The sequence below is a fragment of the Ischnura elegans genome, chromosome 5 (assembly GCF_921293095.1).
Source record: "Ischnura elegans chromosome 5, ioIscEleg1.1, whole genome shotgun sequence".
NCBI classification, from domain to species: Eukaryota; Metazoa; Arthropoda; class Insecta; order Odonata; family Coenagrionidae; genus Ischnura; species Ischnura elegans.
This window is the reverse complement of record NC_060250.1, coordinates 53571878-53716056: the sequence shown is the minus strand read 5'-3', so window position 1 is coordinate 53716056 and position 144179 is coordinate 53571878. Positions and strand designations below refer to the sequence as shown.

At 37.8% G+C, this 144179-nt stretch overlaps 6 protein-coding genes across 9 annotated transcripts; 2 read left to right on the top strand and 4 right to left on the bottom strand.

Annotated features, from left to right (window-relative positions):
* Window positions 1–44757: 44757 nt before the first annotated feature.
* On the bottom strand, window positions 44758–106179 carry LOC124158886 (tubulin alpha chain, testis-specific). Of its 2 annotated transcripts, none has more exons than XM_046534289.1 (5): window positions 106005–106179; window positions 51163–51385; window positions 49146–49447; window positions 48127–48654; window positions 44758–46125 (listed from the first exon to the last, which is right to left on the bottom strand). In XM_046534289.1, exons 1-5 carry the CDS (start codon window positions 106005–106007, stop codon window positions 45829–45831), a joined length of 1353 nt encoding a protein of 450 aa, XP_046390245.1. In that variant the 5' UTR covers window positions 106008–106179; the 3' UTR covers window positions 44758–45828. The 2 variants fall into 2 exon arrangements, with proteins under 2 accessions (XP_046390245.1, XP_046390246.1); XM_046534290.1 differs by lacking the exon at window positions 106005–106179 and adding an exon at window positions 52464–52621.
* Window positions 106180–110666: 4487 nt separating this feature from the next.
* LOC124158887 (histidine protein methyltransferase 1 homolog) lies at window positions 110667–115668 on the top strand. 2 transcript variants are annotated; one of them, XM_046534292.1, is made up of 6 exons: window positions 110667–110803; window positions 110902–111132; window positions 111203–111363; window positions 111456–111712; window positions 114999–115114; window positions 115191–115668. In XM_046534292.1, exons 1-6 carry the CDS (start codon window positions 110749–110751, stop codon window positions 115232–115234), a joined length of 864 nt encoding a protein of 287 aa, XP_046390248.1. In that variant the 5' UTR covers window positions 110667–110748; the 3' UTR covers window positions 115235–115668. The 2 variants fall into 2 exon arrangements, with proteins under 2 accessions (XP_046390248.1, XP_046390247.1); XM_046534291.1 differs by having other exon boundaries at window positions 110899–111132.
* Window positions 115669–116773: 1105 nt separating this feature from the next.
* Window positions 116774–124641, bottom strand: LOC124158883 (pyridoxine/pyridoxamine 5'-phosphate oxidase-like). The gene is made up of 9 exons (XM_046534285.1): window positions 124566–124641; window positions 124385–124477; window positions 124178–124288; window positions 123948–124101; window positions 123763–123862; window positions 123635–123688; window positions 120503–120702; window positions 118482–118680; window positions 116774–117866 (listed from the first exon to the last, which is right to left on the bottom strand). Coding segments are annotated over exons 2-8 (786 nt in total). The 5' UTR covers window positions 124386–124477; window positions 124566–124641; the 3' UTR covers window positions 116774–117866; window positions 118482–118514.
* A 65-nt stretch (window positions 124642–124706) lies between these two features.
* Window positions 124707–132677, top strand: LOC124158882 (tRNA N(3)-methylcytidine methyltransferase METTL2). 2 transcript variants are annotated; one of them, XM_046534284.1, is made up of 6 exons: window positions 124707–124915; window positions 125836–125988; window positions 128877–129287; window positions 130327–130440; window positions 130528–130700; window positions 132417–132677. In XM_046534284.1, exons 1-6 carry the CDS (start codon window positions 124818–124820, stop codon window positions 132560–132562), a joined length of 1095 nt encoding a protein of 364 aa, XP_046390240.1. In that variant the 5' UTR covers window positions 124707–124817; the 3' UTR covers window positions 132563–132677. The 2 variants fall into 2 exon arrangements, with proteins under 2 accessions (XP_046390240.1, XP_046390239.1); XM_046534283.1 differs by lacking the exon at window positions 124707–124915 and adding an exon at window positions 124937–125120.
* Window positions 132678–133229: 552 nt separating this feature from the next.
* Window positions 133230–139645, bottom strand: LOC124158885. Its single transcript, XM_046534288.1, has 3 exons — window positions 139302–139645; window positions 135766–135899; window positions 133230–133724 (listed from the first exon to the last, which is right to left on the bottom strand). The coding sequence occupies exons 1-3, from the start codon at window positions 139360–139362 to the stop codon at window positions 133476–133478; spliced, it is 444 nt and encodes a 147-aa protein (XP_046390244.1). The 5' UTR covers window positions 139363–139645; the 3' UTR covers window positions 133230–133475.
* Window positions 139646–141235: 1590 nt separating this feature from the next.
* LOC124158884 (signal recognition particle receptor subunit beta) lies at window positions 141236–142959 on the bottom strand. Its single transcript, XM_046534287.1, has 5 exons — window positions 142811–142959; window positions 142542–142708; window positions 142332–142471; window positions 142108–142239; window positions 141236–142019 (listed from the first exon to the last, which is right to left on the bottom strand). Exons 1-5 carry the CDS (start codon window positions 142920–142922, stop codon window positions 141806–141808), a joined length of 765 nt encoding a protein of 254 aa, XP_046390243.1. The 5' UTR covers window positions 142923–142959; the 3' UTR covers window positions 141236–141805.
* Between the last annotated feature and the right edge of the window lie 1220 nt (window positions 142960–144179).

Here is a 144179-nt window from a genome sequence, read left to right as displayed (position 1 = left end):
AATTTGAAAGCTTTTCAAATTTGATTGAGTTAAAACTTTTTGGTTGTATAGGTTTAGCAATTTTATCACTTAACTTGAAATTATAATGTTTTTCCAATAATTCTCTCCAGAGAAATCGAATTATCGAATAATCGGTGTCGATACTTGTAGAAACCAGTATATTCTGGCTTACAAAAATTGCGAGATAAATCCCTCGATACTACATCTGCACCTATAGTAAGTCCCATGGGATTCAGAGTGCGTCCGGATGGAGGATGAGATAACCTCAGTGGCATACGTCTACGACACACCATATGGCGGAATGGGTGATTAAGAGGAAAAGGCAGAATTTAAAAATCAGTGTTCTGACGGAACGTAATGAATCGAATTTATGCTATTAATCAGTTCAAATAAAGAATATTAACTTGGGTAAAGCTAAATAAAGAAAACAAACTGATATAGAAGGAGTTGTAGGGGATCGGGTTGGTGTAGTGGCTAGTGTGTTGGCTACACACCCCGTGGGCTTGGGTTCAAATCCCGGCGGCGGCAGAGAATTTTCAGAGACAGCCTGATCTCTGCTTGAGTGCTGTGTGGAGGAAATTTAAAGCGCAACACTCCGTCCGTCGGATGTGACGTTAAGCCGTGGTCCCCTTGGCGCCTTTCGTTAAGAGCAGGCTAATGCCGACGCCGGGTTTCTCTCCACCCTTCCTTACCCACCCTTCCCTCATGGCGCAAATGACCTAAGCTGTCGGTCGCCTCCTCCAAATACCATACCATACCAGGAATTGTTTACGAAGATACGCGACGGAAAATCGCTACAGTTTAAAATGATGAGCAAAATAAATTATGTTACCATGACGATAAAACGTAATGTCTTCTATAAATATTAAGTCATATACTTCGGTGCATTTAAGGCATTCGGTGCATTTTGGGGGGGCCCAAACCCAGAGGGGAAAATTTTTGAATATCAGAGTACTAAGTAGAGGGTTGTAAACTAATTTTAACACTTTTCATAATCGAAAAAATTTCATTAGTTGAAGAAATATTTAGTAAATTCATGAAATGTCGATATTTTATTTTCTTTTATGGATGAAAATAATTGCGTCTTTATATTTTAGGGGGGGGGCGGACCCCATGGACTCCCCCTGGCTACGCCACTGTTCCTCTCTCTCTTCCCCATCTTCAACACCGTCTCCCCAACTACCCGAAATCTCTAGCAGTGAAGATTTCTCGGGTTTTGCATCGGGTCAGGTCCTCCATATATCCTTCCAACGTTTCGATCGCCCATTGTCTTCAAAGATTCAGCAATTCAATGCTATTTCGTCCATGCCTCGGGACCGACATCCTAATTCTTACAGACCACCATAAAGGTCAGCAAAACCAAAGGTCTTTGCACCGCATCCAAGAACTTCTTAATGCCTTAAAATGGGAAGCTTTCACTCATTCGTTCTATAGTCTCGATCTTGCACCAAGCGACTATCACTTGTTTCCACGAATGAAGATCTGGCTTGCAGGACAGCACTTTGACGACGACGACGAGCTCTGGATACGCGTCACTGGGTGGCTGAGATGGCCGCAGGCGGCAAAATTCTATGATGAAGGAATTTCGAAGCTTGTCCACCGATATGATAAGTGTCTCAATTTGTTTGGTGATTATTTAGAAAATTAGTATTTTGTCGCTCTTTCATGTGTACACAGGGTGTCCCATTTATCTTGACCACCCGAAATAACTTTTTGTCCAGATGCAAATTCAAAAATGTGTCAAGCAATTGTCATTAGCCGTCAGGGGGACATTAATCAGCATGATTGTCTTCCTTGTAGCTTTGTTATTTACAAAGATATGAACATCGGTATGTCTTTTTTAAACGGCACCCTATATTTTTTATTCGGCAATTCATTTCCTCTCCTGGAGACCTATTCAAAAATGTAGCACAGTGGACCATTAACATAAACACAACGTTATGAATGTATAATAAACTCGTCCACTTACTGTGGACGAGTTTCTTATGACTGGTGTGCATTTTACTATGTTTTCATTTGTTCACCGTCAACGTCAGCAATTGGAGTAGTTCCAATACCCGCGTGCCTGCACTAAGCGCTAGAGAGTCAGTCATATTTCCTAACACCGTGTTTATGTTAATGGTCCACTGTGCTACATTTTTGAATAAGTCTTTAGGAGAGGAAATGAATTGCCGAATAAAAAATATAGAGTGCCATTTAAAAAAGACATACCGATGTTCATATCTTTGTAATTAACAAAACAACAAGGAAGGCAATCATGCTCATTAATGTCCCCCTGACGGCTAATGAACATTTGCTTGACATATTTTTGAATTTGCATCTGGACAAAATTTATTTCGGGTGGTCAAGATGAATGGGACACCCTGTATAATAAAATCTTTTTACTATACTTAGTTTTTTCTTTATTCTAAAACATTCCATACTTTATGAATAGCACTCGTACCATGGGCGTACCCAGCGAGGGGCATGGGGGTGCAGCTGCCCCCACCCCTCAGAAGCAAAAATCGGAAGAGTCTTTAAGCAAAATCAGTACTGAATTGAATCTAAAGCATTCAACAAATTTTCTTTAAACCTACGAAAAATGATATGCATTAGTATAAGATATGTAACTAAAATAAAACTATTTTTTTCAAGGAAATAATCTCATTAACTAATGTCACAACTTGGTTTACCCCCTCCCTAGACCATAGCTTGCCCCTCCCCTAGTTATGATCCTGGGTACGCCCTTGCCTCGTACGGATATCCTTGGTTGAGTGCGGTTGCTCTGTCAGCGTCTCTGAAATGTCATTTGATTCCTGAATCCCTGAAGACGATTGGCAGGTGGCTTGTCGAAACGTTGGAAGGAGATATGGTGGACCTGACGCAGTGCAACACCCGAGAAATCTTCACTGCTACTGTTCGCCGGGAATGAACCAAACATTGCGTTACGCTAAAATCTCTGCTCTCGGGTCACGTGACTTGGGTGCAGCTCGATCACTACTCCCCTCCACCCCCCAACCCTACTGGTTCCCCTCCGTCCGAAAGCGCCCGACAATGGGTGAGACTGGCGGCCGATTAGGGAAACAAAACTGCGGCGGCAGGAGATCGTTGTCTGTTGGGTGGGTGGAGGGCGGACTTCAAACCGTGAAACGACAGGGCAGGGCGATGTCTATTCATTCGAATGGGAAAGAGAGTGGAATAATGGACGGAAATGAGAGCCGAGCGAGTGAAGCCGTGCCTCGGGATGAACACCCATCCGTTAAGATCCTCTCCCAAGGTTAACCTCGTAACATGTGTACCTGCCCAACATCTTGGGTGACCCAATCTACTTTTAAAAATACATAGTGTTTCAGAGGGAATCTTAAATACTCCAGAATATGTCGGTGAAGACTATTTAAGCATATTTTGTCAAAAAACATGGGCAAATTTTTCATACAATCATCGTTACGCTCGTTTTGTTTTGTGTATTACGGAGCCTGTCATTTAATTTCATGTGAATAACTTTCATGCAAAAAATAAAGAGAATATTTCATACAGTAATTGTTCTACCTTGCTTTTAATCTCAAGTATGAGAAGATCGTTTACCTGTCAGATCCTTGTCCCCACCAGAAAAAATCCTGGATCCGCCCTCTGATGATGATATGATTGCAACTCCTTTCTTACTGCGCTATGACAACGCAAACGTTTGTTTGGGTGAACTTTGCAGTTACCGTGAAAACGGTTTTTTTTCGGGTATCCACTCTTTTCGGCATTTTATTCAATACTCTAGATTTTTAAGGACAATGAATAATTTAGGTTGGACCAATATGTGCGATTATCGTATTATGAATCAATTACTCTTTTAGCTTAATTAAATGAGAGCTTTGATCGAGTATCAACAATGTAATGGCGCAATCTCACGAATTTTGAGATTTTATACATATTACCCCACAAGCCGCCTCATTAGGCGCGTGGCGGGGGTATTATTTAGTCGTTAAAATATATAAATAAAATGTCCTGCGAAATTACACCGAGCACTTATTTAAATCCTTTTTATTGTGATAGAATATTTCCATTAAAAACCTGAATAATGTGATATTATTCCTTTATATTGTGGCTATCCTTTATATCGTTTCCTTATACTTAATATTGTGATATACTATGTGGGTTTATGATCCTTTATGTTGTGTACTTACACCATGGATGAAGTTCGCCATGGAAAATATTTGGCTAAGCCAAGATGAGGCAAATATTTTTTTTTATGGCGACCTTCCCATCCCATTCCATCCCATCGAATGTTCAATTCTGTTTGCCACTTCGGTCGCATTCTAATAGGTTTTCAAAAATGTCCACGGCGCAGTGATGAGTGCAATGCGATCCACTTTTGTTCAATATTCTGCAATATAATGCTTGTTAATGCGAAAAGTTATGAATTTGATAGGTCAAATCATCATGTATACAAATTTCGGTGAACACCCGTAAGCATGCGGTGACTTCCGTCAACACATTTAAAAGGGCGGTTAATGACATCACATTTCGAGGCCGACTTGAGGATCCTCTTTTGTAATATTCGTGTTTGCAACCTTGCGCGTGACTGCGTACAATGTCACTTGTTTCTTGCAGTGCTTTATATTGTGGTTTACACTATGGTAGAATACAGCGGCGTGGAGCTATTAGGCTGTAATAGTTCAAACAGCAGTTTTTTACCACGCTTTTAAAATATAATAAAATGTTGTATCAAAGTCATAACTTTTCAATGCTATTCTTCGTAATAAAAAACATTATCTTGCAGAATATTGGAAAAAAGTGGATCACATAACACTCATCAAAGCACTTCTAAAAAACACACAAAAAAGTGTGGAAAATTACTACAGCAGTTTGAATTATCACTATCCATGAATTTCCACAAAATGTACTCGTCGACAATCAATCTGCCTAGTAGGCTGTGGCTATTCCGCTGAGTTGAGGATGATGGATGAGCGTGGCAGTCGAACCGCGGTGGAGGGCGGGCAAAAAAAAGTATGAGGAATGCCGACGTTGTTCAGTCGATATTCCTTTGCTTCGTGGGACGACGACGGGGGTGGATGTCATCCGCTCCACCCCCTACGCCCCCTCCACCCGCCGCATGACACAACGCAGGACGACGACCCGGAAACAAAGGGTGCCAGCACCATGTGGTACGGAAAATCGGTGCTCCACGGTGTGATTTGACGAGTCCGATTCCGAAAGAATGGGAGCCTTACGCGAAGCGAGGGGAGTTGGAAATTTGAGTCATGGGAAGCGTTGCAAAAATAAATGATTTTGTCGGAAATCGCACGGTGGTTGGGGGAACTCCCCTACCTTCATGTTGGTAATAATATGTTGGGATGTTGGAATTTAGATTTTCCCGGCGCATCAACTGCAGAAAGGGTTTACCAACGGGTTGATTGCTTTTTGTCTTCCGGCGTTTCGAAGAACGACTTGCTCTTCAGATGATCCCCTGGGTCTTAAAAATTTAGGTATCCCGGCATATCAAGTGCAGAAATGATCCTCTGGTTTTCCACCGGATTATTGACTCCATGTTTCCCGACGCGACGATTCGAAGAACGACTTGCTCTTCAGATGATCCCCTGCGTATTAACAAATAAGGCATCCCGGCCAGTGGCGCCGACTCCACGGGGCTTGAGGGGGCCCGAGCCCCCTCAAAAATTCATTATGGGTGTGAGGAAAAAATGTGTCAGGCTTGTCGATTTTCCCCGGAGTGTCCAGATATCGAGATTCGAGTTATCAGGGTTCTAATTTTGATCATATGACTCTTCTAAAATGCTGAAAAAAACTTAAAACTCACTATTTATAAAATTTCCCATGGCAAGATCCCCGGTTTGGGCCCCCCCAGTATTTTTTGTGAGTCGGCATCCCTGATCCCGGCTTATCAAGTGCAGAAAGGATTCTCGGGTTTTCCACTGGAATATTGACTCCATGTATCCCGACGTTTCGAAGAACTACTTGCTCCGGGGATCATCAGAATCAGAAGATCCTCTGAGGATGAAGAGCAAGTGGTTCTTCGAAACGCCGGGAGACATAAACCCAATAACCCGTTGATAAAGCATAGAATCCTTTGTGAAATGCTTTGGAGTTTTACAAAAATATTTCCACCCTCACATGGAAAGTTTTGTGAGATGAAGTACCATTGTAACCATTCGGCAGCAGGGAAATTCGGTTTCGAATCCATTTTAAGTCAATTTTTTAAATAGAAATTTTCGTACTTCTTATCATGCATGACAACTTCAGTAAGCATTGCATTGTGAGAAACCAATCTTATCTTTTAATCACATTAACAATAAAAATGGCCATTTACTGCTTCTGAAGTTCAGTTTCATGCATGTTTCAGTGTTTGTTTTATAATTAACGCTCAGTAGACTAGATCTCTCACCTCAGTCGTACTTATGAAGTGACGAATTCGTGTTGTTTCTGGTTTGAACTTTTTTGCCTTTGTGTTGAAGTTACTATGTATTATCTATCAAGGGAAATAGGTTATACCAGGACATAAGTGATTTACCGGTAAATATCCCGAAAACGACCGCAAGAAACAAGTATGGAATGGTAGATAAATAAACAACTTTTAAGATTTCTCGCATTCAGCCGAGAAGAGCATTGAGCAGAGAATTGGCGCTAACCAATTTACTGGTAAAAGATAAAAATAAACTTCCTACATTCACCATTCCACGCGCATTTGTTCTACCTTCCAGCTTCAAAAGTCTAAAACCAGTGGCGTAGCCAGGGGGGTTCGGAGGGATCCGGACCCTCCCCCCGAAATATTAAGACACAATTATTTGCCTTCATATAAGAAAACAAAATATTGAAAAATCATTAATTTACAAAAGATTTCTTTAACAATTTAAGTAAGATTTTACACTTTCCCGGCGAACAATATGTATAACCTCTTCTAGGGATACCGCACGGGTAATATTATGTAAGAGTGCCGACGTTTCGGGTACCGACTCGTTACCCATTCTCACGGCTCATTCTCAGTAGTCGTGAGAATGGGCAGCGAGTCGGTACCCGAAACGTCGACGCTCTTACGTAATCTTACACGCGCGGTATCCCAAGAAGAGTTTAACAATTAAAATTTTTTCGATTACGGAAAGTGTTAGAATTAGTTTAAAACCCATTACTTAGTACCCTGTTTTTCAAAAATTTCCCCCCTGGTTTTGGACCCCCCCCCCAACGAAATTCCTGGCTACGTCACTGGATAAATTCCTGATGGAGGGCCATATGCCAAAACATCGGCTTGCGGAGTCGATTGGTATGTATTATGCTACGCGAATTATGTTGTCATTTGTGGAATGTCGTTTTACGTGGAGACGACTTCATGCATCGGCTATTATCTTTAAGTTGATGATGGCAGGTTACATTACGTCAGCCTCATTCCAATCATTAAACAGTTTTCAAAGTCAAATGATGCGGGACAAAAAAATCACGTCTCTAAATTTGGGAGTTCGATTGGGCTCACGCTATGTGTCGGCTCTTTTGTTCGAATCTCCTTCCCTCTCTCCCGTATTTTTCGAGGTGGCGGTTGAAGCCCTGACACCCACCGACCGCGCCTGGAACCGCGGAGGGGTCAAATGGGAACAGTCAAATTCCCCTTGGAACCCTGCAAGGTTTGGGGAAAGATATGAAAACTGAATGAAGAGGCGAGCGATAGAGCGAAATCTTTTTCCCATGGGAATGCGAGAGAAATCGAATAAAAAAGTCGGAAAGAATGTGGTACTGATTTGATCGCATTTGAGATGGGCGTCCGAACTCACCGATACAAAAATAGGAGAGGGCTTATCTCGCAGTTCATCCCTTCGATAGCGGCATTGGCTGAAACCCATTGCTGTACTTATATAGAACTACGGAGAAGCGCCCCGGGAATTTATTTTTGCGTTTAAGCTGTCCACCGCCCTACGCTTAAAGCTATCGCAGTAGGTACTTCCCATCCATGTAGAAGTTCCATCGTAGGTATGTCTTCATTGCTTTGATTTTAATTTTTTACCTAACTTAAACTTTACCACATTTCTCTTACTAAGTTATAAGCTATAGAGCAACTGATGGCATATAATTATTCTACCAAAATACAGCGAGACTTTATTGCATCACCGAATATTTTATTTTTATTTTATGATTGTACTAATAAGTGTATAGTAAGTCTGTTGAAGTGGTGTGTAACCTTTGAACGGTCTTCTTAAATAGGTATTAGATTATCAAAGAATCTAATCTGAAGCGAAGCCCTTTACGGTGAAGAAATGCGGTTGCCGAGGAAAGAAGGCGAGAAACAGTTGAAGGTGTTGAGATTTGGGAATATAATGGAATGTAGAAGGGCGGACAGAACAAGGAAGACCTGGTAGTAGTGGTAGACGAGAAGAGGAAAATTTAAAATGTAACGCGCAGGAGACAGGGGATTTGGATAGAGCGAGTACTGAGCATGTTAAAAAGCATCCGAGCTGCTAAAAAGAATATTTTGCAAACAGGGGAGCAGGGTGATGGGAATGGGGTTTATAGATGCGTGTTTTCTGTAGTTCACCTTGTTGGTTCGATTTGTTTAAGTGAAGCCAACCATGTACAATCGATAGTTTCTTTCATACGTGCCATTCTGATTGTGCCCCTTTTTTCGTGCGAGACTGTCCCGGTGAAAAATGTTGTCTGGGAATAAGAATGCGTTCGTTCAGGGGAAGGATGGAGGGAGCTATTTCGTCGACGAATTTTTATGAGTAGGCTAAGTGTGTGTTCTCGAGCTAGGTTTTCCCGGAGCTCGTGAAAGGGAGAGAGATGGAACGTCGGCTGGAAGCGTGCGAATGACGCGGATGACTTTAAATAGAGACGAGAAGGGAGAGAAAGGGGGGAGGGAGGGCAGGAGAATGAAATGATCGAATTTTGTGGCAGAAGAATTGACAAATGCCGAGAGAAACAATCGCTCATGTCAGAAGTCGAAGACATACCGTGACCAATCAGTCGGGGGACATTGTATTCAAAACAAACATTCTTGAAGGGAAGGTACTAGGCCAAAAATGGAGAAGACGGTCGATGATACAGAACCTGGAGGGCATTAAAAAAATAGGATGTAGTAATTCAGCGGGACTTGGGAAAAATGGTAACAGAAATGCATGCATCGAAAAAAAGGCCGTAAAGGCCGGTTCATAAAAAACAAACCAGCATTAAATCTAACTTCAGCTCTTAACGAAAAGTAATATTCATAGCTTTGGGGCTTTTACGTTAAAAATTAGCCTGGGCTGTACGCAATCTATTATTTCTCTTACGGAATTGAGTTAAATGAATTCTTAGTTTCCTCTATATCTTTTTCGGGAGTTAACCTCTCCATTTTTATATTATATGCATGATATTTCTATTATCTGCGCATATGGTATGAGGCAGAGATGGCAATCGAAACTAAACGAATGTCAAAAACAGTAAAATTTCAATAGTTTAGTCACCGGGAGCGAAATGTAGAAACGAAATGAATTTAAACCCGAGGAGCTAAACTCAGAGTCGAAACAATATCTGATCAATAATAAACAATATATGCCTAAGTCAAAACTACTTCGGGTCGAAACTAAACTAAACCTCTGGGACGAAACGAAATGAAGATAATGTTTCGCACCGGAGGGACCACGTGCTTCACCTTCGAACGGTTTAATTTCGACCAACACACCGAGTACGAAGTATGGTTGAATGAAGATGACGTTCGGCCTATCACCATTAGATGCATTGGGCTGTCATATTTTTACCACTAACAGGAGAACGCTGAACGCAAAAAGGCCATTCAATTTTAAAGCTCAATGTTTTAGCCTGTCTACACGTATGTCAAACGTGGAAACTATTCTCTCTTATACCCCTCCACTCGACTTCTGGGATCAAAACTTAACTATGAGGAGCGGAGTTTCGACTAATTTAGTTTCGTTGCCAGGAGTTAAGTTTAGTCCCGGGTGGAAACTAAACTCCTTGGTGATTTTAATTTAGTGCGGGAAGGAAACTAAACCCAGGCCTCGTATTTTCATTTCGCTCCGGGTCGAAACAATACATTTTCATTTCGTTTTACTCGCCATTCCTGGTATTAAGATGAGGCGATCCTCAGCTCGGGTAATTGGCGCCATGAGGTTAGGGTAGGTAGAGAAGGGTGACGTCGGTAGCTTGCTTCTAACGAAAGGCGCCACAGTTACCACTGCTTTACGTCCCATCCGATGAACACTTGCACTTAAAATGCCCTTCACACCGCACTCAATCACGGATAGGGCAACCTGTGTAAATGTTCTACCACCGCTGGGTATTGAACCCGGACCCTCTGAGGGTGTAGCCAACATTCAAGCTACTACACCAGCCCAATCCTCTTCAGTTTGTGATGAATCATTCGGTAAAATAAAAAAAACGACTAACCTCAAATACACCGAATCGAAATTTTAGAAGAGGCCGAGAATGAAATTCAGATCACGAAATGAGTCAATTTGTTTACATCAGAGTCTTTTTATTCTCAGGGAAATTCCAGTTGTTACGGAATTACCTTTATCGTTGCTGCGAAAACCTACGTTCAAAGGAATTACCTTTAGAGAAAACTATGCAATAGGATATTTTAATAAAATTTTAAAATACAACAAAAATTGTCAAACTTCTAACCAAGCATGATCAAAAAACATTTATGAAGGTGATTTTCATATAGGTACTGAAACAAAATAAATTATCGAAATACCTTCTAAATATGTCCAAAATAAACATGTGATGGAATTACGCTAGGTCAGTCTCCTAATTGTAATGATTCCAAACATCTTCAAAACTATGTGAATCGAAGTATAATTTGAAAACTTTTGATAAGACTCCGAATAATTTTCCAAATACTGATTTCAAAAAATTCAATCATTGAGCTGTTGATTTATCATGATAAAATATTTTCATCCTAAATTTTAATTTGGGAGAAAAAGTTGACATTGTCATTTAAATGCCCCTCAACAAAACTTCCTAACTTAGTGGTATATATTCACTAGTCCAGAGGACTTAGGCTTATAAAAGCGACACTCATTTTTTTGAGTCATCAACCGTAACTAATTGCAATTACAAGATTTTCATTATCACTTCTTCGCACACTTATATTGAGTTCCTCCGAAATTTAGTCCCTCCAGTTGGTATTTTGGCTTTCATTACAGTCTATTGTGCACTGTGCTAAGCTTTTGACAGAAAGATCCGGTCCCGCGTGAAACCTTTGGACACCCGCAAATAAAAGGGCAAAGTGGCCAGGGGGGGAGGAAACTTCCGCTCTATCCCGAATGAATGAATTTCCCGTCGTCTGCGACTTAGTATGAGGTAAGCTCTACCCTCACCTACCTCAACTTACCTTATTGAATCACTTACTGACTAAAGTACGTGATATTTACGTGCAATTCAAGAAATTTTATTGCGGAAGAAGGGATACAAAACATGCCTCTTGTGGCCGAATGAGAAAAGTTGAAAAAATCTGAATAAGTAATACCCCTCATACCTTTGCCAGTTGTTACCTATGCATTCAGTGTTTTGATTAAATAGCCGCAAAACATTATCATTTTATTGCCTATGTGAAGAGGAGACGTTTTTCTTCTTAAACGTATTGTTTTTCATGGCCCCGATGCCTAACGCTGCAGATGAAAAGTCAAGTTGTCGGATATTTTTAAAGATGCATTCCTCTTTTTTGATATTTGTTCGTTAATTTATTTATTTCCAATTCCGTGCGCCCTTTCTCTTCTCACGCAACCCATCTGCTTCCATCTCCACTCTCTCCTCACGATCTCTTTTTTTATCGACGAAAAATGATTCGGTGGAGAAATAAAAAAAATAACACGGCCGTTCGTGGCGCGGGCCTTCCACCGCGCCGACCGCCACCGAGACTGACTCGAGTTAGCACTGAACCCTCTTCCATTCTTGCGCGGCCACTGCCACCCCTTGCTTTTCCTTCTTGAATGGAACCAGAGCCGTGAAGGCCGATTAAAGATGGGATTCCTTAATGCTTTGTCGGCTAGTCCAATCCATTGTTTAAATTTCATAATAAATTTCTTAATAAATTGTTTAAAATCACAGTGTTAACCTAATGTTATGGTTTCTTTAAAAAAATTATTTGTTTGACATAATTATCACCTTAAATTCATGTAATTAATCTTATAAACATAAGTGAGATTATTATTTTTTTTAGAAAATATTGTTTTGCTGTAATGTTTTCATGCTTTCGGCGATCTACTCTGGCTGCATTTGTCTGTAATTATATTTATTTACTTTTTTTCATCTCTTTATCTACCAATGATGAAAATGTAGAAAACTGTACATTTATTTTCTCATGGGCCCTAGTGCCCGCGAAAATAAACGACATTATTATTATTATTGTTTAGATTTCAATATTTCGATTCCTTCCTAAATAACACATTAGAGATACTCAGGGAATATCTGCTTCATCCCTTTTCAGAACCCCAGATACTAATTTGCGCTTGACTTCCTCTCGTGGGTGTTTGACTCCGTGAAACATAAAAAAAATTAAGGTCGAGACACCCGCGCTGGGAATAACCAAACGCTGGAAAATAGCCCATCAAATGTGGAGGGGGGGTTGACATAAAAGAGCATAACTACGCATTCTTGGAAGTGTGGGCAGAATAGAAGTCGTAGAAAGGAAAGCACCCGGTTTTGAGTGGCAAAGGTGGCGAGAAACGAATTGGCAATGAATTTAAATTAAGGAGTTGATATTTACGATTCCCTTAAACCTTTCTGGCATAAGAATATATTATCTTTGTTTTCCTGTTCACCAAATTTATACCAACTGCCTGAAAATGGTACACTTACCGGAAGGATGCCAATTTAAAGTGCACTTATAATTATAAGTTAAAACAAAGAAGCTAACTCCAAATCAAACAGTTATAAATCAAAAATAAAACCACAAACCGATTAAAATGGCTAAAACCTCAGTATTTAGCATGTTATACCCAGAGCTGCTTCTAGGAGAAATAAAATTTCGAGACTTCTCATTTTGAAAAAGTGAAAAATTTCTACTCACTCATTATTATTGTGGCATACATACTTCGCGATTAAACTTAACAGCACAAAAGAACACGTAGTTCAAATCTTTCCTGAATAGAGCTGAAAATGTATAAATTTATGATGTGACTTAGAAGCAACATTGCGTTATAATGAGTTGATTCCCACTTTGACAGTCCTAATATCCTTCTTCATCAATATTAGAGTACTTTGCCGCCACACCCGTTCGAACTCCCAACTCTACATGGCAATACCAAGTCAATCATTAATCAAGCTTTCTCTATTCTACCGACTTTCTGCCTTAATGAATTCCCTCCCGACTGACATTGATCACTTTTCGTTATCAATTCAAAATTTTTATTGACTTGGCATCATATCATTTCATGAAAAATGACTAAGCAACTTATAGGACGGACTGTATAACTTGCTACATATTGGGATTGTGGCCAATATAATCGATTGGCAGTTTTATGTTTCTTTTGTAGCTGTTTTATTTGTAGTTAGCTCCTTTGTTTTAACTTTTAGTCATGATTGCACTTTAAATTGACATTGTTGCTGTTAAGTGTTCAATTTTCAGGCACTCGGTATAAATTTGATGGTTATGAAAACGAAGATAAAAAATTCTTATGCCAATACAAATATCAAATTTCATCAAAAACAAATAAAACGGTCATTTTTTAAATTCCCAAAATCATTAAACAATCACTACTTTCAACTATGAGAATCACAATAGTAATTTTCAAAATCATTCAGTAATCATTCAACAATGGAAATAAATTTGAAAAAAATAGAAACCCGTTAATAACAAATTCTTCATGCCATTATTAATATAAATTTTTATGAAAATAAAATGAAAAAAAAACTTTTTTATATTTTGGCTGATATGGTATCCTTCAATCATTGAGCCCAATTAAACCCTCATGAAAAAGGCTCAATAACAGAGTTAGAACGCGTGCAAAGAAGAGCTGCCAGGTATGTGAAAGGTCGTTACGATAGTCTTGTTAGTGTAACTGACCTCTTAGATAAACTCGGATGGGAATCTCTTTCGGACCGTAGATTGAAAAATAGACTAAACCTTTTAGATAAATTCAAGAGCAGTGTCTTTTCTGACGAAGTTAACCATATCTTACGGACGCCAACATACCACGGAAGATCAGATCATATGAATAAAATAAGAGAGATAGATTGTAGAACAGACAGATTCCGAATGTCATTTTTTCCACGATCAATAAGAGATTATAACGGCAGCAATAGAACTCGTAAGTAGATTGCATGACTTGTAGTGTAGCCTACTAACATATGTAAAACTTAATGCATGTTTCTTAATTCAATTATTATTTCTAACAGCATATAGTAGTATAGTTTGTTATTATACGGGACGTTTTTTGGACGGTGTGGTGTGCATGTGGGAGTCCAAATGCATGCTGCATGCTGGTGATTGATCACCCCCTGCCAAACACCCTAGAGGTGGCTCGCAGGGTATTATGTAGATGTATATTAAACTAGAGCTTTGAGCGAGCATCGAAATTACGGTTGAGCAGTCGTACCAATTTTGAGAATTATTGTTTCAGACAATTATAATCGCAAAATTTCGCCTAACCTTAATTATTTATAACCTTTAAAACCCAGAGTATTTTATGGAATGTCAAAAAGTCTGGATACCTAAGGAAAACCGTTTTCATGGTACCTGCAAAGTGCATAAAAATCTTTTTGCGTTGTCATAGCTCAACTAAGTAGTTGGTTATGGACGAAAAATGCTTAAAATTGTCTCCCTTGTCACTTCCTGAGGTATTGCAGATTCCTCCCGAGACACCCTGTATACTTCTGACAAATATTTCTCGTCTTTGCATCCAGGTTAAAGCTTAATCCTCAATCCCAAAAATTTCAATCGGGACACCGGCTTTCATCTGAGCACTACATGGAGACCTGTAATCAGCTGTATGAAAAACATAAGGGTTAAACGTGAAGAATTTCAAAAGACCTACAGCCAATCGGACGACACCCGAGCCGTATTGTTGTCCTCGGTAAACGGTCGATCCAGCTCAGTGTGAAATTGAACTTCGATAAAGTAACACAGCCTTGAGGATGGAAGACAAGTCGTCTTCCGAATGTCGGCTTGCATAAAAGCTTTAACCTGGATGCAAACCTGAGAAATATTTGTCAGAAGTATTCACCAGGAAAAACTTAAATCGTTTACCCTGTATACTAATTGCTAAGTTAACCTGGGGGAATCATTGTGACCTACTGTGTGGGGCGATTAGTAGCTGATCGAAGGATCCTGGTTCAATAGCTTACGGACTCTCCCAAAATAAAAATCCCCGAAGGATGAAGCGGCCGATGGAAAGTCATTGATTGAAATAAACTGAAATGAACTGAAAGTAGCCTGAATTTCCGACTTTTACACGACTGTGGCTTGTTCCGGAATGACTTCTAGCCTCACATATCCATCCATATAAATGCGGGTCGAGTCACTGAGTGAGTGAATAATCATTCAAACCAACAATGAAGCATATCTGTAGGTTGGTTTGAATTTGGTTGGTATCTAATTTTTGGAGTGCAATCGTTCTCAACACATTTCCTTCAGAGCCTTTCGTTAATTTTTCCTAACATGGTTCTTGATCAATTGCTACTTCGGGATCGTTCACAGTTGGATACAGTCAAGCGGATAGTTAACGATGAAAGTGAGCGTTAGGGTTTTTGTCGTTTTGTATGATTTTCTGGCCTATTTCTGATAAAAAAAACTGCTACCATGCATGGAACTGCGATAAACTGCAACCATGCATGGAAGCGTGGGAACTAGAGCCCTGGCCAAAATTACTGTCAATTTAACCTAACTAAAGTTAATAGGTACATCTGGAGAACATCTCTAGGTATAAATTTAGAGGAGAGCTGCTCCGAACCAATATTTTTCTATATTGTTGACCAACGACGATGATGAGGACTCAAATCAGGAGATGAGAAAAAAATTGGGAGAAAAGAGATAATTTACCAATTTGCTAAACAAAAAAATGGCAATTAAAACACAGTATGTAATTATGATAAAAATACAATAAGTTAGTTAAACTCAATACCGCTGGATATGAATTGTGATATCCATTTTTATATGTCAGTAAAGTTACATCTAAGTTACCTGTTTTGCGTAACTCGCCACCACTCTGATATCGCGAACGTATGAACACAATCATCGCAGTCTTTAACTGGCTGGTTTTGGTGAGTCACAGGACCTAACGGAACGGAGGAAAAATGGCGCCATCTGTGAGGAATTCCACACAGTGTGTAGGACTTGGATTAGGAAGAAGCGAAAAATTTATATTATGTGAGACTAAACTCAAAAATGTTGTTATCTGGCCGGCATGGCACTTTTATCGAACAGTCATCTTGATTATTATCTCCCAAAATACATATTTAATAATATTTTTGTAACTATGGTTACATGGATAAAATGAGATAAGATAGCTCGTAAAAGATAACTGATATGAAATAGCTTGATAAAAGCAGTTGATGACGAGGAACGGTCAACGTCAGAAGTCTTAAGAGCTCAGATCGTGTCGGAAGTCAGACGATGACTTGTTTTCTTAACTTGGCAAGGAAGTTATAAGTGACAAATTGAGGGTGCCAGCGAAGTAATTAAAGGTGAAAATCATTATAAAAGTGTTGGTGAAGTATCCTACTTCTGTACCACAGAACATCGGCACGTGGCTTTATAGTGTTTTCGCAGTCTAGAGCAGTGAAGATTATTTCCGAGTGATAATATTTTGGCCCCTCAAATTCTTGACACCCTATTCGCAACCGTGCGCGTAACTGCATACAAATTCACTGTCTATTCATAGTTTTCTAATCCTTCTCGCTCACCATATTTGGCCTATATGTGTGAAAGTGGTAATGAAGAGATTTCAGTCAATAGCCCACGCAAGTGATTGACGTCATATTCGCATTCGGCATGTGTTTCTCAGCATATTTTTCTCAACCGAGGATTGTGAAAATGGCATTTTCAGTCAGCTACTTGCTTTAAGGTAAGAGCTATTCTATATTTTTAGGACTTAGTATTGAAAAGAAGGGAAATATTTTATTTTCCACTTTTCACAAGAGTGATCGGAATTGCAGAAACAAAGAATGCATTGGTGTATGTAATCTCGTGAATAAATTCATCGTTCACATAGGAAAATTACTGCATTGAGCATATTATTGAGTAGTCTCAGTATAGTGTATTATATATTCATTGCTGTCATTTCTGTGCTATCTTGAGGAACCTCTTATCTCACCATATATGCCGAGGACTTTATTTTTCTATCTTGACCAAGATATCGTCTCCAACGCGCTACGCTATTTTTCCCTAGCCATTCACATTTTTTTATTAATTGCCACAACAGTACTATCCATTCTGCTCTTAATCAGTCAACGCGGTTAATGAAAGAGTCAAAGTCGTCGATTACTCAATGAGGTTATATTTAATATAATAATTTTCCTTATAATTTAACTGACTGCAGCGATATTTTTATTTTCATAAAGTACATCTACAGCTATTGATGTTACTAAAATTTTTTTTGTGAAATAGATTCATCGATTTAGTGGTTTAGATAAAGTGACATTATAGCATAAAAACAGAACTACGAACCTCATGAACTTAGTGTGCCTCATAAAACAAAAGTTGTGTTGAGGCAACGAAAGTAATTCAACGTGATGTTTCATACAAAAATTACAGAAGCAAACAATATAGAATACTTCATGCAAATAAAATAAAAATGATTATGCAATACCATATTTTAAAAGAAAAATGTAGACATACACAAATACCTCTGTATTTAATTATAAACATAGATTAGGATTTAATTTAGATTTCTTACCCTTTTAGATTTCTTACTTGAAAATATTTTTACTGTCTCTTGATTGAGTAAACATATTTTTTATTGGGTTAAACTAATCGTTTATTTATAATGGAAGATAATTGTTACAACAATCTAAAAATCTAAAAAAAATATCTTAAATAATGCAATGGTGGAATGGTGATGTGCCTACCATTCATTTTCATCATGATCGTTGCGCTATTATGCACTTTATGCTGTTAATTTTGCCAGGGATATGTTTATGCTCTAATTGTAATCTGCATTTTTTCATTCAAGTATTTACACGTCATCAATCGTTTTAGACTTTATTTTATGGAAGTTGGTTACGTTTATAATAAAAATTATTTACTTTTAAGTCTACTTTTAAATGCATTTATTTTATGTAACTTTAAAATGCTGTGGAAATTTATTCAATTAGAACGAACATTAAATGTTAAGCCCAATACTTTGAAACAGAAATCGTAAGTCAAGTAATTCCGATAACACCGGCATTTTGGAAAGATTTTCTGAGATGAGGTAAACTTTTGCATGGATTTTTCTCTGGTTTTCAACCATGTTAGGTTTAGCATATTGTAGGCTGACGTTTCGTTGGAAGACTTTCCCAACTTCCTCAGGGCTCATCATCAGCCCTGAATATGTTGGCTAAGTCTCCCTACGTAACGTCGGACAACAAAATGCAGGCCCTAACCCGGTTGGAAACCTGAAAGGAATTCATTCAAGCCATTCTCCGGGAAAAACTCAAGATTCTTCGGGGTAAACTTTTACTTCTTGATTACCTTCTCAACCATTCTTCGCTACACCCTTCTCGTAGGGCCCCGTAATCAGTGCGAAAAATCCACAGAGGAAAAATCATTCACCTTGACCGGGATTCGAACCCGGATCCCTCGATTTCCGGCCGAGTGCTTTAGCCAGTTAAGCTACCGAGGCGTCATTTTCCCCTGTGGAAATTTGTGGACTATACCGGACAAGGTGGTATGGACTGCTGAGCATATTATGCGACTAGCGGTCCAGGTCGTGCGCATGGCGCCACAGCTGGAGAGCAAAGCCCGAACTTTGAACACTAGAGGTGTTCGCTCTGGACTTATTAAAGTATACCGGGACTAGCCACGGTGATAACTATTTGTACATTGCGGGTGACTCCGTAAAAAGTTATCACCGTGGCTAGTCCCGGTATACTTTAATAACCCCGTAATCAGGATATTTTACAGTATTTATATCCTGAATTTCAGATTGGGGAACTTGGAGAAGAGAAATAGCCACTGTACGACCTCCGATGGAGTTGGAGTTACTTCGAAATCTTTGGTGGTGTGGAAAACCAACGATGCCATTATTCACCTCGCAAGTGGAGCGGGAATCAACGAGGGATGGTGGAAGTGGTGTGGAGGTAAGACCTTTTTGATATATGTGGTGTAATACAGGGGTTGACTCATGAACGTAGTGTTTGAAAGCGACCTCTTTGTTCAATGAGCTATATGTCTGACGCGTGAAGTTTCTGATTGCTCGCCACGCGTCGCACACAAGAGCCTTTTGGGAGACCCTCAATGCTCGATGACAACCCACCCCTGGTATACTTGCACCCCATTCGCGCGGTGAGTCAGCGGTCTTTATTAGCTCCAGAAGTTAATTCGTGGGTTGTAACGAGATCGCGTGCCATATTTTCATTTTATTACCGCGCTGTCCATTACCTCGGACTGAAATAACGCCATTTTATTTTAAATATATGCGTCTGAATGAAGTCGAATTGGCTCCGCCATGTACGCGATTTGCTCGAAAATAATTGTCATGTATTTCATTATTCTCCTTGGTGGGTTTTATTAAAGTTATCTCTGAATTTTATCTACCCAATCTAAATTTAAGATGGGTTGATCGGGACTGGTGAAGGGTGATTTTTGTTTCCATCAACACCGAAAAATATTTCGTACAAAATATCGCTAGACTTCTTTTTAATCGCCTTTTTACATCAATGCATTTATTTAGTAATTGGAAAAAGTTTTCATGAAATAGAAAGAGATGTTGACGTTTTGCTCATTGAACTTGTGGAACCAATTAAGTTTCTGCATAATATTTTTATGATGTTTTATTGTTGAAAATAGTTCACCAATTCACTTTTAAAATCACTGTTACAATAGTTCACTGAAGAAGTAGAACTTAAATATGTATCTTCACAGATATTCATTTTTATTGATTTTTTAAAATATTTTTTGCAAGCGAGTTTCAAACTAGAGTGAAATCTCTTCTAAACATCGACAGCCGAGAAAATCACATTTTTACTGCAGTAGTGTTTCTGATTTCTATGACTCTTTTCCCATTCTGATATTGCGCATGATATTTTATCTTTTTCATTTTATAATCTCTGATGCTTGATTTTAATCGGTCAATCCGTTGGAGTGTATAATTATTTAGCCCATTTCTAGGCCGTTGCGTTGCTCGTTATTTTGGGAAAGCTCGTCATCAACACGATACTTCATGTTCATTCATCATCATCATTAGTCAACAATCCTAAGATTGGTTTGACGCAGCTCTCCATTTCTCTCTCCTATCCGCTAGCCTTTTCATAGCTACATACTTATTCTCTTTTACGTCCTTTATAACCTGTCCTTTTTAACTCATTCGAGGCCGTCCCTAGCCCTCTTTCCCTTCCACTTGTCCTTCAACGATTGTCTTCATCAGACCATCGTGCCTCAAAATGTGGCCAACTAAGTTGTCCCTTCTTCTGCTTAATGTTTTTAGGAGGCTTCTCTTTTCTCCTACTCTCCTTAGCACTTCCTGGTTACTCACACGGTCAATCCATTTTATCTTCATCATTCTTCGGTAGCACCACATTTCGAATGCTTCCACTCTTGACTTCTCTGCTGCTGTCAACGTCCAAACCTCGCTTCCATAGAGAAACATACTCCATATGTAGCATTTGATGAATTGTTTCCTTACTTCTATGCTGGTATTTTCAGCTGTAAGAAGTTTCCTCTTTTTGTAGAAAGTCTTATTCATTATAAAGTCCTATTTATGAAAAGCAGATGCGCTTGCTGAAGCCATTCGATTTTAGCGATCTTTCAATCGTTATAACATTATTTTATGTGTTTTACTATCTGGTTTTGCAACTTGGGTGGATGCAGTTATAGAAAACGAGTCTGTAACTAAGATAAATATATGGAAGGGAAATCAAGGTGTAATGTGTGGAGTGAATGAAACATTAATCGTCATTAGTGATACGTGAAAATCGCACTTTCAATAACAGTTTATCGCATTTTGTAGCGTCTATTTTTTATTTTCATAATGAGGTAGATGACGATAAAATGTAGAGAAACACAGTTATATGACAAAATACAGAATATTTTAAATAACTATGTTGTAGAACAATAATAAATTAAGGAATAAGACATATAGTGGTGGAGGTGTAGCTTGCCCGCGCCCACTTGTGGTTCGCGACCACGTAGAGTCCCAGCCAATTAGTATCTGGCCAGTCGCTCACGTGCTTAAAGCGGTGAGTGTCGGCGGAGCATTTACACTGCGCTCGGCACAACACGTGCGAATTTTGCCGTCGAAAAGGCAAATTTGCGTAAAAATATCATAAAAGTCCAGTCATCGCATCTATGTCGCATTTATTTGCGCACATCGCATCTGTATCGAATTTGCGATTTTTACGCATCTCTAATCATCACCGATGGTCAAGAATCCTAAGATTGGTTTGACGCAGCTCTCAACTCAATTCTCCTATCAGGTAATATTTTCATACCTATGTATTTCTTCTCTTTCACATCCTTTTTTACCTGTTCCATTTATTTCATTCGAGGTCTGCTTTTTCCGTTCTTGACATCTACTTGTCCCTCGACGATTTTCTTCATCGGACCACCATCTCTCAAGAGATGACCTTTGAGGTTGTTTCTTCTTCTTGACAGGGTTTTCACGAGGATTCTCTCCTTTCCTACTCGTCTTAGGACTTCCTCACTACTAACTCTGTCGATCGAAAAATTGATACCTGATTGAAATGTGTATTTGGTAGCTTGGATCAGCGAAAAACCATGATTATGTATCTACGGGATAAAATTGTTTTACTACGTCGAAATGCGCTAAACAAATTATTAAAAGTGAGGAAATGACTAAGTTTTACTTGAGGAGAATATGTACTAAGGGTTGATCTAGGAAATGAAGGAACGTATATGTATCATCATTTCTATACTGAATTCTGTCAGGGTCTCACTGCGTTGACGAACGTCTTTCTAATGGTTCCAACAAATAAGTAAGTTTATGGTGACTTGATAAAAATCAGTGAAATGGTTTGTTGGAAAAGAATAAAAATTAATAGCATTCAAATTTTAATGAGAAATGATTTCTTAATAATAGGGTGTGAATAGGAGTCTTTCCGACAGGGGATGTTTGTTTTATTTTCTTGCCGAGCGTAATTTACAACGGATTTAATGGACTTGTAGAGGAGAAAGGAAGTATTTGGGTTTTAATAGACCAATTCGTTTTTATTCATAGACCAATTCATCTGGATAGTTACAAAAGATGGCTCAGCCAATATTTTCCCACAAATTAAAACGTCATAAAGAGGTATCAAAAACGTTTTATTTGAAAGCAAGGTCTTTTAAACCCTTTTCCAATTTATGGGATTTAGATAGAGACATAATTACTTGGTCCACCCATATAATTAAACCCACACCGTGAAAACACACTGCAGAAACAAGAAAAAAAAAAGATTAAGACGACCACCGAATCCCTGAATAGCTACCACTGACGATTATTGGGCCACCCATGAAAATGTAATCTTTCCCCCATCTCATATAGATAGGATCTTCATCAATTCATTTTCATTCATGGAATTAAGATGTCCTTCTGTGGGAAAAGCCCACGTTAACATTAGTGGGTGACTTTTAGATTGTGTGCTTGTGTATATATATTTAGGTGATCTCTCCGAAGGGAGGTGGAGTATATAATTGTTCTTTTGGAATAGGGGAGAGCATTTCGACGGGACTGAAATAATGAGCCTTTATTGCTTCCCACCCCGTTCCCATAACGATACTACCGCAAACAAGGGCACCCATCTCGTTGGACATGAGATCCGCCTGTTTACCGCACGCACGGGGAAGACAGATTGCCGACGAAAAGAAGAATTACGACTTATCCTTTAGAGAAAGGGATAGGGTAATTTAGACAAGCGCATGAATGAGGGGAGGGGTGTTGAGTCACGACTGATGTTCGCGTTGCTTCGTTTCCTCGCGGGAGTTCCGATCTGCCGATGGGAATCTCGTGAGTGATAAACCGGAGAAGATTGCTTTTTATTGCCTTTGCGAGCTTCTTGCACGCGTTCGTGGACACTATCAGAGGTTCAAGTCTATGGCTGCAATGACCGTGTTTCACCAAAGCGTTACGAGGTGATATACGTACCCAGATTGCTTAAGTGTGCTCTTCACTTTCAAATTTTTTATCTCTACGTCTATGCCGAAGAAGCAGGGCATTGCAGGAGTTGTGTTCAGCAGGTCATGAGGGTCAAAGACCGCAATTTTTCAGAAGTTGACGCAAAACGTTTTAAGACGAATTTATTAAATATCTATGAAAATAATTTTCAGAGATAGAGAATAGTGCAAGAAACAATGTTTTGCCTCAGTTTTACTGGTAAAAATAATGGCAGGGAGGGGAAAAATACGTGAATCCATTTTTTTAGACGCACTTCCTCTTCTATATTTTGCTATCATTTATCATCACATTAAAGTGCTGACTCACGCATTGGCATTGAGAGATAAGCGTAATCTGTAGATCTAATCTTCATTATGAATCCAGGTGATGGTATGTCATATAAATATTACGTTTTCTTGGCCGCAATCTTCAATCCACAATTAGGTGCTGACTTTGCGTCTCATCTGTCATTGTGATTTCTATAATCAGTTTGCGTCAAAGTTCACTGAGGGCATCTCTGATGTTGTTTTTATTTGTATAATATCACAATATTAATAATATCACGATATTAATAACATCACAATATAATAATACCGCACTCATGTGTCAATGTATCTTGAAAAATAACCGGTCCATTTCAATTTATATTTCCATCCTTTTGAAATGACTTAATTGCTCACAGTATTACAGGGTGAACAAATCTTGTATTTATCCTATCTATTACACCCAAGTCACCTTGAAATACGCCATTTTTCACCATTAAGACCCATTTCTATGAACCTTTGTCACTTAAAATAATTTAGGTCATTGGTCATCTATGTTTCTCGCCCCTTCTTTATCTTTTCACAGAAAATTTATACTTTACACAACTACCGCTTAATATCCCACTTTGGTTGCGAAAATTGTGCGAGCTTTTAATTAGTCATTCTAAAAATCATTTTCATTTCGGAATTTAAGAGCAAAATGGAGGGTTCAAGTGTTAGAGGATCACGTAAAATAGTAAAGTTTTTATTTTTTCAGTTCAGTCTGTGGGCAGTTAAAGGTGATGAAAATGAAAAAGCAGGAGCAATTTCCACAATTTTACATTTATTAAAACGACCGGTTTCGCTTTTCAGCATCATCAGGTACAAAAATATCAAGTGTGCTATGCTTAAATAGAAAGGTAGGAGGGGGTGGTGGGCGGTAAGGCGGGGCATTTTCATTATGTCACGTTTCCACTCCATCTCGCCTGAAACCTCAGACTGTATACAGTTAAAGGTGTTTAAAAAGGATGTATAAATTGGAAGTGACCGGTTACATTTCAAGATGCATTTATTTACGAGTGATGTTTGGATATTTAGTATACAAAAACGACATCATGAGATATCTTCATTGAACTTTGAAGCTGACTAATGATGGAAAGCACAATGGCAGATAAGACGGGTGCATATTCAATACATAATTACGGATTGAAGATTGAGGCCGAGAAAACGTAATACTTATATTAAATATCGTCACTTAGATTCTTTACGAAGATTGGATCGACAGAGTACGCTTATCTTTCATAGGCAATATGGGAGTCAACACTGATGAAAATTGATAGCTAGGTAAATTAAAGCGAACGAGTGCATCTAAAAATAATGGACTTACGTATTTGTACCCTCTCTTGCACAATCCGTGGATACAAAAAGCGTTCTTTCTGAAAAGTCCATGTGAGATGGTTACATTTTTTTGCCTAGCAGATGCACGTGGCCACAAACGGTTTGGTGATGACAGATATTATTGTAATCGGCCAAAATTCTTTTAAAAAATTTAATTTCTAGCCAGATGTTAATTGCCATTAGGGCTTAATTACTTAAAATGTCATTTTAAGTAATTAAGCCTTCAATTACTTAAAATGACATTTTCCATGTCCTTGGCTAATAGACAGTGAATATTTCTCGAGTTTCACACCGGATAATAATTTCCTTATCTCTTTACTGGAAAATATCACCCAAAGTGATACCCTATAAATCTTCACTACTATTGTTCGCCGGGTAAAAGCAGACATTATATTTCTCAGTCGCTACTTCTCAAACTAGTTCTAAATAAATTCTATATTTATGATTGTGTACTTCGAATGTGTTTTCTATCAAGAAATTATAGCCTTTTTCATAAAACAATTGGAGAACTTGGGCGTTTTCAATGATGTACTTGAGTTTTTTGAAATTTGTATCGATTCAAGGGTTCTTTTTCTTTTGGCACCAAACCTATTTGATTGTATTATGTTAGGTAAATATAATTAGAGCTTGAATATGAAACATCTGGCTAGAAATCAAATTTTTTAAAAGAATTTTGGCCGATTGCAATGCGTATTCCAGGAAAAATCATAATTTTTTCAGCTTGTGACCGTAATAAATGAAAATTAATTTGAATAGTTTTCACATTTTTTTCGTTGAGAATATGAATTCAACCTGCGTGAGCAAATTAGTGCTTATACAATTAATAAAAATTATTCCCTACTCTCTATCTGTCTTACATTCAGATAAATATTTACAGCAGCAAAAATATGCAGATGAGTTCAATAGTTTATTCTCACTACTGTTCGGCATTGTAAACCTTTGTACTAGTGCGGTTTTAGTCACGAACACATACCAACTATTTCCAAACGACATCGATCAGCAATTACGCTTGCTTTATATCTCACGAATCGTTTTTCGTGGAAGTGTCTCGGGGCGGAAGTTTAATTCGTTGCTGCAAGTAAACGCGAGCATGGACATGCTATGAAAAACTTACTCGATATTTGCACGCATATACTTAGGGTAAGGAGAGAACCTTATGGAAAACACACGCTCCCCCTATATAGTTACTTCGTTTCGTGACTTTCAGCCGCCTTTACTTTTTTCCTCGGCGTATGTATAATCATTATTATCGAACGGATGTCTGTATTTCTGGACGCGGCAGGCGATACAGCCTGGAACGGGTGCAGGAGTTCTCTGCGGAGGCGGGTGTGGGGATCTGGTTGTTTGGGTGTACAAAAAAAGTGGATGTCAGGAGGCTTAAGGTGGCTCAGCCTAGGCGTAGTGTCGGCTAGTCCAGAGGTCTCCAAACTATGGCCCGCGGGCCACATCCAGCCCGGGATATAATAGGGTAGTTGCCTTCATCAAAGAAAACGAAAGGCATTGATTGCGATTCGTTACCCACCATTAGTGTATTCATAATATACAAATTGTTTGGTTTCAGAAATACAGGTTTCGACGAATGGCAATGGTCAATTTTATCCTCATTTGAAATAGGCTAGATTAGCGCCCATGCGATGCCACTCCACGTGACGTCACAGGGACCTAGTTTCTATACGAGTAGATAGGAGTTTTACATCGTCTGAGATTACCAATGCATGCATGAGGCACAGAGCTCAGGGAAACGTCTCTTAATAATCACCTATTAAAACTGCCTATGGTGGGAAAGTTTTCTTCGTTTGATAAGGTATTAATAATCCTTATTTAAGCCAACCGCTACCAGCTAGCAGTTTACTCTGCTACCTGCTAGCAACCTGCGTCGTATCAGCGCTCAAAGCCTCGCCCCAAGGTCACCTCACTTGCGGCAGCGGGAACCAGAGCGACGTCACACGTAGATTTCCCAGCATTCATACTTACCCGTCGCGTTTTCGCGCGCTTGAAATTTTTCACTTTTCATTTTATCGCGAAAAATAGATATCGTCATTTAAAACCAAAAAGCGTGAAATACGTACTCCAGGAGTAATAATCTTTCGATTTAGGCAATAAAAAAATAATAGGAAACCACCCGATAAGTAAGCTGGGGAATTATACAGAACAGTGAGAAATCTAACTATTGAGCAAATTTTTATGATGATCATTTGTAATCAATTCTTACAATTGGCTCATCAAATCTTAAAACTGATTTTAATGGAATTTTGAGGTCACAACGTTATTATCATTCGTCGCACTAATTTGGTTGCATAAAACTAAATGCAGGAATCCGTTTAGTCTTCCCTGATATTTTTTTAATTTTTCCATATTTATACTCTAATATTTGAGGAAATTAAATTACTGGAACTGATTTATCATTATTTTTTTAAATTCCTTCGCCCCGCATAAATATGGGAAATATATAATGAGACCTTTTTATGGAAATGTTTGGAGACCCCTGGGCTAGTGTATAGTATCGGCTAAGTTCGTGAGAAAATTCAAATTTCTTTCTAGGTTCATGTCTTCATTTCTGGTTACCACCGCATTTGTTGCTCTGGCGATGACAATAGTTCCTTCGACCTGAAGTCGCTGGCAGTAGACCCAAAGAAACTGTTGTCATCGCCACAGTAATCAACACGTCAGTAACCGGAAATGAAGAAGTTCAACGCATACCGCGGAATTCTCCATTTCTTGCAAGGTGTAGGTATCGGATAAATTCGTGAGACATTTCAAAAGTTCTACAAAAATATTTCAATTCAAGCTCGTATATATTTTAAGTTAGCATAATATAATCGAATCGATTGGGTACCCAAAGGAAAAATCTTTCGATTCAATAAAAAAAAACGAACAACTCAATGAAATATTTTTTCTCAACTCAATTCAACCTTGACATACGACATTGAAAACGCCCAGTTTCCCGCTCTATTTTAATAAAGATAGTATAATGAAATGACGGAGAAATCCATTAGAAGCACGCAGTCATCAATACAGGAAATATTTTACAGTGAATCGGAACAGTAAACCTATATCCTTGGTCCACACCTATTTTTTGCGATAATTCTCTGTTATTGACAATCGGGAATAAAAATTGACTTCGTGTATTCCACACGAATTTTTTTATTCCCTACTGTGACCTCGACAATACCTTGTTATTATCACGGTATATTGACCTTGTTAATGAGATAATTTTTTCGAAATGAATTAAATATTTGTGCGTAATGTACAAAGTGACTTATGAACAAAGCCACTTATGTTAAACAGTGTCGTTCATTTCAAGCCTGCCGCGTAAGCGAAGGAGAAATTTTTTTCTCATGCAATTTATGTAAATTTAATAGTTTTCTTTGCAATTTTTGTAATGAGCAGAATTTCAATATTTTCATTTAAATTATCAAGAGCCTTTCATAATATCAAGATATTTTGATTATTTTTTGTTACATTTGTTTTATTAATATTTTCCATTACATGCTTTGTTTTCCAACATGTATGAGAAAGTCTTCAACCTTGAATCGATAACATAAATACTTGTTACATTAAAATGTATAATATAAAATAAAAAATTCCGAGATAACGTTCGCCTCAGGCTTGTCAGAAGATGCATACGTGCGAGGCTTACGTTGATTAAGTTTTTATGTTTGAAATAACTAACCAGTACTCAAATTTACGTGCATCATTCATGTTTTCGATAAGAAATTTTGTCTATTTCTCCAAATAAATTATAGCAGCGTTTGGTCTCATATAAATTCATGTAGGGGAACCCGGGGCGGAACGTGGTAAGCGATTGTTAAGTGCGGAAAAAGCAGCATTAACTATAAATAGTTCATATTGGTGTTGATTAACTTATAAGCAATACCAATCTGGACTAGATATAGGCCGCTTGCAGAGCACCTTTTTTCGCACTTAAAAATCGCATACCCCGGGTTCCCCTACATAAAACTAAATTTTATTGAATGTTTAAATTATTTCCACCAAAAAGCTTTGGCTTAAATTGCATAACTAGCTGTAATTTTACCCTGGCAATACTTTTATCAATTTCTCATGTATGGCAGTGGAAGCTTAGTGGCCATTGGCTTGACGTTTGGCTGCTAATCGAATAATAACGTGTACATTGTACAAGTCCTACTGGAAGCCTTCAGATAACCCCAAACAAATGTGCTTACTCGAATTGCGAGGTGGCAAAAGTAAAAGGAACTGAATTCTGTGGCATGAATTCTAAAAATTCACACGCCTCTCGCTTAGTCCGGGGTGATCCCTACCCTCACCTATCGAAAACAACCATCTGGTTATCTCACTGATAATATCTGTTGGCGAACTGTATACCACTACTTTACAATGTTCAACTTACGATGGATTCGGCTGTCGATCTTAGATCGTTTTACGCGAGCTTTTTAAAATTTGAATTTTCTTCGATTTTGTATCGACTCGCAAAATATAATTTTTAATAATGTAATAATAATAAATTGACTAAATTGGGCGACATTGGGGCTAGAAAGTCCCATATTATATCTAACCCCTGTAATGTAATCTGTAACCCTAGTAATCTAATGTAAATGCCTTATCTACTTGTTCACTACCAAGTATCTAATTTTACGTAACTAATTTAATTATATGGAGGAATCAGCATGATATGATGCTCATTAAAGTGCTTTCTCGTCCGTACATAAAATAGATTTAACATACGATATGTAATTCGATTTTACAATCGTTCCCGCGGAGAGATTTTGTGAGCTTAAGTAGGGGTATGTTGTACGTTAATTTCTCATTCATTTTTGCGGCATTTATGCATTAGTGATTTATGTATAATAAATATGATAATGTATTTTATGTCGTCCTATATTTATCCTAACATTCTCTTCCTATGCTTTCTTCGTGTTATCTTCATCGTTTTGAGGCTGAAATTGTACGAAGCCTTTAGCTAAATAGCTCGAAGAGGAAACGTTTGGACAAAGAGAAGTGAAGTGGTAGGTACTCGATCTTTGTCGTCATTTCATACAGTCGCACTCGTCGTCGTTGTGACGGAGTGCTCCGTAGTTACTTGACCCCGGGGGACGAAAGTACAAGAAGGTCTTGTCTTTTTTATTTTTATAGTATGCTAAAAATAATACGTAGTTGAAAACAGGAGAGCGTGAACCATGACCCAGATTGTGATCCCAAATTACGACTAGAGTATATTTTTCCCTTAAATTACAGGAACTGGGTTCACACTGAAAAGACGTGTTTATGTTAACATTTTTAACAGTTACAATGAATTAATTCTACATTTTGATTTTAACGTAGCCATAAGAAATATTATGCTTGCAATTGGAGAAATTAATCATCATGCCACTCTGATAAATTTTCAAGAATCTATGATTGAACTTCCATTCAAAGTATAAAAAATTTCTGTAACAAATACCACGGAATAAATATGACAGAACAATATGATTAATTGTTTAAAATCGTTAGCAAGTAAGTTTTGCGTGATTTTATGATTAATTTAATTAATTTCGTGAATAATTTACATAAGGAATATCAACCATCCCAAAAAGTCTAGAAAATTTTTATTCCGCGGGGTATTGATATTGACATATATGGAAAAAGAGAGTCTGAATAGAAAGAAAAAAAAACGTTAAGAGATAGAAAGGTGAAGCAGTGAAATATGTCACACGACCATTAAAAGAGGGAAGTACCTACTATTTGCGCAATAGGAAGAAGCGGGGTGATTCGCAAAATCCTCCATATACATCCTGGCATCATAACTTCCATAGGAACGCCCAGCTTTCGGGCTGAAGTATTTCGAACTGGCGTCATGATAAGGATAAGAGCACTAATTAGGTTCAACAGACGTCCTTGGTGTTATCCGTCCTTCACCTAACTAAGTCAATTTATCTTTTGATTTCCCTCATGCAAGCAAACCTATCTCATATTTGAATTGTAACGTCATTCTGATTTTTATCTGCTAATTGATCTCTGGTTAATACTCTTAAGATTGGTTTGACGCACCATATCAGCTAATCTTTTCACACCTACGTATTTATAAATGCGTAGGGGCGAAAAGGTCCACCACCATGCACATGCTATGAATGAACTTTGAACTTCTCACTGCATGATCTAGCTGGGGGTAGTGCACGACCCATATCCAAAGAACTTACAAAATATTTAAGGCCAAATATAGGTTCACCGCCATGAACATCTAATGAAGCAACTCTGAACCTTCTCGATGTAGGATCTAGCGAGGGAAGTGCACGATGCATATCCAAAGAACATCCAAAATACCATCTCTGATGAAGGTCCACCACCATGCACATCCTATGAATAAACTTTGAACCTTCTTACAGCACGATGCGGCCAAGGGTAGTGCAAGATGAATATCCAATGAACATCCTTTGCACTACTTCAGGAGAATGTACTTTGAACTCGGAAAGTGCGCCATTAGTTGATTCTTTGGACGTTCATGAAGAACATTCTTTGCACTAAAGATACCGCGCTAAATAATATTCCTTGCATGTATTTTGAACAAACTTTTCCCCACTGGATATCCTCCTTCACATTACCTGTTCTATATATTTTGTTCGAAGTATTCCTTTTCCGTTTTTGCCATACACACGTACCACTACGATTGTCTTCATCAAGCCTTCAAGCCTAAGAATATGGTCGATTAAGTAGTTACGTCTTCTTATTAAGCTTTTCACAAGGCTTATCTTCTCATATATTCCGCCTAGAGCTTCCCCATTACTTACTCGGTCTATCCATTTGGTACTCCAGTTATTTGGTATGGCTTTAACGATACAGTTAAAATTCATCATATTCTTGGCTTATGGCCCTTGTGATTGAAAAACTGAATAAATGCTTCTTTCGTTCGTTATTATGTGTCATTAAAGTTCATGACGATTAGGGTCTGATATAAAAAGGTATGCTACCTGTGAATAGATATTGATTGATGAGATATTTTGAAATATTTGGCTAAAAACACTCAAATTAATCTTTGAGCTTAATCAGACGAGAGCTTTCAGCGAGTATTAACAATGCTATTGCGCAATCATAAACATTTTAATATTAATTGTTTCAGACTATTATATCGCACATTTTCGTTCAACCATTATTGTATAAAATACTCAAAAACTTATTAAATAAAATGTCGAAAAAGCTGGATACCCAGAAAAACCGTTTACATTGTAACTTCAAAGTGCATTGAAAAAACATTTGCGTTTCCATGGCTCAGTAACTATGTAGCTGCAACCTCATGTTTATGGATAAAAAATACTCTAAATTGTCTCCCCTACCACCTCCTGAAGTACTGCAGATGGTATGGTAGGTATGGTATTTGGAGGAGGCGACCGACAGCTGAGGTCGTTTGCGCCATGAGGGAAGGGTGGGTAAGGAAGGGTGGAGAGAAACCCGGCATCGGCATTAGCCTGATATTAACGAAAGGCGCCAAGGGGATCACGGCTTAACGTCCCATCCGACGGACAGAGTGTTGCGCTTGAATTGTCCTCCGCACAACACTCAAGCAGGGATTGGGCAGTCTCTGAAAATTCTCTGCCACCTCAGGGATTTGAACCCGAGCCCACGGGGTGGGAAACCAACACTCTAGTCACCACATCAACCCGTTCCCTTGAAGTATTGCAAATTCAACCTGAAATACCGAGTATTTTTTATTGCCGCAGAGTGGTATTTCATTTAATTCACCATGTTTTTCCACCACATTCCGCCTGATACAGCCGAACTCCTGCTTTATTCATGACTAAAACACAAATGGTAATTTCCACACTATTTAATTTAACACTAAACGACCGACCATGGTTTCGACACTTTGTGTCATTTCGAAAATGACATAAAGTTTTGAAACCATGATTACCATTTGTGTTTTAATCTTGGATATAGCAATATTCCACAAATTTAAGCCTGAGACGATTTTATACGTCCTGCTTTATGTTTTTCACCCCATGGATCGATCGTTGAGGAGCGGAGTCACTGTCTGCTGGAGGACTCGCTGCTGTTCTGTCGTGACCCTCAGGGAAGGAACAGCCTTCATGACGGCCTCCCTCCTAAGTTCGTTTTTCGAGACAACTCGTGAGACCCCACCGCAAGCCGCTACTTTAATTTACCTCGAGATTTCATCCCATTCCGGAGGAAACCGTTTGACTCGCCTCGAAATTGTCCGTTTCCAGCGAAAGAATTCCTCTCCGAATTTCCGAGAAGTTTCGAGCGTCAGAGTTTCTTGCTCGTTCAACCCTCGGGGACTCGTTCACGTAGAGGATCAAACTTTTCAAACAGTTCCCATCATTTTCCGTTTCCCAGGGGAACGCTTATCGTGTGGGCCCCTTTAAATTATTGCGTAATGAAGTAGCATTTGTGGGCGAATCTCTGCGATTTGGATATCTCATTGGGGATAGTGGGGGGGCCTCAGTCAGTCCGTAGAAGATAGGTTTATGCCAATTTTAAAAAACTGCCAGGGGAACGCTTGTCGTGTGGGCCCTTTTAAATTATTGCATAATGAATAAGCATTTGAGGGTAAATTTCTGCGATTTGGATGAGTATCTTGTGGCGGTTTGAAGTGGAGCCCTCAGTCAGTCCTGAAGAAGATTAGAATTATGCCAATTTTAAAGAATTCCAGGGGATTGCTTATCGTTTGGGTTCTTTTAAATTATTGCCTAATGAAGTAACTTTTGTGGGAGAATTTCTGCGATTTGGTTATCTCATGGGGAAAATAGCAAAGCTCTCTATCAGTTCCGTAGAAGATAGGTTTATGTCAATCTTTCGTTACGTATTATTTTCCCACGTCCAGCTTCTATTGTCACTAACTAAAAATTGTTCTGGTCGTTCCTAAAAAAATGGATTCCATTCATTTTGAAAATTCAATATAAAAATGTATAGATTTCATTGACAATAAGATTGAGGGAGTATGAAAAAGAACCATTTTGAATTTCAGGGATTGTCTTTGCAAGGATATCGCATGATAAGGACCTCTAGGGCGTTGCCGACCTCGCTGCCACCTATTATCCCGCCTTAAAGGGCTGGGACCCGCGATTCCATCCGAGGTTAGTTCGATCAAACTCCATGTTTTCAGGGAAGTGATAATTGGAAGGGTTTCCCACTTCCATTCCAAGAGTTTTTTTTGCGTGACACCATCACGTGGACTACCTTTCGTTTGACTCTTACCCTTCGACCTATCTGGCATGGGTTGCCCTGCCGCGAATGACTTAAAATTAATCCCATCAGGGCAGCTCTAGGGGTCATAGGAACGTGCAAACCTTTCCACCGCGACAAGGTTGTAGCACAAAGGAAAGAATCATTTATATAGTCAACGATATACTATTATCATAAACTTTTTTAGTATCAAATTTTAGAAGTTTAATCTAGAAGTGGAGTATAAATCATTTTATTCACATCATCTATTTAGTTATCTTCACTGCACCGAAAACAGCGCATTTATGACCTTTATTGCGGGGGAATCTTACAAAAAACGAAGTACCCTCGAACTTAGGTTTGGCAGGCGAGGACTTAGCCCGCCGACACCGAGGCAGGAGCCAGCCATTTCCAATATTTCCCTATATACTATTTGTATGACGTTTTTGCATTGAAAATTCATATTTTGATAATTTCAATGCTAATTCCTTTCAATTACGTATCAATTAGCCGCGGCGTGACAAAAAAACGTAGCGATTTCATATTTAAATAAAGTCTTTTGCGCAGACTTCATGCTTTTATTTTTGGGATATTTTTACTTTCAAATAAAACAAATAATTCTCTCTTTTTCATTTGGTGATTCACCCTACAATCCTTGCCTATGTATGTTTCTTCCGTTCATGACGCTTTTTCCACACGTGACACCGGTTGAGGATCCCCATGGAGATCGATAGCCTGTTCCGTATTTTTCGTGAGGTTTTTCTCTCCACGTCCGCAGTGACGGAACGCGATCAAGCTCCCTCACGCGGGAAATTACGGGTAGCTTACAAGGATAAAAGGTGCAGTTAGCGTTGGATTTATGCGTCCTCGAGTTTAGGCACGTATTTAATAATAACAAAATATCTGCCCCACTATACTCCTTAGTCAATACTGCGTTTTTAAGGCTAAAATTCAACTTAAAAATTGTATAAACCTAAAACAAAGTAAAATAATTATGTTCGGCACAATAATTTTTAATTCGCTAACCCGGATGTTGCGTACTCCATACAAAATATCCTTAGAATTTGATAAAATCGTACTACGGACAGGCGAAAAAAAGGTTAAGTACCAAATTAAATCTTTTTGTGTGAAACTAACGAATATACTATAATATTTATATTGAATTACTTAGCTATTTACTTCCTCGAAATTAGATAAAATAAAAACACTTTGTACTTAATTTTATCATTTATAACTTCCACAAAGTTAATTCACCTACCATCAACTTCCTCCAAATTAGTCCTGAATCCGATTACTTTAATGAAATTGCATTTTATTACCGTTGTTAAGAAAAGGGTACCAGTTTGAGGGAACTCGAGCGAAGCACTAACTTTGGGTTCCCGTTATACGGGAACTGGTTTTTCTATTGCGACGAAAATTGGAGTAAAGGGCCACCAAAATTGCTGCTACGCTTGAACTACTTCAAAATCGGGTATTTTTTCGTTAAAACTGTATTAGAAACAATTAAAATGTCATTGAAAAGTAACTTTTTGTGAAGAATAACTCAGAGATGAACACGGAAATTTGTGCTGCCATTAGTTTATTCTTGTCCCTCTCTGTTATTTTGCTATTCTTGTCCAAATTCTAGGTAGGTACTCTTTTTATAACAACGGTGATAAAAACTTTATTCGAGTTCTTAAAATGCTACTTCTTTAAACTAAACAGATTCAAGTTTAATTTGATGAGACTTAATGGTAAATTAGTAAAAAATAAATAATATACTTGGTAGGTTCATCACAATAAATTCTAATTCGCCGACCTTGGTTTCCTCTCTTCCGAGTAGAACTTTATCAAGTTCAAACGATATTGTGCACGCAACATCCAGGTCAGTGGATGGAGTAACGGGGAGTGAGGTGATTTTGGCGATTTTTGGACACCCCCACCCCTCGTAGTGAGATATCGTGAGATTTGGCACGACCCCCTTCCTCTAATCACACGTGAGATAGTTCAAAATGCGTATTTTCAGTGTGAAAACCTTGATCCATGCTTCATTGCCTTGGGTTTGTTTAGACATAACAATTTTTCAAATTATTTATAATAGATAAAACACATTTTGCTCAATTCGACCTAGTTTTTGACAATTTTACACTGTTTTCTGCGGAAAAAAATAACGTGATACTTGCCAGGGCCTCCCTATCCCTTAAAGAGATTGGATGAGAATCGGCTGGACCTCCTCCCCTCCAAAACGCCTCACTTAATTAATAGATCCCCTCTAAAAAATAACTGAGCCAACAGTAGGGGGAGTTTCGTCCGGTGAGGAAAGAGCGAATAAGTCGGTTGTCCTCGTCGGTTCCACGGCCGCCTGCGAACGTTGAGGGTCGGATCGCGTGCCGTAGATTCAAATTTTATTTTTTATCACATAACGCTCATAAAAATGTATTTCCTCGCTTAAATTATCAAAAAATATACTTCAGAAATACAAAATAATATACTCGCTGGGGTAAAAAAGTATAGTTCCCCTCTCGCTTTGTCGGAAATGGTCTTCAGAACAACTTAAGCGCTTAGCAATAAAATTAAATAAAAAAAGGTGGTAGCTTGTCATATGGTGCATCCCCTTATTCTACATATTTATGTTCTCGTATACGAAACCAACTCGCATGCCTATATACTTCCAGTGACTGGTGAGTTCTGGTACCCGTCCGGCAGCATGATTTGCGTCATCTCATATAATTTTTCGATATCGATCCCTTTTGTTCACAGTTTTTTTCTAATATTCTTACAGTAACTCCAACATTAATGTTCTTCTGTTGCTTTATAATATCTAGTGAGTTCATGTAAAGATGAATGGAGTAAACAGACTAATGTATTGCGGATATATTGAATTCTGCCATGATGAATTCTTGGTTTAAGTATATCTATGAATTAAATGGTCTTGTTTAATCTTTTATTATTTTACTATTGTGCATTTTTTCATCAAAAACCGTCTCCAAATTTCCCCCCGTCTTTTCTCATCGTAATTCTCTTGTTCTCGGGATGAGTAGCACTAATGTTTTTATTGACTCTGTTGACTTTTATCCACACAGTTGCACAGTTCTTTTCAACGCACAGCTATCCTGAGGGACATTGTTTTTGAAGAAGCCCAAGTACCTGTAAATGTCAGAAAACTCGGTGGATGATAGCTTTGTTTCACTTATTCATTCATAGTTAACATCCACATAATAAGTCTGGAAACGGTTGAATATCCTGTTCTCTTTCTGGTACTTCTGCGCCTCTTCTAAACAACTTCTCTTTATTTTTGCATATCTGAAAATTGATGGTTAGAGGCGTAACTTTGTGAAAGTGATTCATTATGAAAAATGAAAAGGAAGAAACTTCGTGCTTTCAGATGAATATTTATCAACACATTTCACGACCATGATTTCAACGTTAGAGTTCACCTGATGATGACGTCTAACGTTGAAACCATGGTCGTGCAAATGTGTGAATTAACATTCATGTGAAAGCACACAGTTTCTTATTTTTCATTTTTATATTTATTATTCTACACGACCTATACAGCACAATCGAGGTTAGATGATGGAGTATCAGGGGTGACAAGCATCAATGGAGGTGTAAGATAAGGCTGACCACTATAAACCCCGACTTTTAGTGAATGCAAGGGAGATGTTAAGGAAGGCTTTGGATGAGTTAAGGGGGGGGGGGGAGTAAAAGCTGAGGAAATGAATCGATGAGGCGTTGATTAGCCTATCAGAGAGAGGTTCGCAGGTACTGTCAGATATGTCAAATTGATGGTGCATCGAATATGTTATTGAAATCAATCACAAGACGATCAAAGTAATGTGATTTTGAGCAACATGGTGAATAATGAAAATCAGGCTTAACGTAAAATAGATGAACACAAATTAGAGCAGGTGAAGCAGTAGCAGTTTAGTCAGCACATCATGAGAAAATAGATACAGCAGTGAGGAATCAGTAAGATAATAGAGTCATTTACGATTTGGAAATATCTAATGAGATCACCTATTTACAATATTTAAAAAAACGATAGTGTTATGGTAGGTATGGAGAAAAGTGTCTGATCTGGAGGTTTGCGGTAAATTACCGAAAATCCAGATCAAACTTCCATATCAAAAAGTGGAAAAGTGGGGAAGGGTAAGGAAAATGATACGATTTACTGGTAGAATGAAAGAGAATATGAATGACTGGGAATGGAGGAGGGTAGTTAAGCTTGGGAAGAAAATACAGGTGGGTGGAGAAACATGGTGAATAACTTTAATAAATTTTTTCGTACCTAGGCTACGTTTTGCTGGGAGAATTAACTGCGTGCTTCAATGTTAAGTATCATCTTCAGGTCGATTAGATACTGTATCTAATCAATCAGTATTTAATGGACCTGAAGATGATTAATCGATACACGTAGTTAATTAGCGCAATTGAAAAGCTTACTAGGTGCGTAAAATGTTTATTTAACGCTTCCACAAGTGGGATTATTCGCTCCGAGACAGTATTACCCAACCAATGTGATATATTAATTATAATAACTTTGTTAAACTACAGTATCCTCCCGTATACTTTTTCGACGCCTTATAAGAGACTTTAGAGTACCCAATTAGACTTAAGGTCGGAAATCCATTCGTATTCAAAACGGAAGTTTCGTAACCCAAGATGAAAAAGCCGATAATGATTGCGACTGACGTTCTCTTATCGCTCGTGAATTTACGGAAAATGAGGGCAGAGATTCTTGACGCGCTGCAAGTTTTTGAAGATAAAAAAGAAGCTGGGCAGATGTATGCATGAATGCGTCAAGCGCTGCGGAGATGGACTGGCGTGTCACGGCTTGGCAGCGGAATCAATAAGCGGGATAATTGCCGAATCAAGACGGAGGCCGTCGCATCCGGGGTATACTTCACGCTTGACGCCCTTCACCTGTTTCTCCTTCTCCGCCCCACCGCATCTCACCACGCGTCGCCCCGGTCGCCGAGATTATTATTACTGCTGTAGTGATCGTCATTAGAGCGGCCAGCCAAGCATTCAGACGGGGGCAGTTATGCGGTGGATACATTAGTGTCCGCCATCAGTAGTTACGAGTTAGTTCGAGCAAACGTTCGGATTGTACCCAATATTCCATATGACAAATATTTGAGTACCCCGATGGTAAGAACTTGGGAGGTGATCATCTACATGCTACCGTGCAAGCCTCAATAAAGATGATTATCTTTTGTCACCATCACGCTTCAATAGGCGTTAGGACACCAGCTGTTTACAAATAAAGAGGAAAATCTCTGAAGAAATTACGCCTAACATTTATTAAAGTCCTTTATTGTTCGGGGGGAAAACAAATTCCCATACTTATCGGTCGGGTAAAATATCTTAATTTATTTATCGTTTCTCTCAGACCTGGAAAAATATTGAGGTTCTTGTATTACATACTCCATGTCGCTCTTGAAGATATCCATTCTCAATTGCACTAACAATCTAAGCCTAGCGCGCGGCCTCCACGTCACTAGTGGTTCCAGCCTTATTTGTATAAAATCTATGTAACGCTTCCTGCACATCTGTGGCAGTTTTTGACGAATCGCACAGCTTTTCTTTGAATTTTATTAAGTTCATGGATTAAGTCTTTCTGATCCCATAGTTTCGCCACGTATTCATGATGTATCCGGTAGCGTTTGTAATAGCACCTCTCTTTTACTTTTTCATCTGAAATAATTCCCAGTTTTCTAAGTACCTTGATGAATAACTCAACACCCTGATATTATTATATTGGAGGACGCATCTACGTATCTGGATACTCAAATACCCTCACGAATATTTGGTTGAGAGGCGGTATTCACGAAGACACCTGTGCGATACTACTTTAGGCAATCGAGTACTCAAAGAGGTGTTCAAGTACCGGTCTGTTGGGAAGTATTTGTCCACTCGTGGGGGTATTCATGTAATTGGTAGGTTATAGAGTACCAAGAAGATTACATGGATGTTTTTTGTATTTATCTGTGTTCCTGAAACTTGTATGGGTACCAAAAGACCTATACGGTTACCTGAGGACCTTGCGGAGACTCCATGTAGATGAGGGTTCTCGAATACTTGTACTTGGGTATATTTGACGGAGTTCTGGTATTTAAGGAGGCAGTGACAGATCCAAGGGAAAAGAAATTTAATTTCCCCCTTGACGTTGACGACATTTGTAACTTTTTCAACCCTATTTTAGGCAGTAACTCTTGCTCCTCTCACATTGCATTTTTATTTATGTACTTTAGAAATGATATTTCGATGGGTAGAAGGCGAGTTGTAATCCTTCGCACAAGGATCACCGATCCTTACAACAGCCAAGGCTAGATAAAATTCTAATTTCCTTTTAAACTTATAGATTATAATTTTCTTGAGAAAAAACATTATCAGGTACAAATTATTATTTGGTTCCAATAGAAAAGGAGCGGAAAAGGCGGAATTGATACGTGACTATAATAATGGTAATGTCGGCTTTAATGCAAGTGAATTTAGGACTCCATAGTCCATTCTCATATTTACTTGTTTGACAAACACATGAATTCTCGGCAAGGATGGTAGTAAATCCACTCGAATGGTATTCGAACCCGCGACCTTTAGATTGGCGGACATTACCCCGGTGAAACCGAGGTCTGCCTACCCGGATAGACTTTTGACTTCGCCTCCACTGGATAGAAGTCTGTTAATTTTTAGGAAAAAACACAAAACATCTGCACTAAGTTTTTATGTAGCGAAAGCTAAGGGGTGTTTTTTTTCTTACTGCATTTACATGGTCTTCCAAGTTCCAATCGTGTTATAAGTGCTCAAAATCTCAAGCTCCACTCTGTTTCAGTCGAATTAATTGTGTGGAACGGTAACGGAAGTGAATCTTTTAACCTGCAAAGGAAAAAAAATTCCTCCCTCATTTTTTCGCCAAATACCCTTGTGTTTTCAGTTTAAATACTGAAGTGAGATGGGATATTGTTTGCACTGTAAGGAAGGTATTCATAATACCATTATGTCTGTGCAAATAAGGAGTATCCTCTCCCATAAAATATTCTTGTAATATTTTGCATCTTATTTTATCCATTGAGAAGCAATTTTTTTGCTTCATTTCTCTATTTATCAATGAAACTATAACGATCTTATTCCTATTTTCCTCCATTTTGCCCATATTGCTGCTACGATGACTTTAATATATTTTGTTATTATTAGTTTCGAAACGCTTTGATTGTCCAAACGGAAATATAATTTGCATTTTTATCTGTACTATGGCTTATTCATCCATTTTTTTTTCAAGAAAATTTCCTCGCAAATTAGATGGTATTATTGCACCGGTTCTGGAATTTTATTTTGCGATCCAAGGTAAATTATTTTGATGGAATGGAAAAGAAAAACATGTTTTCGATTCTAATATGTTGACTAAGGGCGTAATTATCAAGTCTGATTGAAAATCTGATGATGATTTATCATGTTAAAAAGCCTTTGAATATTTTTATTTTTTGGTAGCCCTATTAAGTAACAAAAAATAATTTATGGGAATAAGTAACTAAAAACTTTACTTGAGACTTTGAGCTATTCCGCTAATCATACCAAATCACTAAGCCCTTAGGTATAAAGCCGTGCTAATTGATGCTCTTCGGTCGTAATTTTTCCCTGTACACGAGCTTGTGAACACTTTTATTTGCGGTGTAGCTCTGGCTGCATTAACTTTCTCGGATTGTCTTGATCGATATCCATAAAATTAGTTTTTGTTAACGTTTTATATTTTACACTTCCAGGTAATAGGTTGTAATACGAAATGGTGACATTTTTTTCTATTACTTTATCGTAAATTTCGCTATATTTGTAACTTCTCTTTGGTATCCCTTTTGTTATCTTCACTATGAGCTTTACTTGTTGTGCATAAGTATATTAACCCCCTTGGTCCTGGCATTTGGTATACAATACATCGACGTCTGAATTTGTTATCGCTTGGCAAGTGGAATTTCGTTATTGCAATTTTTCAGTGCTTCTCTACAGATGACAGCAATATACAAAATCACATAAATTGTTAATGTTTATTAACATCTAATTAACCAAAAATCATGGAATTTGGACCAAAAATAACTGTGTATGCCCCGGGACTGAGGAGGTTAATCTCTTTTTTACCCTTAAGATCGTACGATTCACATAATTCTCTCCTGGAGGAAAGCAGAGTCAGTGGGTACTAATGGAAATGATCTTGGATAATTCCTAAACTAGAAGGAAGCAAATTATTAATTAGGGTCATTCCATAACAACATATCATAAATATAATATTAATACTCCTAAGCAGGAACTTTCTAAGAGGTTCTTACACGTATCTGGGTTTCCTACGCGGCTTGATTATTTAGTCAATAACATATTATGAATGCTATTTTTCTCACGCAAGCTGGAGAAAATTTTACTCTGGCCTTTTGTTTCCAACATTCTAAAGGAAATATTATTTTTCACTCTTTTTGGAGCCATGAAGTTCCTGGTCTTAAGGGAAGTCCAAATAGCCCTCACTTCACATATTAACTTGCTGCTTCATTGAAGCCTTAGGGAGAGGTTATTATTTCATGGCTTTGTCGATATGCCGCAGCCGTCAATGTGGTTCGATCAGAAAACTTCATCTTTTCTTCGATCGATCTCCATTTGGTGATTTCTGCACATCGATTCGACCATGACCTTTTCGAGAAAAAATAAAAAGGTTATGCTAATATTATTGACATTTTCCGAGAGGCAGCTTCGACTCGGAGATCGAAGACCTTCCTCACAAAATGTTCCTCCAATTCAATTGCTTCCTGTAGAAAAGAGTAGATGAATCCAACGAAACGAAGTCGTATTCAACATTACCAGTTGAGTCTAATCTTTATTGCTGATCTTTCGAAATTATCTTTCAATCTTTTGGATTAATAATCCTTTACGAGTTAGCAATACTCATTGGCGTGTCAGCCTGGTTTTTCTTCGCGGTGTTATCAATTATTTAACTACTTATGATGATCCCTATCACTCTCACGTAAAAGTAAGCGCATAACCGTCGCTTCACGTTCATAGGTACGCATTCGCGGAGACATCAAGATAAGGTGACGAAAAAATGAGATAATATGCGAGACGAATCGTCAAAACGCTCAGGAGAAGATAGTGCCTTCCGTTTCCCATAGGTGTAGCTGGCATGGCTTTAGTAAGCAGTTCCAGAGCATTGCATGAGACGGATTGATAAATATTTTCCAAAAGTATGAGTAGAAAAAAGTGGGGTAAGGCAAAATTCATGGAAACTGGTCTTTGAGGGGCATGTGCCTCACAGAATTTTGTCAAACTTTATGTGTGGACTGAACTGGAACATGAAGAAACGAACTTTGGCCAACTAATTCTAATTTCTAATTCGGGGGAAAAAGGAATTCACACCTTTATCCGTTCGGTAAAATATGCCTCTTAATTTATCGCTTCTATCGGACCTGGAAGTATAGTGGGGCTATAATGTTATGTTCTCCGTGTCGCTCTTAAATTCATTCTAAATGGTTCAAGCAATCTAAGCCTAGCGCGCAGCCTCTGAGTCTCCAGCGGCTCCCAGTCTAATTCACTTAACATCTGGGTAACGCTGTCTGTACGCCTGTATCAGCGTCATGCTGCTAAATGCCGTATCACACTAGCGACTGCGACCGCCGCTGCCACCGCGATTTCGGCTGCGGATGCAACTGCACCCCATCACACATTGCGGCCGACACCACGGTCGCGCATGCGCACGTATGAACGTTTCTGCTTGTGGCTTGTTTGTTTACGAAAGCCCAATGAATGGATAGAGAGCAGCAATTGTTGAAATTGTTCCTAAAATATGTTAAAACGTACTTCATTATTAGTCACCTGTGTACTCGGGTCCAATATCTAATATGCTGGGCTTCCATCATCACTTTAAAAATCCTTCCTTAAAAATAACCTTCTTGAATTTCCCTCGCTACGGTAACCAAAACAAACAAGTCTGCCGCAAGCGCGCGAGATTGAAATAGAGCTCTCTGATTGGCTGCGACTGCCTCGCTCTGATTGGTCGACGGGCAAGTCGCAGCCGCAGTCGCGGTCGCAGCGGCGGTTGCAGTCGCTAGTGTGATCCGGCCATAAGAAGTGAATACTACGTTTTCCGCAGTGTTAAGGTTCCAATTTATCTTCCGGTTATCGTCGGCTGCTATGTGACTACATCCTCCCGGATGTTGTCCTGATATAAGGAGGGCTCAGATCATGGACTGGTATCTTCAACCTGAAGACGCTGGCAATTGTGCCAGCGAAACTGTTGTCGTCGCATAGTAACCGACGCGGCAGTAACCGGAAGATGGAGAAATTGGAACCTATCATGTCTCATTTCTTTGAAGAATGTGGTTCTCAGGGGTCATTCGTACATCCTAATATAACTTAATTAGTCCTTGACTGCCAAAAAATGTGTGAAAAATAATTCTCTCTCTATCAATAACTGTCTGTGATATTCTTCCTCATTTTTTTTAACCTTTCATTATTAGTCATTCGAGTCTTTCGAATTGCTTTATTTTGGAGAAAAGAATACCTATTTTCTCATAATGATAGCTAAAAAGGATTCCGCACTGTGTTATTAAGATGAAAATAGGTTACCGAATGCATACCGTTATATTTTTTATTTTGTACCATTATCTTAAAAAGCTACATTATTCGGGACATGTAAATGGAGAATAGAACTAATCAATTTGAGATTTGTCCAGTTTACCGAGCGGAAAAGATTTCCTCAAATGCCTACTAACTCCTTTCTCATTTTCTTTTTGGCGATCAAAGGGTTAATAATGACAATAAAAATGAAAGCGTCAGTCTTTTTGCGGAGCCGCATGAAATTTATTTCCATTTCGGTACAATTTTCTGGTATTCACCTTGCACATATTTCAAAAGCTCGGGAATAATTGATCAATCAATGATGAAACCACATCCAAAGTCTTCAACGACAGTTTTTATTTATGCTGAAAAATTATAAGAACTTCGTGTCTCCCTTGAATTCAAATCATACATTTGGGGAAATATGTATTTAATATTTATTTTTATTTTTCCTCTTATTCTTTAGGCACTTTTGTCTTCAAAAATGTCACAGTCCAAGTTTTACTGGCCTAATACCAGTATGAAATCGTGGGTGCTGCCTGGGGTCCATCTGCAGGCACTCAATTGTTATTCCTGATTGATCAATCATGTCCTCTAAATGCAATGAATCTGGTATCATGTCAATATGGAACAATTTCACACTTACTCAATTCAAACAGTAGTGTGTGGCAGAATTTATTAGGTTGAATTGGTGTTTACACAAAGGCTTTTCACTCACACTAAAAAATTTAACATTCATAAACCACAAATCCTTCCATAAATCTTGCTACGTGATAAGCCATTTAGAACATGTTTACATCCAATTTTTCCAAAGGCCAAAATGTGACTAACCATTAAGACATGATAAGACACTTGATTGTGGACTGAAGGATGCATTCGGCTTTCCCTTGGTGTAAGTTCAGTTTGAATAAAAATTCATTGTAAAATAATATAATAGATGAGATTCAACTTTAGCCGTACACAGGGGTTGCGTGGACGATGGGTAAAAATAGGTTCTATTATATTTTTTTACTCACTAACTATTTCTAACACGAATCAGGACACCCAAAATGTAGAAAAATATGACATCAATATAACTTTGCAAACTCACACATAAATAATTCGCATGAAAAGAATTACCAAAGCAACACATGGAGACAGCTAAGCCTAATGCCACTTAATAAATGCTTCTAAATAGGTATATTCCTTTTGTTTTTATCAGCATTATCCTGTCATTTCACTTTCTTTTGTTCCTCCCGTCATCGACGCACCGGTGCGCGCAACCCTTTTCTTTTGTCTGTGCGCGTTTAGTACTCGTCGCCTTCGTCCGCTTCTCCTTCGACGGAGTCCACGCCCACTTCTTCGTAGTCCTTCTCGAGCGCGGCGAGATCCTCGCGAGCCTCCGAGAACTCCCCTTCCTCCATGCCCTCACCCACGTACCAGTGCACGAACGCCCTCTTCGCGTACATGAGGTCGAACTTGTGGTCGAGGCGGGCCCAGGCCTCAGCGATGGCCGTCGTGTTGCTCAACATGCATACTGCCCTCTGGACCTTGGCGAGGTCCCCGCCTGGGACGACGGTCGGCGGCTGGTAGTTGATGCCAACCTGAATACAGGAAGAAAATGTGAAATGAAAAAGATTTTTTGGAGTCTGAGTCTGAAACAATGCATTTTTACCGAGAAAGGAAGGAGGATGGGTGCACTGGAAGTTAGGGAGATTACACTACATGGAAAACTTCCCAATGATGTAACCTTTCCTAATCCACCCCCCTTATTACTCATCACCCTCCTAAAATCCCACCCCCACAACCCGACTGATAAACTTTGTTCCCCCACCCACTACCCCTTCCTGCTTAAGCAATCCCAGCTCGGATCCACCCCTACCATCTAATAAACCCCCATAACATATGATGGGATGAGAAGCCGTGGGGTACAAGTGATTTTTTTCCTTAAGAGAGTTCGGTACAGAAATTTGGTAAAAAAAACAAACGAGATCGACTGGATATTTAATAGTGCATTTGGTTTTCCACTCGATGTCAGCACAAAACAGAGAATTACTCGTATCCTTTGGCAACCAAGTTTTTATATATTTCTGTTGTCCATTTTTGAAACTAATTCTGTTTAGAAATAAAATCACTGGTACCCCTTTGCTTCTCACCCCTGATATATAAACCTGTATTCGCCATATTTTTTTTGTCTCTCTGTGCTTACTAATGGCTTGACAGCCGATACCGGTCATAAGTTTTTAATTAAATTGAGGAAATAACTAAGTGTTATTGCTAATATGTACCCTTCCACCACGTTCGAGCTTCAAGTTTCGATTTAATAGGTTTTTGGAGGGAAATTCAATATTTGGCAAGCTCATTTGAGGGGGTGAGAAGTCAAGAGGTACAAGTGATTTTTTTTCTCGACAGAGTTAGGTAAAGTTAATTGTTAAAAGGAATACCTAAAAATTGGTTGCCAAGGGATACGAATGAGTCTCAGTTCTGTGCTGACATCGAGTGGAAAATCAAATGCACTATATCAAATATCGAATTCATCTTGTTTGTTTTCTATACCCACCTAATTTCCATACCTAACTGTGTAGAGAAAAAAGAAATCACTTGTACCCCTTGGCTTCCAAACAGTGGCTTACAGTGTATATATATTAAGTTTGAAGCGTGTCAGTCTGTCTGTATTTTGTGCAGTCACACATTAGGGTTCATCTCAGTCGTACCAAGTGCTACAGAGATTGGGCTTAGTGCGTTCGACGCAGAATCTGCACTGAACATTTTACACTTGGTCCCAGTGCTGTAGCTTGACATTTCGTGAAGTTGCGGACAAAAAACGTTCATAAACGGACCAAGAACAGCCTGCCCACAAATGGGGGCAAACAAAATGTAAGCCACAATTATTTCCTGTCTCCCCACTGGAATGGTTCGCCTTTGCAAGACTTTAGCAACCAGCAGCAGGTGCAGCAACGCTATAACATACAACAGCGCCACAACAATAGGCGACAGGGCAACGAGCTGTAGCGCAACAGAGTCAACCTGGCTATGGAACAGGCAGGTTAGCACTGCTTGTCCTCCGCTTCAATTTGATATTCCATAATGTTAACTATGCTAACCCATGGTAGGAGGAAAAGATGAAGGGAGATAAACCATATTTGTCAATTTTACCTCATGGAATAGAAGATTTTGCCCTCTATAGACTTATAATTTTAGACACCAGGATATGAACTACTCAAACCATTGATACGACGATGACATGAATGAGGAAGTTCAAATTTTGACATTATACTTCGTGAAATACTACATTTCAACTTCTATACACTTATAATCTTATTTTGTTGACGGTTATTAGGATGAGAAATGGTGAGGAAACCCAAATAACTAGAAAATAAACTTCTACTCTGTGAATATTAATTACTACATGGTAACGAGGTCTCATTATGAAATCGTTCCAGATTTGACTTGGTGGATCTCATTAATAATGCTGGAGTTCGGGTTTAACTGTTGGCATCAGCTTTTGATTGCTGCGCAGCCAACTGGAGCGCCCTTGATTAGGTTTGCCTACTCTAAGAAGTAACCGAGTAGCGTCTTGTTGCAGCAATAAAATATTGCATTACCTTGAAACCAGTGGGACACCAGTCAACGAACTGTATGGTCCTCTTGGTCTTGATGGTTGCAATCGCGGCGTTGACGTCCTTTGGCACGACGTCCCCCCTGTACAACATGCAGCAGGCCATGTACTTCCCGTGACGCGGGTCGCATTTGACCATTTGGTTGGCGGGCTCGAAGCAAGCGTTGGTGATCTCGGCAACCGTGAGCTGTTCGTGGTAGGCCTTCTCTGCCGAGATGACCGGGGCGTAGGTGGCCAGCGGGAAGTGGATGCGAGGGTACGGCACCAAGTTGGTCTGGAACTCGGTGAGGTCGACGTTGAGCGCGCCGTCGAAGCGCAGGGAGGCCGTGATCGACGACACGATCTGGCCGATGAGCCTGTTCAGGTTGGTGTATGTCGGGCGCTCGATGTCCAGGTTTCTCCGGCAGATGTCGTAGATGGCCTCGTTGTCCACCATGAAGGCGCAGTCGGAATGTTCAAGGGTCGTGTGGGTGGTCAGGATGGAGTTGTAGGGCTCTACCACGGCAGTGGACACCTAGAACCGTGCGGAAGAGAGCATAAAATACCACTTTTGTGGATTCGTTGGATAAGCAACATGAGGAATTTGGAATTAATTGCAATAATTATTATGTATATTTATGAAGTTTTGGTCTAGAAATTAAATTTCAATTTTCAGCGAAGACAGCGTATCGGCAACTTCATTTTCCTTTACTCGGGATGACATCACAAAAAATGGGATAAATAATTAATGGTGACTTTAAAAATATATAATAAGGATTACAAAAAAATAATAAAAACAACATATACTATAATTACATCTATAGCATGTTAAAGTTTCGATCGAATCTTAAACTTCATTCCTCGTGCAAGCATAATAAGAATAAGTGGTCCAAAAGGTACTTACAGGATAATAAGAAAAATTAATCTTGATGTAACATGCATTAAATAGAATTTCCACCCGATAGAATCCAATGTAGGACAATATAATATTTTAGAGTTGGTGTTTCACAGTCTAATCTTCCATACCTGTGGAGCAGGGTAGATGGAGAACTCGAGCTTGCTCTTCTTGCCGTAGTCGACGGAGAGGCGCTCCATGAGGAGGGAGGTAAACCCGGAGCCGGTGCCGCCGCCAAAGGAGTGGAAGATGAGGAAACCCTGCAGACCCGTGCATTGGTCCGAAAGCTTGCGAATGCGGTCCAGCACCAGGTCCACGATCTCCTTGCCGATGGTGTAGTGGCCGCGGGCATAGTTGTTGGCCGCATCTTCCTTGCCCGTGATCAGCTGCTCCGGGTGGAACAGCTGGCGGTAAGTCCCCGTACGGACCTCGTCTGCAAGACAAAAATCATAAGTGAACAATATGATGCATTAGGATGGCCCTTATTTTTTAAGTTTTCGAATTTCTTTTGGACGCCCCCAGCATATATGGATCCAGGGGGGGGGGCAAGGGGGCACTTCCTCCCCCCCACACTTAAAAAAATAGGCAATTTTCAATATGGTCACATTATCATTGCATTCGTTTTGTATTACGTGGTAGCCTTGTGCCCTCCCCGGAACAAAATCCTGGATACGGCCTTGCTTGTGACCCTCCCCCCCCCCCAGAAAGAAATCCTGGATCCACCCCTATCCCCCAGTTTTGTTCCATTTGGTGAGAAAACTAATCTTGTAAATTATTTTTGTCACCAGATACCGGGAAAACGTGCCGCATCGCTCTTGATATTTTGAAATTTTGGTATTTTTGATTTTTTTTCGGACATAACTGAAGATGATGTCACTCTCGGATTATTCTATCACTTTTCTGGTTTTTTTTCCTGACCTTCTCTCTGCCAATCAGCACATTGCAGGATCAGCGTAGCGTAGCGTGGCATAGCGCTTCGGAAAATACAGTCGATTTCAGACCTCCGCCGCGATAACATCGTGAATCTGCTCGTGGAGCAGTGTTGCCAAACCTCACGAGTTCCCCTGGTATGACTTTTAGTATACCTTTCACCAACGGTGCCGCTCCAGGTTTCAGCATCTAATGCTATCATCCTGATCCTGATGATAGCATTAGATGCTGAAACCAGGGTCGTGCTATTTAACATAAAGTGTGGAATAGAACAAAGTAATTTTATTTTATTCTCTGTACTAAATCCCTGAAACTAAGTTAAAGTATAGAACATTTATCATGAGGATAGATCATTCCATTTTTATCCGATAGAAATATTCCAATAGCGTCAGCAGCTACTTAATGTGTAAGATTTCCCAAGAAAACTGATAACCGCATTTCTTAGAAAATTTTGTCATAGTTTTATGCCTGAATCTAATCTATTGCAAGGCAATCGACATCACATTCATTAATTTCCAATCATTTTTCAGTAGTGCTAGAGAGTTTTACGTAGGTAACTACAGTAGAACTGCAATTCTCCGAATCCATTAGGACCTTACCCTATTTGGTTAATAAAAATTTGTACAGTTGGATTTTTTACCGAAAATTGGGGTATTTTATGGAGAAGATTTCATTTTCGGTAATGTATGAATTTTTAAGTAATTTTAAATGAAAAGAGTACATTTTTATAGATAATATTGCGTCCAACTAATGAAAATACTGTGTGTTCAAGTATTTTTTAAATTTTTATAAAATACTTGCTGAACATCTCGGTCAAAGCTAGCTGTTTGACTGTCATGATCCGTTTTCGTGCAGCCAGGTCGCGCATCTGCCTCACCACAAGAAGTTGCATGTGGTCATCCTTAGGCTGGTGCTCCATCCACCCTAACGCTGTATCAAGGCCGGCAAACGCCGTATTTACGAATTTTCCGGATATTTTGCATATCTTCTTTGTTTTACGTTTTAAATTTTATTCTGTTAGCGATTCGGATAATAAGCTATTCGGATGGCTGGAGTTCTAATAATTGGAGTTCCATGGTACCTCAAAAAATGTAATTTTTTTCTACTTTTTCCATTTTTTCTATTTCAGTCCATTGTGCTACAGTAAAAAATAAGTTCCGTCATCTCCAGAAGGGCGCGGGACCCTTCTCCATGGAGAAAGGTGGATTGAATACGTACCGACAACAGTGGGCTCGAGGTCCACGAAGACGGCCCGTGGCACGTGCTTGCCGGCTCCCGTCTCGCTGAAGAACGTGTTGAAGGAGTCATCGCCTCCGCCGATGGTCTTGTCAGAGGGCATCTGCCCATCTGGCTGAATGCCATGCTCCAGGCAGTAGAGCTCCCAGCAAGCGTTTCCGATCTGCACGCCCGCCTGGCCGATGTGGATGGAGATACACTCACGCTGAAGAGAAGAGACAGGTATTGAATTAGTGCACGCATAGCGGTAGAGTAATGACAGTGTTTACATTCGAAAAAAGTTCTCCGTAATTTTCCAAGATCCCGACAGTAAGAAAAAAAATCTGAGTTAAATTATAATATTATGAACTTAATATTACTGAAAATATCCATTATAGGTTAACTTCTTGAAAAATTTTCATTTTTTCATTCATGAAAGGGAGGAAAAGAGTAATTTTAAAATGAAAAATTAGAGCAGCATTCACTACTGTGTAAAAAATATTCCCTAATTTATCTCGAGGATAAAGTACTAACATTCTGGATCAGTTCCACATAAGAAGAAGTACTTTAACATCTTGAGACAAAGCGAATAATATAGAAAAATTCCTTATTATTGTGGGCAGGGGGTTGGATAGAAAATTTGTGAAAACATATGATCGAATGAGACAAATATTTCCTGTAAGCTGTGACGCCCATTATCGCCTTGAAAAAAATATTGAGCATAATTTACATCAAGGGCGAATCGCCTCGCAGAAATCAATGTGGATTTTGAACTGCGAAACAATTGAATACAGGAATTATACGAGTTTTTTCTTATAAATTGAATACATTTTATTCAGAGAATTCCTCTTGTTATCCACCGCCGGATCATTTTAATGCCAAGATAATTGAGGAAATATATATAATTTGGGATAATCCTACCGAGAATGCTCGAAGCACCTAATTTTGCGCCTGATTGCTAACTGAGCTATTTTTTATGTGGTGCTTTCAAAATACTCTCATATGAATGAGTGGGTCAGAATATGTGAAAACATTTCTAATTTTACAAGTGTAAATCTGTTCAATTATAACCATTTTTTAACGTTCAATAATATTCGATGATAAAACATTCGATGTTTGGAAAATGGAGCGGAGAGATGCTCCTAACCTATTCCACGACCATTGACCGATGATGGCGATTCGGAGTCCTTTTTTCATTTCACAGTTTTTATCACTGCCGCAGTCATGAGTTTTCGCGCACGGAGGGGCAGGGGATAAAATGTTTCGGAACGAAAAAACTCAATTTAGCATGATGAATTTCTTACCATCGTGATAGATTTTACTCGAGATATTGATGATCAGTTTTTTTCTTTCGATTTCATCGGCCTCAGTATAAAAATATTTTTGAATTTATCGATCAATGTTGGTTAACCAGGTATCAATTGTGTTTCTCGAGTCAATTTCTACTTTTCGTTCTGAAAAGGACAATAATGATGGAGAAAATCTCGGTATAAGGTGCGGTCGCTCCGCTTATATACGATTGAATATGTAGTTTTTTTTACAAAGATAACATTGAAAACTTGATACAGTATCAGACTCTTATGGAGATCCATTATACCTTAGAGAATGGATACGTGTTCATGATAAGACACCCACGTCAATTGAATGAATGAAAAATGTTAGAAATTTCCCCTTAGAAAGCCACTTCAGTTACGTAGCGGGCTCCCATGAGTCCCTTCCAAGAGCCACGTGGAGGTTACTTCATAAAGTTGGATTACGGGGAAGGTGACTCACCACAGGGAGGATAATGACCCGTCCGAACACAGGAAAGGGGCGGGAGCCCCAGGGAAAGGCTATTGGGGAGGAGCAGGGAAGACTGTATTATGGGATCAGGGCAACTCCACTTTTGCCCCATCGATTAATTTCCTTAAATTCAGGCCTTCTGCAGGGTTCATAGATGCGTGAGAGATGGCATGGTTTAGAATTAGATTAGGTTTTTATTAGATTTTAGGCTTATAGAAATTTTGTGATGATATTATGGTGATTGTAGAAAAAACTGAGTAGCGAATAAGCATATTGAGTACTTTTAATGTCATGAGGTCTAAGGGTGGCTATACATCAATGGAATTAAATTGCTAGATTCCGAATAGTTCATTTACTTTTTTCTCAGAAAAGACGGTGGGAAAATGTACAACCGCTCTTGATTTGTAATATTCTTCCATTCCTTTGAAAAAAATATGCACTATTTTAATCCATATTTTTTATGGAAATGCCACGTTATGACATGGAATTTTTATAAAAATTTTAACTTATAAGCAAAACGTTTAATTTTTAAATATCCTTTTACAATAATATTTTAATATTAATCATATAATAATATTTAAAAATAAAATTTAAGTATTTATCATAGATGTAATAATATTTAAAAATTAAACTTTTTCCTTAAAGTTTATAAATTTTATGGAAATGCTATGTCATCACGTGGTGTTTCCATACAAAAATATTAATTACATTTATAACAACATTAGCCTTACGATTCTGAAATTACTGATTTCGAAAGTTTAATTTTCAAAACGAGCTTACCGAAAAAAATTGCCCTTCTGTTTACGTACTTTGAAAATTCATTTCGTTTGAAGATGCGAGCCACTTAATCCTGGGCTTCTTCTCCTCTAAGCTCTCGTGTTTGAATTACTTCGACTCTAAATTTTCTTCACCTTCCACACCTTCCGTACTCTTATCTTTTCCATTTCCCATCCACCATTTGCAACGGAGAGAAGCGAAGGCTTTAACGCCCGTTTATCCTTCAAGATCCCTGATACAGTCTTCCCTATCTCCACACGTTTCCTCCACCTCCCTCAAGTCTTCCTGTCTCGCCTACCTCTAAATAGAAAAAAATAATAATGCCCAAAAAAATCCTTCCAAGCCTCCAATCTTGCTTCTATTCCAGCTTTGAAAAAATAGCTCTTCCCGGTGCCGGGCGTATGCTGTATAGCTTCCGCAGGACGGAGTACCGTCTATAAACACGCGATGCCTACGCATTCTGTCCTTACGACTGGCGTGCCGTGGCGTGTATCAACGTGGGCAGTCGCTTTCTTCCCTCGGCGCTATTACCTTTATTAGCGCCTCGAATGGAAAAAGAATGGAGTCGCGTGCAAACGACTTTAGGCGTTGGTGGAATGAGTGAGGGGGAATATTTCGGTGCAGCCACTCTTCACCAAGTCAGCTGCCAATATTATGGGAGCTTTGACCTGAATGAAGGATTGGTTATAACACAATGATGATTTGTAGGAGTTAAAGAAATAAAAAATTTGTAGGGATGTGCGAGTACTCGAAAATTCGAGTCGAGTCGAGGAGTTGGTACTTTCGAGTTGCATAGCGGATGTCGAGTCGAATAGTTTCAGTTACAGAGTTGTCGAGACCTGTAAGTCCCAAAATTTGCCAAGCTCTAGCATAAATTTCATGCAATGATATCGTTTTTAAAGTCGATATGTCGTCATAATGCCTTGGCTTTCGGAATTTCTGCTAGCCGTAAACGCAGGAGTCGTCGATGTGGGCGCCTTTCGTCAGCCGTAGTGGCCTACCGTCTTCCGACCCAGCGGCGTACTCGGAGTAATTCGAGTGGACCGCTGCATCGCTCATGCTTTCTTATCCGATACTTTTGTACCTTAAGCTACTTTCTTTATTCAAACGCCGAGAAAATAGGTAAATTGTTAAATTTATGAAAGAAACAAGAATATTCTTTCTTTAACATAAAGTCTTAGGCTTGTAACTTTAAGGTTTTAGCGTACAATGCCGGTTTTTCTCGATTTTGGCACAATTATATGATCAACGTTCCTCACTATCATTTCCTGTTTACGTCAGGCTAAGGGTTCAGAAAATAAAATTTAAAACGGTATTGGAAAAATGAGAATATGTTGGAGAATCCATTGTTGTATTTCCTGGTCCAGAAATTACCATACTCGACCCTAATCAATATTCGCGAATAGTTTTCAACTCGACTCGAGGTCAAAAAGTGCTACTGGTACATCCCTACAAATTTGCTTTTCCTACATGGTGATTTATTTTTTTTCCTTTTGGAAAATATAAATCGACATGTAATAAAGGGAAGTTATTATTCCTTCAACTCCTGCAATGAAAGGATTTCCACCAATTTACGCCCGCTACTATTACCTATAAGATTATGAATGTTTTTACACGTCCTGCGCTAGTGAAATAATTAGTACCCAAGTTAGTTATAGACACCTAGCTAAGAATTTAAGTTTTCCTGTGCTCCAAAATGAACGTTAACGATCAATAATCTTTTGAGAAATGCAGTTTGTCTCACGCATGCACGAAGAAAATTAATTTCAATAATTCATAATCAATAAAAATTCAGCCGTAAGTCAAATTAATTTCCCACGTGTATAAATCAATTCTATAGTACTCTAGTACATGCCTTATGCAACCTGCTGGCATGTAAGATAATTTCCCTTGTCCAAGAGTTTTAAGGTCAAGGATAGTAAATTCACAGTAAATAGTAAAATTCAATATGAACTTTTATTTCGTCGATTTTAAGTTACGGGAATCTATTTTTTACTCAAACTATTTAAACTATGTAAAATAAAGTTCTACTCATGAGAAATTTAATTTATCTTGCACGTACCAAAATATGTAATTAATTTTGAAATATATGAACGACTCATATAATGCACGAACTGTGTCTAAATAAAGCGTTCGCTCTGCAAGGCCAGCACTTACCCAGGAGAACTATGACCCATGAAAGTGAAGGGGTCAAGTCTTTAAGAGGATGGTCCCTTATCGATCGTTCCTGTTGCAAGGGGTAGGGGTGCAGGTAACTTGCGTCGAGTACTTCCGACAAACCCTTTACCCACTCACGCTCAGCTACGTTTCCTTGGAGAGGGCTCCTCAGGGGTGCTGCACAACATAGGTTACGTGACCACAATGTGAATGTACGAAGTCCATGTACTAAGATCAGTGATCAAAAGCGTGCCCGGGGGAGGGTGTAGGAAAGTCACTTTTGATAAGATTATTATCGGAAGATTTTCATTATCTAACTAGGAAAAAGATGAAGGTATTAGGGTCTTAAAGAGCTTTTTCGAGATATACTATCGAAGATTATATCCAAAGATTATCGAAAAGCTATTCTCAGCCGAGCCATTGAAGTGTATGTATTTCCTCACGGTAAGTGCCACGGTAAGGATCACTTTTGCTAAATTTTAATTCTGTGATGGACGAAGAATAGAAGTCGGACATTCCATATTACAACGATTGCGAGAGGATTTTAATTTAATTTCAATTTAATTTGATTTGAATTTAATACGACTTAGGACGGGGTGAGAGGCCAAGGGGTGCAAGAGATTTTTTTTCTAAACGGAGTTAGGCATATAAATTAGGCAAAGAAAACAAGAAATCAACTAGATATTTAGTAGTGAATTTGATTTTCCTCTCGATGTTAGCTCAGATCAGAGACTCACTCGTATCCCTTGGCAACCAATGTTTCGAATACTTATACCTTTTATCAAATTCTGTACCTAACTCTGTTTAGAAAAGAATATCACTTGAACCCCTTGGCTCAGTATCCCCTCATATATTATTGTGGTGATAAAATGGCTTTTCGATCGTCGCGAACACTTGACAGTGAAATAAAAGCCATAAAATTGAGGGAAAAATAATATTCTTGTTACTTATTAGATAGTATGTTACTAGGTGATCTAGTAACGTTTTGTGGCGTAATTTTTGCAAAATTTCGTTCTTTTTCAAATTAGGTAATTTTTATCATGGTAAGTAACGATCTAATTTGTAAAAGCTTCGTTCAATCCTTTTACGTTTGTTCATTCTTTTCGTAGAATTTAGTCCGCAAATTATTTTAGTTTAGCGTGAATATCACTTCATTTTACTAAGTATCAGTTTCCATTTTATCCATTACTTTTTTTGATATTAAAAGACATTTACTGCATTCATGAACTTTTCATCTCCAAAATCATAAGTTTCCGTTGTATTTCCGCCTCATAAGTAATTTACTTTAAAAAACTAAGATTTATTTTCCGTATCTTTGTTAATCCTACAGTTGTTTGATGTTTTAAACGACGTTATTTTTATGTTATGAGACATGTAGAAGGTATTTTTATTGTCAAGAAAACGAATGATCTTGCGAAAGTTAATGAACATAAAATTGAGTTTTTTTTTACTATAATTTAGTTATGTGGTCGATCCAGGATTTGAGATTATAAAATGAGCGTAAAAAAGAAAAAAAAGGTACTTCCAAAAACTGAGGCATCTTTTTTCTGAGAGTGTTAATCATACAGTTTTTTGCGGTTTAGGTCTGCCTTATTTTACAGCTTCATGAGACATGTAGCAGGTATCTATTTTCTTAAGACAACGAATGATCTTACGGAAGTAAATGAACAATAGATTTCTTTATTTTTAACAATCATTTACATATTTGGCAAAGCAAGAACTGGTGATAAAAAAAGAGCGTAACCCGTCCCTTATTTATTTTCCTAACTAGGGCTTTCGTGCCGCATTGTCTACCTGTTTGCGGCCGTCAAGGACGCTGGCAAGGACGCCGGAGACATGGTATGGGGTATTATAGATGGAAATGGGACTCTAGGTTATGCGGAGACGAAAGTAGACTGGAATATATGCATGCATGTGTGCCTATTCTGTGTGTGAGTGTATGATTGAAGCAAGTGGGGCGGAAGGGTTTCGCGGCAGGAGACTGGGGGTCTGGTCAGGGCCACACGTGAAGGAATGCTCATTTAGATGGATCGGATGACCCAAATCAATCCGCCTGCGTTCACAGCCGTAATGCGCTAATCCGCGCCGCAGAAATACTGCGAGGGTATAGAATTTGGCGACGGAATTATTACTGAATAACTCAGTTTACCAGTGGGCAAGATCCGTTAAGTAAATATGAATATTAACTATTTTCAGCTTCTGCACATGGGACCAAGATTGAAATGGAAAAATTCTAGATCACGTGATCGCCACCCCTCTCCCTCCGGTCTCTCCGTGTCGAGGAAGATCGCCCATTGTCTTAGACCGTCGATAGAGATTGCCTCTGTTATTTTTTAATTCGGTTTAAAACATTTTTTAAAGTTTTATTTAGTAAATGTACGGATAATGAAAAGTTTTCAATGGATATGTGTATCATATGTTATACATATCCATTTAATGTAAAAGTTGTCTATAACATATGTTGTTTAATATCTATCATATGTTATACATATTAACATTTTCCTTAAAAGATTCAAAATTGTAGAAAAAGTTATCAAAACGTAGTCAATGAAGCGTTTCTGGATATATTTTATTTTTAAAAAAATTGGCGCCTATTTAGTAATTCATGTAGTGAAGGGTTTACCCACACTCCTGAGGAATATCCCAGCCACTTTAATTTCTTCAGATGAGGGTGGCAGGTATGGATAATATAGTGAGCTCGTTTGTGAAGTGCATATACCAATGAATTTGATAAGAAAATCCTGTATAAAAAAGTTCATTTGGCCTTCAGGTCGTTTTGCAGTGTAAAACTGCCTCTCATTCAAGAATTACAGTAATTATCAATGATTTCTCAATCATATGATGGATAAATTTGCTATCTCTCATTGATCACAATACTGGTGCACTTTCTCAATAGTCCATGGGTTTCTTCGTGATTAATGGGATTTCAACTGCTGTTGTTGAAAACTAATAGGCACTTGAAGGAAAATGGAGGTGTGATATTCCGACGAAGGCTCCATTTATCTAGCGTGAAGCGCACAATCAACCCCTATAGAAATGTTAAAAGCATCTCAAATATTTTTTCCAGTTAAAATTCACCATTCCATTATCGTCGCTCCTCATCGCAGACAATGAAATTCGATTTCAGCCTCTAGATATCGGAAAATTACATGGACCGAATCCTTTGGTGAACAGCTGAAGGATCTGAAAACTTAATTCTGATAAAAAATTATTTCCCCTTTTCGATCGCTGAAAAAATTTCAATTCTATTCTAGCATCACCACCCGCGTGAGTTTTTAATTTCGTTTTGGATCAGTTGCCGTCATTATTGATGTATTATTTCCATTGTCAAGATAAGATTTTAGGTACTGCGATACCCTTTTTTATGCGAATAAATGGAATGAGGTAATTTCGTTTAATTTGTATCAAGTAGCGCGCAAGTCGTGCGCCATCCTTGGATGACAGGCAGCTCAAGGTATTTTATAATGCACAAACAGATGAGTCGCAAGAATATGTCTTTCGGGGGAGTCGAAGATCAATTTGAGGTTAAACAATTTTAAATAAGGCACGCGATGATATTTTGCACACTTTATACATGTCAAATCAAATAAGTCGGCGGTGTAATTGTAAATTTAGATGAACAGACATTACTACGATAGCTGTGGAAGGTGGGCTCTAATATATCTAATTTCTCGGGCGTTCAGAACCCCTTGTACTCCCCTAAATTTCCTCCGTGATGCGTAAAATGAGCATTAAACGCGTATTTCTATGCTAGAATCTCGGAATGAAGTCCTTGCCTGCCAAATAAGAGGTCGCGGGTTCGAGTCCCGCCTGGGTAGGTTTTCCCTATTAAGGGTATGGTTGTTCGCGTACGTAAATTGTTAATTTCGTTGAACTCTCCGGTATAAAATGGCCGATATGAGCTGTATTCGGTGGTTTGGGAGTGAAAAAATATTAGTCGCAATGCAGATTTCAATTTTATGAATATACATCGAGTTTTCAGGCTTCACTTTGTGGAACTACATATAGATAGTGCAAAATAAATCTCTTGGTCATGTTCCACAAATATTTTTATTGGTCCGACCCTTGGTTTCAACTACAACATGTAGTCCACTACTTAGTAATGACTATATAATAGTTGAAACCCAGGGTCGGAACAATAAAAAGTATTTGCGGAAAATGTGGTTTATTTCGCACTATAATCAATTTTAACGCTATTGAGTGCTCATTTGAGGACCATAAAGGATTCGAAATACAAGTGCAATTTTCATAATTTTGGAGATAAGTGAATATTATGATTGGTGAGGTACACAATATTGCTGAAGAACAAGTGAATCTCTGATCTAGTATATATTTTTACTTGTCAATGATTCACTTGTTTCCCTTTTACACAGCAATATTGTGTACCCCACCAACCATAATCTGCACTTATTTCCAAAATTATAAAAATTGCGCTTTTACGGCGACGTTTCTAAGGTCCTCATTTGTACTAGTCATTTTTAGTTCCTCGGCATGCAGTAGTGTGGCGTTACTATCGCCCTAGCTTAGCTTTGCGTCGTTTACTGCGGAATGCTTTGATCGTGCGGCGGGGTTGAAAATCAAATATTCTTGGTCTCAGGGATTCTGCGACCGTTGGACTTAGCAACAGAGTTGAAAGGGGAGGGGGTACTCTGAGGGTGTAGGGGGTGCGAGGGCTTTTGCGTGCTCACAAAATGAATACGGTGATGTGAGGGACTAGGGGTACAGGAAGGGTGGACTGGTGCGTATCCTGAAAGGGGGGAGAGGTTAGGATAATAGCCCCTCTCCCCGAATTCAGTCGCTTTTTGTTGCAAGGCGGGGTTTTGACATGGACAGCGGGAACACAAATCACAATTATCATCCGGAGAGTCTGGGAAAAACAAAAGCAATGCGGGCGCATAAATCTTCAGCGCGTGAGGAAGTGCACAAAACAAAACGTTTTCAACTGGAACCGAGGAGTAGGTTTTTTACATTTTCACAGTCCATTTTCCTGTATTAGTTCTGCTAAAGGAAAATCGGTATTTTTGTAATTTTTAGTATCAATCTCATCGCGTTCTCTCCATTTCAGGTACATTTTATTATGTCTATGGTCGCCTTTGGTTACCGCATGGATTGAAAAGAAATTACGGTTTGATTAGTCCGAGTTACAAGAACATCGTGAGCCATAAGTCCTCAAGACGAAAATTTGTCAACAAGGTACCTCACATTCCCCACAATTTTGAAATCGGATATTTTCCCATCCCACTCTATGCTAAATCTTTTTGAAATAGCTGATGGCTATTATTTAAGGTGGTTAATTTTCATTATAAAACCGTAATTTCATTTTATTTTCCCAAGTTTTTATTTGAAAACTTCGCATATGATCTTGGTTTCTGGTATTGAATATTATGACTTAAACTAGAGGGGGCTTTCATTGGAATTTATTGGAAATTGGTAATAGAGAAATATGCATGTAATCGTTTTTAGTCTTACGGATGGAAATGGTTGAATTTTTCGTATTATTGATAAAAAAAGAATGAGAAACCCATTAATGTCCATTCCTTGTTTATTTCAAGATTTTGATTTCAGGTGGACGAATACTCCCGTATATCCTTCAGGAATTTCTATTAATATTTCGTTTTTGTTCAGTGTCCCATATATTTTTATGTTCATGAAATAAAATTCTCCTTAATTATTCTCGCAAGAAACAATATATTCCTCCTGTATGATAGCTTTCCCATACTCGCAGTGGAGAATAATCAAGCCGTACTTCAAGAATTGACGTAAAAAAGAGAAAATTAGCTTTTAAACGTTGTATAGATCCTAATGACATGCAATTCCTGTAAACTCGTCCACTCAAAACAATATTAAAAAGAATTGGAAATAATACAACGTAAATAACGCGATATTGACCCCTTTTTTATTTCTAATGAATTTCTGTACGAAGTCTCAATACATTAATTTCAATTTTCACGAACGGTAAAAAGCGTTTACAATTTTGAATATGTACATACTCACTGCAGGAATACATAGATTCTACAGAATACTCTATCTTGTCCATAACCTCGTTCATATTTATTTACATGTAAACAAATATATTGGGAGTTAATAAGGAACACCGGGACTAATAGCTTAAGGCCGGTTTAATTATGCTAACTATAAGATGAAACCGCCTTTAACTTTACTTGGAGGTGGTTAAAAGCTCAGATAAAGTTGAAGGCTGTATTATCATATGGTTAGGTCTAACCAGACATTATAAAACTGGCTGTTAGACATTGCGGTTGAAATTGAGTGACTTCCCAAGCAAGAAAGTACGCGACGAATTATCGGAGAAAGAAGTCCTCAGGTAACCTTGAGGTGTCCGCCCTAAGAACACTCGTTTCGAGGAGATTCAGCGATACCATCTAAATAAGAAAGGAAAATTGCAGTTGACGGTGGTCTAGTCGGCGAGAGTCCGCTTTGAATTTGGTGGTGTGCGGAGGAAAGGGGCCCTGCTGAAGGAATTATGGATCCTTTCTCCCGAAATCGAGGATAAAGGGATCTTGATGAGGGTGTGGTGGTAAGGGAAGCAGAAGAGGGCTTGCGAAAGGACGCGGAGGTCTGTGAGTGGTATGTTGAATCGCTTGATGGATGCGTCCCCTCCCTTTTCCGACTTGGAATCCTTTTGTGTTTTACTCCTGCAGTAGCACCGTGAATTCCCTTTCATTTTTAATCGATCGCTTCACACACCATTGCTCAGTGTTTCTCTCTCGGGTAGACCTGCGGGCCACCGACCATGGCAACACGTCCACGCCGCCCCTCCAACGCCGACAAAGAGGTCGTATCACTCCTACTTGGCCGGTCGAATATCCTGACGTATTTCTTGGTGAAATCTTAAGTATTCATTTTTAAAAATTTAAGTATTCCGGAACTAGCCACGGTGTTAACTTAACGGTGTCACCCGCAATGCACAAATTGTGCGAAAATTCTCTTGGCTCGAATTGGCGTAAATTCTCAAAAGCCTCTGCGGAAATTTCTCCTACAGATGTATCATTCCCCTCGGGGTCACCCGGTTCGAAACCCGGTCAAGGTGAATTATTGTATTCTCTGTCGAATTTTGGCACAGCTTACGTTATCATCTTTAAACTCTCATGGAATTTATATTAGACCATTGTCAAAATTTATATTCATCCTGAATTTGAAATTTTTGCCTAGTAGTTTTCTCAGATGGAAGTTTTATGGACACCAAAAAGAAAGTTGGAAATTTTATTGAAAAGGGTATATACACCAAAAATGAAGTTCGCCACGAAATATTTTTGGCTTAGCCGGGATTTGAACCCGGATCTCCCGATTTTTCCTCCGATTCTTCTCCCAATTTTTTATCTCGATTTTTCTCCGGCTTTCATGGCGAACTTTATCCGTAGTGTATATAACTTTGCACCCGTGCGCATGATTGCTTACATTACTAAGTCGCTCGTTTCATGCAGTGCTTTGTTGAAAAGGGCATTGCTCTATAACCCCGGAAGTTTGATGATGATAGCGTAAGTGTGGAACAAGTAAAATGTCTCGAAAAAATACAGAATACGATCGTTGAACCACTGTTCAATTTACTGACGCATTGTTCGTTTAATTCTAATGATAATATCATGAGAATTTCATGGTATATTGAGTAGTATATCAGCATGAGCAGTGAAATGATATTAAAAATACAAAATTTTGCCCCCTTTGAGGTAAAATTATCATATTTTAAGCATATGAAAAAATTCACAATGGTCTTCTCTATTGGCTCAAAATAATTTCAGATCATAGCACAAGTGTAACTTGAAGTAGTAAGTGGGAATTCTCTACGTTCTTGTACAATGAAGAATGCAAGTACTACTTGGCGTATGGATTTTTAACTTCCGAAAACATGAAGAGAAGTAATCTTTAATCTTTACCTGCTGCGTTGTACCACGATGCTCTACTGTGCGATTTATCAGCTACAATTGTGTTTAGCGGTGCCGTTTGCTCTGAGATATCTCTGGATTAGACACGGAAAAGAGATTTCGATAAAGCTACCAGCCTCCGTTCTAACAGTGATGATCGCGTTACTCCACACTTCCCTGTTTATAAGTAGGTAGACAGGTATTACAAAACGTCCCAATGACTTGACTTTGGACCGCAAGCCCTGCATAAGTAACTTTTCTAACGATAACACCTTAGGTCAATAATCACGAGAGGCACTTTACCATTGATACTATTGTCACCTTCTACATATATCATCGATCATGTCTATTTTAGATCCCATAGTAATCGGTGAAGAAATTGTGTAAGGAATAACAGTTGTTGGCCAAGTCTGAATGTGGGCCAACGTTTTCCCCCTTATCCTTGTCACCAATTGCACGGATATTTAGGTTCTATGAAGTCAATGCCGAACTTTTTTCCGGTACTCTGGTTTATTTCACATTGTATGGATGATCGATAGTTTCTTAGATGGATTCGGTTATAGTATTCTTCGGATTTGGGAACGTCTATGCGAGAGGAACTTCCTAAGTTTGTCCCTTGTTATGCTGTTCCTTATCATAAATAACTCTAAGGGTAAGGTTTCTAGTAAATAAGAGTTGAAAAGATCTTTCGCATCTGAAATTTCTGCCACTTTTTACCCATTTCATTTTAAGGAGGATAAAACAGTGGTATTTCGATTGGATTTTTCAGGCAAAATAAATATTTACGCGCTACTTAACAGGTTAAAGGATGTTTTTGTTGCTTTCATTGGAAAATATTACATAGGTATTGTCCCAGATGAAGAATGTTTCTATTTTGCTTGCAGATAAATGCTGGGAATGATTTACTCTACACAATTCAAAGTTTAAAGCCGATAGCGTAAGTCTGAAGCATGTAATGCAGGCAAGAAAAAAGAGAAAATGCGATTAGATAAAACTGATACGCCAATAACATGTAAAGAGGAGTTTTTGTATGAGTCTAAGAACTCCTTGGTCCAGAGATTTATTTTTTAACGATAATTTCACAAAGGGATTGAGAGCATGAATAATTTTTATTGAAGGAAAAGGGTGCATTAAGGAAAGGGAGTTCCATTGTCTCTCAGTCTTGTATCTTATAATCAAATACAATTGTTCTCATTATTCCAGCTAATAATTCCTTTGTAATATTTCACTAATATGTGTTTAGGTCCGTATTTTATAATCGCTAAATTATTATTCACCAAGTCCCAGGAAAATCCAACGAGTTATCTTTCTGATCTGTGATAAATGATATATCTCTGTTATTTTATCTTCGATTGAAATGCTATCTCTTGATCGAGGTAAAGAATCCCATCAAAAATGTTTTTCCTTAATTAATTCTTCTTTGTCTTGGAAACTCTTAATTAATTCATATTGGTGGATGATAACACCCCTCAATTGTGGAGTTTGTAGTACGGGCGAGTCTTTTTTCATTCTTCCTGAAACGGTAACTGTTGATTTGATCACTCATTGTGCTCGCACTACAAGGAACACGGCGCGCCGTCGTGACGGTGTGATTCGTAATATGCTCTATGTAAACCTCTCTTAACCTGTAGAATACATTTAATTAAGAAATGAATACGCAAGTATTTGAAAGGGTGTATTAGTACCAGTAAAAAATCCCCGATGCCTTGACAAGTGCGTGAGTACCTAATTAGATAAGCCAAACCAAGCGGTCGACTGCCCCCACTCCTTAATTCCAAAGTTCAAAAATTTAAGTAAGTTCCAAAAGTTCAAAAATTCAACCAACTCTCCGTTCCGCCAATCAGCGCACGCCTAATTATCATTCGCTAATGGACCAGATATGGTGAAAATAATCTTTGCAGATTAATCAGTAGCGGAAAAGGCTATTATTAGCGTTAGTGACACCGTTCTCCCTAATGATTACCAAGAGCGGAAAAACTGGCACGTAGGCATTCCGACAAATCACGATGGAAGCTTAATGTATCATTTTCGCAATGAATCACTGTATTAAAAGTTGTACGGTTCTTCCATCGAGTTAAAATCACCATTTTCACAGGCATTTTGGAGCGTAATATTAGCTTCTGAGCATGAAAGACGAAACACTAGCATCAATAAAATTTTACAATCTGGAAGACAAAAGAGTTTTCAAATTTTCAAACATACCGCAAAAGCCTCCTTACCAATATACATTTGAGTGAGTACATGTTGAACTTCCGGCTTCGAAAGTTTCATGGAAACTAAAATTGAATAACTTTTCATAGCATCCTCCATTTTAGGCGTTATATCTAGATAATTGGGGCTATTACGTACACACCTATCGTTTCGTCTGAATGAAGTCAAGGATATGGAATCACGCGGTTCCTCGCTTATAGAAGGGAGGCCTGGAGCAATTTTTTTGTGTCCATTGTTGCTATGTTGCTGTAGCCACGCCCCTCCAACCTATCCTTCCTCGCTAAGGTCAATCTCATATCGGCATCTCTACTTATAGTCTGCCCTTCCTTCACCATTTAGATAATCATATAGATTGATGCATTCGCGTGACCGAAAATGGACGTCTTAGCATACGCCAAGTCATCGCTAACCAATGAATATTAGATAATTGATTTTTACTGGATTCATTAATTAATGACGATAGAAAATTATTTATTACCATTCTTTAAAACTATTTTCATGATTATAAATGACGTATAGTGATATTGCGTCTAAACTGATAATTTATGCACCGATGCAAATTATTTTCTAAGAATCAAATGATTATATAAACGTATTTTTTACGAAATTTGTTGTTCACTAAAACTATCTATGCTATTTCAATATTTTATTATTTCCATTCTTTTTGCAAATGCCGTACACTGAGGTATGAATTTGTGGTAGTTTCTGCCAATGTGATTTTTATTTGTTGTAGCTGAAGTAAGTGTAAAATGAAGTAACTCTAAAATAAACTTTTGGATTTAAACTTTGTTTTTCTATGATTACCCACTTTTCATCTTGAAATTAATTAAGCGTCCCATTTAATAGGGTCACCTGTTATTTTCTATAACCACTTGGTTTTACTTGAACGAAGCACTTTCAGAGAGCTTTTTTCGATGGCTCTGTTAATCGAAGCTTTTTCGAATGATGTTCACTTTCGTAATTTCAATGGTGACTCTCCATGACAATGGTTGGCATCAGTAGCTTTTCCCCGTTGGTGAGTGGCCATTGGTCAACTGACTCTTAGTTGTCTATCTTTCGCCAGCCAAAAATTGATAACCATTTATAATCTAAGTCAACTGTCAGCCGTCTTCAATATATGATCAATTTAGACCATCAAAAAATCAATGCCATTTACATTTGCCGGCCTTCGTTAATCTCTATCCGGCCAAAATAAAGGTCATGGGTTCAAGCCCGGCTTGGGTAAAACCTATCTACTCAAGGCAAAGGTGTTCTTGAGTGTGTAGTCCATAATAATATAATGATCGTAATTGGGAAATCTGTGATCTTTAGATACAGTATTATCGATGGTGCTATTGTTAATACTCTTATTATTACTGTTATTATTATTTATTATTACTACTTTATTACTACTGTTACTATTATCATTTTTATGGTTATTAATATTATTCTTATTATAAATACAAGTGTGTTAATTATTTTTACCATCAAATCTTGATTCTCATAGCCGCCGCCTAAGCTACCTTAAGAATGAAATCTCGGAGTTAATGTTTTATGCTGGGGTAAAAAAACAGTTGAAAGTGCATGTTTCACTCGTGAAATGTCTTTTCGAGTGCAGTAGCATCGCCTGAATCCGAACCCAGGGGCTCCAAGACCGAAATCGAACGCTTCCCCCCCCCCAAATCTGTCCAATGAGTCAACTCCCCCCCTCAAAAGGGGTCTCGCCATACAGCTCCCCATCCTTGTTGTGGTATTACGTCCACTGTTGCGCCGTTCTCGCCCAATTCGCGTAATATGTCTCGCGACGGAATGGTGACTCACCGGAGACCCCTCCCCCTGCTGGCGGAAGGGGCAGTGATCGATATTCCAGTGGCTGGAAGGGCCACTCCAGGAAGCAAGCTATGCAGGAGGCGTGATAGTGACTTTATAGGGTGTGCGAATGTACGAAATAATAATATGACATGAAATTAGCTACGTATTTAACTCATTCTAACCCAATGTTGTTTCTGAGTAACTTCAAAAATGTATACATTTTCAGCTCTATTCAGGAAATATTTAAACTAAGTGTTCCTTTGTGTTGTGAAGTATAATGACGAAATATGTAGCCACCGCAATAGTTATGATTGAGTTTAATTTTTTCTCGTTTTTAAAACGAGAAGCCTGGAAATTTAAATTATTCTAGAAGCGGCTCTGAGTTAGAAAGGGTTAACATTGGATGAAATCTCCTCCGGTTTTTCACCGGATAAAGGCCGACGTTTCGATTAGAAAATCCCTCAGTTTTAACCCTGACCACGATGAGGGAGTTTCTCATCGAAATTTTGACCTTAAGAAGCATGCCTGTGCTGGACCCCTTCTTACGGCGGTGGACGGTCACCACCAGAGGGCGCCAGCGCTATGCACGGGGGGGACAACGGGAGGGTCTGGGGGGTGGGGGTGGAAAATAATAAATATATTTTGAAACTTTAATCCTTACCCTATTGAGATTGAATTGAATCTTACTAGATTGAATTATATTAATTTAAATTATTTTTTTTCTCCGGACTGATTGCTTTCTGCTTTATAATGAGACATCATTGAAATCAAATTAGCTGATCATTGGTTCTGACTGTAAAATTTGTCAGTTTCGGAGACCGCCAAAGATTTCCAGGCTGTAGGGCGCCCCGGGATACGTCCCGGTGTCCCGGCGGCCCAGCACGGGCCTTTTAAGAGGTTTCTCATCCTAACGGCTGTTTAATTCCAACGTTTCGATTAGAAACTCCCAAAGTTTTAGCCCTGACGGCGATGAGGGAGTTTCTCATCGAAATGTTGGCCTTAAACAGCTTTACACGGGGCCAAGCCCGAGAATATTTTAGCTATAGTATTCGCTGGGAAAGCCTGTGATACTTTATTATTTTATTGAGCATTAATTCTCTATTTATACTGAGCTTTAACCGTTGCATTCGCGATTTTCATCCAGAATAATCTACAAAGTATGCTGGTATTTATGGAAGCAGTACACACATTTTTGGCATGATTTCTGAAATCAGATGATGAATGAAGTATATGTTACTATAATGAAATTTGTCGAGACGATGCAAACCAATCCCCCTTAACCTCCCCTCCATACCTTCCGCTCCACTCTAACACCCTTTCTGACACTTACTCAGGGGTGCCGAGTTATAAAAAATATTGGGGGTGCCCATAGCGGGGGTTTTGCCCCGGGAAATGTCATAAATGGTTTTAAAGCCTTTTAGAAGAGTCGTATGTTCAACATTAGAACCCTGAAAACTCGACTCTCGATAGCACTCCGGGGAAAATCGACAATCCTGACACATTTTTTCCTCGCCCCCAAAACGAATTTTTGAGGGGGCTCAGCCCCCTCGCACTCCCTATATATATCGGAACCGGTTGCGTCAATAAATTATCGTAAAACCTCCCATTCCCTTTCCTTTCTCAGCTACGAGGGTAAGGCAAATATTATCCGCGGTGTAGTTATAAAATATTATGCATGTGATACTATAATACTGCCATAGAACTTAATATAAAATTCTTAGGCAAAACCGTGAATAATTTTCAAACAATGTGCCACTTCGTCAATAGTTACTCGTCTGTCTAAGAGAATCATTTCACGTGAACGCTCAATGTTTTCTTCATTTGTGGCGGTAAACGTTCGTCGAGCTTCTTAATCTTTCTTAACACTTGAGCGACCATTTTGGAATTTTTCAATACATTCATAGACACTCCGTAGTGGCAGAACACTGTTCCCATACTGTACCGAAAGTCTTCGACGAATTTCGGCAACTGATAAGCCTTCCGACCACAAAAAACGGATCCCTGAGCATTGCTCTTCTTTGGTGCTAACAGAAAGCGGAGCATCTATGATTAAAATCCCGACAGCCTTAACGAAACTAACCTAACAGCTTGAAACTTGCAAAGACATAACAACAAATTAAAAAAGAATGTGTCATCAACGTAAAATGACAGTACTACCAAAATAAACAAAGATATAATTAAAATGCGGATAATAATTGACTTGCCCTCGTATCATGAAGGAGTTCCATCATGTTTCGCCTGGCACTATTGAATTAATCCGTGACGTTTTTCTGAGTCTGAGACGTGGGTAAAACATGTGATATGCTTGAGGTGGCCTCATGCGCATAATGAGGAAAAACGCTAACCTAGAGAAATGAAATCCTGTTCGCTTCATCTTCGGTTGATTTCATTGCTAAATTTCGATTTTAGTCGAACAGCATGTGGAGTAGAATGATTTTTAAAAGGAAAACATATAGTTTAAAGTGAAGATTGCGGATTCCAGTCAATGACCTCATCTTCCAAGCATGCCTTTCACCGTCCGCACCCAACCATCTGCATCCCCCTCCTCCCACTGTTTGTCCAACCAGCACCCATAGAGTGCACACTCGCTGGCTGGCCGCCAAAACGAAAAAGAGCGGAGCAAAAACATCGTAACGATCCGACGAGTTAAGTCCCGCAGCGAATCGAACGCTGAGCAAGTCTCTTTCATATATCTGCGAAGCGAGATGGAATGCTGCCGTGATTGTGTCCGGATGCGCTGCGGAGATATGAAAGGCGAATTGAACAAGGCGTGTGGAGAGAACATTAGCATACGTTTTGCAGAGGTTTCTTGAATTTTAAAGAAGATACCATGCACTCACCGAGTAAAATCATGCTGCATCAGTGGCGGATACGAAAAAAACCTCAAGGGGAGAGCGCAAAACATATCTTGAGCTACCTTTGCTTTTATCGTAATAAAAAATATTCAAGTCACATGCCAACTTGAAGAAAGTTATATTCAAACTGATTATACACGTATACAAGACAATACCATCCTATCATACAAAAAGTTAAATAATAAAGTTATGATTAAAAAGTGTGTCTGCAATGTTCGCCATTGCGGGCGGCACTGTAAGGGGGGGGGGGGTGAAGCGCCCCTTGCGCCCCTCATATGTATTCGCCACTGAACTGCATGTAAAATAAATATTTTTAGAAATTATTTTCAGGTTTACTTCCGCCTTTCTTTCGTTACATTGCTTCGTAGGCTAAAAGCTCCTGTGGTAACTTTTTAAGAATCTTTTTCCATGACAAAGAAAATACGCTAGTTATTTGAAGTTTACGCGAGGTTGGATAACGTTTTCATGTGCTCAGCCGGTTTAGAGGATCCATGGGATTCAGCGAATGGAATTCATCCATCTCGTAGATAGAAAAAAATCACTCCAATTTCATTTAAAGTAATCCATTTAAAACCCCTTTTTCACCCGAGTAGCATCACTTAGTGCACTGTGGCGAAGTTCGGGACATGCCTACGTAAGACTGTCCCACAGGTCGTGTGTCATTTTTGACCCCTAAGTTTAGTAACTTAGCCTCAAGCAATATTCATGAAAATTGGCCTACTTATAGGGAAAGGTCCTAAGTTTTGTCGAGTCCAAGCAAAATTTTATAATTTTGACCTTTTGACCTCACAATGTTGGTCCAAACCAAAATTTTGAATTTGCCTTACGGCGTTTCAACGTTTAAAAATCGAGATAGAAAAAAGTCTGAACTTTATTGACAAAGATGTCAATTCTTAGGTTCTCGGGCACAATAAAACCGAAAATAACACTTTTATTTACGAAAATGCAACCGTTGACCCAGTAAGATCACAGTCGAGGTCATAGAGGTGGCATACCAACAAAGGTGTCGATTCATAGGTTTTAAAGGGTGTCATAGTCGGTTTTGCAGTTCGTAGATTGGTATCGTTGATTTTTTGACCTCCGAAGGTCATAACGGGGGTCATTACATATATATGGGGTTAGAGTATTAAGCATGTAATTGTAGTGTTTCCTTCTTCTCACCAAAGTAATGAGCGTAGACAGTTATGTCCACATCGTTCCCGAAAATTTTGGTGCAATGTTTCATATGGGAAAAATATATTGAGTCATGACCCAAAACGTTCTTTTCTTTACTTTTGGTTCCGTACATATTCTGTGAATTGTGACGGTGAAATGCCCTTTTTGGCCATTTCCTCTTTTCACACACCTTTTTCAACTTTCAATCGGGACCTTCTACTTGCCTCTACATAAAATTTCGATTAGCATGAGCTTCAACCTCGAGCATAATTCACTCGTCCCAGTGTCGCGCGGCAGACACGCAAATTCAACGGGATATCGCTCTAATTTCATCAAACCTCTCGAAACAATCCGTTTTCGATGCTTGGGAGCAAACAAACAGTTACATTCCCCGCCCATTTTTCCTTGGAATCATTTTCCTTTGGAGCATTGTCCACTAAAATAATCATTATACTTTCACTATGACTATCGTTCAGAGACAAAATTATTTACGGGGCTTGAGTAAAATCAATATCGCGAGTTCGTACCGATTTAAAATGAATTAATTAGTGTATTCTAAAAAGCAAGTAATCGATTTGGATACTCCTATTTTCAAAAATAGCAATTATATAGTGTATGTACATTGTTGAATTTAGCATTACGCAATTCACTCGGTTGGCCAAATATTTCTTGCAGAAGGTGGGTAGTCCCGGTATATTGAAATTTTTGAAATCGACCTGTTTTCCTCCTAAAGATGATATCTTGTGTAAGCCATGTCTTAATTATTATCGCTGATTGTCCTTTTAAAATGCCGATTAGTAAATTCGTATTATGACAGGCAGAATTTTTTTACTCTGTCCTTGTGGTGATCAAGCAATCATTCACGACTGGATTAAATATATCGAGATTTTTACGTCGATAAAAATTTTTTTACGGGGAATTTAAGTTTTAAAAGCATTGATACTTGAGTAACTTTTATCTTTGAAAATACGGCGAAATATTTTCCTCCAAAATAAGGAAAAAGGAGGGAGACCTAAATGAATCTATTTAAGATAAATACGTTTATGGTAAATTTACTACAGATGATGACATCTTCAAATGAATTTACCGTAAATTTTCTTGGTACATTTAAATTTTATATTATATTTTCCAAAGGTTTCCGATTTGTTGTTTATGTTTCTCTGTATCCTGTAATCCAATGGCTTCCTTCCACCTCACCAAAGATTTTTATCAGTTTTCACTTTCAGACGTTATTCCATATTCAATTCAACCATTTGGGTAACGCTGTAGAGGAAAATGGTTACAGCAGTAAGGATATAAAGAAGAGAATTGCAATAGCAAAGGAGGAGTTCATGAACAGGAAGGAGCTGATGAGAGGAACGTTATGTAGCAGTTACAAGAAAAGATTAGTGAAGAGTTTGATCTGGAGTATAGCGCTTTCCGGTGTAGAAATTTAGACACATAGGAAGGAGGATGAGAGAAAGCTGGAGGCGTTCGAGATATGGGTGTGGAGAAGAATGGAGAAGGTGAAATGGACGGAGAGGAGGAGGAGCGACGAAGTACTGGACATTGTGGGTGAGGAGAGGCAGCTTGTTGGTGAGATGTGAAGAATAAAGAAGGTATGGATGGAGGGAGCACTTAGCGGGTAGGGAATGTTGAAAACAGTGTTAGAGGTTGAATGTTGAGTAAACGAGGGAGAAGTAGGAAGAGATGGGATATTTTTGAACATTTAGATAGAATGAAAGGGAGAGGGCCTTATTTTGAATTGAAGAGGGAAGTCCATAAGGGGAGGGGAGGCTCACACAATACTTCTTAAAGACTCCATGCAAGCATGCCTTTATCGGTAGACTACTTAAATAATAATAATAATTTCATATTCCATCAAGTCTTCGAGTTTTGGTAAAGATCCTTCGTCTCGGGCGAGTCTCTCTAAGCCGTGGCGTCCTGAACGGAAGTATCGCCTCTTTTCTTCCGAACCCGCCCAAAGTCCATGAATGCCTTTGTAACGGCTTCATTAAAAATACAGGGCGTGGGGGATTTCCCGCGCCCCTTCGCCCTCGGGGCGGAATATATTGGCAGTCACGAGCCAAGGGTGACGTGTTCCACATCTGGCGCCATAGCCTGAGCCACCAACGTATGGGGGTCGTTCTCAAAGACCCTAAATCACAGTTCGTTAAAAGATTATTAAAGGCGAAAAAAACTCACACATTTAGTCATTTTCTTTAAGATTTTAAAAACGTAGAAGTTAAAAAAAAAAACAAAAGTTAAAATTAAATATAAAAGTAAAAAAACATAAAAAGCGGAATATAATTACTCTATAACGTAATTATGCAATATCAATATTAGTATTATTATATCTCTCGCTGGTCATCAGTGCGGTTATCACGTAAGGTAGGTCGTCACACATTTAACTGAATTTGACGACCTAAGTTAGGTTGTCTTCTCCTTGGCATTGTATATAATCCAAACAAAGAAAGTACTTGCGCACTTAGCGGTAAATAGTGTTGCTATGTCGTGCAACATAAATGAATGACTGTTTTAAAATAAGCAATAAATGCTCAGTAACGAAATTAGCCTGAAGTAAGTGAAGAAAGTTTTTGTGCACTAAATTTTTGTGAATAAATAATGACAAATGAATTTTTATCGACTAAATCATAGGTTTTATTTTGCGAATAAACTTATTTCTTTTCATTAGTTGCTGATGTCGTTAGACTTCCGGTCCATTTACTTGCACCACTAAATAATTCTTGTTATTAAAAAAATATTTTTTCTCCTGAAGGTTCCCGGTTGATTGATCGTGTTTCTCTATACTTTGGCAAAATTCAACGGCTATTTTCTACCACAGAAAAGGTTATTTTTTCTATCTTAAGTTCAAAATATTCAATCCATACAAATACTTCCGAGACGATCAACTTCCAAGAACTGGGTTCTTTCTCTTCGACGGTTCCCTAACGAGGAAGTAAATAACTAATAAACATGCGAGCCCGAATTGCGATACAAAAGACTTGCTGTGAGGCAATAACGCACGTGCCATGAGTTCACGACGTCATCGACTCAACTGAGAAAGGGTTCATTAACTCGCCCATGAAGATCCACTGATTGAGAGAAAGAATCGATAACAAGACAATAAACAAAAAATATGGAAGACCTTGACAAATAAATAAAAAGACAAAAAAATGACAGTCCTTGCGGACTGACTGTTAGTATTTCTTTGGCGTAAATTGTGGAAGAGTTTTTTCGCGTATGAATTTTTCCCCAATATATTCTGATTCGCAATAAAAAGTCGTTTTCAAAAAGACTTATATTAATTATTTGCATTTGATAAACTGCCATAAACTTCAGCATTAGAGAATGAATATTATACACTTACTAAAAATGTATGCATAAACGGCATCAACACGATAAGTATGACAACAAATGATTTCGAGTAACAAATAGTCACCATACAAGTTGTGTGGCTGTAAGGAAGTGAGGCTCTCGCCGTGATATCGCACTCTATCGACTCCAGTGGCGGATTTAGGGGGGATCACAGGGGTCATGACCCCCCAAATTTTATCAAATATTTTTAATTTTTATTAGTTTAATAGTTTTTGTATCTTTGTAGAGGAATTAATCAACCCGATATTTGATGCTAAATCCATCCCTGATCGACTCATCTACGAAAGGGTTTAGGCCGTCGATTTTTTGCCTCGAATAGATCGAGAAGTAGGCGACAGATCGACAAGCAAACAAAATATGTGCCCCTTTTATTTTCCACTCGAGCTTTATTTTAACTCGAGCTCGATCCGCAATAAAGGAAAATAGCAAACGATCCCGTTCTGGCGATAGGCTAGAAAATAGATTTAAATAAACTTAGAAAAGCGTGATCAGCTCCACCTGATAACTTGGTAACATCGAAAAAAGTTTATTTTATTTTAACTATGAACCAAGACAGCCCGTATAAAGAAGTAAAATGCGCCTGGAAATAATTTCGCGTGCATCTATAGTACTGCTTGACATTTTTTTCATGTGATTAAAATATAATTTTATACAGTGAACTAGACGTCATAGAGACGAAATTGAAATAAAAAATTATGCCACCTAGTCTCAATTTTTTACAATACAGGTGGCTAAACTAAAGAGATGTAAATGGGTATCAAAGCTCATTAAATATATCTACGTATACTTAATCAACGTATACTTTCATCATTGATGAAAGATCAAAGATCATATCTCTCTTATGATATTTCCGTCTCATATCGTCCTCTCTGGGTCATTCGCGTTCGGGAGATAGCCAGTGATGATTGGTCACGCGCTGCTTGATTGGATTCAAGGACGAATAGGTGCACTTTAACACTTCATATTATTCAAATCCTAAGTATCATTCGCCCAATCGTAATTAAACTCAACTCGAGTAATGACCCATCGGATATATTTCCTTAGAAGGCATTTCATTTAGTTGAGTTTACCTTTATTATTTGCACTATTGTGGATAAAATACACCGATTATTTCCCAAAGAGTTCCTTATTTATTACCATGCATTTAAAGTTATCTCGAATATTCGTCAATTGCTCAGCAATTTTCGAAACCATCTCACGCCCCCCTCGCAAATAAGGCGAAAAATTAAGTTTTGACCCAAATTGATGAGTTTTTTTCTAGATTGGGCTGGTTTAATTGGCAAACTTAATCAAAAACTAAACAAAGAGGACTCGATAAATTATTATATCTTAAGCGGAAGGAAAGGACAATTTTATCTGAGGCTTTATCTCACACTTGTGTTATTTAATACATCCGCGTAATTTTAATGGAAATAATTGATATGCGACCTTATTTTTCAAATACAACATGTTGATAATTATGTGATGATAATACCAAACGATAACGCCAAGTCCAAATGAAGTTCAAAGCTTTCTTTGGTTTTGATAATAATTAAGAAATAATTTTTCGTGCTTATATAGTATTACAGGACAGATTTTTTCATATGCATAAAAAATATCATTTTTTAAACTAGACGTCATAGATACGAAATTAAAATAAAATAATACCACCTAGTCACACCTATCTGTAACTACAGATGGTGAAACTAAAGGAATGTAAGTGTGTATCATGATCACATTATTACATCATGAAAATCTAAAACGTGGGATTTTTCCTTTGTATTTCATGAAGTTAGCGAAAAAAGAGCCAAATTTAACTTGATATCATACAGAAAATAATGGGATGATTATCCTCTACAGCACGGCGCAATGACCGTCGCAACCGAATTACTATATTAATGCAGTGCATCCTGTTCATACTCCTCCTCACTAGGTGGGAGTGTGACAGTTGAATTGGAATCAAAACACCAAGACTAATACACAGAAAAAGAAAAAATACAGACCCTGTAAATCCTACCCCCGTAGCCCTGAAATATCCATAGAGAATCATTCGAGCAATCTTAGCTGTAACCCAGTAGCACCGACTTTCAGCGGCTCTCAACAGAGGCCTAAGAACATTGCAAAAATTTCTTACCTTTTATGTATGTCTGACGACTCAAACTATTGCCCAATGTACACAATATTTATTTCAAGATTAAATCTTTTTAACGAAGATGTTGAGCGACGCTACTGATATTTGATGCCTACAATCCAGGAAAATTTAGCCTCAATCGCTAGACAAGCTTTGCTGTTGAAATCCATCGATTCCGCTTTCATTTGGTGAAAATTCATGCTGAATGAACATATACAATATTTACAAAAAATTCAAAGATTTTTATTCGGCACAACGCGTTTTGACGGAGAGTCCAAAGTTTTTACAGGACTTCTTAATTCTTAAAAGATAAAATCATTTTTTGGGTCCTATATGATCGTTCGTTATTTTGTGTAATGGCTTAAGTGCTTTGTATCACACGTTTAATAAACACTTTCTGATCGTAACTCTCTCAGCGAATTGGGAAAATATCTTTGAGGATTACTTCCCTCGTCTAACCACATACCAGATGCTGAGTTCGGACCGTTTTAATGACTGTAACTCACTTACCGATATGTTTTGCCAATTAATTTTCATGAGAGGCTAGGGATTCCTCAAAATGTCGCGGAAAATGCTTCGTTTTTAGAGCTTTAAACCGATAAAAAATCACTCCGCTTGCCTCCAAAGATATACAAAGTGTACAAATACCTAATCAAAGGTTAGTTTGAAAGTTATTTCGCCCCGTCAATGTTTTGTGAGCTTTGGGAAATGGAACCCTCTTTTCCGTGTAAGAATTTATCCCTTCGTCTGCTAAAGTTTACTTTCCCCTCTCCTCTTGTAGCTAGGGTTCCTCCCTCCTTCTATCCCAAACGATCCTGTTATCCCTCCTCGTCCCCCTCCAACAACAACTTCCATCTCTGTCCCCTGCCTACCTTACTCTCCAGGGGAGAGTCTAAAAGATACACGCTCCAAAACTCTCATCTTTGGAGTAAATACAAAAATAAATCTCTTGGTTGCTGCACTACGACCAAAAGATCGGACCAACAACTAAAACCATTCTACTTGCATTCAAAGACATTCGAATTTAAAAATACCTCAACAAAGTTTAGTTGGTAGCAGTGGCGGATCCAGAGAGGGGGGTATCCAATTTACACGAGATAAAATGGTAATTTTTTTCGGACGCCCACCACTGCTGGGAGGTTATCCCCTTGGTCTCCCACCTGTCCACCTTGTCTCTATCATAGATCCGCTACTGGCTGATATGCACGTTTGTCATTATTTCAATAAAGAAACTAGCTTTGCGTACATGGGAAATCCAACTTCAACCCATAACACAAGATCAATAAAATTTTAATGGACAATCGATACCAAATGGTTATCAGTAGTTGACAGCATTCGATTGTCGTTGATTATTATGTAAGAATTGCAGTGGATAATCATCGACTGGGATAATCCGTTAATGCCTGCTTATCGCTGAAGGTCGAAAGGCCTTCACGTCGTTGAGATGGAGTATCATCAAATGTCATTTTTTGGTGATCGAAGTCTTGTTACTAGCCATCGACAAGCCAGTTACCACTGAGAATCGGTTGACAATGCATCTAAAAGGTGTTAAGGTGCGTTTAAACTGTGTAACATGTTATATAAATATGTTATATGTAACAAGGGTGCTTGTAACGTTTGTTTTATATTAGGAGTCCAGCGAAGCGAAAAATGTACAAATAAAATGTTATAGTTTCAGTCGCTACGCTAAAAGTTTCGTTCATTTTCACCTTCGCATCATGCGTTTTCTTTCTGTTCTTGTAATCTTCTGCTAAGGGATAGCAGCCGTTTCTCTCTGTATGACTCTATGAGCCGAAATGCTTCTGTCTGCTGCCACTCAACCATTGTAGACTTTATTTCAAAGCGATATAGCACTCACTAAACAGCTCAACTGCTCACGGCAACTAGCCCACCCGTCACCTGGCTTTCACCTCCATGCGCTTCACCTCTCTTCTGTAACATGTTACACGTTTTTCCCATTTCGAAACAAAAAACTTTTTGTAAAACACGAATTTTTCATGTAACATGTTGCACGGACTTGTAACTTTTTCGTAAAACATGTCACATGTAACATGTTTCTATAACATGTTACACAGTGTAAACGCACCTTTAAAAATTCATAGCTGCCGTAAGCATAACATTTCACCTATAGTCGAGTAGCTTACTTCACTGTATTCGAGTGACCGTGCAGAGGGGTAGAATGTTGTCTATCCTGTTTTTGTAAAAGCCCTTTCTAGATATTACGTCTCGTCCTGTCTCCCATTCCTCATTTATAGGCCTCAGTCGTATTCCCCATTCCTTCCCATAATTCAATCTTTCTCTCTCTCTCTTTTCCATTCCATCTCCGTGCGTCGCTTGTTCCCCCTTGCGCCCGCCCCCCCGAACTGGCGCCGTCCCTCCCCTTAAACCTCCGTCGCCCCCTTTGCCGACGGAGTTCCGCGTGGAGCGGCGGCAACCTCCGCAGTGAGAGTAGTGCGCTCGAAGAAAGTTCTCGGGCGGGGGATCGATAAAGAAGCTCTCCCATTGGTGTTCTCGCCGGCTAGGGGAGGAGGGATGTGGAACAGCAGGCTCGACTCGCTACACACTCTTGGTGGCATTCCATCCGAATCGTTTCGGTAAACTGGGTGACGATGAGTCGGAAGGAAGGGAAATGCAAGAGAAAGGGTGAGGCGGATTACCGGAGTGAGAAAGGACATGTGTAGGGACCCGGGGCGAAGAAATGTATCCATATTGACTATCTCATTAACATGCTCATCCTAAATGACTTTCCCAAGTTCTCACTCTGGCCAAAACCTAGCGAAACATCTAGGTCCAGTTAAAATCAATAAATTTTCTCTGAATAATTCATAATTTTCAATGAAATGAGAGAATTGTTTACTTTATCAGGTGTTTATGTCGGCATAACTTGCATTTCAATTTTAAGACCTACATTCCAAGATTCAAATTTAATGTTAAATAATTTAAATGTAAAATTACTTAATAACAATTCAGAATAAACATTCACTCTCTCCCCGACAATTTTCTTCATCAGCCCTTCAAGTCTATTGTTATAGCCGTTACAGTTTTTTAATCATAGGTTTTCATCTGAGTTCCCAATTCTGCCACTTTTCTCACAATTCACGCGGTCAATCCATTTGATTTTTATCACTCTTCTCACAATATTTCTAATACTTCTACTACCCTTATTTTGTTCGATGATGACATCGCCTCTGCCTTACAGCATTGAAGAAATGTGCTCTAGAAGTAAGTAGCTATTAACGTAATACTTTTATCTCTATTCCTTTTTTTATTAACCCTTAATGCCAGTTTGATGCGTATCACGCGTGTATCTGGGGAAGCATCATCTCGGGGGTAAGGAAAACACGCTCACTAACCAGTGTGGAACAACATGCTGTAGGGACTAATAACACTTCCCTGGAACTTGTGGATAAAATGAGTGTCTAACTAACGACGTTTAGGCGTACACAAATCCAACGGTACCGTTTTCTTTCAACCGGCATTTAAGGTCGATGAAATAGAAATAATTAAATTTTATGAGAAAAGTCGAGCATTTCTATTTAGGTTTTCGAAGGATTAACTACTCAATCATTCTCACAGATTACTTCACCGATATTGCCATTATATATAAATATTTAATACATTTCAGGACGTCTCTATTGATAATAATATGGAAAATATGTATTTTATGATGACGGAATATTTTTTATCCTAATTAATAGCAAAGTTTTGTACGAAAAAAAATATTTTCCGGAAAAAGGACATTTTTATTGTTGGAATGATTTTTTCCACATGAATAGCAAATTTTTTTTATCAAGAATAAATAATATTAATTAAAAAAATACATGAATATGACAGAAGATTAAAAATTGTATTAAATAATTGAATAGATGAAACATCTCCGATGTAATCATGGAGATGAGGAAAATTCCCTACTAGTGACAAAAAAATTGAAAAAGAAAGAAGTACGATTATTCACTAGACTATGGAAAGTATACAGTTCCAAAGAAAGCAAAAATTAAGAATGGAAAATAAATTCCAAAGTTTTTTCCCAAAGGGATATTGAAGTGAATAACTTGGAAACTGGGCCATGATATAATGAGCTAAAAGTTTCCTTTTGACTTTCGAACTTCGTGGGATACTTTATTTAAGAGTTATGAAAGTTATTCGCTGATAACTTAAGTCAAGCATAAACCGAAGCTTATATATGTAGATAAAAAGAATCCGTGGGAAAATATACAAAAAGTATTTCATAGGATCAGCTCAAATAACGTACACTCCGCTACGGCATGAACTCTCCTTATCACTTCGCCTAACGGAGCGTGAAATCTGAGGTTATCAAAATGTTTACATATTCTTCGCAGACAATCTTGTTTAACTTGCTGTTCCTATTCTTGAAAATTTAGGGTAGTTAAAATTATATGTTGATATAGAGGTATTACAACATCAAATTTACATATGTACAATTACTTCATAAATTATTCCTTCGAAGATTTTTAAATTTGGATTACCATTACAATTTAGGCAAATATTTTGGCCACAATCAAAGATTCCATGATGGCCTAAGGATTATGGACTGTTACCACACTTTCATCACTACTCCAGTAAGTAGTTATTTGAATACATAACTCTACGTATTCCAAAGCTATTCAGGGAAAATTTCAAGATGACAAGGAAGCGGTGCGTCACCAAAATATCACTCGGTAGGAATTTTCGAGACCAGTCTTCTCGGAGTAGAAGAATGGGTTCAGTGATGCACGTTCCGCCTCACGGACCGCCGAAATGACGGCACTGCATCACTGATCCATCGCTTCCTCGCCTCATGCACCGATTTCATTTCCACTCGAATGATCTTCATTTCGTCAAACGCAAGGGCGAAGTAAGGACGAGGGATAACAGGCGAATAGAGTGGAACTCTGGTGAGAAGTGAGTTTCCGAATGAAGAAGTGAGGATGGAAGATATAGTGTTAATAATATACGACCGATTTTAACCTTCAGCCTGTAATTTATTACTTTTCGATCTTATTTTTCTTTACCAAGTTCCGTGCACGTTCCTCAATGTTTAGGGAAGACTTTTTTTGCTTGCAAATCCAAAGAAAGAAAGAGAACTCATTTCAAATTGCAATGACAATAACCAATTAATAAAAAAACTCAACCGTGAAATCACGTTTCCGTTATTTTTAATAAGTTCATTGACCAGAACCCGCCTTTTAATTCTTCGTTGAAATTCTTCAGAATCACTTGAAAAAGCGACCACTATCAGTGGGGAAACATAGGGGGCCATCCATACATAGGCGCAGCGACATAGCCCAAAAAGTTTTTTTAACTAACAGAAATCGCCGTTTCAATGGCTTGATAAGAGCGATAGTGCGGCTAATATTCTCATAGTCGTTACCTCAGTTTTGATAATACTAATATTGTTAATGTAAAAATTAATTCGATTATGTGAATAGTTGTCATGATATATACATATTTATGTAGTTTTTCAGAGATAGTATATACGATATAAGCAATAAAAAGGGTACATCCGTTCATTGCAATGTTCATGCTGTTCAAATACCAAACATTTATAATTGACTGATAACTTCAGGCTTGACTGTGTGAAACCTCTCCATATTGGAAAAGAAGAATAAAACTTTGTAAGGTTCACTTTTGTATTTAATAGGTACGACCCGGGTTTCGTAACTTAGTAACATGAAGATGTAACTACGTTACGAAACCCAGGTCGTGCCTATTTAAATACACAAGTGAACCTAAAAAAGTTTTATTCTTTTATTTCCTATTTAAAATTGATGCCTGTATGTTTTTTTACCACTATTCTTTGTTTTCCCTCTCTCAAACAGCCCCAAATATACTGCCCGCAAACTATTCCTCGTCTACTACAGCGTCCCGGATTTAGTTTTTTTCGCGTCCGAATCTCCTCAGTCGAATTATTCTCTTCACTTGTTTGGCTTCCTCCTCAAGCATTTTGCCCTGCCACCTACCTCTCCATGCCCATGAATCAAAGTCTGGATGATTACCCCCTCTCAGCGAAAAATAACATTCCAGTCCAAATCGCCTTTCCTCGCAATAAAGCCGTCGCGGTTCATCGCTGTGGTGCGAGCGAAGTCATAGAAAAAAACAGTGCGGCTTCCGTTCGAGAGTCGATGCGCCTACAGTAATCACTTTTCGTCCCGTGCATCCTTAACCTTTGTATGAGAAGACAATCGTCGCTTAGAATTATTTTCGCAAACGTAAATTCCCATCATACAAGTATAGTGACTCGATCGGATGACGCTGCTCGAAAAAAATCCCGATCTGGGTAAGATCTACTAATTTTCAGTGGGGTCTGTCCATTCATACTTTCCGAAAATTATTAACGTGAAAGTCTTTATTTTCAGGATAGCGATCAGGATAGTGATCCGTCCCAAAGATATTAAGCAAGTGTTCTGTGAAGCCTAAAGTTTCCAAAAACAATATCCCAAATTAAGGAGAAACAAGGTAGAAGTAGGGACTGGTAGAGTTTTTGAGTACTTACGTGTAAACCTAACTCAATCATAAAAATTACCATTAATGATAATTAACCCCTCAAGCGTGACTTTAAATGCCCGTGGACGTTCTCTCAGCGTGTGCGACACAGCGTTTGTGTCGTCCGATTGCCATGCCTCAAGCGTGTGCGACGCACCCTATGCGTCCGAATGTTTCATTAGGCATTCCTATGTCTTAAGCTTCCATATATGTACTTTTAGTGAGTATATATGTGAGACACATCTGCCTGCTATCGTTCTGTGCCCCTGTGTGGTCTGTGTTTGCGTTCTCGTATTTTTTAGAATATTTTTTTCTAGCTGGTGTCAGGAAAGAAACGCTTCCTCTAGGGTCAGCGTCTGGTTGATGCCAATGAAAGATATCCTTCCACTAAAGCTCTGGTTATGTGCTTTCTTAGCGATTGTATGTGACGTGTGGGGATGCTGAATGCTTTCGTCTCGGGTTCGTTATCATCTGCTTCTCTGCCTCATCGTTTCCTTTCTCTTTCATCGAGGCAATGATAGTGAAGGCATGGTCCGTCCAGGCATTGTCACTCAACGCCTCACGGAGCCTCGAAGACCGGCCAGCATCCCCGCATCTTGGTATCTTATTTACGACGTTGAGGCTAAGGGTTGGGGTGTTTTCATCCCTACGCTTGCTTTGGTGATTTTTTTTATTTTTTTTCGGCCTTGAATCCACTCCATATCTGTACCCCTCTTTAGTTGACCATGGCTTCTAGCTCGCGTGAGTTGTGCGATGAGCAAGTGCTTGACGCTTTGGAAGAAGAGAGCGCAGGATGCTCAGATACTACTTCGGAAATTTCAATTGGATACTCTCTGGATTCCAGTTCCGAAGAGAGCGAAGGACCTTCTCATTTTTCTGTGAATCTTCAAGAAAATAATTGGCAAGAGATCGACAGTGCTGACCCTCCTCAACCTTTTGCGTGTGAATTAGTGGGAAAACAAATATTGCCTGTTCCGTGTATAGATGATCCCATGGCATATTTTGAGTTATTTTTTGATGATGAAATAATTTCAATTATAGTGACTGAGACAAACCGCTACGCAGCACAGTTTCTTGCTCGTGAGAAAGAGAAAATTACAAAGCAAAAAAAGTCGCGCTTCCAAAAGTGGGTCCCCACAACTCCGGGGGAAATAAGGGTGTATTTAGGTTTACTGATGTTGATGGGAATAATTCAGAAACCAAGCCTCAGAATGTATTTTAGCAGAAAGCATTTATTAGAGACTCCATTTTTTCCCAATGTAATGAGTGAGCAAAGATTTTCATTGCTCACCAAATTTCTCCATTTTGTAGATAATACCGATGAGGAATTGGTAAAAAAGGATCCAAAACTGTATAAAATTTTACCAATTAGTGAATATTTGAAAAATAAGTTCCAAAAAGTGAATATACCCGGTAAGGAAATCAGTGTAGATGAGTCTCTGTTGTTGTGGAAAGGTAGACTGTCGTGGAAACAGTATATTCCCATGAAAGCTTCCCGGTTTGGGATAAAATTGTTTGAACTTTGTGACTCCGCAGGGTATTTATGGAATTTTATTATTTACTGTGGCTCAGGGACAAAATTGGGCTGTGAAATCACAAAGGACACAGATCTTTTTTCAACTAAAGTTGTTCTAAGTTTGTGTGAGAAACTATTAGACTCTGGTAGATGTGTTTATATGGACAATTTTTACAGTAGTCCCGATCTTTTCCATAGGTTAGTTCAGAGGACAACAGATGCTGTTGGAACCGTGAAAATCACGCGTAAAGGTATGCCAGTAAACCTCAAAAAGAAACTAAAGAGAGGAGAAATTGTTAGTGCAAAGTGTGGGAAATTGGTTGCTTTGAAGTGGAAGGATAAACGCGATGTTGCATTGCTGACTACAAAGCATTCAGACCAAATGCAACCCGTAAGTCGAAAGGGCGGGCTAGAATGTGTAAACAAGCCTATGTGTGTAACAGAATATAATAAATATATGGGCGGTGTAGATTTAAAAGATCAACTTTTAGAATCGTTCCTGCTGGAAAGAAAAAGGACAAAAGTGTGGTACAAGAAATTATTCAATCACTTAGTTAATACGGCTGTGTTGAACGCGTACATTTTATACCGTAAGGCTGGTAATAGCAAAGATCACCTATCATTCAGAATGAGCTTAGTGAACAAAATAATTGCTAAGTATCATGGGCAGAATTTAGAACAGCGCAAAGGACGGCCCTCGGATATCGATACGGAATGTACGCGATTGACCGGGCAGCATTTTGTTCAACAAAACCCGAAAACTGAGACATTTAAGGTTGGAAGAAGAAAGTGTGTTGTGTGCACAAAAAACGGAAAGAGAAAAGAGACAAGATTTAGATGCAAAAACTGCCCCGGAACACCCTCACTCTGCTTAGAACCCTGTTTTGAGCAGTATCACACGCAGGTCAACTATTAACCACCGGATAAGAGGAGCAGGAAAAAGTTAATGGGTCTGAAAATTGTAAGTACGTGTTCATTATGATAAAATTTAAACAATTATTTATATAATATATTTTTTTGGATTTTTTTTGCATTGTGATAAGATTCAAAAAAATATTTTACTTCATGTCTGCACAAAATCTGAAGTGCCTCTAAATTAAAGCACCCTGGGTGGTTTAAATGCCTACGATTAAAGCACCGTATAGGGACGGAATAGCGAGGACGCATATGCTGTGTCGCACACGCTTGAGGGGTTAACAATAAAAAATCGAATGCAAAAATCGAACGGACTATAGCTATCTCAGATATCGATGGGAGTAACAATAACCTTTGTAATATTTCGCACAAACTAATTCACCCCACCGGTTTCAGCGCCTACTTCGCCTATATCAAGATAAGGAGTTGTACCAATGACAATGGTATTGTAAAAGCCAAAACCGGTAGCGTAAACAGAACTGTGCGGAATATTACAAACATTTTTACGACTCCCATCTAGGCGAAATGCCACAAAGAGGAACCGGGAACTTTTATATCAGTATTTCCTATTTATCAGTATTCCATTTTATATACTCATTCCGTATCCTTTGCGATCGAGTATTTCGATGAAAGGACGGAGAAGGCGTGAGATGGAAGTGATGGGAAGAGGTGGCACGAGGAGGAATTGAAAAAAAAATTGACGTTCGTCACGCGCTCAAGAGCACGCCTCCGCCCGGGAGAGAGCCGTAATGATGAAGTCCGGACGGACGTGGTCATCTGGATTGAGGAGAGTGGTGACCGTGAATGGAGTCGTGGATCTGCTATCTGACCATCGGGCCTCACGTGGGGCGCACATAATGAGAGCTCTTCATCGGTCTCCTCCTAAACCGCCAAACACCATCACATCCCTGCAGACGTCGCTCGTCCCCCTACCGTCGAAAACCTCAACTTCGCTCCTCGACCTTCTTTTGTTTTCATTTTTCATCGCAACTGTTTGTGCGCTAGAAATAAAACGTTCACGGACGGAGGAAATGATGGAAAGGAATTCCTATTTTTTTCCCCCTCCGTGTCGTTACTTCTTTCTTGTTAGTACTACTCTCTCGCTCCCAAAACGAGCTTCTTTGTTCTTACACCAAAATTGTTACGTGTGATTGACGACTCGTGTCAACAAGTTTCCTGCTGAATGCCATATTTAGTGGTCCCGTATCCTCCAATAAACATTTAGCCATAGGTGTTGTGTGGACCCCTACTCTAAAGAAAAGATGCAACAATGATCGATTTTCGTAGTTTCCGTATTATTTGTTGGCAAGCAAATATGAAGAAGAGTTTTAAAGTCATTGAAAAAAGTTTATATCCCATCAAAGATAGACGTATCTTCGTTCGCATAAGACGTTCAATGGGAAGTTTTTTTTAAAGTATTTGAAAACTATGTTAATGAAAAATTATCATTTACGCTAGTTTTTAAGTCTTCTAGCGGCCTTTAGAGTTTGACATCTGCATCTTAATTCGCATGCATTCAGTTCCTCGATAATTATGAGTTTTTGAGGTCATATTTCATCTTCAGTTGGTGATAGTGAAACATATATTCTTTGTTACGCATAACATATTTATAACATATCTTTATTACGCATAAAATGTATTAAATTTAGATTTAAATGCTTAAGATATCTTCTCAGTCTTGTTTTCATGTAAAATTATAAATATGAATGGAATAAGTTTTAAGGCTTATGTGAGTACATTTAACAATTGGAAATTATGGACATTTCGTTCAATTGCATCAGGCTCAACTATGTGGAAGTTGATATTCGAAAATGAAAAGAAGATTTCGTTGACCTCCACTGATTTATTTCCTTGGTACGATATGTTTCGATACATAGGGTACTTGATAATGACCTCTATGGAGCGAAACATGTCGTACGGAGGAAATAAATCAGTGGAAATCAACGAAGTCATCTTTTCATTTTCGATCATGGACCTTCTCCCGAATTCTCAGGTCTTGGACAATAGTAGGTTGGCCGAGAATTTAATTACGAAAAAATGCTAGCTATTCGGATGTAGTAAAAAAAACTTACGAAATCATTTTTTATGCACGGATTCTGACGCATGCAATGGTTGGCGTTTTAGCAATGTAGGATACTTTGTTTTTCGACTCTCGCAGCAACGCCGCATAAGGGTGACCTCTCAAATCAGGGTCGACTTGCACTTAGTCCGCTAAAGAGTGGGCATGAAATGAAGGGAGAGGACTGTTTTCAGCCAAGTGTCGGGGTGTAGTGCGAGAGCGACTCAGCACTGGCCGAGAAAAAAAATCAAAATATTCACGGCTCTAACCGGCGGCTTATCCTCTGTCGACTTCTTCTTCTCAAGGACACTCCGTCGCAGGTTACATGACTCGAAATAGATACTAACTTTAAAGTTTTTTTTGCATTCATAAGTTGTTCGTGCTTCTTTAATACATCATTTGCTTCAATGGTATAAAGGAAAATAAGAGGCAAATTCATGCAGAATATGTAGTCGTTTAATGAACTTTTAAATGGATTATTCTTTCAGTATTTTGAACTGCATGTAATAACTATGATGTTTATTTACTAATAACTAAAATAATGTGGTTATAATTGACCAGGTTTAATTTATTGCACGTACTTTAATCAATGGCCTATCCCACGCATTTCTTATCGTAACAACGCTTGTATTTGATTTCACTCTGTATACAAATAGGTTTTCTGTATGAGAATCTGTTTAAATAAATTAATCATACATTTTGCAACAATTTCTATTAAATATTTACCTTCGTATATATACTACATAGAGATTGATTCCTCGCAAGAAATTGATCATTAGGCACTCATTTTGGCCGCGATTTTGAAGTACTATTATTAATTGAACAAGGGCATATTTTCAGGTAGATAGGATTCGATAGCCAAACCAAATATTTTTTGTTAACTGAATCTTGAAAAAGGCCAGCTGTTAGATTCCTTTTCTAGTTAATGAGAATGTATAATTGTCACAGGTGTTCCTTAAACGTGTACAATGAGGAAATTCAGCCTTCCTCCTTAGGCGTAATGGTGCGTATCTGATGACGATTTTACGTCATTTCGAGGAGGATAATGTCCTTTCTCTCCCAGGATTCCAACATGTCCTCCGAGTTTCCTGCGCTTATGCATGACCATATATTGAATTTGACCTAAAACGTCGTACCATATGGTCGCCATCCGTCACGTTGACGCAGCAGTTGAATCTGCCTAATGGCTGAACCTGAGAGAAGACAATCCTTTCATGGAAGGGCGGCAATATGTCACGATAGTTAAATTACTGAATAAGGTCACGAAAAGACGATTTCAACCCTCTCATCGTCATCATACCAAACCCCCCTCACGGTGATAATGAGTACATCTGAGTGAATGATGAAATCACAATAAGTTTCTCTACACCTCCTCGAGCCTTATTTATATTTTTCCTCTGTAATTATTCCCCTGTATTGAGCATTTATTAACAACTTTTAACATATTTATCGCTGTCTATTATTGGACTGTCAGTTATCATTGAATACGTATCAAAATAGAAAATAATAGTGATTTAATCAAAATAAACTCACTCTATCTCGGAAATAGGAAATATTCACAGGGAATATAGAAATATATTAAGAAGGAAGCAAAAATGAAAGGTAATCCTTTGCAGAAGTAATATTGCAGTATAAACTTCAATATTTCGCACGATTTTCGTGACGTTAGAATTTCGTATGGCCAGCTATATCAATTTTGTGATGATCAGCTTGGTCAGTCAATCAACTATAGTAAGCCGATTTTTTTACAGTTGACCGTTCGTAAATGTGGCATATTATATGACTTTTGGCACACCATATATGACTAATGACCATGGATAACCGCCGTCGACTGTCAATGACTGTCACACAAGGTTGAAAATCGTATTTATTCGTAGAAAAATCTGCTGCCATGCTGAAATTATTATCCACTGTAAACTTCATGAATTATCGTCTCTATTTATAATACCAGTTATCACGGAATAAGTTGGTACCGAAACAAAAAACAGTTTAACTATGATTTTATCAATTTGAACTCCCTCTATACTTACAACAGTTCAAAAAGGGATACGATACTGGCGCCGTAGATATATGCTTTGAAAGAAGCAACAGGAAATCACAATAGTAAAATGCGAGAGGTAGTTTTCAGTGATTCTGTGAAGCTGAGATAGTTACTCGTGATACTTGTTAAGTGCCTATCCCTCGGTGGCCCCGGGGTAACGTCCCATTCTGCTAACTTAACGGTCGCGGTTTCGAATCATATCATAAAGTCGTGAATATAAACAAATTTTTAATAGGAATACAATTGACCTTAATGGTTTTTTTTTCTTGGAGCAAGACTTACTAATATTGCCAATTTTTAAGTGATTTTTCCTTGAGTTACTTTATTATTACGTTGCAAGAATCATACTAAAGACAAAGGGATAACGAAAGTCATTTTATTTACAAACTATAAATACTCTCAAAAACTTTTACTAACTTACAAAATTATTCATAGTAGTTTTTGACTAATGGCATCCTTCTTGGAATTACGACCACCTTGGATATGGATGCATGTGATTGTCAAATAAGTAAGTTGTAATAAAGGACTAGGTAGTCCAAAATTCGCTTGTAATAAAGACTACATCACCATCATTAGTAATAAAACATATTTGTTTATAATCTCTCAATAATAATAAGTGCATATTGAAGTTTCGCCGAAATATGACCAATGAGTACGTCACCGTGACTCGCTCATCCCTACGCCGCGCCGTGTAGTATTTTTCTAGTGTTTGCCCGTTCCACGAAATGATGTCTCACGCCTCTCTCCTGTTAGGACACGGCGCGGCGCCGTCGACCAGTTCAGCCTTGCATATCATAATTTTTTTCCGCACCGCGTCGTCTGCTCCCCTCGGCTGAGCACGCGCACGCGAGAAGCCATCCAAGGCACGGGCGTGCTTCCTCATAAGTTCGTGACATGTAGTCCGTCAATTATAGCGATGACGCGGATTGATAACCATCTAGGAAAAATGACTCGAATAGACCCAAAGCCAACTGAAAGCCTTGGTGCCTTTTGGATTAATACCTAGTTTGCGTGTCTCCCGTATAAACCCTAGAGAAATATACAATTACCTATGGTAGTAGTTTCAGGATTGAACAATTAAATGCCATTAGGTGAATCACTTAGGAAGAAACACAAAGCGGTTCTCTGTATATAGTAGTTCAAATGTAACTTTTGAGGGGTTGTTTTTACGTAATGCAATAATTATAAGATAAGATTGGCAAAATAGTAGATTGTATTCCACGTAAGCAAAATTAACGCCAAAGAATTGCATGCTTATGGTTCATTATATAATTACAAAATCTAAAAGATCAAGTCCGTATGACGACATTTATCTTGCTCGTGTGAGTTGGAAAAATCTCGAAAAAAAATGTCGAAAATAAGCGCAAAATGTCGAGTGAACCTTTGAGTGATGGATATTTCAATCATTGTAAAGAATACAACTGACTTAAAAGCTTCTGGCCTGAATGCTTTTTTTTTATCTTCGAACGATGCTTACTAAAGTTCTTACTTTTTAAGTGATGAGTTTTGTTGGGTTACTATATCACGCTGCATGAATCATACTTAAGTCGAAGGACCTACAAAAGTGATTTAGTTTACACACTATGAATACTATAAAAAAAAACTCCTTTAAGTGCATCCGAAATAATTCATTCTATTTTTCAACTATCGGTGCTCAATATCCTTACAGGATTCAACTTACTCTGGATAGAAAGCACTCCAGGAAATATATTTTTTTTTCCTTCAAGTTTGTATGACACCGAGTAATTTACTTTTCATACTTGTTCACATGGATTTAAATTTATACATCATCTCCCAATTCCGCACATTAAATAAATCTGTTTTGACTGACACGTGGTTAGCCTAGAGTATCGTATTGTAGCGATAGAATTAATTATCCTATCACTAATTACAGTTTAGTTTACTTCTTTATTCTTCCTCTTTATCTTTTTAAGTACAAAAATATATAAACTCATGTATTATATAAACTTCCGTGTTCTCTCTCTTTCGTCCCCAAGCATAAACAACCCCATTATTGGTTTTTTTTCCATGACAACTTTATAAGTGGAGTTATTGAGGGTTTTCTATTACATTTATAACATGCACGTCAATTGGGAACCTCATTGCATTTTTGTGGTAAAAATACTTTATGGGGTTGCACTTCCCTTCTAACCCAGTGCTGCTTCCGAGAAAAATCAAATTTTTAAAATTCCTCCCTTGAAAAAGGTGTACTTTATCAACTCAATCATAATTATCAAGATAGCTTCATTTTTGACCATTTAATTTGAAAGCATAAAAGAACTATTGTAGATCTATATTTATTTTGAGTTGAAAATGCTCTCATTTTTTAATGATAGATCAACGAAGTGATGTTATTTGTAAGCAGCACTGGGTTAGTGATGACCGAAGTCCATGGCGAGGACTAATAATCTAGGGCATATGGTTTTCATTAGAATTTTAAAAAGATAGCGAATATCGGTCATGCAATCTCTGTGTCGTACCGTTAAAGGAGTGATAATGAATTAGAGCAGCGTATCGCGAGAGTCGCTCTCAAAACAAATACAATGACCGACATCTCTTAAATCTCACCTAGTTCTGATAAATCCGAGATTTAATTACCTCTGTAGTAGGTCATATTTAAGTGTGTGCCCAGGTGGCCAACCTATCATTATGCATCTCCCATGATGCATTGGTTGACCCTTTTGAGGTTCATACATTTAACTCCCCCTTTAAGAGAAATAAAAAAAAACACTTCCAATAAAAAGAGAGGCTATTTCCCTACTCGCTTCGATTGCTCTGGTATGCGTTAATGTGCTTATTAGACGTCCGTTGAAGAAATCATGAAGAGACTGACTCATTTCTTTGGCATACTTCCTTTCAATCCAATGCATTATATCCTCGTTTAGTTCTTGGAGGTAATTTTGCAATTACCGGCCATGGAATTCCGCAAATGACATTTTAGAAGCATTTTCAGTTTGTTGAACTGACAATTTTCTTCTAAAAAAGTTTTCTTCATAAAAGTCTATGGAATGAGATCAATTATATAATGTCTCCAAAGAGCTTGATCATCTACGTCACAACGGAAAGCCATTATCGCAAATATTATGGTTTTCTAATAGTTTGTACCGTTTGTTAAATGTTATTGTTGCATTGATGTTATTAATATTTTTAGTTAATCCTTAGCCTTTGTAATCCATATTGAGAGGCTGAAGTAATTTTGCCATAGTATTTTATCATTTGATTATTGAAAACCAAATGTTTAAAACAATACCTTTTTCACCCAATAATGAAGCCTCTAACTAAATACTGAGTGTTTAATGTGCGTATTATCTGTTACTCCGTACTTATAAAAATATATTGTTCAGCGGAAAATTAGGCGGATGAATATCTTTATTTTAATTTATCATTTGGAATACCGAATAATATAATAATGCGAGAGAAAGGCGAAGAGGTATTTTAAATGCAAGCCAACAACATAACGTACATAAAATTACGACCATTTCGACAAGTATGTGCGGTGTGGAAATACATTACAGTAAATATGTGATACGAATCGTCCATCCATTATAGCATGTGTTTTACCATTAAAATAAGTTTTTATTAAAAACAACCTGTTAAGAATTAGTGGTCCACACGAAGATTACGTAATTGGACTAAATAATCCTTTCCGCTGTAGCTGATCAACTCCATAAATTCCGATGAAATTACAATTTAACAATATATAGTTTTTCGATAGTGACGAGTGATCCGTGTGACAATAGAAAATTATTGAGATATTATTACCCGCTACGTTTTTGATTATCTACAGCCACCGACGTGATACAGTAAGAATTGTTCTAAATCGAATCTAAGAATTGTTCTAAAAGCTGAATTTTTCGAATTTCAACCATTTAGTTAGAGAGCGATATGATCATCTCACGTGTATCTTACCAGGCTGCTGCGAAGGATCGTCGACCGAATCATCTCGCGTATCGGAGACCCGTTCCATGGGAGTGGATCGTAAGCAACTCCGCCGGCCAGTCCGTCACGCTTGGCGCCTCCGTGGCCCGGCAGCGTGACGAATAAAAACCCCGGCCGGGTCACGCCAATCCCTCATGTTCCTCCTCCGTGCTCGCACCGTGTTCCACGAGTCGCCTCCACAGACACTCAAACTCCGAATATCTGACAATCCGAGCTCCCATAAGTGGTATGAACGTAAATCTCTGTTCATGGACGCCTTTGAGGTGTCGCTGCCAAATTGACAGACCTCAATTCCATTAAGTATTAGTAAGTCTTTTTCGCGCACGTCTTTCCTTCGGGCAATTCTCACATTTGCAGAATTAATGCTATCCGCTACAGAGAGGTTTAACCGCGTATTTTTCTCGATTTTTGCGAGTGGTCATCCTCTGAACCTTGGCTGTATGTTTTAAGCTAACCTATAACCAAGTTAATGACGCTAAATTAACTCAACTGGTCCTTGAATTAAAGTAGCGTGATAACGTACGGTTAAATTTTTTCTTCGATCGATTATTTCCATTACTAACGGAAATAGGCATTGAGTTTTCGTATCGCCCAGTAATTACGGGAATTAAATATATAATAATGCTTCAATCTATTACATTTAGGCTACGCAGTGGTCTCATCGGTTCAAAAAATTAACCAAGTAAATATTTTGGTTACTCCTCTCATACCCATGGCCAATTTACAATTGATCGCATCTCTTTGAAGATAACGCTCCCCATAACAATACGAAAAGTATCCCACGACGTAACTTCAAGTAAAATTTCCAAGTGAAAGCTTTAAAATACCTTTTCTACTATGTAAATAATAATTTACTCGTACCTGAATTTGAACTGAGTATGGTATAATTGAAAAATTCTTCGTTCTTGAATGATCCCTATCAGCGTCGCGAATCTTATTTCTCGTTAGTGACTCAATTTTTTATAATTTTCACCCAGTGTCGTTTATAGCCTTGCCTTGTAATTTCGGTGATAATGAAAGACCTTAAGATAATTCATTCTTACGAAATGGGGATGGGCATCTTCAAGTTTCCAGAGCTGCGGCCAATATCATTTAGGAAAAATGTGGAGAAGCAATTAATTTTAGTGTTTTGCAAATTAAATAAGCGTTACCCATTTGCTTTAAATTTTACAATTGAGTGATATGAAATCATCATCACATATTTGAAATTTTAACTATACAAGTGCAATGAATACATAAATTTACCTAGAAAAAAAAATATTTTAGAACTTGAAAATGATGAGCACAACGTTTTTGGTTTTGTATACGTAGTGTTACACGTGTAAAATTTTTAACTTATACTGCCTCTAAATAAATAGATATAGCGTAAAGGTCGTTTCACTCGGGCCACGTAATTGCACAATCTAACGTATGTACGAAGGATCAGTCAAATTGGCGTCGTGTAAAGCGATGAATTTCAAGAAGGCAGGGGAGAATTCATGGACGTGAGATGGCAAAATAGTCCCTGTTCTAATTCCGTTCGTGCATTCGCGCCATTTCAAGAATGAGAAATTAATGCAGTTCTATCTTGTGCAATTAAGTGCCCCGTGTAAAACGGGTGCAAGAATGCATTGTCATAATATGTTAATAATCTCATCATCATCATCATAAGTCAACAATACCAAGATTGGTTTGACGCAGCTCTCCGTTCTGCTCTTCTACCCGCTAGTCCTTCCATAGTGACGTCTCGCTCATACTTTATAACCTGATATTTGATCTATATTGAAATTTTGAAGCAGCTAGCTAATCGGAAAGCGTGTTAAATTTGAGTTGCAAGTTTTATCTCGGAAATACAAACAAACAGACATGGAAGTGACTTCATAATAACGTGGTGAAACCACTCGAAACAATAATTTGAATATATTAAGAACTGAAAATTTGTCTCTCCTACAGCTGAATAAATGATAAAATAGGACTTCCTATGCGAAGGGTTACTCTAGGAGCAGAGAAAATGGCAGAACTGTAATTGTAGGTGAAGACCAGCGACGTAGGTTTGCGTTTCTGGTATCACGAAGAAAATCTCACGATCGCGGCGCTCCTTTAATGATAACCATTCCTTCGCCAATCACTCTTCTTCTTCTTCCTCGTCTAAACTACCCTCCATCTCGGCAGATAGCATGCAGAACCCTCGCTTCCTCCCTTGTCTCGCGGGCGGAAAGAACGGTATAAGGCCAGTGACCCAGGAGTGGGGCCGTTAAAGTATTTCGTTCCATTCACCCTCTCGCACGCTTCCTACCCCTCACCCCTCCTTCCCACCCAACCCCTGGACTAATCCTTATCGCACCCCAATCTCCGTGGTCGCGGAGCGCGAATTATACTCGTGTTCCACGTGCAGCAGACGTTTGAATGGTATTTTGTCATCCCTTCCCAAATTATCCACTCATAAGCGAAGGTGAAAGTTACTTCTCATTTTTCGTGAAGGAAAATACCTCGGGGCATTCACGATGAAAAATCGCAGTTTCAAAAAAATAAAAAGAAAAAAAATACGTCGAGACTCGAATATGGCATTCAAAGGGTCACTTAAATGGGGGAGGAAGTTGGTGAACTTGAGCGCTGATTGCTTCCCCTCAGTCAAGCCCTCAGGCAAAGTATATTTTAGGAGTGCGGTCGCCCGATATATTCACGCTCAAGGGACAATGATAGACGTCTGCAATAACAGTTTCAAGATATTCCCAAAACGTTATGCTCCAGTAAACATTTTTCCATCACTCGGTCGAAAATAATCTACGATGAAAGAAAAACTTTAAAATTCCTCGTTTAATTCAGTGAAATTATTTTGATGTTTTTAAAAATGAACTTGCTGTTTAATGTGTAGATATTTCAAATAGCAACATTTGATTTTTATCAAATATTAATGAAATTTTTATTTTTAACTATTTTAAGCATTGAATTGATGAAAAATTTTATCAAATATAAATAAACAGAACTATTACAGGGTAGTGCCGCAAGGGATAGATATGAATGTGAATTTAATCATTTATCTGAATAATTCAACTCAGTGCATAAAAATTCATAAAAAATATTCATTTTGAACAATTGCGCAAAATTTTAAGTGAGTTTTCTACTAATAATATAGATCGACAACGGTATTTTGTGTTCCTTTATATGAATTAACTCTAAGGTTAGAGGCAAAAACTCATTTTTACGATTGTATAAATGCATTTTTGAAGTCAAAGAGGACGATAAAACTTCTATTCTTGATCATTGTTTACACTTATACTGAGCAACTAGATTATCACGATATCTCACCTTTTCTAAGGTAAATGACATTATTTTAAAATCTTATAATTCGTAAGTTTAACATTGAGGGATAACTATCAAACGGATCCAACCTTTGAGTGTCTAGATGTATTGATTAAACTGGCTTTGAAGATAGAAATCAATGTATTCGTTATTTCCTCAAAATTCACATTTTTAAGTGTAATTAATCCACGGTTTATTATTCACTATCTTCCAATAAAAATTATTTATAAATTTAAATTTTGGAATATTTGGCTGTTAATAAAACTAGAGAAAATAAAAGATGTATCTTTAACTTAGTATACTTAAGAGAGGTTTGCGTAACTCACTCCTTCTGGGATATGAAAACTGCGGCGTCAAGGCAAAAGGCGAGTGATTAAGGTGTTATGTTTTTTTTCTATCTAACATCACCATCTGATCCAACCGCAACAAAGGTTAGCTATCTTCTGGGAAGCGCCTCGAAATTTTGCTGAGTTCGCACATCGCCAATGTAAGGGGACATTTTCGCTGTAAGGCAGGAGAGTGGAATGCAATGTCAACTGGGACCCCCGCATGCCCCCCTAACTACCTTCCCCTTCACCGATCGCACGTAATCCGATGCTATCACCGCTTTTGCGTGAGTCACCCACGGCTTGGCTACGAGCGAAAAGAGAGACAAGACAGGTTTGTTCCAAACCAACGCGTGAAGTCAGCGGGGACAGCCTTCATAACCTTTGTTCGATTGGCGATTTTTTTCCAACGAGAATCGCGGGTATATGGCTAAACGATTCATTCCTTATTCTTCCAGACTTTTGGAAGAAATTTGTATTGAAATTAGATGCTAATTCCTTTCCGTTCCACTGTATAGTTTAGCTAAATATGTATAACAAATTATTTTAATGAAGTATCGGTGTATTTCCATAGACCTTATTTGAGCACTTGAGAATGCTGTTTTATGTGCACTTGAGAATTTGGTTGTAACAACGAAACACGTCTAACTCAAATAAATTCAGCGAAAATTTTGCAATATTTCATTTAACTAATGTTAATAATTCCCACGACATCATACCTCACATCATACAATTTATTAGGAATTGTTAGTTAAGCCTAAATTGCACAGAATTTCAATTTTATAACGTTTTTCTTTGCATGCAATGTCGATAACTGTTTCCTTGATTGTTTCAACATCCCACAATGCAGCTCATTCTTAATAAAAATTTATTTTTTCCCCTTAATAGTTAAAAGAATGGCATTCGTAGTAGAATCTCGTTGGACATTTTCAAAATGAGCTAACATAGTAATCAATGTACTCTGTTAATAATCTGCTTCTAGTGATACTCAAATAAAGCCAAATTATTTCTCTAGCCTCAGTTTATCTATTGAAAGCCAGTATGCCATTGGCAGTTGGATGACCTTTAACAATTGGTACACAATTTAAAATCGGATAATCTTAGACAGTCGTTAGATTATCGAAATAAGGCCAGAAGAAAGCACGTGTTGAGCAAATTAATGCAAGCGATTGTTTTCATAGTCTCCGAAATCACATTTCGTGTTTATGCATACTGTACCCTATCCATCATTAAAGTGCAGTTCTCGAATAAAACTTCGAAGGTTCTCCGCAGCGGGAGGTGACCTCCTTGGCTTTGATGTTGCATTGCATGCAGCTCCAAAGGACCTTGATTTAGGGCAGCGATACGTGGAGGAGGCTATTTGCAGGCAACAAACAGTCCGTGACCACGAATTTGCGCTACGAAAGATCTGGGTTTGTTGACTTGAGTGTTACATACAATTACATGTACTATCGCACGGATTCAATTCATAGATAGCGACGTTTTTTTTTTAATTATTATAAAAAAGATTTTGGAGCAGTAACATTCAATCGTAAGATAAAAATATAGAAATTTTGACCTACTTTCTAAGTTTTAAAGCTATGGCTAGACTCCACGTCATGTCTAATATAAGGTAAATAATTATTTGCATATTCCAAAATATATTTTGTTAATTTGCAAGTCTCTATTTACCTGTGCAAATTGTTTTAATTTAACTTATAAGAGGTACAAATTTACCTCAAGATTCTTTGATGCTATAAATTGCGAAAATGGTTGAAGAAGCTTCAATTGCAGGAATCGTAGATACATGATTTTCGAGACATTTCTTTTCCTTTCATCTAATGATGTATAATAGCTTAATGCACATTCTTCAAATGCAGGAGCAGGGAGAGGTCGATTAAAGGGGTCTGCACAAGTAGGGATTTTCGATGGGGCTAATGCTTTTCACTAATAGATTTTTTTGTCAAGAAGGTAGGAACAGTGTTCATCTGCAGTCAAGCATTATGCTATTGTACGTTCTTTTGTAATCGATATGTAACCTTATACTCAACACATACCGTTAATGTCAAAGCTAATAAAATTTCTTGCCTATTTTTATATATTTACTTATGCCATGTGCAATTGACTAAAAAAGGTAAATAATTATTACTATTCGCAGATTTTTTTCGATTTAACGGTATGTAGCGGTATATTTCGATTTCAGAAAGACACGACAAGATGGAATAAACTCTTATTTAACTGCATCATAAAAGCACTTCTTAATTTGAAGTTAAATATAATTCATTATTATTAAAGTATTCTTCCAATTAAGGTAGGTTTCCATGGAGTACTTAAGTATTCTGGCAGTCTCTCCTTCCTTCATATACGTCCCCCTTCAATTCCTCTCCGTCCATGTAACCTTTTCCATTCTTCTTCACGCCCACATCTCGAAAATCTCCAATCTTCTCTCGTCCTCCTTCCTGTCCACGTTTCCGCACCGTAAAGTGCTACACTCCAGATCATACTACTCACAAACCTTTTCTTTAAACTCTTGCATAACCATCCTCTCATAAGCTCCTTCCTGTTCATGAACGTCAGGTAGAATAAATTTTATAAAAACTTTCCGAGTACCTAATATGCTTTGGAGAGAGCAGAGGAAAAGCATCAAAGAGGAAAGGCGATGACGCTCACGGGAGTGGACAGTATTAAGACCCTTTTAGGTCATGCGGCGAGAGGCTGTCATGAGCGCCCTCAAAGGAAATTTCTCATCTCAGACAGTCTCTTCGCCTAAAAGCGACTAGAGCCATTCAAGGCGGGAATTTTCATGAGAGGGGAAAAAAGCGATTTTCAGATTTTCATCCGCGCGGTTGCATCAACTAGATAGAGAGGTTTACTCTATCATGTCGTGTCGAATCGTTACAAAAAATAAAAAAGTTCAGATTAATTTGCTTGAATTTAACACTTTGCGTTCCATTCACGTAAATTGACGGAATGGCGAGACAACTCCAAAACAGTTAAATTAAAAAAAACTTTGTAAATTTCACATATGATTTTAGTAACAACCATTTTCATCGCTGTGCGACATCGTCAGGTTCAATAACGTTCGAAGAAAACTGGTTGTTACTAAAATCATAAGTTAAATTTACAATTTTTTATTCAACATGAAGCAATTTCACCAAATCACGCCTCAAACCACCAATTTTATTCCAAAACTGCTTTTCACGTCAATTGATGAAATACTATTTTCAACAATATTTAAATGAGCTATTCCGTCCCAAGACGTAATCTATGTCTCTCTGTTCATTTTTTTGTTTAGTTACCTCCATTAGAAGCCGATAAATAGCATAAGCATGCAAAAATGTTTTCTATTCTCACGATTTGAGTGGTTATTTTGTCATATTTTTGTTTAATCGGCCGGCGTAAGAGAATGACCAGCGGTTTTTGGGGCTTTCTACTAAGTGTTAATAAACAGTCATAACATACCTCGTACGTATTCAACAATTTTCATAGTTTTCTTAATTGAACGTTAAAGTATTGGGTGGGTGAAAATAATTTCGAGGTTTTAAGAGCTACATCCACATATTACCTACCAGCCTAGGGTGTTCAGAGGGGTTTATATTAATCGATATGCAAAAGGTACGCAACATGTGGGCTTCGTGGTGTTAAAAAAAGTTCTAGCAATATTTACATCATTAGAATTTTATTGACAAATAAAATGAAATTGAGACTCAAACAGTTTGTTCATTCTATCAGTGTTCAAAAACTGCCCTTATTATGACGTAAAAATGATTTGTCATGATTTTAAACAAACGCTTTCCAGTGATCGTATGTTTTATTTTTATCCCTCGAAAGAATCAGTTCTACACCTAAGTGATGGAATTTACTCTGAAATGCTTGGTGGAGTAATATATTTCGTTTCCACTTTAATTTCTATCCGAGTGTTGGAGTGGTTTTCAACATAATCTCCTGACCACTAACAGCCTCTCTCCACGCTCAAACCTGCACCGTCAACATAGAGCTCAGTGGTATCTTGTGGATTCCTTGTGGTCAACTCCGGGCAGTTACTTGACCACAACTACGTGGCTGACATACCTTCATGGAAACTATTATGCCGGCAAAAAATACCGCAAAGCACGAAATAGCTGCGCACCTTGTTGATGATCTGTGAGGACTGACAAGTTGTGAGCAGTTTCTTCATGATAGAAGGGCCTTTTGTTTGATTTCTACACTACTTTGAAATTACCCTGGAATTCTATTTTCAGATGGATTTGTGTTTGAATTCGACTATTAAAATAAACTTTCATCAAAAGAATCCCTCAGGAGTTGAAAGTTGGAGTCGCCTCAACGGTAAAGAACATCATTGCATATTATTGTTATCTGTATGGAATACAATTACAATAGAGCTATATGGAAAATCGAATTATCTTGGTTCAATTCCAAATAAAAGCAGTGTTCTGTCCTCAATGTTATTTTGTTACACTATACTGCTTGCTGGTAACTGCGAATATTGTCCATAAAGCTAGGCGTCCAGCATATTTGATGTATATTTAATAACCAATATGTTCGACTCTTTTCGATCATCAATCATTGAATGAAGAAGTTTTGTTAATATAGTATATAATATATATATTACATTGAAAAAGTCATTAAAAAAATAATGCCATTAATAAGAAGTTCGTCATGGTAATTAATTCGTCATTATTGGAAGAAATCCATTTTTCACATCTCTTTTTGCCGAGTCAAATTTTCGGGCGTTTGATAAAAGTTTTTTTATTCGCCTACTTCCACGGATGGAGTCAGTGGTGTTCATACTGATGGCAAGTTTCGATAAGGCGAGAATCAAGAGAAATTATTCTTCCAGTCCACAAATTTCCACACGAAACGATTGTTCTGCTTGGTAGTTTTGTTGTCTCTGTAGGACAGTGGGTGCCCCCGCGCAGAACTACTCTCTCACATTTTCCTGAGTCTATAAACGACACGCTTCACGCCGTTTTTGCTTCTTTTTACGTCCGTAGGATCCATTAAAAGTGGAAAAGGTGTGCATGCGAGTGTTTACGTGTATATAAAGTACCTTTTCACCACGAGAGCGAATGGGCATTTGTAGCACTGGAAAAAACGTCTTCGAACTCCCAATAAAAGTTAACTTCGCGTGTCATGAAGAGATAAAGGCACATAAACTATCCTTCGTTTAAAATAGAGTAGGCTATTAACGATTTTACAATACTAAGTATCTAACTGTGCAATAATAATTTTAATTATTTTCATTTTACTCCTCTCATATATATCTTTTCAGCTTTACCCGGACACCTTATATTGTAATATGACAAATGACAAATTTATTTCGTGTTATGACTTGCTTCACTATGAACATTATTGGGTATGCAACTTCTTTATGATATTCATGTTGTCGTTTGTGGCATAATTTTTTCTCATTGTAGGTATCTGCATATATAGTCAAGAGAGCAAGACGCTCAGCATATTTGCTGTATATTTAATAGCAAATAAGATCAATTCTTTTCCATAATTTTTCATTTGATAGCGAATATTTGGCGAACTCTGTATACGACAGCCTTAATGTTAGGAAATGATTCAAAAACTATATTCAAATTTGAGTATTTCCGTTCGCCTTTCGTGGACTTTGGTGGATCACCAGCCACCGCGAAATTAAATTGCCTCCTTACACACTTTTGTTTGAACACTGATGAAAGCCCTAAATCAATGCTCCCCAGAAATGTCACCGAGGGATGATATTATCGTTGGAATATCTGCGAAACGTATGTAGAAGTCACGAAAAAACTGGTGACATTCCTTGGATATCGCGCGGAACGAGAATTGACAATCAAGATCTCCACATTGTTAAAATTTGAAAGGATGACAACTCATCCCACATCAAGTCCTTTCTCTAGCTTAGAGGTCATCATTGTGATATTGAGATAAAAAAATGATATAATAAACGTTGGTCGTTAACATCGATATGAATTAAACCGGCTACGTTGCTCAGCGCCCCATGAAGTAATTAAATTGCCCGCTTGTCCCTAAAGCCCACTGACACGTGGCCGGATTCCAAATAAATAAGGAGGAAGTCAGTTCAATGAATACCTATGGCCAGATTTTTTGCCGACTGGTAGACCGGAAAGTGAACTAATTACGGTAGCAGTCGCTCGCACAGAACAAAACAGATTATCCTCTTCATCGAAACTCAGAGCCCATGCTCAAGTGGTGTCGATATTTGTAGGAGGGGACGGACACCTAAGGTCAATTGCGGCATTAGTCTGGGACTGAGGAAGGCTGTATTAAAGGAGGGCGGAGTCTTCCGCATTAAATGCACTACATGCGAGGAACGGAGCATATTATATTTTCATTAAAATTTAAAAATACAATCAATCATCTTATTATTCTTCATCGATTGACACCCACGAAAATACGATTTCCCTATGACAATTTCTGGAAATTGCAGTTGAAACACCGCATTTTTATGCAGGATCTCACGGAAATCTAAGCAGAGGAAAAATGTTTATAGCCGCTAGAAAAATATGTTCTTTCGACACAACACTAATTTTCGTAATAGCATAATAATAAGAATCGTGAATAAAGCATAATTTGGCCACGTCAATCAACATCAAGAAATTAAATTCAAACAACGTTTTATATCACAATGAAATCGAAATTCTTTATAGTTCAACAGACTTGTATCCGATTAAATGAAACAAATGGACTTAAAACCACTTTTCATGAAGACGCACTAGTTTAAATGATGACGAAAAATTGCTTTGAACCGTTTCCCTGTCGAACTGGAAAAGAGAAAATGTTGAACAGGGCCTATTCTTGATAACTCCAAAAATTTTCAAGATGATGCAGGAAGTTATACGCGAGCGGTCAGTCACCAAAAAGTACCGATCGAGTTGGAGTTATGGGTCTTATTTATGCAGCAAATACTATCAATATCCTTTAATATTTATGCAGCATGTGCTGCATAAATAAGACCCATAGAAAACGGAAGCGAATGAACAGTATTGATGAAGCCGAGGAAACTCAAATTCAGTCTGATCGCATTTGACTCAGTGAAAAAGTCAGTCACTCACGAGTTTAAATTAGGACTTTCAGTCGATGTTAACCATATATTAACTACTGCCCGTACCAAAAGTATATAGACTAGAATTTGAACGCTTATAAAAACCATACCCTTTATGCTATTTTCATGATATTGATACCATCACATTTCTTGACATATTGCGCGTTGATTAATAGGATTGAAAAAGTTTTACCCTACTAGTTATATATAGATATTAATGATATACTAAAAAAAGTACTGTTTTTTAAGCATCTCCTAATCCTTCTAATTTTTTAAACTTCAAATTTAAACCTTGGCCAACGTTAGGTGTAAATCGCTAGCTCTACCAAATTAATATGTGCTATTGAGTAAAGCTCTTGTAGCAATTATTTTACGTTTCATACGTCTCCCGCAATAAGAACCATTGTTATTGTATTTTAATGTAACCACATTTTCTAAGCAACGGTTGCCCGAAGGAGGTGAATTTTGACGCTGTTGTCATTGGCTAGTCTTCCATATCTTTGTGCACATGTTATCAGTTGTTTACATTTATGCGTTGATTTTATGACAATTTTTATTTTTTACACGAAGTGATGAGCGCCGATTGGTAAAAACAGCGGCGGTTAAGTAGACACGCAAACGCACAACCTGCCGTTGGCTGTTCATCTTTCCCCTCGATAGGCGTCGAAGAAAATTATGGAGGAATAATTTGCAAACTTCTAATAGCGATTTACTGAAAATGACTATTTTATTCGACGGTAAAAATTTATTGATTCAAGCACATGGGTGCGGGGAGAACTGACGATAATACTACAAGTGAGAGAAAGCGTGCAGTGATGTGTACAAGGTTGTTTGATAGGGCATTTCAAAAATGGGGTTGAACGGAAAATAGGACAAAAATCTCCTAAATTTGAACAGGAGAATTGAAATTATTGAATGAAACTACATGTTTGACGCGTAGGATGTGAAACCCGACTTTGGCTAACTTCATGAAGGGAACCAAAAGGCATAGATGTAAACGCCCTTCCTCAAAAAGATTCCCCCTGAGTTGCTCACAACAGGGATAACGAGTGGCGATTAGGTTTTCTCCGCCATCTCCAAAGAGTCGAACCCGGCTCCCTCTGTTTGGGATGCCAGTACTCTGGCCGTAAAAAAACAACCGTGTACACAGGAGTGCTTATTCGTGCTAATCTCACTCACCATTGCGGAAGATTTGGAAGGAACAACGGAAGAGTGACGAAGAGAGCTGCGGTTCGGCGAGAGCCTCTAGGGTCGTGGTAATCTCAGGACCAAAGGGTATGCGCCTTGGTAAGTCACCGGTGCTCCTACCGACGTGCCGTGCAATGGACACGATAGAGGGAGAATTAGGGCTTCTCGTTCTTGGCGTGAACTTTTATAGCGACTCCGAAGGAGAAGAAGGGGGAGGGCGGTACACGCTAGCGCCAGCCTGTGAGGGGTCGGTGAACCAAATGCGAAATGGTAGGAGATTCAAATTCGGTGAGTTGTTTGACGATTTGTGTATGGGTTTAAAAAATAGATGGCTCCAATAGCCTCTAGTCTCCTGTGGTAACTTGCTTTTCAACAGAATAAGTAGGTAGAAACATACTATGAAAGTGTTCAGGTTCGTTTTAAGAAAAACGAAAGTTTCTAAATATCGTCAATAAAGAAAGAGATATAGAATATTAAATTATTTATAAAAATGGATCGATTTAGGGTTGCTCTCATAGTTAATGAAATAAAATCGCTGAATCGCAGTAGAATGAAATTCCAAAGGGGATGTACCTACATCCTTAAATATGAATTTGTCCCTGAATCTCATTTACCCTCCAGGAATTTTATATTTCGGTCATGTGCAATCGTCTGCTCAAAATTACAGTCTCAATTTTGGACACCACCCTACAACACACTTTCGCCTTCGTCCAAAGCTTTGCATGCAGCAAGTGGCTTTGTACGCTGTCAGGCGCGCAAAAGCAAGTTTCCACCAAAGGTGAAATTTGCCGTGAAAAATTTACTTGGTTTGGCCGGGATTCGAATACAGATTTCTCGATTGCCGGTCAGGTTTACTACTAGTTACACCATCAAGCCCGTGGTGATGTCATTACTTTCATCCTTGGTGTAAATTCACCTTGGTATAATTGTACTCTTGTGCGTATATTCTTTTGAATTATTTACACATGTGGTCCATTAAATAGTTTTAAAAGTAACCTAATCATATGCCTCAACCCGCTTGTTTTCTTAGCATTTTTTCCGAAGAAATAATTGGTACATAGGTGCATGTCATATGCGTGAAATTTTAGAGTTTAAACTATTTGATTTAATTTTTATTCATGCCATCTTATCTCATGGGGAAGTAATTAATATTTCATTTAATGACAGTACCGAACATCGATAATTAATCACCTCACCCGGCAACCTGTTTGTTTGTTTTGTTACCTGTTTAGGAGGCTATATTACTACACTTTGCTAGACACTATACAAAAATCTGAATTCAAAATCCCATGCATATAGTGAATATCAAGTTTTTGTTTTCAAGGTTACGAACAAAACTGTAAACGCACTCAGCTTCTGAAACAGTTATTTTCCAAGTTTCTGCTATCTGAAGGGCGCAGTTTAACTTCGCAGTTCGCATTGATTTTCATTCAAATTTTCTTTTTTTGTCGTGAGTATATTTTCAGTTTTTTTGTCACTCTGATTAGTTCAAATGGGTATGATTCCATTGGGTCAGTATTCTTTAAGGATGTACCAAGCAAATAAAATCATTGATGCAGTCGTCCTTAGGTGATCAAATCACGTCTAAACAAGGCCGTAGCCAGAAAATATTTTCGGTTCGGTTTATGGAATAGTAGACAAACATAAAATTATTTTTATAAGATAAATAAAATAGCGTATACGGTTAAATATACATATTTATTATAAACCCTGAAAGGAAAATATAAAAATATTATTAAAAAATTGATTTTAGCCTTCTAGCTTTTTTTGGAGCGATCAAATGAATTAACTTCTCTGTGTCGATGTCAATTCTGCGGTCCCTCAGGAGGCTCATAAGTCACTCACCTCTCTACTAGTTCACAGCACTATTACTACACACACTGCACCTGCAAATTTGCTTAGATAATTATTGACTTCGCGTTGGACTACTAGATGTCCCTGCGCCGCTATATTACATCGTCGTTTGAGCACCAAGCGAGCATAAAGTATCTATTTAATATTTTTATCATTTCAGGGGGGGATCAATCCCCCTTGATCCCCTCCCCCTGGCTACGGCCTTGCGTCTAAATAAGCCCCCAATAATAAGGTTTAAGCTACTCAATGCACGTATAAAAGGTGGCCAATCTGGTCTCTACTCAGCAATTTAATGCACTGGAGATTGTTGCCTTGGCTAGGGAGTATAAGACTAAAACCTGGCAACAACGGTCGCTTCGTCGAAAGCAGGTGGTTTTACCTTTTATTTGATCTTGGCCGTTAAAAATTGTATTTGAAACAGTGAGCGAATAGGTCTCGCATGAAGTTTTCTATTTTGCCGGGGAGACTTCAATGGCGCTCTTTAACGAGGAACCAAATAAGAGTACTCTGGTGGTCATGTTGGTTACTAACAACACCGTCCCTTATATAGAATCTGAAAACGCCCTTTTTGAATTCTTGGAGATGTACCACAAATTGTTTTTTATGACATTTGTAGACACGTATGGGTTTTTCGCAGGCTTTACGGGCGTTTTGGTCTAACGGAGAGACTTTAAAGCTTATGACCGAAGAGTGCCGAGTTCAAATCCGGGAAAAGCTTTGAAACATCCTTTGCGGTCCGTAGTGCCTTATGGAACTGTAGGTTAAATACATTAGCTCAAGCCTCAAGATCAAGAGGGGGCTACATTCAATTTAAAATAGCAAAATTAAAATTAAACTATTCTGAAAACGGTGAACACTAAAATACTGAACCGAAAACAAAGAAAAATTCTGCGCATATGACTAATAAAAAATCATAAAAGTCACTCGTGTAATTTACTAACTCCAAAACGGGAGGTGAAAGGGCCCCATTATTGTATTATCCTAGGCCCTCTTCTCATATAAATCCGGCTCTGACTGGCGCTATTACTTTGATGAGTGTGTGCAATTCCCACACCGGTGGCTTAGTCTGGGTTGAGGTCTATCCCCACTGTATGAACCAACCTTCGGATTGAGGTACGTAGCGAACAAATTGCAGACAACACCGTTGCGAGTGGAGGGGTCCTCCCTTGAAATGATCGGATCATATGCGCACCCCTAACAACGGAACAAACGTCGGCGTGTACCCCATCCCATAATGAACCCCCGAATTTTTTTCCTGGCTACGGCCTCGGTAGCAGGCATTAAATTTCTTATCCAACTATATTAATTTAGTCAGCAAAGTTGGCAATAGCTGTGAATTAAACGTACGGTTCTCCACCTAAAATTATGCCCTTTCTAGCTGAGTATTAGACCTTCTTTTGAGAATAAAAATGTAAAATAATTGTATCTCTAGATGAATTCTGTGATTAAAGATATCTATTCCGGTGATATAAGAAGCTTGTATCTAAATTAGTATTTGTCCCAGGTGGATACATTTAATCGAGATCTTGACATTGCATTGTCTCCATGCTATCCGGTTTCCCCATCACGCGTCACTGGTCACTTCACGATAAAGCTGGCCTTTCCAAAAATTATAGCACGTGATACCACTTCAGAGATGCAATGACTATACAGAAAGTCTTAAGATTAAATTTAAATAATTAAAACTTATAAGAATTCTTAAAATATTTATTTTTCGTCCAGTATTCTCTTTACCTTCCACCTATCGTATTATTCTATAATAAATTTTTAGACGATTCTAGTCGGATCCCATTGCCTAAGGGGTTGCATACTATTCCAGCTTGATGATGTTTCCACACTAAATGTCATTAAAATTAAAGTCTTCCCGAGTACTGAGCAGAAAATACCCAATGGTGGACTATCAGCCGAGAAATAACTTTTTTAAATACATAATCATATCTAACTCGCATTCATAATCCAGTATCGTCCATTGGGTCTAACTATAGTTATTATAATGTGCCAAGGACAGCTGCGTCAAACCAATCTTCGGATGGGTAACTGATGGTGATGATGGTTTTTTTCTTCCATTGAGAGCAGGATATGAGAATGAAAAAGATCTTACACGTATTACTCATTTTAACCATGTTTGATTCAGATCGGGGAGGAGAGATCCGAGCTCACCCCGGATTAAGCCATGGGCGTGTGAAATTCACACATTCCAGGTGGAAGGGGCAGCTGCTTTCGCTAGCCACTTCTCACTTCGAGTTTTTTTTTTGTTCGGGGTATCTCGGAAGGCTTCACCCGCGATTTGCAACCGGGACTCTTTGATCGGTCATGCTCGCTAAAGCTCTACTGACGGGGCCAACGTAGCGGGGTTCCTTCCTTCCTTTGGGTTAGGGTAGGTGAGCTCGAAGTTAACTCCAGACTAACCCACAGGCGTGTGAGTACACACATGCAGGGTAGAAAGGGCTTTTCCTTTTCCTGAGCCACTACGCACTTCGAGGATTTTTGTTTGTGGTTGTCCAAAGTTGTCCTCACCCGAGTTTTGGGCCCGGGAGCCTCCGCTTATAGTCAGCAGCCCATTGCTCTACCCTCTAAGCGATCTCAAAAAATATAAAAAAATCATCCTTATAAATGTCAGGTTGTTAATTTATAAATTAATTAAAACGACAGTCAAATTATCGATCAATTTTAAATTCGTAGCCTTGTAGTACCATGTCTGAACCAGTATTAAATAACGCGCTCGAATGCGACACGTGCGACATTACTTGCTGTTGAGTGAAAACGATACTAAGTATTTCAATCTTCATTTGTTTTCAGCAGCCGGTTATTTTGAGGAAAGTGTGAAGAGTGGGCATTGTTTGGGTGTGTTGCGGTCAATCTCGGGCTTATAATCTGTGATATGTTTAAATTTGGATTTTCTGATGAAGAGGAGAAATGTTCTTCATCAGAATCAGGTACATACTTTGGGGAAAATTCTTCCCTTGGAGAAGTGCCTAATGCAGCTTGAAGGGTCACCTGTGAATTGTTCCTTGTATGCTCTGTATTTCAGAAGAATCCTCCCAGAGTTCTACGTTAAATTGGATGGAATCGAAGCAACTCTTTCCAACGCAAAGTCAATGGGATGAAGTTAAAAATTTACCTAGGTATAGGTTTGACATAAAAGAGTGTACGATTGATTTTGTGTCTGTTAAAGACTCTGTTAACGTTTTCGGTAAAGAAAATGCGGAATTCTTCAAGCAAGCGGAACAGTTACACTCCGATTTACTGCCAGCGAAATACGAAGGTAACCAAAACATTTTTGGTTTCATGTTGCGCTTTATATGCTAATTTAACTCGTTATTGTAATACTCTAGGTGGCCTAAAGATTTGGGAATGCACGTACACCCTAATAGAACATCTTACGAAAGAAAAGGTGAAATTTGATGGGAAAAAAGTTTTGGATCTGGGTTGTGGAGCAGGGCTGCTGGGAATATTTGCCTTGCTCGATGGAGCAAATGTTACCTTTCAGGATTATGTAAGTTCATGTAATGTTGGTTCTCACTACGACAATGATGTTATAATACTGTTTTCTAGTGATTAACGAATTTCTAACTTTAACTGTTGCAGAATGCAGAAGTTATCGAGTGGGTCACCTTTCCTAATATTTTGGCAAATTTGCCTGGGAAATCAATGGAAGACTTAGAAAAGAGGTGCAGGTTCTTCATGGGAGACTGGGCATCGTTTCTTGATCTCAACTTGAAGGACATAGATGCAGAAGATAAGAAATATGATTTCATATTATCTTCTGAAACTATATACAATGCTGATAACCACTGGAAACTCATTCATGTGCTGAAGGGTTTGTTGAAGAAGTCGGGAGTTGCGTATCCTTTTCTTTACATTGGTGATGAATCAGTCAGTAGAATTCATGCTAAATACCCATGCTAAGGGTGAATGCCATGGGAATCATTATACAAGAGTAATAGTCTGACTACTCTTTATGCTAACATACATAATTTTTAATTATTAACCATCCTTAACATAATATAGCAATTTAATATTATTTATATTAATTTATCACAGTAGATAATTTGGTGTTAATTAGCTTGCATATTTCTTGGAATATTTTCAAAGAATTATTGGTCGTAGAGGTAATGTTTTCAGATAATTGGCCAATTGTTGGTGTATCAGAGATTTGTAATGGCACCAATCTAGGTTTTAGACTGTTTTACAGTTGTTATCCAGGTACATAAAACAGGCTGGGTGTGGTTTTATAGTATATCTACTAAGTTGGGTTTGTTACGAGAAGGGAGGGATTGAAAAGAAGTGGGAGGGAAAGCGATGAGGGCGATTAGTTGGTTGTTCACCGGAAAAGGTAGGGTATGCCAGTCAACGAAGTGAGTAAAATAATGAAAAACGTACCAACAGGCACATAGATAAATAGAAAACAGCAAGATCATTCAAATGAGAAATAAAAATCAAAAAGTGTTGAAGCAGTGAAATAAATTGAGCCATAGGTAAAATCTTCTTGGATTTGGCACGAGGTAAGGATGTTGACGGCCTTAAACAGCCTTAACTGGTACCAAACCTGAGAAGATTTTATCTTTAGTATTAACTGAAAAACCTACTATCTTTTAATCTGGGTCATACATATGGGCATGATACCTTAAAAAATTAATTAAAACCCGTGAATTTTAAACTATCATAAAGAATTAAATATTTTCTGTAATAAGAAAATTAAAGTGAAAGGTTAATAGCAAAATATACATATATGTATAAAAAAATTGAAGACAGTTAACACAGGAGTAAAAAAGTAAAAGTGTGACCACCTATTCAAGTCTGTTAAAATTCATCGTTTTCTCATCAGAACAAAAAAAATTAAATATAGAGGTTAGTTGAAAATATAAAAATCAGAAATACTGGAGATAGATTATAAAGTAAGTAAATAAAGTGAAAACATATCACATTGATGTGCACAGCTATGCTGAACTTATGGGTGAATTGGGGTATTGTCATTCGATAAGAGATAATTTTTATTGCAGGCAGCAATCTTATTTCAAATGCTTTCAGAAGGTGTATTATGAGTCTTTATTTTGGATATGCAGCACTTTGTTGATGAATTCTGTATCTTGATATTCCTCCATCAAGTACATATCTTATAAATGCTGACCTGAGGTGGGCTGTCGTCAGGCAATGCATAAATCACTGTTCATATGAGGATATTACATTTGAGCTAGTAAAACTCCATTTCAAGGTGAAGGGGGGTATATTTTTCGAATTAAGAGGTGAGAAGTCTGATTTTTTCAGGGAAAAACTGCAGATTTAAGGACCAGCTAGGACAATTTTTTAGAACATCTGTGGGTATCAATTGGTGTTAGAGGAAGGTGATTTATGGGGTTAGAGCAAATTATTATAGTTGTGGTTCATGCACCTTGATAATGAATGTGATACATTTGAAATGTGGGTTAATCCATCAAATGCAATGCTGGTGATTACGTATTTTCATCATAATACTATCGTCTTGGATTTCCTGAATACATTTATGTTGTCTACTGCATATGCTTAGTTAGTTTTATACATTTATTTGTCTTGCACAAACTACATTCAACCATAGCCCTCTGTCTTCTTCTTACTGTTCGTATAAGTGTTTGCTTTGTTTTGTTTAAAGGTAGAGTCTTGTGAGCCCTGGTGTTAATTGCTATCATTAGATTTACTGTGTCCATTGTTGCAGTGTAGTAATTAAAGCCTTTTACTTTCTAAACACCTAATATGGACCTGTTTACTGATACTGTTTGGACCATTTGATTAGTTGTGTGCCTTTGTGTAAACTTTTTCTGTTTATGTAGTGCTTTGAACTATTCTGTCCATGCATTTTAACTCTTAAATTTCCTGGGCTCATAGCACGCAGCCGAAGTTCATGACTAGTGATGCAGAAGGGGTTTTTGAATTCAGAAGGAATGGGGTTTTCAAAATTGTGTATAAAACCTCAGGGAACAGGACTTGATTTGTAATTTCACTAGTACAGCCATTCTATAATAGCATTTCTTTTACTGAGTGTTTGGATACCACTGTGGTCTTTGTTAAAATGAAAACTTTGTGAGAATGTTTGTATTAGCAGGAGTCAATCCATATTGTCTCCTCCCATTCCATATCCCCAATATTTATTATCCCCTTACAAGTCATCCAAAGGAACTTATATACATATGTATTATTTCTATTATTATTGACTTGATATGCTACCTTCATCTCATTTTTTTCATAGGTTGAGGGGTTATCCATGTTCCCTGTTTATAGTGCTTGCCTGGTACATTGGTATATTTACATGTGTGGACAATTTCTTTCATAATGTGAGCAGTATCTTATTTAACCTGGGTTTGGCAAGGACCATTTTAGGGTATTACTGTTATTATGAACAAGTACATAATTGTATTGGAGTAAATTTACAATTAGGGGAATGTAGTGACCTAGGAGGTTGAGTGCTTAGCTATTTATCCAAGGGTCCTGGTTTCAAATCCTGGGTGAAGTCTTCAGATGCCACCACCCAAAATCCGTAAAGTTTGAGGGTTGCGCTGGGAAATGAACTGCCCACTTCCCCTACCTTGAATGTATGACACTCATATGCCCATGGATTAGTCTGGGGATAGCTCTACCCTTACCTTCCCTCAACCACCTTTGCGTTGAATCAATTTGTGAAATGTTTAATTTTCATGGGTAACCACAGATTCATTTTCCCTCAGTAGAAAACCCCAATTCAATATATAATTCCATCAATACGTAATTCCGAAGAGCAATCCACTCTCTTAATATTTCTCTATTTATAGCTGTGACGGATACATATGGTGGCGTGCCCCCTCCCCCCTTCGGCAATGCGGGGCTGCCCGCATTGCCGAACATTGCAGAACCACAATTGTAACTTTTTTATATCACAGGATGGCACTATCTGGTAAATCATATTATCTGTTTAAATAAAATTCTCTTAAACTTTGCATGTGACTTAATTATTTGTCATTACAATAAGAGTAAAGATGGCTCAAGAGGTCTTTTACGCCCCCACCTCGAGTGCTTTATAGTTCATTTCATCATGATTATATCAATGGAGTATAACAGTCTCCTAATCAGGTGGTCATTTCTCCTTCATTCTTCTGTATATTCCTTTACTGCTTGTGTCAGATATATTGCAGCAAAAACGTTTTACTTTGGAGTAGGTGGTGGACTCCGGCAGTTTGAAAAATTATTGGCTGAAGAAGGAAATATGGATATGAATGTCTGCTGGAAGTGCAGTGATGGTAAGTTTAGTGTATCAGTAATGCTCTTTATACTTTTTCACTACTTAATTACATTTGCCATTTCGTACATTTTCAGGTGTGCAAAGGGAGATTTTAAAGGTGCAGTTCAAAAATGAATGATTTGTTTACTTATTACACTTTACATTAAAGTGGAAATTTGTGCTATTGTTATACAATAATGACTCTTTTTCATAAGAAATTTAATTTTAGAAGCATATTAATGATTGGAGCATGAGGTCCTTGCTCATATGCGAGTCATATACCAAAAATGTGCTAAAAAATAGCAAAATAGCCTTACCATGTCAAATCTTAATGTTGTGTTCTCTTATAAGCTGTGAATTGTGTATATCTGTGAATGAACAAATTTGTAAAGTTAACCTTGAGGAAAGAAGGTACAAATTTCTTTTTTATTTGATACTAAGGTGAAAGACAATCTGTGTGTAAAGCTACTATAAAACTAGTTTTTAAGCACACCTTTTATGTGAAACAAAATGTTTTACTGCTGTGGGATCAAACAGATCTAATTCTGAAATAAAACGTTTTTTTACCATTGACTTCTCGTCGGTTAAAAAATCCCTGGCTATAGTGACCTTTTCTCCTGCAAGCATAGGATTTTGATTCCAACGTACATCTCACTGCCCTTTATTTCATGCAGCCCCACTGAAGCCTCACTGAGAATCCTTAAAATTGGTGGATAAATGTCTTTAAGTTTTGCCCAGCTTTTCTTTTGCTTTTTGGAGATCAAAATGTGATTTTTCTCTTAGTGATTGCAGATAAGGTAATTTATTATAAAATTAAGGCCATTTGTTAGTACCTTAAAATGCCTTATTTACCTGCTTGTATCTTTTTCTGCTGATGTTGCCTATTTAAGGGCCTAAATAAGCAATTTTATTGTAAACATTGCCAATTTTTTCTTTATTGCTGAGCCAGTCAACTATTAAGGTTTTTTCTTTTTTTAATCATTTAAGGTCGGCTTATGTCAGTGGCGTAGCCAGGAATTTTGTTTGGGGGGGGTCCAAAACCAGGGGGGGAAATGTTTGAAAAACAAGATGCTAAGAAGAGGGTTTTAATCTAGAAAGAATTCTTTTCTAAATTCATGATTTTTCAATATTTTATTCTCTTTTACGTACGAAAGTAATATGGTGGTTTCCTATTATTTTTTATTACCTAAATTGAAAGATTATTACTCCTGGAGTATGCATTTCACACTCTTAGATTTTTGAATGACGATATCTATATTTCGCAATTAAACGAAAAGTGAAAATATTAATGTGTGCTAAAAAAAGGGTATCCTTAGGAAATTTTTGGAAAAGCTCTTATCCGTAACATATTTGAGTTGATGAATTCAAATCTAAGGTTTGTTAACAAAATTTCATGACCAATTGCAAAGAGTGGCAAAACTTAATTTTAGATTTGCAGTATATAAAACTCTGAATGTATGAGCTTTCAAGATGACTGTCTCAAATTGAAATTACATCTCGTAGAAACTACAAAGTGAGTCCCATTTATCTTCCTTCCATATGAGGCAAGGCTTAGCATCCCAGCTGACCAGATGCAGAATTGTTATGGCAGTTAAGCTTTTCTTTCATTGGGAATCTACTTTTGGAGTGACAATACCGTTGTTAGTATGGGATGGACTATCAATGAAAGAGTAAATCATTTATGTGGTAACCATTTATTTTTTAAATTATTTTTGAAGCCAATCCTTACACACTACACACTGACTAATGTAGATGAGCAAATTATAAAAATACTCCACATTGTTCATTATAAAACCCATAAAAAATACACATACTATTTACAAAACTTACTGTGTGCTTCCATTTTACTAATAGGAACTCCCTTTAACAAATTATAAGATGAGATCTCTTTTTGTCACAGTTTAGGAGACCGAAAAGTTATGATAATTGCTATCCCTAAAATGATATATTATTATATCAATTTATATCATAATCATCCAAAATCACTCAATCCATACAAATTTTTCAGTGTATTATATTGTCTGATGCCAATTGCCTCCTTCAAATTTTCAAATTAAGCATCTCAATGATTTTATGACATCAATGCGGCTTTTTTTGTACACAATTGCCAACTTTACTTCCAGAAAAAAACAATGTACCAATTGGGGATTAATATCAACTTAACCAGAATGTATTATGTAGTTTTCAGTGGTAGCACATGTATATGAGAGGTATGTATACTTTTTTACTGACTAATTCCCACGGAAAACTGTTGTCATAGAAACATATAAATACAGTTTGACAAACTTGGATTCCGATTATGAAAGAAAATGCATTCATACAGGTCAGTTTGGTATTATCATTAATGGAAGACATGATTTTAAGTGGATAATGAGGTTAGCACTGAGAAACTCAGTCATTGAACACATTCACAAAAGGTTCAAAAAATCTTTGTATGTAACAATCTTCCCCTGTATCAAGCATAGACAAACTATGACCACATAAAATTAAGAATCTAATTTATTGATAATAATTTAAACAGCCAACTTGCAATTTGATGAATGGTTTGCATTATTATGTGCATACTTGATCCTATCTTATGCACAGAACAAAAAAGGTTCAATTCAACTGAGCAACTTCAAAAATGAGAATGACCCCTGTCTTTGGTAGGCAAGAAAGTTTGATTGAAACTCCAGATACAGAAATTGAAATCTAACTGCTTGTCTCATATCCACTTTCAGAGGCAGTGTAACACAACCTGCTGCGTTCACTAACTTTGCCTTGGCCAATAACTGTGGAAAGAGATATAAATCTTATAACAAAAAATATTATTAAATACTTAAGCATAATTATTACAGATGTAGCTGACAAGATGATTTAGAGATTTGAGGGTAAAAACTTTCAAAAGCCAATTAACACAATACTTTATCTAGTAGAAAATGCTGGCTAATAATGAATAATTAATGAGGCTAAAATTTAGTGTGATTAGAGTGAAAGTTCTCACGCAATCATTGAAATTAAGCAGGAGAAGAGACAGTGGTTTTTAGTACAAGGAATATGAATTTTATTTCAAGGGATAGTGCAAGTCATAAATATGAATTAAGGTTATCTTTAAACAAAAAGCATGATGCAGGTATTATGCCTTTAAAAGCTGCACATTTGATTTCATCTACAGATGAAACAAGAATCATGTGCTCAACATTGAGTTCAGGACACAGTGACAACTAGGTACATAAAAATTAAAGGAATTTGCTCAATTTTATTATTTTTTCCCAAAACTATTTTTTTAAATCTCCTCAAAACTAGCCTTACACGTTAGGAACTCAGCCAAATAAGCAATAAATGTTATTTTAATATACATAATATCCTTCAGTTAAACAAGTATTAAAATTGAAGTGATACTACACCTTCAAAAGGAGCTCGAATTTCCTGGAATGTAATTATGGTGAAAGTCTTTCAAACACCCATCCATCTTCTCCTTGATGTAGCATAACATCATCAGGTTTTTCATCACCTTTTGGTCTTCTGAACCTTATTCTATCATGAATACGATCAGTTTGACCTTGCCAAAATTCAATAGTATGGGGAATCACCTTGTAACCACCCCTGTAGGAAAAAGGTTAGACTTATTTAAAAATAGAATTAATCAAGGTAATTATCAAGTATTCAATTAATATTACGTTATTACATATGATATAAAGAACCTCTGATAAAATAGGTAATTGATGATGTACAGAATTTGTTTTCTGATGGAGCAATTAACATCTGATTTTCAGTCATGTTCAAAAGAAAAACATCTGCTCACTTTTCTCGGCTCAATGCCGACAAATTGTTTCGCTTTGATATACACACTTATTATATGCATCACGAGTAAAGAGCATTTCAAATATTTCGGATGTTTGGAGGAAGGCTTTGAATTTGAGGGATTGAAACAAAAAGATGAAGTGGAGGGAGGATAATTAAAAGTTTCTCATCAAATGACATCCTATAAATCAGACTGACCATGGCAAGTATTCCCTATTTTTCACTTTTTTCTGAAAGTAAATTGTAATGCTACGCAAAGCTTTCTAATGTGAACTCAATAAAAATGGAATGATGAGAACTCATGAAATTGTGTCTCTGGCAATCTTGGGAAGAGGCCGAAGTATTAATGCACCAGTTAAGATGAATATTGACTTAATTACCTGAATGTGAAAGTTAAAACCCTTTTTTATCAATTGCTTGTCTTTATACACCATCCTCTAAAGTCAGCATATTATGGACTACCAAAAACATATTATTTTTCTTTTATATATCCTATGATGACCAGAGAAAAACATTTTCTCATACTAATACCATAGAAGTCTGGGTAAGATATTGTGGAGATAGATCAAAGAGGAGGGGAGGTAGCAGGATACACCTGGCTAGAAATTTTTCATTTTTCTTTGGATATCAAGGCCAAGTTTAGAAGAATCTGGTAACTTCTTAGTCAACCTATCATTTTAATAGGTATTGTCATTTAAACTTGAATAATTAGGTTTATAAAACAATATGTACTGCACACAATACATATATCTTTATCCAAAATTATGGTTACTCTGACTTAACTAATAAATAGCAGTTCTGTCTTCCGTAAAAATTTCCTAATGTCCTAATTTCAACAAGTCATGCCAAAAACCATCAAAACTTCCTAATTTTATGGCAAAAATTCTAATAAGCTATAAATTGATTTAAAAAAACAATTACATCCATAAATTTGAAATATGTTGACAATTTTTTCCTGTTATTACAATTGGCTCAAAAAATTAAACCAACAAGGCATTCTAAAGGCCATACCATTAAAAGTCACATAATGGCTTCCATTGCATTCTGCTTGCCAATCAGGTTGTCTATTAGTGAACCAAGCAAATATAGGTACAAGACGTGGCAGCATGCACCACACCCTTGACGGCAATTTCCCTCCCACCAAAAGCTAATGCTTTCCACTTTTTCCAAATTTTCAATTCCCCATTAAGTGTAGAATTTCATCATTTTTTATACAATTCAACTAAGTTACCCAGGAAACATACAATCCTTACATTCATATACAAATAAGAATTCTTGTATTGAAATACAAAGATAATAAATGAAACAAATTATTTTTAGCAACTAAAATATCCTATCTGTCATTGCAAGGAATACCACAATGGTTTGTCCGCACTAGAATCAGAAGTTGACATACACAAAAACCAAACATTAAGCGAAAAGTAATGCAGCAAAATCAACTAAACTGATTCTTGAAGATGAAAAACAAAGAGAAGAACTCCAACACAGATTTTTTCATGGGTCTCCTCAAGGTTATAAATATACTGAAGCTTTCTCCTAACCTTTAAATTAAGGCCACAAGAATATTTTTTTTAATCACAGGGAATTTCTGGAAGAAATGAAAGAAGATACCAAACTTACATACCAAAACTCTGGCCGAGGTATTTCCTTGCCCTCATATTCCAATTTCATTTTCTCCTCCAAGTTAGAGAGAGTCTCTCGACTGGGAATGACACTACTTTGAGCACTAACAGATGTTCCTATTTGACTGTCCCGCCAGCGAGATGCAAAATATTCATCCGAATCAGCAGCGGGAATTTTCTCCACAGTTCCTTCAATACGAACCTAGATTTGTGAATGACAAAAACCACTGTACAACTACACATGTCATTATATAACTAAGCACAGTCATAGACAGAGAAGGCAATATAAATGGAGCAGTTTCGTTTACAATGCAAAAGATAAGGATTCCTACAAAGAACCAGTGAATTCAATTCTGACAGATGAAACACACTTTCTTTTTGCTCTGAGAGTGAATGATTTGGGGGGGTCTTCGTCAGGTATTCTAGCACTTTGCATTCTCCAGATCCAATGTGCCTTATTTAACCTGCCAGCAATTTGCTGACCAAAAAAATTTACCTTCACCATTATTCCCCCAGTGAAAGAGATAAATGTGAATATGCCTAGTGGATTGCCTAATATACCTAAATCGATAATCTCAGATATGAGAACTTGATATTGATATTGATCATAGTTGACGTGTTTTCATGTAAAAGTATGGTCTTTCCAACAGAAAAATATTATGTCATGCTGTTTTTATTGTGTTTGTTGAAATTTTGAAACTTATAAACAGACTCTGACAGAAGATATTTATGAATTTGAAAAAATTCACATCCATAATATTAATGCAGATAATGCCCGAAATCCAGCACTGTGACATAAATTGATTGACCTCAAGCTGACGTCAGCCAGACTCACGGACATCACAAATGGTGGAGGGGGTGGGTCAAGAGGTTCAAATCCTTCCAAATGGAACTCTCCCTTCCCCCCCCCCCCCCCCCGAACAATTTTTTTATAGCCATAGTAAACTCCATCCATGGTAAACTGACTCTCACTGACTATGGGCCCAATTTTGTAGATGCAGACTGTGGCTGACTATGAATGATATACACTGTTTCACTTTGGTTTACAAATATGTATGTAATAGGCATTGGTTGAATTAAATTTCAGTGTGGACCACTCACAAGGGGTATATGCCCCTTTTCAACAATAAATTTTGGTGAGAAATTTGTCCAAATCTGCCAGGAAAGCCAGGCATGTATGCCCATTAAGGGTATCTGGAATAAACCCTGTTGAGGGGGCACCAAATGAAAGACCTTAACCTCAAGACAAATATATTTACTACCTTTCTGTCTTACAGGTCTTCGTAAGGTTACCAAAGAGTATAGGCAAGACAGCCTCTCACTGTCTTTGCTACAACAGATAATTTCATGAACATCATCCATCCATAGCTTTTTAATTCTAACATTTACATGGTAATTTTTAAATTCAAGCACAAAAATCTCCTGAAGCAGACCATCCTTCAAAGTATTGTACCGTGAAGTTGAATCACATACGACACCTCCCAGGGCACTACCCCACACCGCGGCGCCGCTGAAGTACCGCCCACACCACTTACTAGAGACTTCCCCTCTGCCACCCTGGGAGGTGGATTGCATTACAATGGGGGATATCTCGTAAACGCTAAGAGATAGGTCAAAACAAATGAAAATTCAGCCCTTAATTGCTATACTTTCACATTTAACATATAAAAACTACTTTTTCTGCCCCAAAAAACTCAATTGAGGGTCCTCAGTACGTAGGGCCCTTGGGGCACGGGTTGCCGTTATTTTAAAGTAACCATATTTAAAAATGTGAATATAAACCTCATTTGGATCATTTTGAGACTAGGAAAACATAACTTTTCTCATTTCTGAAAAATAAGGGCCAGCCTATTGTACGGTCATAGGGGCATAGGGTTTGGAAAAACCAAAGGAGGAGTCAGTGAGGCGGTATGAAAAATATACAAGTACGTGAATGTACAAAACAACTAAATGGCCTCAAGCACTACAGCCCTTCCTTTCTTCCCCTTCCTCCATCTTACCACCCCCATCCTACATTCATATTTAAGCCTTTGCACACCTTGTTATATGTACCTGATGATGCTATAGGCGAAACCAGTCGCACAATAAATATAAAACTGTAGAAATTGCTCCTGCTTCTTTGTTAGGCTCTGTTTCCACTCTATCTCGCCTGAAACCTCAGATTATATTAATTATGTGGAACGCAAATGTACAAACTAATTACTAATATCCTTTTAAATAGCTTTGCACTTGGACCAGTTGTGTAAGCTTAGAATGTTTCGAGTAGCATCGCAGCAGGAAGGGGGGCCTGCAACACGTGGGGTATGGGATGGGGGGAGAGAGAGGGGTTGCCATGTTTTATTGAAAGACTTTGTCGGTGCACTGTAAAGGGAGACTATGAAAAACCATCTTACCACTTGGCAACACAGCTAAACTTATTTGCAAAGCGTACACCACAGAGGCCTCAAAGAGACTGAATTTCCCAGAAGCTAGTCTCTGCCTATCACATTCTCGTTGGTTTTCAGGAAATCGTATGTCCTCTGCCCTCACCCCTCAAAAAAATTTGGCCCTGCCCCTCAGCTGCAAAGGTTTTTGAAATGAACTTTAATATCTGAGGAATTTTTATGCAAAATTTTACCCTTAAGGCCTGGATATAAGATACATTAACCCACACCATTTAATATGTGAATGCATAAAACGATTTTGTTGGACTGGAATGGAACCTGTACAAATGTATGACCCAAATTAGAATAGGTTCCATATTCTGTTAGTTCATTCCTACAAGTTGGGTGGTTACATGACCACAGCATTTTCCTGTCCACTCTCGCATTCAGACTTTACCTTGTACATGCTAATGTACCATTCAACCAAGCCTTAAGATTAAATCGCCACGTGAATTACTTTCAATGAAAGCATGATAATAGTTGATGAGGGTGAGAATTATTCACAAGCATAGATCACAATTTAAAATTACAAAACACTGAATGAGAAAAGTTTGTAAAAAGCTTACATTGCACCTTTCCACAACTCTAATCTATTACTAGTTTCAAATGTGAGGCAGGTTAGTGGTAGGTAGTCATCATATGGTAGAAAAAAAGCCAAATTCTTGAATTTTTGTGTTTACAACGCATACATAGGCAAATGCTAATACTTACTGATCTTTTTAAAGGTTCCCAATAGAACACCAGAGCAGCTCTTGGATTGACAGCCTGCAAATATTGATTAAATCAGTATGTAACCACGAAGTGGCCAAAAATAGGAAGAGAGACAAGAATAGACTTACTAACTCCATTCCTTTCCTACTCTTGTAATTAGTGAAAAATCTAAATCCATCCTTTCCATAACCCTTCAGCAAAACGTATCTGGCAGATGGATATCCCTCCCTAAAAATAAGAGCATAGAAGGCGAGATTTTCAGCATGATTCTACTTTGGTTTTCTTCTGTAAGTGCATTAAAATATGAACTCACTTAGTGCATGTAGCTAAACACATTGCATTTGGCTCACTTATTCCCTTTTGAACTGCAAGATCAAACCAGTCCTTGAACTGAGCGATAGGCTCTTTAGCAACAAGATCTTTTTCGGTAAATACATCCCTTTTATCACGGTAATTCACCTTGAGCTCTAAAACACAAGGTCATCGTATTAATGACTTATGCCTCCATAATATCACTGTAAATAAATTATGAAAGCCAAATACCATTTAATTTTGCATGGGTAACAGAGTCGCCACCAGACATCTTGTCAAGTACTCTTCTGTAAGTTCTGAAAATTCCCTTAGCAAAATAATTAGAGGGGCGACCCAAGAGCACTGGAAAAAGTTGGAAAATGAAGGCTTCTCAAGATAAGAACAAACTGAGCGAGTTTTGTTAAATATCACGAGTTAAAATAAATAAAAATTAGGTACTTGAAAAAAATAATAACTGCAGCAACTTCTTGCAGACGATTTCCTGAATTGGTCACTTCTATCATCTATTGAAATTGTGCACGACCCCACTATCTGAAATACAGAGAGGGGAGTGAGATTTCAAAAATATAAAATAACTCCGATTAAGAACGGTTACGCTCTCGATTGACAAAATAATTACCGGAGATAAGCAGATGATTACAGTCTGTTACATAACTGCAAATAACTTCATTTGACGGACGGACGCAGCTCCTTTGTTTATCACATTGAAAAACTTGACTATCGAAAAGTCCGAGGCGAGGCGTGAAATTTGTGCATGAAAAGGTGTTTGTTGTTATCTTGTGTTGCTGTTGGTGGGCATTGAAAGAAAGGGTTTTCATTGGTTCGGTTTCCTCTGATGCATGGAATCCCGTATTATCCGTGAGCATTGAAGATGTCCGTACCGCTTCCTGATGATGGTGTGTCTAAAAGGCCGCAGTTTGGGAACAGGCTTCTCCATGACATGGAACAAGTTTTCCAACATAATGCGTGGTATGATCACTTTGAATAATGTTCGATCTCATTTCCTTGAGCCTATATCGGCCAGTAACCTTTTTAAAATGTTGCTAATGAGACTTCTGTCATCTGTCGGCAATTCCGATTACTTTGGATACAATCCCACCAAGTTTCGTAAAAAACCCAAGTATGGATCTCGCTACTTGAGAAATGTCGACGATGTATTCAGGCATAATGCATGGTACGTTGAACATGAAGTGGAATTACTTTTTTTCCTCCGAAAACTCATAGTTTTCGAGTTCATGGTCAAAGTGCACTCTTATTAATAAGAACCATGTTTTAATCATTGCCTGAGCTATGAATAGATAATAATTATAACAAAATCCCCCTGAAATTCTGATTCCGTAATATGTGATACAGCTGAAACTAATGGGATTTATTGTTCTGCTTGTGTGAAACCCTGAATGAAGGAAGTAAGATTTTAATACCCGGGCATGGCGAGTTAAGAGTCGGGGGGTCCTAACCCCTCTCCGAAGTATTTGGGGAATTAAAGGCGTATGTTTGCGCCTTCCAAATGAACCGGAATTCATTCCCCGTTAGAAGTTAACTTTCATCCTTCCCGTGAACAATTTTTTTAAACAGGGCCGTAGCGTAAGATGATACGTTTGTGTTACTACAGTTGAATGTGTTGCAGGCATTTTGTATTCTAAACGACCACTCGGGTAATGAAAATACTGAAAGATACTCAAATCCATCGAAAGTAGTGATTGTAGAAGAAGCGAATGCAACTAGCATTTTTTAGAGATAATTATAAGCATAGGATATATGCCTAGTATTGAGAAAAAATATAATTTATAATTAAATAAGGATAGTTTGATAAAGAATAATGATAATTCAGGAATAAACCCCAATGATTTGCTTTAACATATTCTGTATCGCGCACTTGCATTTTCTAGGGACCATGTAGAATGGGATGCTGAACAAGAAGAAGAAGCCAAAAGGAAGGTGTCTGAAAACTCGTCTGTACATGCTGATGAAGAGCTTGTAGAAAAGTATGAAGTTGATGCGTTTAAATATTGGGACGATTTCTATGGAATCCATCAAAATAGGTAAAATTTGAATTATCTGGACATTGCCTCTTAATATTCGTGTTATAAAGATGTGAGATAAGGTCCGAAGTGTGCCTTTTTCAAAATAACTCTACAAAATCCACCCCCCTCTCCAATTGTATCATTGCTATGACCCTGCGGCACACTTCACCTCCGCTATTTATCAATTCTATTTTAAATCTGTAAATGCAGAGAAGTATTTGTTGATAGAATGAAGATAGTAGAAAACCTGTCATAAATATTTTCCCAGCCTTAGCTTAATCCATATCTTCTAAATTAATAAAGTGGATCTTTTTATATTCAATGGATTGCCTCACTGAAAATTATGAATGGTGGTCCGTGTATTAAGCCTTGGGTTTGATGAAATAGTTTCATTATTGTATTTTTTAAGTAGGCACTTTCTTTGAAAATAGGTAGCATTTCATTTCTGATATTGATATTTGAGTGCAAAATTTAATTACATTTCATTCACAATTGTGGGTAAAGTGTTGGACATTTTTATACTTTTTGCCTTTTTGATTAGTGTTTTTCACGTGTAGGCAACAAATATGTATACACGTAGGACAACATTTGCCGGGTCTTGCTGACATAAATCACTTCATAATCTAGAAGTAGTCAACATTCCTGCTTCATTCTTGTCCAAATTATAGACATTTGAAAAATAACTTCTCCCTTTGCTGGCCTATACGGTTCTTTTTGACATATTTCTAATGGCAGTTACTTAATGGAATATGAAATTAAAAAGGCATAAATTCTTCTTGGATTTCCAAGTGGATCAAATCTTTGCAGGCTTGCGTGTGCATGCTGAATAGAGGATCCATCAGCACTCAAGATGCACTCTAAGTTTTGCCACACAGTTTGGTTCTCATTTATTTGAGGTGCTGTTTGAGCGAAATTAATAGTGTACCTTCATTCCAATATCCATAATGTCTCCTGGGGACTCTTATTTAAAGTAAAAATTTATTAACCCTCCCTCTAGTCATCTGTTTAATGTAATTCACCACTTCAATTAGGGTGACCCAATTGCAAACCTGAGAAGAATTCAACTCATTAGCTCACTGTGGAAGAACTATGTCCAATATGAAATATAAAAACTATGCATACTTTTGCGGCAAAGTTGTACAGCACTCGTATAGATTTACGGCATAAGTATTTTTTTACATTCAAGATAATGACCTGGCCTGCACATGAATGAAAATACATTCATATTAACATGTTTCGTACCGGGGTATTTAAATTCCTAGGAACGCCGATTTGGAAACACAGTAAAACCTCTTTGTAGTGAACCTCTTTACATCATAAACCTCCATACTTCATACCAACCCTACGGTCCCATCAGATTTACATGTAAATTTATAGATAAACCTCTTGGTAGTGAACCTCTTTATATCGTAAAACCTCCACTTATCATACCAAGGAGACACCCCCGAGACAGCCTAATTACCTCCGCAAATCGTACCGAGACAACTAGAGACCATTATTGCACCCGCAATTACGTACATGGAATGACATTTTCAGCAATAAATGTTTCACCCTTTTTTTTTCTTATACACCTTTAATATGGGGTAATTTTCACGTTAACCATTAGTTAATTTATTTATATAATTTAGTTATTAGTTAAGGCAATTTTGCTCCATATACCAGTACATAGATAGCATACCTAACAGTAAATAAGAAAAAAGGTATCCAACTATCCTAATCATTTTAAGTGACAATTGAATTAAGAGAGATCACATTGTTTTCTCTCGAATCATGGTAAAAATCATGCAGTAGCGCTCACTTTCTGTTATTATGAAATAATAAACACATGCTCACTAATTCATGCATATTTGTTTAAACATATAAATACTATGGTTTAAAAGACAGCAGTGCCTTTCATTTCTGAAGGATATGAAAAAATTGTGCCTATCACTAAAACCTCTCTATAGTGAACTTCCATAGATCAAACTGCCAAAATTTTGGTCCCCTCCAGTACGATGTAAAGAGGTTTTACTGTATGTGCCTATTAGGGCGTAATGCCTTTGGTTTAAACATGGTTACAAAGCTAATGTTTAGAATATAACTTTACCCAATCAAACGTTATGATGCATCAATTCATTATGACTAACGAACAAAAACTGAAAACGTACTATTGCATTTGTATTGTACGCTATAAAATTGTTTAGGTTGATGCACCTAAATGACGAGAATCATCGTCATCCGTCCGGAACGTTCGGGAAAAAAATGATGAGAATTCTAGCCATCTGTACGCAACGTGTTATCTAAAAGGGCACTCAGGATTTTGAATGAAATCGTTCATATAATAAGAGGGTTGAAATATCTATTTTTACTCTTATTTAGCTGTTTCCTGTGCTTTCAAATGAGTAGTAAGATTTTCTAACAATAAAAGACAATTCATTTCAGAATCCCACGTTACGGAGTTAAGCAACATGTATGAAATGCAGGTAATGGAAGTGATGAACTTTGATTGGATTTTTTCAGGGTCAAATATAGTTTGAGGCGGCTGAAAAGTTTTGTGATTTTTGCTCATTCATTTGCATATAAAAATGGAAATGCTCTCTCAAAATTCAAGCTTTAATTTTTTTTGGGAAACCCTAAAGGAATGGGGAATTATATCGAACATATGACTTGTGGGGTAGTTAATAGATTTTTACTTTAACCTTTTGTGCTGAATGTTGGCAGTAGCTGACAAGCATTTACGTATATGCAAAAGACCTAATGTTGGCTCTAGCTGGCTTGGATTTTTCAATGCAAACAAACAGATGTCAACTAGATCCAGATGCAAATCAGATGACCATCTGAGTTATTAACGAATGAATAAATAAATGAATATTTATATTTTCTTGTGCATTGAAATAACTTTTTAACATTAAATAAATTTTCTCCAGGTTCTTCAAGGATAGACGATGGATATTTACCGAATTCCCTGAAATAGCTCCCGATATTCCTAATGAAGTGCCCCTGAAAGATGAGGCAAGTGTTAACCCATCATCGTCAGATTCAAAAAGCGAAACAAATTTTGAATCAAAGAATAAGGAAGGTGAAGGTGACTGTGATGAGTTAGTGAAAGCGAGACAAAGTGATAGTGAAGGTGTCCATAAGGTGAATGATTCTCATGACTCTTGTTCTCTTATTGGATCCAATCGTGTGAATATTTTAGAAGTCGGTTGTGGTGTTGGGAATACTGTTTTTCCCATTCTTCAAACAAGTGCAAATCCTAACTTGTTTGTATACTGTTGTGACTTCTCATCCACTGCCATCAAACTTGTGCAAGAAAATCCAGAGTATGATGTAAAGAGGTAAGTTTTCTTTTATCATGATATTTTTCATGACATTATTTTTCCCTCTTTTCAATGAAGACTCATGTATTTGGTACTGTTTCACTTCAAAAATCTCTCATGTCATACCTTGCCAGCCGTGGTGGTGATGTTTAAATAAATAAAAGATCATAGCACTTTTCCACAAAATTACCAAATTCCCTTGAAATAGCCCCCAATATTCCTAATGAAGTGCCCCTGAAAGATGAGGCAAGTGTTAACCCATCATCGTCAGATTAAAAAATAGAAATCTTGTGGAAAAGTGCTGTGATCTTTTATTTATTTAATTATGTCTAACTTCTACCAATTGAAGCCTGAATCTGTTGAACTTATTGGTGGTGATGGTTCAAGTCTTTACTCTCTAACCCTGAGGTGATGGTTCCGAATCCCCCATGACATTCAACAAAAAGATCTTGCTTGGATGTCAGTGTCCAGCAAGTGGTTTGTAAGATAGGATTTTATAGTTCTAATATCATTTGTTTTCCAAGCATTTTTTAAATCTTTAAGCATCACTCTCTGTAGGAAAAAAATGTTGAAAAAGAAAGATTATGTAATAGTTTGAAGCTTGAAAGAGCCTTCTGACAAAAGATGAAAGTGTACAGTTTTTCTTTAAATGTTCTCATGAGTCAGCGTGAAAGAAAATGGTCATAATGGGGTGCTGATCAATGAGAGATCTGTCGAATTTCGTGAACAAACAATTTCAAATCATTTTGTTAAAATGTGATTGTGTTTCTTGGGCATGTTTATTTTTTTTCTCATTTTATTTCTTCTTGTTATTAGATTTGATTTTGGCTTAAGTCCGTGGAAAACGGGACCTGAAAATAAAAGCATGATTATTGGAACTAATTACATTGCCTGCAGCTAAAAATATGAGTAGTTAAGGGTTTATTTAATTTATGCTTGTAGTCAAGATGATCGTGTCGGAAGTTTTCTCCTCTACACAACAATTGACTCCTCTGAAGGCTATCCTGTCCTTGGCTGTCGGCAACTTTTTAAAGGCAATACTTTTATCCTTCCTCAGGTGCCATGCCTTTGTGTGTGATGTCACATCTGATGACTGGAATGCACCTTTCCCCCCAAATAGTCTGGACTTTGTGATCCTCATTTTCGTTCTCTCTGCTATTCACCCGGACAAGTAAGTTAATGCTGTAATGATTTTTTTCTAACTTTATTGTTGCTCATTTATGGTGATCACTAAGTTTTGTATTCTTTTTATTCAAAGGATGCGTCATGTGGCTTCTAAGTTGTTTTATTACTTGAAACCAGGGGGAATGGTGATGTTTCGTGACTATGGCCTCTATGATATGGCTCAGCTGAGATTTAAGAAGGGAAGATGCCTTGCAGACAATTTTTATGCAAGGGGAGATGGAACCAGAGTATACTTTTTTACTCAAGGTAGCTATTTTTTTAATTTTTACTTGAGGTAAATGTTATTGCTCCATGCAACTATGTAACTTAACATGGGATTGTAGATGATGTACTGTGGGCTACTAAAAGAAATGTGCACCTCTGATGAGCCACCACTCGGTGCTGGAGGAAACCTCTTCTTACTCCTATCTTCAGTTAGCAATGTTTTCGAAAGCAGACGTGGTAAGAGAAGCATCAGGAAGAAGCATTAGGAAGGAGGGAGGAGAATTATTTGGAGAAAATTCGGGAGTAAGAACAGTGGGTATGGTTCAATATGACTAAGTGGCATAGCGATGGGGGATGAACCCCCCCCCCCAGAGCTCAGAGAAAGTTTTAAGTTTAATCCAATTTACTTCATTGGATTAATTTTAATTACATAATAGTGTAAGGATTAATAAAATATCCCTTAGAAAGCTGTATAACTCACTATTTTTAACTGTTTGTAATTAAAAAAAAATATTTCCAGGGGGAGGGTCCCCACACCTCCAGCCTACCTAGCGGATATTCCATACCCTCCACACCTTCCAGTATTAGTTGTACCCAAAAACCCCCCCTAACCTTAATTCCTAGCTGTACCCCTGATGTGATTAACAATTATTTGCCACCACACACCTATGATTGCGAGGTGGCATGATGACAGATCTGGGAAAGTGATTTGCTAGGATGTGTCCAACCACTGTGCATTTTGAGGAGCTGCATTGTCACACACCTGACCACCCATTCACGTTGCATACTAGTTGCTTGAGTGGCAACTGCTTCATGACTCACTTCCATTCTTACCTCTCGTTTGTACCGTCCATGATGCTTTAGAACACCAAGCCCGTATTTAGGTAATGGTCACGAAGTTTTGTCATCATGCAGCCTTGGATTGGAAATTGGTTTTGGAAACCAGGGCCATGGCAGTGTGTGTGGAATGTTCTTGGCATAGGCGGATTTAGGGGGGATCACGGGGGCACGTGCCTTCCCCAGACCCTGAAAAAATAGGCAAGATTTTTAATATGGTCCCATTATCATTGTGTTACCTTTGCATTTCTGGATATCATTGTGCCCCCCAGAACTAAATCCAGGATCTGGTATTGTTGCTAGGCGTAAAATTCCATGAAGGGGTTGATGGTGTCTTGGTTGGGTAACTGGTAGAATGCTTGACCAGTATTTTTGGGAACCACATATTAAACTTCTATTAGTGGGATGCATTTTGCCCTGGCATTGTGCCCTTGTTTGCAGTGTGTTATTGTACATGTGTATTTCCTGTTTTAGGGTTTGCTGAAAATCAGTGCTCACCTTGATATCCATGTTTAAGTGTTCAAACCTTCACAATGATAATCATGCATAATTAAAATTGATATTATTATATATTTAATACATTATGAAGTCCTTCATATAATTTTTTTTGGCATTGCAATTTTTTAATCCTATCCCGACAAGAGCAACATTTTCATGTCATTTTCAACATTTCACTGTTTGGTATACTTGTCCACAACTACTCACTCCTTGTAACCCTCTGTAACTTTCAGCCAGTATATCCTTTTCCAGGATATGGCTGCTCAATGCAGATTCTACTTTACTTTGAGATGATAAAGCAATGCTGTGCTGATTTTCTTTGCAAGGAACTTATTTCTCCCAATTAGGTATATATATTGTTTAGTAATGTGTTGTGCCTTATTTTATTTTTATATGTTTTGCCTTATTTATAATTTATTACAGAGGGCCTGAGAGATATTTTTGAAGGAGTTGGTTTCAAGGAAAAAGAAAACATTATAGACCGACGCTTGCAAGTCAACCGAGGAAAACTTTTGAAAATGTACCGGGTATGGGTGCAGGCTAAATACCAGAAGCCTCTCTTGGAATGATGTCTTTGTGTTGAAAACTACACTTAGCCAATCTATTGTGATCAATCTGCTTTGGTAAGAGTTGCAGTAATTTTATTGACTTTTAATGAACTCATTAAACTATTGGATATTTTTATTTGAAATTGTTTTATTTAACAATGTTGAGAGCAAAAAAAAGTTTGGCCTGTGGTCTAGAATTTGGTAATTTTTAACTATGTACCACCATCAAAAATTATTGGAAAAATACCATCTAGACCAATTTTTTTTTGTTTTAGGAATGAAAATGCTAAGTAGGAACGTAGAGAGTTCTTACTCTCGAAAAATAATCTCTTTTTGCTATGGCAGGTATTGGGAGGTTTTGTGGCCAATTCCCTATTTCCTAACCGTAGGTGCACAGACATCATGAAGTTAGTTGTCAATTCAGTCAGTTAATAGCAATTCCCATTCTACCTTCCCTCTGGAAAAATAATACAGAAAAATAAGGTTGCCAGAAAGGTGACATGTTTGTGCATGGCAAGTGGTGAAAGATCATGTTTAGTCCATGGAGACAATGAAATCATTATTATTCCTATAGTAATCTTGATAGTCTTAGGAGACCTTCAAGCACCTTCTTGTATGAGAAAAATGTTTTTAGACCATTCCTTTCATGAGTGGGCAGTGGATCCAGGGGGATTTAAGTGATGATTAATAAAAAAAATTATTTGACCTTTATTGCTGTTCAATACAAAGAAAAACAGGAAGTTTTAGCGCACTCTTGTGCATTAATATTTAGAAGTATTTTCCGTTTTAAGGGTAATAAATAATTCTTTTTAAGATTTGCCATTGTCTCTGCATTATCATAGATCAATTCTTACAACAAATGATTGGAATATCAAGAATGGATGTGTAATGATTCTTAATCTGGTTGATAGGTTGGTGAAAACATTATGAATAATTAGGCAAAAATTAAAGTTACATTTCGATTGACAGCCAAATCATAAGAGTCTTCTTCACTACGCACACAAATTTCGACCCGGGTATATCGTCGTCTCCAAACTGTATCTGAGGCATCTCGAACCTCAAAGGGAATTTGACGCCGGTAATGCTTGTTTAGTTGTGGTATACAGACGCGGGTGCCATAAGGTATCTTCAGTGATGGGTCAATGGAGATAGTCACATATCTTGCCCTTCCATCTATGTAATCCTGGAACAAAACGGTGGGAAAATTACTCTTTTTAAGAGAAAATGTGTACAAGTTTACATTGAGTTATAAATGTTGACCATAGTTATTACATATTTGTAATAATTACAGTGATGCTGTTACAAGGGGAGTGTCAGGTAATCAGGTGTTGGATCACACTTGGTCGGTATTTAGTTCAACATGGTTCTTGAATAACTCCACGTTTTGGTTGTATAACTTATCTTGTAAACAAAAAAGGTCTTTAAACATTAGGGAGGTTAGCTCAATAAGAAAAGTATTTGTTATCTTCATAAGTTTCAGATAAGCTCTTTTATTTGTGCATACTTCCATGTCCAGGTTGCCAGAAAGTTTAGGCTTTCTTTGCTATATTTTCTGGAAAATGCCTTTGAATATCTGCATATTTATACGTGCAGGCTTTTATGGTGGTAATTTTCATTTTAAAGTTTTATTCCATTTTTCACCTTAAGCATTTGATAAATACTGAATGATGGGTTCCAGGCCAGAGTGACACTCCCCTTATAGTATCACGATGTGCTTTTAATATTTGACGAAGCAATGTAGAAAATTTAGGGTTACTTTATTGTTGCGAGGCCCCAAATTCAATTTCCTGAAAGATGTACTTTAAATTGTTGGTTAATACGATGGTCAGGTTTAGGTTGTGTAAATGAATCATCAATTTAAGCAATTAAGTGAATATTTTACCATCATGAATTAAATGCACTCCATGTCATTTGGATATTCTATGAGAGTCTGTGGGCCCATAAGTTATTTTGAACCAACAAGTCTTTGCTCAATTCCTACTGCCAATTAAATATTATGTTTCATTCCCACTGGAGCTTCTACTTTCCATTTCATTCAATGTCTGATTTTTCAAGTCTTTTTGAATCTTTCGCTACATCTTATTACCACTGGGTTGTCGTCTTCGTACACATAAACCTCAGGGAAGCTGTGTCAGTTTTTCACAGTCCTAAAACCTCTATTTTACCATGATAAAATACATAAATATTGTAAACAGGATTCTCCACTCCTGCGATTCCATTGATTCCCACCAGTTGCAATTATGTACTAGAAGAGGATGGGAATTTAAAGTCAGACATGTACCAATCTTTGTACCACTAGTGGCAAAAGTTGCGGAGGTGGTGACTGCTATCACTATCACTACCCATGGAGTCTCCTATAGTAATATTAACTCTATGATAAAATTTATCCAATATCTCCCTGCATCCCCTTGATTCTTTCATGTGTTCCTCTACTGGTTATGATATTTGTTGAATGAATTTGTTCAACTAGGTCCATCGGTAAAATTCTGTTGCTTTCTCCTCCCTGTTTGTTTCACATTTCCAAATCAAATTCCTCAATTTTGTTGCCATCCCTCCCTTCCCCTACTGAAGCATTTTCAAGTTTTATTCAAATGTTCACCCTAATCCATTCTTTCTCTTCTGTATGGTATCTCATATCTCATGGCTAATGTTTTCCACCATGTAGTTCCTGGTACTGTGTTCCATTAGTTTGCTTCAGAGCTTCTACATTCCACTCTCATCCTTCTGCATTTTCAATGTCTTTTGAATCGTAAGATATATCTCATTGGAACTGGTTTTTGATCTGAATCTGCTTCCATGAAAGGAAAGCTGTTTGAGTTTTTCATTCAATTCTAATAACTCTGTCCACAGGTAGATTTAAGGGGTGGGGCACGTGCCCTCCCAGACCCTTATAAAATAGGCAAGATTTTTTTACACTGTCCCATTATCATTGCGTTCATTTTATTTGTGTGTAAAAAAGGGTACCCTTGTGCCCCCCCAGAAAAAAATCCTGGATCCAGCCTTGCCTCTGCCTTATCATAATGTAATCTGATTTCCCCCTGTATCTCTGGGGTATTTTCCTGGGTACTTTAGCACATTAGGATTTTTGAACTGTGTATGTATTTCTTTTAAAGAAGTTGTGTCTCCTGTAAATATCCACTGCTTTCCGCCTCCAGTTCTTTCTCATTCTTCATCCAAAAGTGTATCACATGAAATAGGTTGTCCACTAGTATGTATGTACTTACCTGCAGAGTTCGAAGTTTCTTTCCTCTCATGTCAACAAAACCATCTTCATTTGGATGGTGAGATGGATAGTAGGCCGTTGCAGTTGCATTGTAAACATGCTTTCCTACACAGGGAACTGACTTGTGCTGCCTCTCTGATAAAAAAAATGAGTTTTGGAGAATTAATAGTATGAGGAAATGAAATTGCTCAAACTTCAGTTGAACTTTATAATCATTTAATAGATTCAGTCATTTTTCTAAACAATATATGAGACGGTGAAAACTTTAAGAGTTAATAATGCACAACCTTATAGGCCACATCTTGAGACATGATGGCCTGATGAAGACAATCGTCGAAGGACAGGTGGAAGGCAAGAATGGAAAAGGAAGACCTCGAACAAAATATATGGAACAAGTAAAGAGAGATGTGAAAGAAAAGAAATACGCAGGAGTGAAAAGATTAGCTGATAGGAGAACTGAGTGGAGAGCTGCATCAAACCAATCCTAGGATTGTTGACCAGTGATTATGATGAATGCAAAAGAGTACCATCTTCAGCCCGACCCTCTCCGAGTCATTTCAAATTTCGTACACTTTTCGGATATTTATAACTGTTAATCGGAAAGTTACTTGATACCAAAGGTATGACATTTTAGTGCGTACACCCATTTTTAGGTAAACGACTATCTTTTTATGTAATGAAGCTCAGCATTTTATGATACATTTCTGACTAGACCTTTGAATTGATGTGGTAAGTGGTCGTTTTGTGTGACTTTTCAAGCGTAAGGTCAATAGCTTTAAAACTATGAATATTTTAGTCCTGTGATTTATATATATGTATATACCAGTCTTAGGTGTACGTTCTCCGACTGATTCTCCCTCATCATTTTCCTCCCTCTAAAAATGCTCAAAACATTTTCCGGTGAAAGCCTAGTGATATATGTACTGTTCTTGTAATGTTATCTAATATGGCAAATAGGAAAAATTTGTATACCCTCTCTTGCATGGTATAACTTTCGTGAATGTGCTTGACTGCAAAGTTTTAAGAGCTTGATGGATAGTTAAAAGCTTAGCATCCCAATATTCTACATCACCACCCCTATAGTGTTGACATAATGGTTTCCAAAGGTAGTTTTGTCCCAGTTTTACCTGAATCTTTGCTTCTGAATTATGAGGTTCCAGCTGTAGTGTTCATCATCCAATTTCAAAACTATTTTGCATGAGATATTGTTATAAAAGTATACAGATAGTAAGTTAAAAAACTCATAATGAACCCCAACCCCAAAGTGCATTTATGTAAATGGTGGAACAGCTGTTGGAATTTCGATAGTGAAGTGAATTATTAGCAAGTATACATTATTGAGGATGATGCCATTAATTTACCCTTCTTATGTCATCAGAGAAAAAAATACACTGAAGCAAAAATAGGTATTTTTCAAAAGATTTGGAAGGGGAGCGAGTTTTGTGGTATACAAGGTCCGAGGTCTTAGTTTAAAAAACTCACTCAAACCAACCCAGAGCCGGCCTTAGGGCGGGGCGACTGCCCCGGGCCCCGTGCTTTGGGGGGCCCCACGTTCGTGAAAAAAAATTAAAATATGTACGATAGTTTGAAAACGCAATTTCAACTATTTCTGTATTGTTAAGTCCGTGCAAGACAAAAAATAATATTATGAAAAAGGAATAATAATGCAGTAATTTAAAGTAAAAAGCGCGCTTTTTATGTTTATTTTACGTCATAATTTTATGAATAAATATAATTATAAATTTAATTTGTATTATACTATTTTGAACTCAAAGGCGTGATGGTATCATAACGGCGTAATTACGAAGTCTGAATTTGGGAGGGGAACACATACTTAGCCAGAGAGTGGTAGGGATTCAAAATGCTCGAGTTTGTAGATGGGGTATAGAGTTTAATATTTTAAGTGAAGGGCCCCGCACTGAAGGTTCGCCCCTAGCCCCGCACCTGCTAGCGTCGTCACTGAACCAACCATATAACATCAATTCAGAACTTCTAGTTATGTATTCCCATACAAAAAATATATGCTACTATTTATTGGAAGATATGGTCAAATTTCATAAAATTTCCCACCTTTGCTGTTAAGTATCTATTGATTGCAGATTCTGCACATTGTTATTTTTTCATTACTTACAAGAGTCAGAAAATTGCCTAATTCCCAATGAGTGGAAGAGGGCTGAGTGGTATGCTGAATACACATGGAAAGAGTGGGAGCTAAAAATGAACAAGAGATGCTAAAGGATGTAATTCTTGTGGTTCTCTATCCGCACAAAATTATATGTACATATATGCTCTTAATTTTTGGGTAAAACATGCATTAAACCATCTTATTCTAGCTCTACACTTTATCTTGTGTTCACAAATTCTAAGGTGAAAGGAGTTAAAATGAGATTTTCAAGAATTTCATGGGCTGGAATGCATCTGCTACATATAAGTCAAAATATTATGATAATTTACAAGGTGGTGTCAAGAGTTAGGTTCATGAGCTGCTTATGGCCTATACTTTGGGTACCCCTGGTCTGTGAAATATTTTCAATTTGTGTACTGATGTAAGGATATCTGAAAATGTTTTGTGCTATCGATCTTTTAGCCAGAAATTGGGAGGTTACTTTCAAACTAATGTTTATGAATGCATTTGAATTTTAATATCTTTTATTAATGCTGAACCCTTACCTGATTTTGATGCAAAGTATCGCTTGTACATAATTTTATCAATCAAATGATGCAAATATATTGCTTTGGAAAGGAATTTCTTCCTTGAAATTGATTCTGTTAATGGGATTTAGATGGCTCCCAATTTAAGAACTGTTTAAATGAAGACGATGCATTATTATTTACAATGAAAACACTCATTGCAATTCAATGCACAAACAATTTTTGCCCTGACTATTATGGGTTTCCTTGAGGTCAATGTTACAATGTGAAAAAATAACATTCTCTAGATATTATTCTAAGAATGGAGCTTGCATCTTTTCAATTACTTACTCATCATCAATGATAGTGGGTAATTTTATTATTTCTACTGCAAAATGTTACTGAACTGGAACATGCTCTCAATTTAAAAATTGGGTATGCACAGATAGTAATGGATGTTTGGTTCATTATAGAGCTTCGTTCATAGCAGAGATAGTGTTCATTTGGTATCTATGACTTGAGAGGACTTGTCCTTGAGTGATATTTTAGCAGACGGGTCTATCTTTCAACATCGAGACATTTCTTAGCTTAAATTGTGGTAAATTACTTCTTCCCCATGAATGCAATTTCTGGCCTGTGATCCACCTTTATGGCCATTTTACATGGGGCACATAAATGCAAAATCTGACTTGTTTACAAAGGTGCAGTCAAAACTGCATCTTGTAAATGCTGATTTGCGAGAAGGCATGGACGTGAGATGGCAATATAGCCCGTTCTAATTTTGTTCGTTCATTTGTACATCATAATCAGAAATTAATGCAGCTCTAACCTGTGCAATTATGTGCACTGTGTAAAACAGCCTTTTAAGTGATACAAAGAGAAGAGTAAAGTAAGCAAATATCTCACCTTTTGCTTGTAAAGTAGCCAAAGAAACTGCAATAAAAATAATGCTCAGCCTGATATCCATTGCTTGAGAGGAGTCTTGCTGGAGGTGGAGCAAAGAGTTGAGCTACACGTCAAGTACAAGAATATTAGAGGAATGGTTCATAAAAAGGTGTTTAATGCTGACAATTCCATAGCCAAAGGAAATGGACCCTGAGATTTCAGAGTTCAGTTTTGCCCATAGGTCATCAACTTCTCCCACTCACTCAACCAATGCAGGTGCCTTGTTTGCTGAATAAGGAATTTTCTAAAATGCTTATTGGCAAGGCTTTCTCTCATAAAATAATGGACTCAAAGTCCAAGTGAGAGCAATAGCACTTGAGAATGAGGAAATCATTCACAATCAACTCAATGCCATCAGAGACATTACCTGCTATGTTCGTGTGTTGTGAAATAAAAATGATTGTAAAATACACAACGGCTAGGTGAGATGACATACAAACACATAACAATGCCTGCCATAATTTTAGGCGGAATGTTGAAGATCAGCAAAATAAGCAATGAAAACAAATTGAGGATGTTTAAAGACCCATAAACCTGAGGAAAAAATGAAATATTTTCCAAACGTCCTCTCTCTTATGACCAAACATTTTAAGGACACTTGGTATGGAAATCTATGAAACAAGTCATTTGGCTTCAATGGTGTTTTCCATCCTTTATAAATGCATCTACAAGGAGTTTCAGGAGGAAACCGCTTTACTTCAGGAGGTGGTAGGGGAGACAATTTTAAGCTTTTTTGTTATAAATATGGGGTCATTACTCTTAGTTAATGAGGCATGGCAACACTAACTTTTTTGGATGCACTTCGCAGTTATCATGAAAACAGGTTTCCTTGGGTATCCTGCCTTTTCAACATTTTATTTAATAATCTGGATTTTTAAGAACATTAAATAATGAAGGTTGGATGAATGTGAGATTATAATATCTTTGAGGCATGGCAACATAAATCTGTGAGTTTACTTCAACAAGAGCTTTGAGTGAGTATAAACAATATGATTATGCAATCACACCGATGTTTTCATTATGATTTATGACAAGAATTAATTCCTGAAATAATATAACTATTTTGATATAGAAATGAGTGCTCTGCTCATCTTATTATTTATGTTGACAATAATGGGAGGTTTCATGTTGATGCTACTGGCCCTTTCCAAGCTATAAGGTGATCATATAATATCACATCCATATGGAATGGTGATCACATAACGTCACCTTACGACTTGGAAATCCCCGTTAAACAGTTTTTCCTGGGACACTTACTGCACCCATGCCTATGTGAAAAAAATTTCGTGAAGCGCATATTAACTACATCCATTAACAACTGTAATGGAGAATCGGTAACACAGTTGGAGGGATCACAAAAACGAAGTCATACTGCTGAAAAGGGTCTAAATAACAATATTTTGAAGGGTGCCAATCTGTACTTAGGAATAGCAGTCTCAAGACCTGAAAATCCCATCTGTGGGCCATGTCAAAGAGTTGACATGTCCATTATTACTTAAGGAACTAGGTGTTTAACATTATTTCATTTTAAATGATCAAATTTTTAAACCTTGTTCGCATGATGAATTTAGCCATAAAGGGAGATACAAAAAATTTGGAGGACAAATGCATGGACTTAGAACTGTGGCAATCATGTAACCATTATCTTACCTTTTCAAACACTAAGAGGAACAGAAAGAGCAGCTCCCACCAACTTAGCTGCACTGATATAATTCTGCTACACTGATGAAGTACAACAATCTTCATAGAATTACACTCCTTGTCGGTTAGTGCATGATTGGAACCCATCATACGACGCTTGTTTTGCAAATTAATTACTTAAATCATTGTTCTAGCAAGCAAAATTAAAGGGATATATACACTAATATAACACCTGGGAAGACATAACTGCGCACTGGCAATAATTGACATATTTAATGAATTCCTAAGATGAAATACACAACAGTGTGAAGGCAATGATTTTCAGCAGGTTACTGTAACTTCCGTAGAACAATTCCTCCCCAACAAATTCGCCGATGTCAACAAATTAGCGTCTTTTCTGAGATTTCAACCGTTAAAGTGAGATACTGGCACATGGTTTGAGAAAAAATAAAAGTGTTTTAATAATCTTGAAATTTGGAGAGTTCACATCCAAGTCAATGTAACAATTCAACGGCAAATCTAAAAAGAATTTATGAGAAAAATAAATAATAAACGATGCTGACCTCTGGGGAAACACGTAGGCTAATACTTTTCACACAAATGAAAAAAATGACCAACACTATCAAAATGTTTGGGAATAACACACTCGATGAGGCTATGAAAATGGTGGTATTAACTTCTAAAAGTAATTCACTTGATTTCACAAAAAAACACACCGTGACTAAAAATGTGGTAGTGATGCTCACGTAGTATTCATAAAATAAGTTAAATGCACCGTAATGTCACATGTAAGATTCCTTGATAATTTGAAAATATTCGTTGCATTAAGCAACCTTGTTCAGCCAAGCAACAATGCTGTCGACATCTGGAGGGTTATCTGGATTTTTGTTCAGAGCGCTGGACTCAAAGAATTCCACCTTGATGGGATTGAGATGCTCAAAATTGAAATCCTTCCCTTGTTTTCCGAGGAAGGTGTTGTTATTGGATGCATCTACTGTACTTCGCAACTGGTTTGTCTTTGTAACTCGCAACATGTTCCTAAAATAGAACCGTAGTCGTAAATAACCAGAAATGTATATCATTCACACCGGCGCATAACACATAAGCACCAAGCATCCATACTTACATTTCTTTTTCCAACAAAGTTCTGACTACGGTGCTTCCTTTCGCCAAGGTTTGATCTTGCTTGTTGCACACAATGGCTAACGGCACACAATGCGAATTCACCACCGAATCAGTTAGCAAATTGTACAGGAATCTAAGTAAGAAGAGAGTACACACATAAGGTATTCTATGAAGAGGAATTTGAATCAAACACGTAATTACAAACAAAAGGAAAATGGAACTCACTCAGCCACATCACGAAGCTCCTTTTGAATGTTAACGCTGTCGATAACATATATAATTCCACGAGCGGATGACTTGTATTGATCAAAGAATTTGTTACGAATTCTTTCGTGGCCAGGCACATCCACAAGTCGCAAAGACCCCTGTTAAAACAAAGCATATCATTACCAAGCTCATTTCGTTTTAATCAGAAAACATTAGTCACGTCCATACATTTTTAGATGCGAAGTCTCCCACATTTTCCTTCATGGACGTGTGGGTCATAACAAACATATTTTCTAAGACTCTAGAAAATATAAGAGTTTTCCCGGAGTCACATAGACCCATCAAGAGGACACTGCGTCGCGCGTGTTTTCCTCGCCTCCATAGCATAAATAAACCTGTAAAAATACAGCTGCTTTAGAATTGCTGAACAATCATAACATATGGATGTTACATCAAGCATTTTTCTGCAATTTACAACATTGAATATGTTACCTTACCTAATGTAAGAAGTATTACAATCACCCCCACTATGATAGCAATTAAATGTTCGTTATTTTCCATGCTAATAATATTTTCGACGTTACGTCCCTTTGATTTCGGTTCCTCCATGCTTGCTGATGTGTTGTCGACGGGCCACTATGACATGCGCTCTGAAATATCGCGGCTCACTTGTTTTCCCACACCCCACGAACGCGAGCAAGTTTAAACTTCTGAGAATGGCTTGGATTTACTCTATTTGACTCAGCTTGCACTTTACAGTTTATCGGGATGTTAAAGGGTGTTATATGTGAAAAATATGTAGCAGTGTCTCTTTTTCCTCCAATATTTCAGGCCTAATTATCCTCAGCGTGTGCTATGTAATGATTTTTAATTAGTGAGTACTATTTATATTAGGATTTGGATTGTGCTATTTAATGGAATTGATTTCACTGAATTTTATCGTTTTTTCATGCTATGCAATTTTTGAAGGAAATGGAGTTCACACATCTAACCATAGGAGAATCGGAATGATTGCAACCAACCATGTACCCTGTGTCCTGCTTCATCGAAAAGGAGCGGTTAATTCATGAGGTATCTGGAGGTAATGATCTGTTTGCCAGGTTTGGGACGTGGCATGAGCTATTATTTAATGGAAATTTTACCTGCTTCAGGGAATTAGGCGAGTTTTCACCATAAACTATGGTTGGCTCATATCGAATATTTTAGCGTGTCTAAATTTAACGTTAAATTGCGCGTTTATTTATTAACACGTTTGCGCATCACTTTACCATCTTAAGTTATTATGCGGTGGAGATGCCTCCATGAAAGTCAGTATCAGTACGTGTTAGAAAAGTTCAGATTTGACTCATTGAAATGTGTGCCACTGTAATGATTTGTGTGCAGACTTCATAGTTAATCATTGCATGCCGGAAACTTGACCCCATGGGCTTTGAACCAGACCGTGACATGGATTGTTCAAGACAGTTGAATGAAACCATAATAGAGGTGGATTTACCTAGTGTTCTAAAAATGGAAAGCTGTAAAGTAATAGCCTGTAACTAAAATAAAAGTGTCTTCCAAAATTTTCATCGTATAATGCCCAATTAGCCATCTTGGAGTCAAGAATATCCTCTGATTAATGTTGAACTCTTTTGAATGTTAGTCCAGATAATTTGTTGCACGTTAAGGTTATTAAGGTAATACTTCTTTAATAATTGCATACTAAATATATGTATCGCATACCCTTTCTTGTATATTGGGCATATTATTCTAGAAATCCAGTTGTGTGGCATGGTTTCAGTTTTCCTTATGTTTGTAATAAGTTGTAATTGTTTCATAATAAAATGTTCACCACAGGCCTTAATTGAAGAGAAACCTGGTAATCAT

Excerpts from the sequence above, each read along its gene's own strand:
- LOC124158886 (XM_046534289.1), bottom strand. Across the intron at positions 49,448-51,162 it reads CCTCGAGCCCACTGTTGTCG|ACGAGGTCCGTACGGGGACT; the intron begins GTACGTATTCAA and ends TTTGTCTTGCAG. Across the intron at positions 48,655-49,145 it reads CCATCTACCCTGCTCCACAG|GTGTCCACTGCCGTGGTAGA; the intron begins GTATGGAAGATT and ends GCACGGTTCTAG.
- LOC124158887 (XM_046534291.1), top strand. The coding sequence starts at position 110,749 with ATGTTTAAATTTGGATTTTCTGATGAAGAGGAGAAATGTTCTTCATCA. Across the intron at positions 110,804-110,898 it reads ATGTTCTTCATCAGAATCAG|AAGAATCCTCCCAGAGTTCT; the intron begins GTACATACTTTG and ends TCTGTATTTCAG. Across the intron at positions 111,364-111,455 it reads ATGTTACCTTTCAGGATTAT|AATGCAGAAGTTATCGAGTG; the intron begins GTAAGTTCATGT and ends TAACTGTTGCAG.
- LOC124158883 (XM_046534285.1), bottom strand. Across the intron at positions 124,102-124,177 it reads TACCCATGCAAAATTAAATG|AGCTCAAGGTGAATTACCGT; the intron begins GTATTTGGCTTT and ends CTTGTGTTTTAG. Across the intron at positions 123,689-123,762 it reads GTAGGAAAGGAATGGAGTTA|GCTGTCAATCCAAGAGCTGC; the intron begins GTAAGTCTATTC and ends CAATATTTGCAG.
- LOC124158882 (XM_046534283.1), top strand. The coding sequence starts at position 124,984 with ATGTTGCTAATGAGACTTCTGTCATCTGTCGGCAATTCCGATTACTTT. Across the intron at positions 125,121-125,835 it reads GTATTCAGGCATAATGCATG|GGACCATGTAGAATGGGATG; the intron begins GTACGTTGAACA and ends TGCATTTTCTAG. Across the intron at positions 130,701-132,416 it reads AGTATACTTTTTTACTCAAG|AGGGCCTGAGAGATATTTTT; the intron begins GTAGCTATTTTT and ends AATTTATTACAG.
- LOC124158885 (XM_046534288.1), bottom strand. The coding sequence starts at position 139,362 with ATGGATATCAGGCTGAGCATTATTTTTATTGCAGTTTCTTTGGCTACT. Across the intron at positions 135,900-139,301 it reads GGCTACTTTACAAGCAAAAG|AGAGGCAGCACAAGTCAGTT; the intron begins GTGAGATATTTG and ends TTTTTTTATCAG. Across the intron at positions 133,725-135,765 it reads AGAAACTTCGAACTCTGCAG|GATTACATAGATGGAAGGGC; the intron begins GTAAGTACATAC and ends GTTTTGTTCCAG.
- LOC124158884 (XM_046534287.1), bottom strand. The coding sequence starts at position 142,922 with ATGGAGGAACCGAAATCAAAGGGACGTAACGTCGAAAATATTATTAGC. Across the intron at positions 142,472-142,541 it reads GAGACTTCGCATCTAAAAAT|GGGTCTTTGCGACTTGTGGA; the intron begins GTATGGACGTGA and ends TTGTTTTAACAG. Across the intron at positions 142,240-142,331 it reads GAGCTTCGTGATGTGGCTGA|ATTCCTGTACAATTTGCTAA; the intron begins GTGAGTTCCATT and ends CTTCTTACTTAG.